This window comes from Chlorocebus sabaeus, chromosome 13 (genome assembly GCF_047675955.1).
Source record: "Chlorocebus sabaeus isolate Y175 chromosome 13, mChlSab1.0.hap1, whole genome shotgun sequence".
NCBI classification, from domain to species: Eukaryota; Metazoa; Chordata; class Mammalia; order Primates; family Cercopithecidae; genus Chlorocebus; species Chlorocebus sabaeus.
Window position 1 is genome coordinate 51,295,744 of NC_132916.1, and position 144,179 is coordinate 51,439,922.

Consider the following 144,179-nt stretch of genomic DNA (forward strand, 5'->3'; position numbering starts at 1 on the left):
ATTCCTGATTTGTAGGTCCTGAATCTAGACTCTGAAATCTACTTTGTTTACAAGGGATTTGTGGAATTTTTATCTATATATCATTTTGGGAAAGAGCAGAGCAGTGTGTCCCAACCATGGGTGCACACTATAATCTCCTGGAGAGTGTTTAAACCACACAGATACCCCAGTCACCAGACTTTCCGACTTAACTGTGCTGAAATTGAGCCTACTCAGTTGTCCTGTGAAAAACTCTTTCAGATGATTGTATCATGAAGGGTTCTCAAACTTCAATGTGCATTCAGTCACCTGGATAAATGATTGAGTAGATTGTGATTAGCAGGTCGGAGGTGGAGTCTAATGTTCTGCATTTCTTTCTTTCCTTTTTTTTTTTTTTTTTTTTTTTGAGACAGAGTTTCACTCTTGTTGCCCATGTTGGAGTGCCATGGCACAATCTCAGCTCACTGCAACCTCTGCCTCCCAGTTTCAAGCGATTCTCCTGCCTCAGCCTCCCAACTAGCTGGGATTACAGGCATGCGCCACCACGCCCGGCTAATTTTTGTATTTTTTAGTAGAGATGGGGGTTCTCCATGTTGGTCAGGCTGGTCTTGAACTCCTGACCTCAGGTGATCCACTCACCTCAGCCTCCCAAAGTGCTTGGATTACAGGTGTGAGCCACCGCACCCAGCCTGATGTTCTGCATATCTAATGAGTACCCAGATGATCTCTGTGCTTCTGCTCTCTGGACTGCCTATAAGTAGCAAGGCCTATTAAACTGAATATTTTGGGGAATGGAGACAGAGCTAAAGCTACTGATCACTCACTCACCCTCTCTCCCCACCACACAAACACACACACACACACACACATTATTTATATAGTTTAGATTCCAGGGGTGAATAAGACGCACAGCATGGAAGAAAAGGTTGAGAATAACCTACCAACCTATCTAGAGGGAAGAAATACTAGTTAAACAAATGTGATGGCACACCATAGTGCCTTGCACAGGGCCTGGAACACGAGGTCTCAGGAAATACTGCTAAATGTGAAACTGAACCTTCCAAAGGAACCTAAGCAGAGAGTGGGTCATTCAATTGAGAGAGGTCACTCAAAAGAGAGAGGAAGACTTCTTACCCTAGCCTTCCCTTAAATAGTAATGCCTCCCTCTATTAATTGCTATTTCCCTATATCTCTATCAGATTTAGGCTTGCTTCAAAATCTGGCTTACCTGACTCAAGTCTTTAAAGACTGATATTTTAACTAAACTGACTTAGTTCTTCTCTTTTTTTGGTAGTTTAAGAGTGATTCTTTTTTTGGTAATAAAGGCATAAATAGAATTTTTATTACTAATATATTTCTTTAGGTTTTCTTCATGACTTAGTTATGCACTCCTGGAGACCTGGGACCTTCATTTTTTTGGTGTTATTGTCACTACATTTAACACATTTATGTTTATTGCCCACATAGTAGGTACTCAACATGCTTACTGATGGCAGTGTTAGAGTAGAATCCAAGGGATTTTTATACATTGCATCAATCTGAAAAGAAATGAATAAATTTCAGCAGTGCCAATATAGGATAATATGTAAATGCATTGCCTTACTACTTTAAGCAGGTTATTTTTTTCCTTAATTATGACTGAAAAAAAAAAAAAAAACCTAGGGTCAGTTTGTATAACAAATCCGTAAGGAGTTCTCTAGTTATAATAATAAATATTTTTTAATCAAAATAAATGCAGAAATATTATGTCTTCTTTCTAGTACATTCAGAACTTACTTAACCCTAAACTTTGCAATAAGAAGTATATGAAAGTCAATGAAGAATTATTAAAAGAAGCAGAATTAAAGTGTTTTACCCCAAGAAATGGCTAAATTCACAATTGTTTTAAACTTTATCAAGTGTTCTTAGTCTAAAATGATAATGAGGATTAAGGACAATGTCCAAAGAAGGTAGGCACCAAGGGAATGTTCAATTAATGTGAATGAATGAATGAATGAATGAATGAATGAATTGGTGAATAAATGAGTTGTTCTCAGATTCAATTGATACAAAACAAAGATATGGATTTCTAAAGTAGAATGACTGATTAAACACTGAATGCTGAATGAAACAGCATTCAGAATGGTGGTGCAATAAAATATATCCTAGTAATGAGGAGGAGTGGCTTTTAGTCTGAGCATTGCCGGTAGGGCCTTGGGCATGTCATTTAATCTTTCCGGTCTCATTCAAAATAAAATAATGTATTCTAATGATCTCTGAGAGTACTTCCAGCTCTAGAATTCCATGAATTTCATAAGTCAAATTAAACTAGATTCTTTTTCTTAAAAATCAAAAGTTTTTCCAGTTTCTAGACAAAGATTCCAATTTGCTTTTGAAATTTTACTTCGATACAGAAAACTTATGCTGCCATAACCTGCCATTAGAGGGAAATAAAATATTTTTTGAAACAAAATTTGTTCTACCTTTTTTAAAGCTTCTAAAGAAGAGGGAAAATTCTTTCCCTAAAACGTCTTTACAAGCAGTATACATCTTTGTCTCTCAAGGATGCTTTAAATATTCTCCTACCTCAGGTTCAGGTTTCAGTTTTCTCTACTGTATTCCAGCTCCCATCCATTGACAGTGACTGCATGCAGCCCTTTACATAAAGAATTCTGAAACTCCTTAGAGCCAGTGGTCCAGAGTGCCAAGATCATATCAATAAAGTGCACTTTGGAAGAAAGGAGTTATGGCCTCAGACTGAAATATTTGCCAAGTGTGAAAGATTAACTGATTTGTCAAGGACCCTTCAAGTTCTATATGTTTCTCAACTTGGTATTAAAGATAATCATTCTTCAACAATGGACATAAAATAATTCATTCTGTATTTAACTTTTAAATATCTATGAATTCAGCAACAGCAAATATATCTTATTCCAGTGGACTCAGCTGCTCCATTTTTCATTCACTCTTGCACACGATCAATAAGAATCTATTGAACTTACTCTGTAAATTATCCATTATTTCCTGCTTTGATATTTCAGTGGAAATTGTTTATTTGTCTCTTCTTTATTCCCCTTCTGCACAAGTCCTGATTTATATAGACAAGGAACTATTCTGACTGAAATATATGGAAGCTGACTTAAGGGAAATCTCAGTGGCCCGATAACTACAAAATTGTGTTTCTCATTCATGCTGTGTCTAGCATAGGTCAGCAATGGGCAGGGAGCGAGGGGGCTGTTCATAGTCACTCAAGGACCTTGTCTGACAAAGACGTCACTCTGTCTTATTCTTCTATGATCACGACAACACTAGAAAGAGAATGTGGTAAACTCAACCCTGGTTCTTCAAACTTTTATCTTCAAGTGACTAATCTCACTTCTGTCTCATTTCTTTCAATTTATACATCCCACGCCTAACTTTAAAAGTAACAGGCACTTTGGGAGGATGGAGAAGGTGGATCACCTGAGGTCAGGAGTTCAAGACCAGCCTGGGGAACATGGTGAAACCCTGTCTCTACTAAAAATACAAAAATTAGCTGGGCGCAGTGGTGCATACCTGTAATACTAGCTACTCCGGAGGTTGAGGCAGGAAAATCACTTGAACCCGGGAGGCAGAGGATGCAGTGAGCCGAGATTGCGCCATTGCACTCCAGCCTGGTTAACAGAGCAAGACTTCATCTCAAAAAAAAAAAAAAAAAAAAAAAAAAGTGACAAGGAGAGGCATGGAAATGCAATCTCTGCATGTCTACAGAAAACAGATTGAGGAGAGACAGAATGATTTGCTGAACAGCCCCATGTCTTCCACACAATGCCATGCCAGGACCAACACTGCAGGGAAAAGTTTTTTGAGCACTTTTCACCCATACTTGAGAGTTGTGCAAGATGTCTCTGGCCCCTGGCAGATCTGCCTTTGAACAATTATATTCATTTCTACAAGCACAGGGGTGATTTTAGTTCATCTTCTACCTTTGATTATTAGTTTTCTATGAACACCTTACACAAGGCCCTAAAGGTGCATAATAATTCTACTCCTTCGATATAAAAAGAAATACGAAAAATCAACTGTCAAGAGGAGACTAGAGTCTGATTTCTTTCTGACACTCCCACTCTTTCCTCCAGTTCCAGAAAGGTTCTTCACTTCCTCTTCCTTCTGACAAGGGCACTTTTTACAGTCCTGATTCCTCACTACACTGTGGCTTTCCGTGAAACTGCATATTTGGAACCAAAACTTTGCTGGTATATATAAAGGAAACTTGGAGTTTAGAAATCTCTTTCTCTCAACAAATCCGTGGCAAGACTATTAGGGATTCAAGGAAGGCAGCTCTGAGACTCAAAGCAAAATAGTGAAATTGTGGTCTAGGGGTTATCTCCCGTTACCTCCAAACAATGAATGACCTTGGTTCGATAGGTAGAGAATAACTGTAAGGCAACACAATTTTCAGTGAATGAAAAATATGTCCACTTAACATTTTAAAAACCAATACCCGCAAATTTATCAATCTAGAATATTAAACTTCAGGGCTATACATCAAACAAAACATTTTTATTATGTGGACACTCTTTAAAAAAGAAGGTAACATAAGTACTAGTATCCAATCAAACATGTCTATGTTGTCACTGAAGTTTCTCTCAAAGAGGCATTTAGAAGTTGGTCATACAGAGAAAATACTTTCATACAGTCCTCACTAACAGGTATGAATAATAGCAATTTTGAAAACAGTTAAATTTTAAAAGAAAATGAGTAAAAAGAAATTGTATGCATTTTGCCCTACGTCCTTGCATTCCATAATACATACTCACCCACTTTCCATCTTTAGTGCAGGTTCCAGGTAATTTTTTTTCTTTACTATCTCATTTCAAACATCAGGTGAATTTATGGCATTGTTTTGAGAACAATTTATGTATAATATTTTATGCAGTCTCCTCCTATGTTTAGGAGGTTGCCATAATGTGTCAAATTTAGATTTTTCTTAATACTTCATAAAACTATCTCTAGAAAACTAAGTGTATCCTTTTACTAAGTTCATCCTTAGCACACTCACACCACTCCTTTTGCTGCTGCTTTTTCTTGCAACTTCTGCTTCTACGCTCACTTTTCCACCTCCCTAAGTTACTCGGTGTCCTTACAGACACAAGTCTCCCTCAGAGTCACAGTTCATAATGCCCCTAAACAGGTCAGACCCTCTCTCCTTGTCACATTTCAGAGATGTGTTCAGAAGGAAACAATCTAACTAAAATAATTCACCCATTCTTAACTTTCTTGGGAATATTTGCATTTAAAATAAACTTCTAATTGTGATGATTTCAAGTAGTATACATAATGATGTGAATAATTTTAACAATGCTAAAAAACAAGTAGAGGAAAAATACAAATATACATGAACAGAGAGAAAGCAAGCTATACATACAAATATAATTATTTGGAGGAGAAATCCTCAAGGCATTGGTTGACTTTTGGAAACCAGGTTGTCCTTGAATATCTAGTATACTAGTTCATTTGGGCTGCCACAACAAAATACTTTAGATTGAGTAATTTATAAAACAACATAAGTTTATTCATTAGAGTTCTGGATGCTGGGAAGTCCAAGATCAAGGTGTCAGCAGAGTCATTGTCTGCTGAGAGCTTGCTCTCTGCTTCAAAGATGGCACCTCCTTGCTGTGTCTTCACATGGAGCAATGGGCAAAGGGAGCTTCCTGGAGCCACTTTTATAAGGGCATGAATCCAATTTATGAGAGTGGAGTCTTCATTACTTAATCACCTCACCAAAGGCCCTACCTCTTAATACAATCACATTAGAGATTAAGTTTCAATATATAAATTTGGCAGGGGGCACATTCAAACCATAGTACCGTGTATTTTTTTAAAAAGACAAAAGATGCCATATTGTATATAATCTACAATGTTACTTTAAAAAAGTATTGATTCTTATAATCATAATGGTGAAAATTCACCAAAAACTCATGAAAACCCAATATATCATTCCTAACTAAATCAGAGAATCAAGTCACAGTGAGGAAGTAAATCCATTAGTTAGATTGCCTCCTTTCCTAAACACTTAAGGTAAATCTATGTTGTAGGGCAAAATGATTGTACCTCATGTCGTTAAATCTTAGAATTATGGAATTTAATGAGATAGTGCTTCATGTTTCTATGCACTAAAATGATAAGTTCTGTTGCAAATATTAGTAGACAAAAGGAAGGCCTCCTCACAAAGAGGCATTTTCACAGGGATTCTTTTCAATGAGAAGATGTCTATATTACATTCACAAACCTTAAGGAATACTATCCTAGCTCTTAAGACAAGAGAAAAGGGAAGGAAATAACAGGCTGAAGAAAAACACTTGTGACCTCCCCCAAGATGAGAACATTGCAAAGATTTTTCTCTATGAGTTCCAAACCATAATTGCTTCTTATTTATGTACCGAAAGCTGAAAATTTGTCCCAGCAATGGCCTGGACCTTTGTACTGCTTTGATATTGTAAGGCTTCAAGTCTAGAATTAAAACTCAATTCAGAGAAAGAACTGATCTAGAACCAGACACTCTGTGTAGGTGGTCAGATAGGGTATAGGGTAAACCTCAGTTTTGCTTTCTTGCTTCCATTAGGTGTCAACTTTCTGACTGACCAAAGAGCTCCAGGCTTGACTTTATACAGAGGTTAATAACCTGCCCATTAGCTCTGGAGTGGATTTAAAATAGCCTGCAATTCTTTGCAATTCCTCCTATCAAAAGATAAAGTCTATTGGGTAAATTCCAGAATCTAGGTTGGTCTTTTGACTTGCTTTGGTCAATAAAATGCAGTAGAAGTGACATTTGTAGGACTTCCAAGGGGCCTTGCAGCTTCCTCTCTCACATTTCTGGAACCCAGAGAGCTCCGTGTTGTTGGGATGTAATACTACCTGGGAAGAGAGGCCTGCTATCTCTGCCATGTCAGCTGACCTGACAGCCAGATGTAGCATATGAGAGAGCCCAGGAGAGACCAGCAGGAGAGTCAGTCAACACACAAAATTGTGAGAAGCCATAAACAGTTGATAGTTTAAGCCACTAAGTTTAGAAGTGATTCGTTATACAGTAATACATAACTGATACAAGCTCCCTGGAAAGAAAGTCCTTTGTTCTCCTCTATCTTCCTGCAGAATACTTCTCAGTGAGACAATGTTATCTACAAATACAGAATACCACCTGCCAAATTGGAAAAATATCACGACCACGAGCCACCCGAAGCTTTTTCATAATGGCTTGAAATCCCCCACACCTGTGACATACCCTACAGGCCAAAGTGAAATCAAAATATGTTTCTGGGAAGAAAAGATTATATAGGGGAAGAGAAGGATAGAGGGGCAGAGCTAAACCAGTCCTTTATCATTAGTGAGCAAGGATTAGAGTTCAAAGTACGGAAATTCTAGGGTGGAGAGAGCTGGAAAGAAGCAGGGATGCGCCTCAGCAGGGGATTTTTGATAAGGATAGGTGCACAAAACACTGTGTGGGGAGAACATGTTCCAAAAGAATACCAGAATGTATGGAGAGTGCTTGGCATGGAGTTGGGGCAAGAGAATGGGAACAGCCAGACACTTACAAAGGCCAACCCCCATTTCTTTGGTAGTTATCCTAAACGTTCTCAAACACTTGTAGGAATAGGGGAAATGAAATGTCATCTTTCTCACAGGAGAGGAATCTGCCCACATTCTCACTACAGTAAGCCAGTCAAATCATTAACCCACACAAACTCCCACACAGGTATCAGCCATGAACTATACTCCCACAGGATCACCACTGAGCCACAGGAATTGCTGGAGAAGGAGGAAGCCTGTAGCAGCTCTTGGAGTCTGGCTGCCTCCCTAGCAAACATGTAGCCAACCATGACCACTGACCTCCTCAAAGCAAGGCAGAAAAGGAGCTTGCCCCCCTACCTCTGAATCAGGGCCAGTCTAAAGCAAAAGGAGGGATCCTTCCTTATCCCCACTAAGATTCACCATTAGTTCTTTAAAAGCTGCATTATCTTAGATGCAGAATTTATCTCTTTCCTAACACCATCACTGCCCCTCAAGTATTGTTCCTCTTCCTTTCCCCACAACACATCGCAGAGCCCTTACGACACAGCAGTTACCATATGGTTTACGTGCCTGTTTCCTTCACTGAGGGTATTCCTTCACTTGAGGGCAGGGGCCTAGTGTCCCTAGTTTTGTATCTCTTGGACCTAGCATGGAGTTTCAGTGAGTGCTGAAATAAAACTAGCCAGATGACCAAAAGTAGCTACCCAAAGTGGCACCAGCAGTAACAAACATAAACCATAAATGATAGTACGAATACAGGTGGAAGAGGTTTTTGTTCTGTTTTGTTTATGAATATGGCAGCTTTGAAGAGGTACTTCCTAAAGCTTGTTGCTGGGTGTGTCCAGTTCATTTCTGTCATAAACCATAGCATTGCTTTTCATCTGAGCACCAATACAACCCCTCATGTAATTCCTTCACTGTTCTTGCCTTAAAGGCCACACATAAAACTCTGCTTCAGTGTGTAGCCTGGAGTTACCCATAGTAGGCACCATCAACAAATATTCATGGGATGAATGGATGGCACATTGAGGTTAGCTCCATCTTTCACTATGCTTTCCAATAAACTACCCTTACCGTGGATTGTGCAAGGCTCATTTTGGACCTACCAGAAAAAAATAAGTAAAAAGTGACTTAGTCAAACCATGCTTTAAAATCAATGCCAGCTTTTGTTGCTGCTGTTTCTTGACTCCCTTGCTATTTCTTTTCCTGTGACTTCTTGTTTCTGATTGCTTGGCTATAAGTTTGAACATGAAGTTTGCTTTACTCTCTGCCATTCTGATTCTAGTTATTCATGGCGATTTAGCCCATGACCTTGCTCTGATGTTTGTTGTGTGCCCACTTCCATACTTTATAAGCCTTCCTGGCTTGTAACATACCCTGACCCTCTCCCTTCATGCAACTTAGTTTTAATCAGAGTGCATTCCTCTGGAAAGGCAGGACCACATAGTAGGAAGGTACTGGCATTAAATCAGACAACCTGGTCACAAGTCCAAGCACTAAAACTTCCGTGTCACTTAGGGACCCAACAAGAATTTTTGAAAGATACTTTTATAAAATGGCCATTTTCTATAGTGCAGACAGGGTTGAAGAAACCAAGAGATGTTGGGTCACCAAGGAACTAAGAAGACGGGGAAGCCATTTCTATCCCTAAGCCCAAGGAGTCAGGGAGGGTAAATGGTGATTCTGAAACCTACTTGAGTGCTAGAGCCACAGAAAAAGGACTGCATGACAGGGCTGTGGCCTCCTGAAGGATGTGGCAAATGATGCCAAAGCAGGGAAGGAGTGGCATCACTTTTCCTTCCCATGATCTGATCACCCGCAGGTACCCCCGCCTAGGCCTGAACTCAACTGGAAAGCAGGGGAAAGGAGTTCTGGTGATTTAGTTTATGGAAGTCAACAGGGAGGGCAGAGAAAACAGATTTGGGGGTAATACGAAATAGCCAGAATCTTATAAGCTTAAGCAAGTAACTTTATCTTTCTGGATTCAGTTTCTCATCTATGAGACCATGTTTTGAGGAAGTTTTGAGATAATACATGTAAAAGAAGCTACAAAAATTACTCATTGGTATTATTGCTCATCTGGCACTCTACATCTTATACATTTTTTTTTTTTTGAGATGGAATCTCGCTTTGTTGCCCAGGCTGAAGTGCAGTGGTGCAATCTTGGCTCACTGCAACCTCTACCTCCCGGGTTCAAGCGATTCTCCTGCCTCAGCCTCCTAAGTAGCTGTGACGACAGGCATGTGCCACCACACTCGGCTAATTTTTTGTATTTTTACTAGAGATGGGATTTCACCGTGTTCGCCAGGATGGTCTGAATCTCTTGACCTCATGATCTGCCCACCTCAGCCTCCCAAAGTACTGGAATTACAGGCGTGAGCTTCTGTGCCCGGCCTGCGTCTTATACTTTCATGTCTTTGATAGTAACCCTTCAACCTAAATCTATGACCACAACCACTCAAGCTTCACTGCTGACCTTCAGAAGAGGTTCTTGGGATGAAGGGTGCATGGATATAAATCCTCATCCAAAGATAAGAATAGGAAAAATAAAATGTGACTTTTATTTCCAACTTTTTATTCCAAAAAAGAAAGTAATAACACAAACATAAAAAGAATGGCTCTTAGTGAGATCCACATTCCTCCCTCATCTGTGATTCCTACAAACAGGTCTAAATGAGTGCTCTCTTTATGAGATGCAGAAGTCCTTCTCCCTACTCTCTGTAGGACTCTGCCTAGAATCTCGAGTTTATAATTTGTCCTTTCTCGTTGTCCCAAAGTCTACAGACATCTAGACAGATTGAACTTGTCCTGAATTTATCTTTGCTGGGCCAGAGTCATCTAGGATTCTTGTAATGGGTTAGGCATTTCCAGAAAATCAACAAGTTTGAAAGCAGACTTCTAAATCTGGACCTATTCAATTAAACACAATTCTGTAAGTAAAAGCTGTGATGTCACACAACTAGAAATAGTTCTGACATTTGCAATTACAAGTGTGTCTTTCTTTCTTAGAAATAGTTCCATTATTGCAAGAGCTGAAGGGACTTTGGAAATAGTTTAGTTCAATTTCCTCATTTTTCAGATGAAGAAATCTGATAAACAACAATGTGAGTACAAAACAAGGACTCACCTTGATCCCCAGATCCACAATTTAGTGCCCTCTTACTACAACATACAGCCTCTTTCTATTAAACCTCCATGATCATGCAATGTTTTCTGAGCTGTTAAATTCTTCATATTGAGTACTATTGGATATTCACATTTTAAGTGAGTCCAGCAATCAACTGATTTGTGAAAGAAGTTTTAAACATAGGCATACCAGATGGTGCTTGCCACAATTACATAAATGTCCCATAACTTCATCTGAGAGGAAGAACATTCTTTCTTGTTGACAGAAAGTAATCCATCATGGGTCTTGATTTTCTCATTTTCTTAATGCTATATAACCATATAATCACTTTCTAAATAGCTACAATAATTCTGTCTCCTTTCTTTCTCTCTCTAAAAATAGTAGTTTTCCTTCATCTACTAATTTCAATGGTGTTTAAATGCTGCTCCCCACTCTGTATTTCAGGGATGACGTCTAGCTGCATCAGTTACACACACCCCGCCAGCAGTACCCTGTTTGACTTGTTGACTCAGATGCCTCACGATCTGAGTAACTGGAGAGCTGCGCATTTTCAGAATCTGCATATTCGCTCTGTGGTATAATGACTGATGTCAGCCCCAACTTTGCCAAACATCTCTCATCACTACTAGTTATATCCCTTTCCAACCTATTGGGCTTGCTCTCTCTTTCTGGAGCACACCCCCTTTCACATATTTGCAGTATAGATTCAACAATATGACAATCATTTTCTTTCCTTAGAGTGCCACTGCTGCAATGGATAAAAATAACTTGTTACTGTTGTCACTGCCTGGTTGGAATAAGTGGAAGGAGAGATGAGAAGTTGCAGTAACTAGTCTGGATATGCTTAGCCTCCTACCTTTGTTCAAAGCTATTCTATTCTCCTGGCCCAAGTCTCCCAGTCTCCTGGTTATCCAAAACTCCCTGGAACTAATGTGTTTTGGAGAAAAATAAGCAAACGTTGACCTCTATGCTGAGCCTATGGTTTTTAACTTTCTTTAGGCTTGAGTTCTGAAATCCACTGGCAGCCACGGGCTTCTGTAAGTGTTGCTTTCTTGTTTGAAGAAAAAAAAAAAAAAAGGGTACTATGTTGCAGAAAATATGCCATGGCATGCTTTCCATAAGCTTCTAAGACAGTTGAGGGAAAGTAAAACTCAGCCAGGCAAGTAAACACACATTTAATATGATGGTAACACGGATCAGGAAAAAGTTATTCTAAAGCACAGCATCAAGAGAGAAAGAATACTCTCCTCTTTTATTTAATGTTTTCCTTATGTTTCCTCTGAGCAGAGCTTATTCCTTGACAAGTTTTTCCTTCCCACTGCATCTAGCACTTCTTTTCTGGGATGGCTCAAGAACCGTAGCTTCTCATCGGGTTTGTTTATTTACTTACACTGCCATTCCTGTTCTCTTCCAAACTAACATATGTCTGCACAACCGCACAGTGAAAAGTAAGTGTCTTTCTTCATGTTTATTTCCCTGAAGTTGTTCATCAAATTGCTTTTTCACATCCCTTTTGCAATCTCATCCCATCCGGCTCAAGTATCCCGGATTAGAAAGGCTGTCTCTGGAGTCCTTTTCAAAGGGAGCCTCCCATAGTCTTTAAATCCCCCATGTTTTATGGTACAGATATTCAGGACTTGAGGTATTAAGCAAGAAGGGAAGCAAAGCAGATGGGGACAGGCATAGTAAAATAGAGTGGCTTCTTTTTTGGATAATCATTATTGGAATTGTCCTGTTATCTGTAACTTTGCTGGTTCAAAGTGATAAACGCAGTCATTTATAAGTAGACATTTTGCAACAGATAAAGGGTGGAAAGGCTACATGTGGGGGTGTGCACACACATGTGTATACAATGTACAGAAAAAGTTCCACCACTGAAAGAGGGGTGTTGTAAATGGGAACTCTTAAAAAGAAGGCAAAAATCATAATCTTGTTGGGGTGTTGCCTTCCTCATAATATCAAACCTAAAGGAAGTTATGCCTGCTTTCAAAATTCCAACACAAGCATGCAGTATAATAAGTGATATTTAATTAAATAATTAACATCAAAAGACCATCTCTCAGATTCTAATTTTTAGCATCTTGAAAATAATGCATATTTCATGTTCCCTTCGTTTTGCATCCAGGCCACTTTATTGCCTCTATCCTACTTTTGGGATGTATAACAAATATACCAGTAAAGGACTCCAGAGACATAAAATTCGTAGCATTGCAAACTTACAAAATGCTCTAATTCATGTAAATTTACCTAATTTACATAAATGAAAGGAAATCCAGTAATAGGGATTACAAATGGAGGAAGGAGGTAAAAGTACAAGTGTCACTTGTTTCTCTGCAAGGCTTTAGCAATTTACTTAGATTGAATTATTTGAGCTGAGCACAAAAATTAGCAAGGCACCTATGAATCAGGGACTCTTTCAAAGTAACCTCCCAGAAGTTTGCTGCTGTGTTAACCTGTAGTGCTAGTGCAGTCCTCCAGATATTCTGTTAAATATAATACATAAGTCAGGCTTATGTTAAAATCACTTGAGGCTTGTGACTTTCGACTAAATACTTCTTCAGTAATTACTGAAAAGTTCACCGGCTAGTGCTACCAGAGAAAAGACGAGGAAAGCTCACCATTTACTACTGACAACCAGGGTGTGCCCCACTCAGGGGTGCCAGCCCTCTGTTCTCCCATCCCTGGGTGGGCCAGGGCATCTTACTCTCTGCTGCCTTGGGCCTCCACTTGGGCTGGGAAGATAAGAAAGTAGTGGACCTTCCCCTTCCTTCTCCAAGACTGGGAAAATCTTTCCAAATCTTATTCCCACTCTTCCAGATGTGGTATCAATATGTACAGCAGGTCCTCTCAAGAACACTGGGAGACGGAGGGTGGCAGAGAAAGCTCCAAGGGGGGCGAGCTGACTATAGAGGGAATTGCTGAGAGGGAAAGGAATCTTCCAAAGCCACAGAAAAGGCTTGGTTTGGGGGAAAAAAAAAAAAAAAAAAAAAAAGGCCGTAGCACAACTGCATTTCCAATGGGAAGATCCTGAGCGCACACACTTCTGGGTCCTCCCGGCTCAGAGCAGGTAAACCTCAGAGTAGCTGACCGGCAGCACCCACAGAGTTTCCTCCCGACCACCCGCCTGGCGACCAACTGCAGCCACTTTTATTGAAAGAAAGAGAGAGAGAGAGAGAGAGCGAGAAAGGGAGAAAGAAAGGGAGAAAGGCAACAGAGGAGAAGGTCAGGAAAGCCGGGAGCAAGTCAGCAGCCAGAAACTCTCCAGCGATCTGCCAAAGGGGAGAGGGTAGTCGCGCGCCGGCGCTGGGAGTGGGGTGGGGGCGCCGGGGCACAGGGGCGCAGGGGCGCACGGCCACCGACAGCCGGGTGCGCCTAGCTTGAGGCCGCGGAGAGAAGCCGAACTTGAATGGGTGGGGGGTCTTCGACCTCAACACTGCCTGCCAGCCCCAGTGCGCCCAAGTCTCCCCGCCGGAGCTGCCCTTCTGAGGGGCTCTTCGCACGCACTGCTTTTCCCATTCTCCTCGCTCGAGTTCTCCCGCCGTCACTGCAGTGTCCAGAGATGCTGCGCTGTAGACCCGGGACCCCTTAGGCGCCTCTTCCCGTCCCTCTGCCAAATCCCAACGCCTGTACTTTTCCAGCTCCCTCTTTCCCTCTTGAAATTGAAAGTTATTGAGGTCGCTCAGGGTTGTTGCTCCAGCAGTTTCCTTCCCCGCCCCCGAGCTCCCCCCGCCCCCCACAGCCATTCCCCCTCTTCTCCCCCTCCCTGCCCTCCTCTCCCTTCCCCCCTCCCTGCCCTCCTCCTCCTCCCCTATGTGGTGCTCCCGGGAGCCCAGCCCAACACTGGAGCGTCTCCTGCTCGCGCAAGCCAGAAGCAGCTCGGGGTCTCTCCGCCGCCCCTTGGCCATGGCCGCTGTGCCGACGGCGCCCGCTCCACTGCGCTCCCGGGGCCCCTGCCACTGCAGCAGCCGCTGCCGCCGCAGCTTCTGAGCCCAAGGGGCCGCCGCTGCCGCCGCCGCCGCCGCCGCCGCTCGCCCGCCCGGATCCCGCCTGCGGCAGTTGCCGCACAACATGCTACCTGCGGCCGCCCCGGCGGCTCCTGGAACCCCGGTTCGCGGCGATGCCAGCCACCCCAGCGAAGCCGCCGCAGTTCAGTGCTTGGATAATTTGAAAGTACAATAGTTGGTTTCCCTGTCCACCCGCCCCGCTTCGCTTGCCATCACAGCACGCCTATCGGATGTGAGAGGAGAAGTCCCGCTGCTCGGGCACTCTCTATATACGCCTAACACCTACATATATTTTAAAAACATTAAATATAATTAACAATCAAAAGAAAAAGGAGAAAAGGAAGGGAAGCATTACTGGGTTACTATGCACTTGCGACTGATTTCTTGGTTTTTTATCATTTTGAACTTTATGGAATACATCGGCAGCCAAAACGCCTCCCGGGGAAGGCGCCAGCGAAGAAGTAAGTGCAGGGCTTTTTTTTACGCGTTTGCTCCCTCCCGCCGCGTTCACCTGTCGGGTCCCTTTGCCTGTCCGGAGCCGGCTCCCAACGGCAGCGATTCTCCCGCCCTGCGCCCTGCGCCTCCCAGAGGAGATGCGGGTTTGGGCTCTGGGGGTATGGACGGCGTCTTTCACCCCTGCCTCTCGGCGCCACTGCCTCCCGCAGCATCCTAGCCAGTGCGAGGGGCGGGCGGACGCGGCGCTAAGGTGGCTCCCGCCCCCTGGTAACTTCAGGTTCGCGGGAAAGTTCGGTCCTGGGTTAGACTCGCACCCGGGATTTGTGCTTTCCTTTTGAGGATCGGCCAGGGGCACCCAGCCCTAGGCAACTGGGACGCCCAGACGCAGGATGCCCCTGACCCCTAAGTAAATGCCGAGGGAGGCGCGGCCGCGGCATTCGCTCACCTCGCGCAACCGCCTGGTGCAGGGAGACCTCGGCTGGGCCCTTAGGCTAGACTCCGGTAGCCGAGCGCCCGCTACCCGGCCAGGAAGCCAGGGAGCGAGCCCCTGAGCGGCCGCATCCGCGACACGCACCAGCGGAGCCAAAGGGCGCGCGAGGCGCTGGGGTTCGCGTGTCTGCGCGTTTGCAGAGCTGCCGGACGTCCCACGCCCGAGGGTTGAAGACAGCAGAAACCCAGCTGTGGGGAGCCGGAGGTGCAGAGTTGACTGTCACATGTGAGCATCTGTACCATCTCTGGCCCTTTCAAGTGTGTCCCCTGAGACACACACGTACAGAGAGTGAGCTCCCCCTAAAGATTCGCCTCCTCGCTGCCCTTAATGCTGTTATTTGGAAGGTTGGATTGTGGTGGCTTCTTAAGACAGTGCCGTAGCTGGAATTAAGCGGACACCACCAGGGCAGCCTCAGCTCGGGTTGGTCTGTCTGAAAGGTGGAATCTTCCCGAGATGAAGGGACAGATGCGAAGGTGTCACCTCTCCTCGCTCCAGGGCATCCTGGCGCCCTCGCTGCTCTAGTGTCTGTGTTTCCATGGGGAGTCCTTTCGCAGATCGCAAAGCAGGGATGACCCGGGCTCTATGGCTGGGGGCGCTGGTGGGGAGAGGGAGGAGGAAACCTCTCCTGGAGCTCGCAAGGGGCAGGAAGCGATGCTGCTGCTCTGGCCCCTCGCACCTCCGCGGCGTGCAGCCCATGCCCAGCGGCCCTACCTGGTTCCCCAAGGGGATCCCTCTCCCAGTGTCCCGCCCGGGAAGTCTTTCTGGGCAGGCGTCGGGGCAGCGCGGAGGACACAACACGGGCTTGTGTGAGATGGAAATTTAGTAATTGGTTCTCAGCCGCTGTTTGTCCCTGCCCTGCCCCTGGGCATGAGGGTCCCCTGAAAGCTCCCTTTGTATTGCTGGCCTCAGCCAGACAAGGTTTGATTCACCTGAAAATTGCCTTTAAAAAAGGTGGCAGGGCCAGAGCGACAGGGGCCCTGGCCGGGCCTCACCGCCTTTAGGATCGCCTAGCAGGGGGTAGGAGAACCCAAACTAAATATGTCAGGGCATCCGATTTATTATTCTTGGCCTCCAAATGATGTGTTCTCTGGTAACTCCCCACCCACTCTTTCATTCCGGCCCGGACGCGGAAGGGGCTGCCTGGGGCTCAGCGGTGTCCACGCGCCTGGCGGTCCCCGCCTCCTCTCCTCCCAGGGTCTGACCTGGGGAATTGAGTCTCGGGGTCAGTGGGCATAGAGAGCCCGAGCTGAAACGCAGACCACTCTGCTTTCCATCCGCTCTAGCTGAAACGCAGACCACTCTGCTTTCCATCCGCTCTTCCAGCCCGTCCCCATTGGGCGTCGCAGAGCACGCTCCCTCCTTTAGCCCCCCCGACCCCCGGGCTGGGAGCCACACACTTGCCAAGGAGAAACAGGGTACTGAGTGTCAGAGGCGTCTCGCTTTGCAGTTTTGGGGCCCCTGATTCCGAAGGAAGAAACAGGAAAGAAAGCTTGTAGTCCATTTATGCCCACCTCCCCCAGCGAGGACCACGGCGCAGGAAGCTTTCCTGGGGCGCTGTCTCAGGGAGCTGTGGGATGATGCACCTCTAAGTTGGGCCGAGAGAAGTCAAAGGCAAACAGCTTTTCGACCTGCCTTAATCATCTCAAGGCCAAGTCAAAGGCGACCTCTGTGTTGCGGGAATGAAAGAGGGAATGGGTGGAACTAGGTTGCAATTCCGGTTATTCTGTGGGAGTGGGACTGGCAGACAGCTCCCGCAGCGATGCTCTTGCTCCTTCGCACTTGAGTCTGCGTTTGCGGCTTGGTTTGCTGGTGCAATCCTGGTAGAGGGGCGACCCCTTGCGTCCTTGGAGGAGACAGACTAGACTCTCGGCAGGTGCAGTATGACTTAAATGAGGAAGGAGTGGAGGGTAGAGACGTCCTCTTTAAATGCCCAGAAACTCAAGGTCAAACTGCATATGCACAAACTCAGATATATCGTTTGTTTTGAAATCTCTGGGGAAAAATAAACGAATAAAAAGACTCAATTCACAGTTCCTGTTTCTCAGGTAAGGACTAGGAAACATTTTTAAAACGAAAACATGTGGTCAAACGTGTTTTCAAAAGAGGCTGGCTATCCTAACTGTTTCTTCAAGAGACAATTAAGTGAAGATTTAAGGAATCTTTTGGCCTGTAGTTAAACAGTTTCAATTTCCTAAGCTTAAAATCATCAGTAAAAATATGACAGGTAGAAAATTAAGGTGTTAAAAACTGTTTTAAAAAAATTTTAGTGGTCTCTCTTGATTGTTTTAGTAGGAAAGTTTTTTGTAAACAAGAACATTCATTTGAAGTGTTAAATATTGTCGTGTCCAAAGAACCATGGATTATCCTCGGAAATAGCAAATAAAGCCGTATCAGTATTCTCCTGTTTCCCTAAAACAACTGTAATCCCATTTGTCTCTACTTTGATATAAATGCTGATCCTAGTTATTACAAACTATTGTTTCTTCTCATAAAAGAAACAATGTTTTAAACACGACTCTTGTACTTTAAAATGTCTATTTAGTTATGGGTGAATAAATACACAATAAATTTTTATCTATTTGAATTGGTATATAGCTCTTAAAAAGGACTCAACCTTTGAATTCCAGATTGTGTGCTAATAACATTAAGAAGCACTTGTTTTTGCCACAATGATAGCTGCAATATCTTAGTGAAGCCTCACATTTTCCCTTGGATTAGTTATTTGGGCCCTGAAAAAGACACTGAAGTGTAGAGGCAGGTACGATTTATCTTCCCATTTTACAAAGAAAAGGCCTGAGAACTAGAAGCTCAGTAACCTACATAATGTCATATATCTAGAAAGTGGAACTTGTCTCCTGCCATGAATCTCACAGTTATGTACACATGTATTCTATATTCTGGCCACAGAGAAGATATTAGGTTTATTAAGAAATAAATTAGATGGTCTCAAGGCCATGATTTATTCAATAGGTTTAGAAAATAAACTGCTCTCCTTGAGTGGAAGTTTTTGAACTGATATTATTATTTATTATACAATGATGATCAATGTCAAATAATTAAATACCTAATAGTAAAGCTTCCTAAATAGTATATATTATTTGATCATCTAGAAGATACTGTAGGATTATATTATGCCAGAAGGTTATTGTTAGAAACATCAGATGGCATTTAGCATCCTTTTTATTTGATGCCACCTAGTAGCTGGGTTTTAATTGTTCTGACTCTAGATAAATGCAAGTTTTGAAAAGCCATTATATGCATAATAATTTAAAAGCATTCATTGCACAATCTGTAAAACTTCACAAGTCTTTCATAAAGAAGTCTGAAGAAAGAAAGAAAGAACACAAAGGAAATAATTTTCATGGTAATAAAATAAAAACAGACTATTGGAATGTACTGGTCATTGCCCATGACATTGTTTCTGATGTTGAGCCAGTCTTTGAAATTATGACACACTCTTTGTGATTATGTTGTGAATCCTGGAAAATAACAAGTTAACTGATAAAACAGAAAAAACCTTTAATCCTACTAAACATTTTGTAATATTAATTTCAAATGAAAGTTTGGTTTGGATATTGACTACAATGTATTTTTCACACTTGTCTACATTTGTCATCAGTCTACCTTATTTTTTAGAGTAACAGTGTTTTAAAGATAGAGATATGAGTAGAATTTGCTGAAGTGTATTCTTTGATACATCATGCAATAGCTGTATAAATCAAGACAAACGCAAACTCATGTGCAGTAGTAGCAACATCTAAATGCAAGGAAAAACGTCTTTGTGAATTCAAATTTAATCATCATTACATTGTGAGGGCTGTTTCTCAACATATCCCATGGTGATGCTATTTTAATTCTCCGTTTGTTACTTGAATAGAAGTATTTTAACAAGAATGTTAGAAATGATTATTTTAAAACATTGTCTTTTTAGCCCCAAGTTATTCAAGTAATGAGAATATAAGAATGAGTATGAAACTGATTTAATGTTATTTCAATATTCCTTTAAACATGAAATATGAAGAGTATTTGAACTTGTAAGTAGATAAGCTTTACTAAGTCATTTCTCCATTAAATAATTCCCTGGCATTTAATATTGTACAAATTAGGTCCCCAGAAAGCAATGAATGGAAATTACAACGTGTAGTAAAATTTTATTTTCAAGTTATTTGGGGAAACCCTTGCTGCAAAATGAATTTATTAGACATCGGATTATTTTAGTTGATTTGAATCTGGACAGAGATCTCCAGATTGCTACTAAATGTCTAAAATATTTTCTAGTTAAATGGTTAATCTTTTTTTAGTTGTGATAATTCTTTTGAATCCTATGCAATGTTGGCAGAGTATTATGTAGAGTTGTCAGAGCCCTATGTAGAGTTAAGACCAAAAAACACCTCCGCAACTATAAGAATGAGCTATCAAAAAATAAAACTGTTCTCGATATACTGATTTACCAAATTGTCTTTTCCCCTTTGTCTCCATCCAAATGTTTCATTTTAGACATGTCTTGATCTCTCTCTTCCTACTTCTTCACTATTCATTCGCATATCCCATCCCCACCCCAAAAAAATCTTTTCCAAGTAGTGAATTCTTGAAATGCCATCAGAGTGGATATTGTGTTTCATGAAATGTAAGAAAAAACTTTGGTAACCATTAGGAAAACATCATTCAGTTTTAAGAGCACGGTAAGGATCGTGCAAGACAGTGTGTTGAAATTATGTGTTTAACTTGGTTAGGACTATTTCTTCTAACAGTGCATTCTGTGCTGGCATTTTTTTTTTTTTTAGAATAATAATTTGAAAAAATGTTGCATCATAAATTGCATAGTTTTTGTTTGTTTGTTTGTTTTTTGTTTGTTTTTTGTTTTTTGTTTTTTGTTTTTTTTTGCTTGGCCTTTGATTTTAAGGGAAAATGTAGATTGCTTTCTTAATTAGAGATTTTTCTCAGGGTTTCACATGGTTGAATTATCTTAAAATTTGATATCTGTTTGACAACCTAGTAAATTTGAAATGCTTTGCAACTATAACTAAACACATGAAGTATACCATATACATATGTAAAGGTGTTAGCCATCTTTTCTCTTTCTCCAATTCTGCCCATCAGATCTTTCCATTTAGGAATATTACTGACATTTTGATTAAAGTAGTCATCCAGCAATACTGAAAAGAATGGGGTGTTCCATTCTCAAAGACTGTGGGGGTGCTGGGAATGCTAAATATCTAAATGTCATCGATTGCTAAGAATCCCATTTTCTGCTCTAAAGTTTCAATAACATAGATCCTTTAAGCAAAATACCTGAATTCTTTTCACATTTGAACTCTTTGAATAATTTTTAAATTTTATTTTTAAAAAACAGGATTGCAGGCGCCTCCGACAAGAGCATTTCTGCTTCATTTGTCATCTCAGCAAGGGACCTAGGTGCTATCTGCTGTAGCTAAAATTTTTCTTGAATTTTTTTAGAGAAAATTCATTGGTACTAAAGAATATGATTGTCCAATTAAATAAATATTTAATAGCTTTTAATTGTCCTTATGTTTTATGCAAACATCTAATCTACTCTTCAAAACACTGCCTTATTAATGTTTCATCTGACCTTTAGAATTTAATTAATTGCAAGTATCATAAGTTTGTGGTAGAATCTGAGAAGGAAGGCTCCTTAGTGTATGTTGAGAAAAGGTAGACTGAGAAGTTGAAGATCTGGGTTCCAGATCCAGCATTACTGCTGATGCCTGAATAACCCAAGAAAGTTCTTTTACTGTACCAAGCTGAAGCTTTTCATCTGAAAAATGAGGAGGTGGATCAAAAACTTAGATCTAGTGATCCCTATGATCTTCACAACATTTAATCTTTTGGTAAGAGAATATAAGTCACAACTAGGGAGTTAAATAATAGCTTATCTTAATCAACTAAATTTAACAGATAAAGATTGAGTACAAACAAAAATAAACATTCATTTAGTATAAGTAAATTAATCACATAAAGGTTAATAAGTAAGTGATCAATGTGGATAATGAATTAATTATGATATACCTCATCATTCACATTTTTATTGTCTGAAAACCATAGTTACAGCAACAATCACCATACTCAGTCTATAGCAGGTCCATCTTGTCCTTAGGCTCAGGGTTAGGGAGCTGGTTTGGAATACTGACTCAAGGGTCACTTCAGAGCTTCCCTAGCGCGGCAGGCTTTCAGAGGTGGCCTGTAATGATGAGGAAGAGATGATTACAATAGTCCAGGTTTAAGAAAATAAGGCCCTATGCTACAACAGTGAATGATTGCACAGGAGAGTATATATAGCAGATAATTTCTTTTAACCAAATCAGTAGTTCTTGGCAATTAATTGGATATGAAAGGGAAAGAGATGTAGGCTCATATTTGGCAATAAACTTTGGAGTGTAAGGACTCAGGTCTGGGTGAATGGAAAAATGATGACGATCAACAAAAAGAAAAATAGGAGAAGCAGGTCTTGTTGGAAATCTGTTCCTCTTCTGAGGAGCAAGTAGGACGTTTAGGAACTCAAAACTCAAAACATCTGGGATTAGAGTATTAGGGCTGAACACAAGTACTTTAGAGTCTCAAAAGTGTGTGCTCTCCTACTGATATGGTGGTGTAAAAAATGTGTGCTGTGCTGACATTGAGATTCACTCTTCTTGGTAATGTCAAAATAAGATTAATTACATTAAGGTACCTTGTTTATTTTAAGTAGTTTAATATATCATTTTCAACTGTGGTTTTTAATGGTTTTTTAATAATATTCTCTGTGTTACATAAGAGGATGGTCACTGGTATCATGAGCTGTAGTTTTTGTTGCCAAATCTTGCAGCTGAAAATTGTACTTAGAAGTTTTCTTACCTGTGGAACTTTGCCACATATCACAAGGAGACCTGGAAAACTATGACAATGAAAGGCAAGTTTACATAAGGTATAAAAGTAAAATTTTGAACCATTGAATTTGGGTCCAGTATCTGTTCATCACAGTAGCGTTCTACTTTTAAGTAGATTTCTCTACAAAGTGTGCTCTCTTAATATAAGAGAATCTCTGGAAGGGATAAAACTTGAAAGAATCCAGTCCATCTACACAGTGTGGGATCACTTCTACAACATTCCCACTGAGTAATTGTCTAGCCTCAGTAACAGTCAGCCCCCTAAGCTCTCCCCCCTTTTCCTCCTATTTTTAGGGCTTCTGTATCAGAAGCAGTTTATTCTACTAGTCCTCTTCTGAGCACTTGGCATGGGCATAGGATTAGATCTAGTTACCTTAAAACACCTTTCTAAAATGAACACACAGTAATGCAATGTGCTATATTCACTCCCAAAAATTGTCCTTAGAAAAGTAGCTGGTAAGCATATTTATAATTATACCCCAATACAAAGCACATTCCTGAGAGTAAGTGGTAAAGCAGCCCCCATTTTATAACCACATAATACAAACCACTACCACACAATATAAAATAACAGAATTTGTGAGCTGCTTATTTTAGAATACTGTTTTCTTAACATATGCTCAATAAGTTGGTAAGAAAAAGAGCAGTCCTTTCTCATTGTTTTGTTCCCTTGTTTTCAAAGAGAAATCAAAGGTAAGAACACTGTCATCTCAACAAAGACTGTCATATACACCAGGGAAATATCAATCACTTTTTGCCAAGAATAAATGATATGCCAAAATATGCGTAAATGTTACATGGCAAACAACAGCTTTTTAGCTCTCAGAGCCACTGTTATATTAATATACATCTTATCTTAATATGCATGTATACTTACTAAAGTGAATATTATGATAATAGTTATTACTCAATAGCTCCCATGTTGTAATCACCAGTAAGTGCCAGACCCTTTGCTTGATGCTTTTGCAAAAATTATCTCATTTGATCTTCATATCCACCTGTAAGGAATGTGCCAATAGTCCCACTTTTGTTGATCACTCAAGGAAGTGAGGTGGCCCTCAGATTCCAATCTAGGCTTGACTCCAAAGCCAAGGTCCTTCTTTGATTCTTCACTCCACCTTAACTATTAGGGTTGGTACTTGAGGCATTCATGGTGCATTTTCTAAATTCCACCTCACTTTTTCTTTCTCTTACTCTCTTCTTTCCTCTTTCTCTCTTTATCATCATTTAACAAATCATAAGTCTTTTTTCAAACATTTACTATAAAGGTTGCTTCTGATATTCAAGTACCCTCCTCTACCTCGCTTTCTTTCCTTTACCCTGTGTCCTCTTTCTTTAAACCTGTCTTATTGATGGCTTTTAAACATAAAAATTTGCTGATTTTTTTTTCATTAAAAACAATGGGATTGCAGTTTATATGAAAGACTCTATGATTATTATTTCCATCTATGGTGTGCGTAACCAAGAAAAGATTAATGTAGGCATGAGGATGTGGGGAAAGTCTACAATTTTGCAGTTAAAAATCAGAATCCTTCTATGTAATTTACAACCACAAAAGATATTTTACTGGCTGGTTATTGTTATCCAGAAAAAGTTATCTTTATGGCACTTCATAAAGTCTGTTATTTATATTACTTTTACCATGAGCATTAACAGTAACCTCCACTCTGAATTCTTGCTTTATGGGTCTTTGTACAATGATTTTCAGCCCTGAGTTCACATTAGAATCTCCTGGGGATCTTTAAAAAGATACTAATGCCCAGACTCCACCCTCGAACAAATGAAACAATCTTTGGGGATCGGACCTGAATATCTGTATTTATTAAAGTAGTTCTGATGATTCTAATGTGCAGCCAAGACGGAGGAATATTGTAACAGCCTTAATTCAGGAATCACTATGGCAGCTAAGCAAACATTGAAAACCATGCCAGTTTCAGGAAGGCTAGATGGACAAAATAGGTGTATGTGGAGTGTGATTACAAATGAGATAGATGTCATTTGAACAAATACTAGTGTAAAATATAAAGTGTTCTGATATTATTGATCAATACTCTATTGATCTGTATTGTTGATCAAGACTGTTATTAAACTTGTAGCCCTGATTGGTACAGACAAGACTGTCTGATAGAGAATTATTTCAGTCAGAAGAACACAGCAAAATGCACACAGTAGGACACACTAGTGAATGTAACAAATGCTGGCTTCATAAAATAAAAACACAGCTACTAGGAGAGGTACAAACCATGGGGGAGTGTGCTTGCTGCTAAGCTCTACTGTGTGGAGGGGGTATAAATAGGACAGTTGTAGAAAATGGGTATCAGCCATACTCAACTTTTTTTTCAAAGCTACTTAATAATAAACAACTGTTTTTATGTCTTACCAGATGACTGCTAATGTGCCCTAGAGTCCTCCTTGTTTTTAGGGAAAACTTAATGGTTAGGAAATGCCTAACGATAAATAAACGTCCTTTTCTTTTATAGTTTCTACAGTTCCTGACTCACTTTAGATTGACTACTGGTGATCAGTAAAACGACTATAAATAGCATAGTTTTAACTCTACCTTAATAGGTTCCATTTTGCAGTAGGTCATTTATTCATGAACTTATCATTTCTACTTCACTCCTAATGTGCTCTTCTTTGGGTAGTTATCTCCATTAAATCTTGTTTATGAGTCTTTTTTAGTCCGTGAAGGATTTTCAAATCTTGCCATAAACTGAGGAAAGCTCCATATAAAAGTGGGGTGGAAGTCTGGGCTTCCTGACAGACTTAATCCTGCTAGTTAAGGGGGCTCTTTGGGATAATATGGGTTCCAGTGAGTCACTAGGCCAAATCCCAATAACCGCAATTGCCAAGAGTAATTAGACTGAAGAAAGCCAGGCTCCTTGGGAGGAAGGTCATCACAGCAAGCTTTAGCCTTTGCTCCAACGTCAGACCTAGTTACTTGTCCCTAAGGATGGAGAGCAATCATGAGTTCCAGAGAGTAGGAAATATACCAGAAAACAATGCTTTTTCACTAATTTTTTTCTCAATAGATTATTTACCCTAAGCATGCAAGAGATGGAAATACGTCATCAGTATGTGCAGTTTATGTCCTATCCTCATAAACCACCTTGTTTGCCTGTGTGAATGTACATGCCCACAAAGAGAACTCCTGATTCATCACTGCAAGTTCTCCTCCTCCCTTCCTGAGTAGATAAAGAACTCAAAGAATTTAATCTAAGTTCATAAAAGAAGGTGTCTGACTAGCATGGAAATGGAAGGGAAGGAATTCTTGTAAACATCCTTAGGTCAACTTAAATATCATATTATTGAAGTAACGTTTGGCAACAAGAAAATGGTAATACATTATATCAGGCAAGCAATTCTAAAATATCTGGAGCTAGAACAAACTTATGATTTCTTGTACTGAAAACAATTCACTTTAGAAACATGCTGATGTAAGTATCTAAGTAGAAATGATCAACAAGTAAGTGGTGCTATAATTCCAAGCTTTCAATATTTGAGAAATTAAAAGATTGTTAAACCTTTCCCTAGGAAAATACTCAAGTCGCACAAAAGTATTCTTGCTCAATAGCCAAAGTAAAAGTTTGCCTTTGAAACCATTGGCTTGGATACCCAGAAAACATACTCCATCACTTCATATGATGGATCTTTAACTGAACAAAGACACTGTCCTTACAGCAGTAAATTTCAAATTCCTTTATGGTTCAGAGTGACTTCAGTATATTTCAATATTCTTTTGAGGTTAGACTATCAGTTCTCTGTTTAAATATATGGATGAGTGATATTACTTATGTTAAATCTACAGACAGGAAGTCAAACTCTTTTTCTGGCCAGCTTTTTCTGGCAACTAGAAATCTCCAGGTATCATTTGGTAGGCAAATAAACCCTGCCCTTGTGCACTGCACACATCTAATAGTTATAATTACCTGATTGTCACTATGGCCAATATTGTGGAACAATGTATTTGATTTTCTTTAGTCTTAGATTGACAATAAGATAACCAAAGAATAGAAGAATTCTAATTTTTTAAAAACTTAGCAAAATTTTTTTGCTGTGTTTACTTGTACCACTGGTCATGTAGTTTCTGCCATAAAATACAAATGGTACGGACAAATGCTGCTTGGCCAGAAACTGAGGACATACTGAGAAGCTACATATTTGTTTCTTATAGAATTTAGTTTTTTTTTCAATTTATGATGAATTTTTTTTTCATTTGGAGTCCAAAAGGACCCTCATTACTTGTTTGTTAACAAGGAACAAGGTCCAAACATGGTAACCTTAGTCCCTCTGACTTTAATTCGCGCACTCTCATTTCATGCCATCCTCAAGATGGTAACTCTCAGCCCCCTCCACAAAGACTGAATGTAATTTTTAAAGGCCAGTCTCTCTTTCATATAGCACATTTCTAAGACATCCAGCCAACCTTCCAGTTCTGTCCAGAGCTTGATGTAGATGCAAGCTTTTAACATAGATTAGTGGGATTTCCTTGGAGGCCAATTAGGCTTGCAGTATCACATAGATGCATACTTGGCCCTAGTACATTTGCTATCATACCCAGCCTGTGTTTTTAAACTTGTGGGCATTGTGTGACCATACCCCAAAGTTTAGTTTCTAACAGAATAAGGGAGAGTTGCAGCAAGAGAAGCTCCAAACCATTTCATGCTATCACTACCATCTTCAGTATCCATGTGGGCATCCCATTGACATTCCAGGAATTCATTTTAAACTGTTTGCCTCTGAACTTAGTATATACTCTAAGGAGAGCCTACAATCCAAGAAAACTTTATGTAATAGTTTTTACCCATACTACTTAATTCACAAGCTGTTGGGCTGAAGTGCTGTAGGTCATCAGATAAGAACACATTCAAATGAAAATTGCCAAGATTTCCCAGTGCAGGATATTTTCGTCACTCTTCCTAGCTCAAATTCACTTCCTCATCCACTCCCCAAATTCTAAACCCTTACTAAGATGAGTTGAACAGTCTTAATTTTATAATCTTCCAAAGAAAAAATAAAGACACAGACAGCCGAGTTAATTTATAAACAGTGCTGCATTTATCTTGGCAGATTTCAGTTTTCCCCCCACTAACTCTTTCATGCTGACTTCTTAGCAACTCATGGGAAGATCAAGTCATTTCTACGTATTAAGCACCTCAAGAACCATTGCACAGAATAAATTTGGTGTGTTTCTTCACACTTCTTGTACAAATTTCTTTCCTCATAGACAATTTATTTACTGGGTCTCTGAAACCTAAATAATCCCTTTACTTTAAACCTGAAGCAAATGGAGAGTCATTTTTACAAGAGCAATAAACTAAAGTGGCTGTTCAAATACTTTAATTGAATTGCTCTGGGCACTGAAATACCTTTTCGTTAATACAAACCCTTCATATTCTAGCAGGAAGACCCCTGAAATTCTAGGGTTGCTTAAAATTATATAACCAGGAATCTCCCCTCTCCCCCAACACCAGCCCCCTGATCCTGGGAGTATGCCAGCAATTTTGCAGGATTCATTCTGACAAACTGTTCTGGTGTAAATGTTTATAGAAATCCTTTCCATTAGAGATTAAACAAAGTTTAACTGTTCCTAAATGATAGATCTCAGTAGTGTTTGCAACAGCAGATCTGATGCTATCTGATGCAAAGATTCTGATACTGTATAATGGAGAAAAGGCTAAAGGAAAAAGAATCAAGAGAGGAGTTAGTATGAACTGTATGTAATCGAACTGCAAAATATTAAAAGTTATCACTATACAGATGAGTTTTTTAAATGTGCACAGGATATAAGGGAAATGAGTTCATTTAAATTGAAAAATAGTAAACACTGACTACTAGTGCTTTAATGGTTTAAAAAAAAAGTGGAGGCATTTACAAATCTTATCATCATGCCAGTTCAAATGCAATTCTTGGCTAGTTCTCCAAATTCTCACCAAAATGAAGTAACATATCTGAGATCTGATCTGATATAAGCTCTGATATCCATATTATTATTATTCAAAAACTACTAAAAGGGATAACTGCTGAGCTCTAAGCCTTATATTGAATATTATTTATTAGAACAGGGTAGTACCCTAGACCTCAAGAGGTGAAAGCAAACCAGTGTTCCCTTTCTGTGCTTTCCTGTTTGCACAGCATTTTCAAGTGTTTATTATATACTAGGGAATTACACAGCTAAGCAATTTAAAACCTCAGAAACTTCACTGACTGAATTTCAAATTAATGCTACAGCATTAATGATTCCTGTGATACTTGACTAGGAAAGGCATATGTCATTTAGACTAACTAATGTTTCCTCCTTCCCTTGATGATTTAAGGCCTACATTAAAATTTAAGAACCCATTAATCTTAATTTCATTTCTTTGTTGATAAGTCACAATATGAGATTTCTTCTTAATATCTAGATTTTTTTTCCTCACTGCAGACATAGGATTTTTTAAATTTTAAGATTTTTTTGTGAAAAACCATTTTAGTAAAAGTTCAATGTAAATGATGTTAAAACATATGCAATGGAATTTTACTCCTTTTTGTTTTGCTTCAAACATAATCGCAGTCATTCACTGCTAAGTTTCCAATTGAATCCTATTTAAATACTGTATTTTCTATAAATGAGCAAGGAAAATAATCAAAATGGATCTATGGAATATGAAATAGAAACTTTATAAATTTAATTGGAAGATAATCGTGTCTTTCTAATTACCTTTCTAATTACCTTCTTAGAGTCTAGATGTTCTTGATTTGACTCTAGTGAGAAAAATCCCATCTTAGGAGGCAGGGACATTGATTTTAGTTTATATACTGCTATATAATTTAGACAAATCATTTAGTCTGTGATTTGATTGCATCTACAGTATAAATGAATTCATAATCTTTCGTTTATCTGAAAACAGAAAACTGATCTTAAAGGCCATCCCTCCAACAGTAAGATCAATGAGCTTTTCCTTTTCATTATTGTAGCATGCTCTAACCTTAGAGAGTTGTCCATCCAAATGTCTAGAATGCTGAGTTAGGGCTAGAATTCAAAAGTTTAAGTTTCTTTTTGCATGTTCATGGAAGTTTTAGACCATATTTTTAAAAAGCTAACAAGCCAAAAAAGGAATCTTGTTAGGGGAAAAATACGGAAAAATCAAAATTGAACTTAACACTAACTACAATATCATACATTTATTTATTTATTAAACAGTTATTATGTGCCAAAATTATGAAAATGAGCAAAATACACCTGGAACTTGCCCTTGTAGTATTTCACAGTGGTTAAGGAAAGAAAATATTAATTCAGAATTAAAAAACAATATTTGGCTAAAGATGAATTCGAGCACTTTAGATATCATTTCTAAGCCATATAGTACCTCCTTTTTTATTTGTTTAAATAGCATTGGAAATTAATTAGTTTACAATAAACCTAATGCCTACCCAGATTTTTCTCTGGGAAATAGAGACAAAGCTGAACAAAACAGCATATGGGGATGAAGCAGGAAGGTGGAAGGAAGATTAACTGAAAACATGGGAATTTATTAGGCCTTCTGGTATTTTCTTGTCTTAAAATTTATGAGCAATGAATAGGAGTCATTACTTAGCATGCTGCTTGTGACAATCATAGGAAGTATGCTATTGTCCACTTTAAATGTAGTTAGCATTTTTAAGTAAGCCTTGTAATGGAGTGGCATAGTTTAGCTGAGTGAATTTCCGTTTTCGGCACATTGACTAATTCTATAGCTGAACTTTCACACTAGTTCATTAACTGGAATTACTTTTACCAAACACTAACATATTGTATGTTTAAAAATAGTGCATTTTTTGTCCATCTCTCTGAAGCATTTTCAAACCTTTTATGGTAACCCCATGACCACCACATAAAACATACAAGTCAATCTACTTAAAGCACCAGTTTGGCAAACATATGTCAACAAGTTATTTGGATTCTTATATAACTTTGTTATGACCTTTCCTAACCTCAGTTGATAGCTTTAAATATATCAGTTACCAAAATTCAGTCTTGAAAATAATTTGATTCAATTCTTTTCTGTATGTGATCACTGACTTGTAAAGGTCTTTGAGTAAAGAAAGGCTACTACCAGCTACTTCCACATGTTTATCTTATGCAACCTTCACAACAATTTCATGAGATATTATTTCATTTTATAAGTAAAGAAATTGAGGCTGAAAATAACTAAGGAACAGGTCAAAATGACATAGCCAGAGATGGTAAACCTGAAATGTACATCTAGATCTTCTGACCTAATGAATAGCTTTCCCCAGTACACTCTGCTTTGCATTAAGCCTGTAAAAGAGAATGCCAGAGGAGGTTTAAATGAGAAATAGTTATCTTTGCAACTGAGATGGAACTAATAATACCTCATTAGACAAAACATAAGGGTGTGAGAAAATAAACCAGACTACTTGACAGAGTGGTTACTTAGGAAGTGCCAGGTCAAGCTCTTAAACTGTTTTTAAATCAGAGGCCCAATAAGATCACAACTTTTGGCTGGGCACGGTGGCTCACTCCTGTAATCCCAGCACTCTGGGAGGCCAAGGCAGGTGGATTACGAGGTCAAGAGATCAAGACCATCTTAGACAACATGGTGAAACCCCATCTCTACTAAAAATACAAAAAGTTAGCCAGGCATGGTGGCGCATGCCTGTAGTCCCAGCTACTCAGGAGGCTAAGGCAGGAGAATTGCTTGAACCCGGCAGGCAGAAGTTGCAGTGAGCCAAGATCATGCCATTGCACTCCAGCCTGGCGACAGAGTGAGACTCCATTAAAAAAAAAAAAGAAAAAAAAAATCACCACTATTGTTCTTAAAAGATCCCTTTGATTGGTAATGGTAGCAGTAGTAGTAGTAGGAAATGGGAAGATGTGAACTCTATTAATCAGAAAGGTAGAATCTGTAAGAAAGGTGATTGGAGATGAGGATGAGGAGGGCTCCTAGATTTCTGATTGTAGCATCTTCATGCAGCCATTTGCTGCAACAGAAAAGCACACGTTGACTAGATGTGGTGGCTCTCACAGGTAATCCCAGCATTTTGGGAGGCCAAGAAGGGCAAATCTCCTGAGCCCAGGAGTTCAAGACCAGCTTGGGCAACATGGCTAAACACTATCTGTACAAAAAATACCAAAATTAGCCAGGCATGGTGGCTCACACCTGTAGTCTCAGCTACTGTGGGGCTGAAATGAGAGTATCACTTGAACCCTGGAGTTCGAGGCTGGAGTAAGCAGTAATCATGCCTCTGCACTCCAGCCTAAGCAACAAACTGAGACCCTACCTCAAAATAAATAAATAAATAAATGAACATGTCAATTAAGTGTACAAGAGTTGTAATAGCTAAGAAGATTTTTGTGAATTCTATATGCAGCATAAACCACTCGTGTTACTGAAGAAGATAAAGAGAGACCAGAGAAGTAAGTGACTTCACTGAAGTCACTTTGCAGTGGAGCCAAGTGTAGAAATAACGCCTGTTGCCATTCTGTAATACCAAATGCTACATAGCAGATGGTTCCAAGGGTTGACATTCCAGAGAAGGGCTCTATGGATCCTCTGCCAATCTGGTTTCTTATGTGTTTAATAATGGCCTTTTTGGAGAGAATTATCTGTTCATTGACTGAAGAGTTGCTTCACAGTCTCTTTATTTCCTTACACCAAGATATGCCAAACTTTAAAAAGTTACAATAACCTGTTGCCCTAAACTAAGATGACTCATGACAAGGCAAAATTTTAAAAAACAAACTAATTACACATACCATACTCTCATCAAGCACAGTTATCCGTTTTCTCATCAAACATATTCTATTCCTGGGAAGGAAGAAAGTTCAAATCTGACCCTGAACTGGAAAAGTATCATTTTGCCCATTATTAGCAATAACTTATATTAATATGATTTTGTACAGCATATAGACACTTTCTCATCATCTTATTTGATTTTTTTCTCAACACCCTTTTGGAATGGGCAGAACAGGTTTTGTCATACTCATTTCACAATTAAAGCTCAAAGATGGTAAGTGATTTATATGGTATCACAAGGCTAGTAAGTTGCAAAACTTAGCCTCAAATTTCTTGTAGGGGGATAGTTGTTTTGTTTTTTCACAGTTCTATGACTTTTCCCGCACTACCACAGTTCTCTTATATCTACCCTCAATTTCCTATTATTAGTATAATTCCTTTGGATTTGACAAGAAATGCATGTAGATTAGAGGAAATCTTTATTATAGATGAGATTCTTACTAGATGACAAAGTGAACTGGCAGATCTTTAACGTCCTGTCCCATTTGAATACCCATGAATGAGCTTACTGTGGGGAGAAGGAGATACGAAGCAAGAGCATCAAGCATTGTTTCACAAACTGTCTTCAGGAAAAAGCAGAAAACTTGCTGGGTGTTCTCTATGGTAGTAGAACTTTCTGAGAGAAATAGTTGAGTTTTGATGTGAAGGGATGTTTATTAATAAATGTTGTTACAGGCCGGGCACGGTGACTCATGCCTGTAATCCAGCACTTTGGGAGGATGAGGCGGGCAGATCACTTGAGGTCAGGAGTTCAAGACCAGACTGGCCAAATGGTGAAACCCCATCTTTCCTAAAAATATAAAAATTAGACAGGCGTGTTGGTGTGAACCTGTAGTCCCAGCTACTTGGGAGGCTGAGGCAGGAGAATCGCTTGAACCCGGGAGGCGGAGGTTGCAGTGAGTGGAGTTGGTGTCACTGCACTCCAGCCTGGGTGACAGAGAGAGACTCCGTCTCAATAAATAAATAAATAAATATCATTGTAAGAAATTTGTATGGGCTTTCCCAAAGTATCATGATATTTGTTTTACTGGACATAATAAAGTAGACTGTTGCAGGGAAGTAGTTTGAACTAGATACCTCTAAAGTTACCAAAGTTTATGATTCTATTGGCTGGAAGCTGACTATATGAATCTCAATATTCTCATCTGCAAATTTAAGGCAGAAGGAAGAGTTTCAAGAGCCCTTTAAATTCCGTAGGTAAATTCACCTTCCTCTCAGATATTGTGTATGTATTCCTACATAAAGCATTTTGTTCATAACATTTTCCCTCTTTCCATTTGTCTCAGTTTTTCTTTTTCTTCAAGTTCCATAACCATTTCTAATTGCTCTTTGTAGTCTTTAAATATCTCAATTATCAGTAATTGCTACTGCCTTTTAATTTGTTGCAATAAATTTCTAGTCTATACGTTTATGGTTTTTAGAATATAAAAGTATTATTTTATTAATTGTATTGTAGGCTTCTTGAGTCAGAGACTATGTTTTGTCTCTCAGTATGATCAGTACCTAGAAGACTGCTTCCAGTAATCATTGAATAAACAATTATATGTGAAGATAATGATAATGTAATACTGAAAGTGCGGTATTTATATCACCTTCATCAGATTCACCTGGGATGCTTCTTATCAATGCACTTACCCAAATCCACTGGATTCACTTCCAAATCAAAATATTTGGGAGTGGCGTCTGTACCTCTTCATTGTAAACAAGTAATTCAGGCCATTTTTACACACAGTAAAGTTTTAGAATCTTTAGACCTTTGGTTTCTCTATACCATATAGACCTTTGATTTCTTAGTACCATATTGATATCATTTCTATGCCATATCTTACCTTTTTCAGTCTGTTTAAGTAGGTATTTGTCTTCAGTGAGCAGCTAGTGCCTCAGAGGTCTTCTTGCCCGAGTTGTTTGTGACTCCTGTTAATGCCTGTGTCTATGGTCCTTAAAAAGTAGCCACTCTCTATGACTGTTAGTGAGTTCCTGGTTCCCCAAGCTTCTCACACTTCCTGTATTAAAAGCCTCAGAATGTGCCCTCTTTTCAGCCTCCTTGCTTAGAGGTTTCTAAGAGTTATTATTGGATAAAGCTGCCAGCTGCTTCAAATATGGATGATGATAACACAGGATGGGTTTAGTGCCTCTTGAGTTAAAGTGTTTTATACCTATGATTTTGATGATTGTCTATGAGAGTGCTAGGCACTTTACACAGCATCTCACTTAATCCTCTCAAATATATATCAAGCAGATATTCTGGTGTTACAGATGAGGAATCCTAGCCTCAAAGAAATTAAACAACTTTTGTCTAAATATATAATCAGACTGGAAATTCATTGACACAGATAATTGGTTATATTCATCTTTGTATGCTTACCTACTAGAACACTGTGTGGATGTCAAATAATTTAATTTTTTAAATGAATAACTGGATAAAAAAAATTGGTAACTGAGCTAGAAAACATGAGAACTAGGGTTCAAAATCAGACTCTAGATGAGTGCAGAGCCAGTACCTCTTCACCCTGTCCTGTGCTCTTCTAGAAAGTGTGTGGGATCCATTTCTGAATGAGGTCGCAATGCAGGGAGCTATGCATGTAAGTATAAAGATACATCATACTTACAAAGGTGCATGTATATTCCTCTTCAATTCTGTTAGCAATTTTGTAAATCTAGGAAAAAAAATGCACTTATTTCCTTTGCTCAGAATTTTATATGTGATATATAAAGCTGGATTTTTAAAAAATGGTATACTCACTATTTGTACATCTTCTAGTGCCTGTTGAAATACTAAAAGTCTCTCACTTGCTGTTTGCTTATGCTAAGGCCTCAGCCATCAGATATGCTACTTTAGCATGCTATGTAGCACGAATATCCAAGTTTATTCATAATATAACAAAGTGGAGTTTGTTTTTAGCACAAACTGAAGTTTGTTTCTTTCAAGAATGTGAAGTTAGTAGTTATGGACTCACTCATGCGGATTCATTACCATTAAACTATCACATTTTCTGTTTATGTTGATTTCTAATTATTTCTTCTTTTAAAAAAAAAAAAAAGGAATGCCTCTCTCAGCCAGACCACAGCACATAATGATTCCCACTGTTGGATGAACACTGTTGGATCTGTCTCATGAAAAACGCTGTTATTACCACCCACTAACTCATCAACAGGTCCTGGCTCTCTACAGAATCTGGGTCTCATCACCCCCATCCACCCCCTCTTGTCCTCTATTCACCTCCACTTGGGAACATGGCCACTTGGAGAAGGGGAAGCTTTCCCTCTCTTAGCAACAGCTGGGGATGTTGATTCAGTACCTTACATTTTACACTCGTAGCAGAGTGCTTTCACTTCACAATGGATTTTTCTACTTGCAGTTAGAAAAAAAAAAAAACCAACAACAAATACCTCTTTATTTTGGTTCTGTGAGTAGTTTGTAACAGTTTCAACAGCAGCATCAACTGTAGCTAGTCAGTTGGTCACAGGAAAGTTCATATGATTTTTACTTCTTTTGAAGTATCAAATTTGAAATTAGTCCATAGATTTTGAATTAATTTAAGGAATTAAAGGTCATAATATTAAGATACTAATAGAAATATTAAATTAGAAGTAAAAAGCACAGTGTTGTTACTCTAAATTATTTAGACTGTTTCAATACGCATTGCTAATGGTAAGAATTTAGAAAAATACAAGGAAAGAGTATATGCAAGACTGTAATCTTTTTGCCTTCTATTCTTTCTTTGTTCTTATGACCTTTTATGTATTTGATAACTTTTTTACTTCTCCCCACTTATTCCCACACACACACATACACAGAATGAAAATTAAAACCCCAAAGCAAACTAAAATTACTACTAGAGAAAGATGGGAGGAACAGAGGAGAAACGAGATAGTCCCAAGAGCAAAACACATGTAGATTGATGCACAGCGTCTTCAAAGATTGGAATCTGGATGTAAATTCCCAAGTTTGTTGCTAGTTAGAACATTCTCCTCTAATATAAAAGTTAATAAGAGAACATATTTTCATGGAATACAAGATGCTGTTTCTATTCCAAGATCCATAAAATTAACACAAATTAAAGTAACTATATCAGGCAAAATGTGTTCTTTCCTTTCCTTCTAATATTTACTTAGAAATGCAGAGGCTACATGTACTTAGGTTCTTTACTTTGGCCCTCAAGGGATGGGAGGATCTGGCTCCAACCACCCTTTGTAACTCATTTTATAGCACTCACCACACTGCAGCCTCATTGGTTCCTGTCTTGTTACTCCTTGTGCCCAGCTTCTCCCACAGCTTTATACTGTTTGTATTGCTGGTGCTCTACCTGAAATACTCTTCCTGGGTTTACGTTATGACTCCTTCTTATTCTGCAGGCCTTGGCTAAGGAGTAGCCTTAAAGGGTCTTCTCTGACATGTATTTAAGGAAGCTTCCCAGAGTTATTCTCTGCCTTATCCACCTGTTTGTTGCCTTAACAACACTCATTATAATCTTTAACCATTTGATTCCTTGTTTACTTACTTATTACCTGATGAACATCTTGTCTTCAGGAACTAGATTTCTTATTCATTCCTGCCTTTCCTGCATCACGTGAAATGTTGAGCACACTGTGGGTGAAATTTTTGTTGAAAACCTTAATCATAGTTTCCACAGTGTATCCATATACAGTGAAGCCTACTTGCATCTATCTTTCATTTCTAGTCCTGATTCTGTACTAGATGTGGTTAGGCAAAGCATAGCCTGCAGTTAGCAGGTTGGCACTGAGCTCCCAAATATTCATCATATCTTAGATTTCATGAATTCTACAGCTACCATCATTTGCTAGCCATTTTCTTAATATTTTGGGCTGACTTGATTTTAGTGGAAAGCCCAGCTATTTGCTGTTTAATGTTAGGTTTGTCTTATTGCTGTGGTTTTATTTTAAAGTATTTATAGAATATAAATATTAGACTCCCTTCAGGAAATTATTATTCAGTAAGAGAAAAAGAAAGATTTTCCAAGTTCTCAAAGAAACCATTTCCATTAAAAACAGTACGTTTCCCCACATAATAATGGTGGCGCACCAACTGGGCTATATTCAGCAGCTGGTGAAGACATTCCTCTCTGAGACTCTTAGGAATTCTTTCAACCTTTGGTGTAGGCACAAACTTTCAGATTAAATGTTGATTTAGTAGGGCAAAATATACAGCAGCCTCTATTATCCTAGCTGTTACAGTTCAATTAATGTCTGTACTTTTGAGTTTGATGAAAGACCAATAGAATTTGTATGTTGGTGTGTGTGTGCATGCATGGGCATGTATGCATGCATATGTATATGTATATACACACATATATGTGTGTGTATCCATATGCACATGCACACACATACATATAAACACATATGTGCACATATTTAAATATGTGTATTTAAATATCATAGGTGAATTTTAATTGACTTAATGGTTAAAACGTTGGTATATTAAAACCCTAAAACCATCAGATGATAAACTGTATTTCAAAAATGGCAGGGTCTGTATATATTTGGACGTATAAACATGTGGTTCTTTCAATAAGTTATCAATAAAATATAATAATGAATAAACCTGTATTCACCCAAATATCATAGTTTCATGATCCAAAAGGAGTGTTGTATCTCAATAAGTAATTATATTTATTCAAAAAATCTTTTGTATGTATTTTGCTATCTATACCTAAATTTCTCAAGTTGCCTAAATGGTTGTAGAGGCCCTGCCATTGTCAGCTCTACTTTAGAAGCTTTAACACATGAACAAATAAGAAACATTGACTCTGAATATTTTCTTGGGTTGACTGGGCAGAAGTTTAGAGAGACAGCCAAATAATTCAAATTTTTAACATTAGACTTTTCTTAAAGTGAACATTGCCAAACATTCCAGAGGAATCGGGAAACATCTCTTAATTTTCAATAAGTATAATATTACTCCAAAGTTAAATATGACTGTAATAATCAAGTCCCAAGATATGGTAGAAATGCATTGTCCTAACTTAGGCAAGAAAAAGCGCCACACTTTCTCTAAGGGAATGAATTACTGAAGTAAATGACACATAAAAAAGCTGTTATGTGGCTTCACTTTGAATGATTGATTTCATAATTAAGCATTCAAAGTTTATGTAATTGGAACTTGATTTCTTTGCCAGATATTCATAGGCATAGCCCACTTAAATTATTATAGATACTTTCTGTTAAATATTTACTACTTTAACTTTTTTTTTTTGTTTTTTTTTTTATACAAGGTCTCGCTCTGTCATCCAGGCTGAAGTGCAGTGGTGCAATCTTGGCTCACTGCAGCCTGGGCCTTCTGTGCTCAAAGGATCCTCCTACCTCAGCCTCCTGAGTAGCTGGGACCACAGGAGTGCGTCACTGTGCTCAGCTAATTTTTTTTTTTTTTTTTTTGGTAGAAACAGGGTTTTGCTATGTTGCCCAGGCTGGTCTCAAACTCCTTGGCTCAAGGAAAGTGCTGGGATTACAGGTGTGAGCCGCTGCGCCTAACAACTTGTTTATTATTATTTTTTAAAATGTGGCTTTTTTATATGTTCATTCCTTCAATAATCAAAATCACTTTATTGAGAACGTGTTCAATAAATAGCTGCCTTGAATGGACGGTGGGAATTATCTCAAATTCCTGAAACTATAGAGGAAAAAAGAAGAAGAAATTATCAAACCATGAGACCTCTTCCCTTAGGAAGTATACAGTCAATGTGAGCACACTTCTAAAAAGAGAAGGCATGGAGGAAAGGACAGATGTAAAAAAACCTTTGATTGTAGAATTCAGTTGGTCTCTTCTCTCTACCCTGTCTCTTAAGGCCACTGCATGCAGAAAAACAGGCAGCGAATGTTGTGCAGACAAGTATGCTTTGGAGAGACTTTGTATATGATGTTTTTGTTGTTGTTAAAAATAACATAGATCAAATTTGTGAGTTTATTAATTTTTAATTAGATTATAAAATCAATGTTGCTTTTATTATCTGGCACTTCTTTTCAACTCAGTCAAGCCTGTTTTATTAGTCTAAAGTCTACTCAAATTTACGTTTCTGGAAATTAGCTACAAATAAATGATCATCAGCAATAATTAACAGCATGCAATAGTGGATTTTTTTCACATAACAACTTACAGTAGCTGTTAGTACATTTGTAACTGAGCTTTAGAAGTAAATTAAAGTAAAGCAAATGCTTGAGGCTTGCACTTAAATTGTCACAGAAACAGAATTTAGTTCCCAATAATGTATGAGTTGATTCATCATAAACATTGAAAACAAGTAGCGAAAGGCTGTATATTGACCAAATGTTCTGGTTCCATTTAAAATTCTATATTCTGGATGTTTTATCAAAGTTGATTAACTCTTATGATAATAGCAAGTCTCTTAGGAATGGTTGCATTAGTTATGTATCACAAGTTAAAGGTTATCAAACAGTAGGAAGCCTTCTTTAACAGATAGTGAAATTGAAGTTTCTTACTCAAGGAGTGTTGACAGTTCAGACACTGAAAGTAGGTTTAAGTTATGTATCAGTGTATACCCTTTTCGTACAACTAACCATAATAAACAAGAAATAATACTTCCCTCTGTCTTAATTTTAAGGATAGACATATTAATTTCATTGTGTATGTGACACATTTGTAGTAGAAAGTCCCAATTTAAAGTTTCCATGAATTATGCCCATTTTCCCATTCATATCTACCCCCATTACACATCTAAAGTGTACTTATATATAAAGATATAGTTACCAGATATCAAAGATCTCTATTTTCACCTCTGATCTAAACTCACTATTTTTCCAGCAGATTACAGCATTCGAGTCCAAGTTTGAAGTTTCGAAATAAATGATTATGATAGCTTCTACTTACTTATATCATAAGGCAATTACCACAGTTAATTTAGCATTTGAGTATGCTTTGAAAGCAACAGTGAGTCACCTAGGAATTCAAAGTATTGTTTAAAGCTGCTGATAATACATTTTGTTCTCTTACCAAATGTCCCCTATTTTGCATGATGTCCTCTTTTTCTGTAAGTTTTCATTAGTTCCCCCCCACCTCCTTTTTTTTTTTTAGACAGAGTCTCACTCTGTCGCCCAGGCTGGAGTGCAATGGCGCGATCTGCACTCACTTCAATCTCCAACTCCTAGGCTCAAGCAGTTACAGTCGCTGGGATTACAGATGTGCACCACCACACTGGGCTAATTTTCGTATTGTTAGTAGAGATGGAGTTTCTCCATGTTAGCCAGGCTGGTCTCAAACTCCTGGTCTCATGTGATCAGCCCGCCTGGAATTAGAAGCGTGAGCCACTGTGCCAGGCCTAGTAGCTCCCATGCCTTTTGTAATTAAGTAACCACTGTCAGAGACTCATGTGAACATCTCCAACAGCCACTCCAAAGTAAGCTCCATCTATTAAGCATCACTCTCTGGATATTTCACAAAATCTGCAAAATTAATGATTCCAAGCCAGGCTTATCTGTTTAAACATCGGTATTCTATGCACCATGCTCTACTCTCCAGCTGCAGGCTTTTACTCGCCTGGTAGCCCCTCCCCTCTCTATTCACTGGCTGGACCTAGAAACACACCTTTTCAAATCCTCTTTCTTGTTCAGCCTACATGCCATTGGCCACTATATTTGATTGATACCACCTCCTAAATATCCTTGAAACATACATCCCTTCCTCACTACATTATATTGCCTCTGTCGTGTTTTAAGTTATCATCAGCCTCTTACCTTGACCACTGCATTATTCTTTTCCTAGTTTGCATGCCTGCCACACTGCCAGGGAAATTTCCTTTCCAATTCAAATCTTATATTTCAATCACTAGTGTGATTGAAACACCCTATATTTACGGAAGAATTTCACTGGCCTATCTCAAAAAAGTTTCTGTAATCCAGATCTATTTTATGCTTCCAATCTTCTTGTTATTCCTCATATCTTCATTCCCCACTACTTATGCACCAGTGGCATCAAACTCATGCCAGTCTCCTTCCCAGCTTGGGTCATTGTAGTGTTTCCTTCTCTAGCCACACATGGCTACTGATAAACTCCAACTCGTTTTCTAAGATTAAGTTCAAACATTGAGATTCTGTGAAACATTCCCTACCTCTCCACCAACAATTTCAAATAATAGTAGGAAAATATTGTTTGAAAAAGGTGATTTAGAAATGCAAAATGAAGTTAATATTGAATGGATAATAAAAAGAAAGACACATGAGAAAGTAAAATTCTATTTTCTGTCTCAGAATCACAAGATTTTATGGCTGAAAGTGTTGTTACAGTCAATATAGACCAAAGTTTTTGTGGTTTCCATATAAAAAGTAAAATCTCTTGCCTTAAAATGAAGTTTGGGAAATTTGTACCTAGTTGTGTAATACTGACTGTGTAATTTGTGTGATCCTTATACGGCATTCAAGAAAGCTGTCACTATACTACATAACCATAAAAAAGTCTAGACTCATTGAATCTGAGCTTCATAGTCTCCATTTCTCTGTCTTCCCACAGCCAACATTTAAATCTCCCTGAAGAAATAAGGTTTGCCATCATTTGATATTCAAAATTCATTGCCCATATTCAAAATTCATTGATTAAGACACAAAATTTTATTGCAAGTTGGGACAACTAGGTCTTTCTTGCTTTTCCAAAAATCAAATTTTTAAAAAACCTTTGCCTAGGAAATCAAAATATGAAAAAAAAGCAAAAAGAATTATTATAGCACAATGTTGACTGTGCTGCATCTCATCAGTAAAAGTTTTAGAGACAGAGGGAATCAAGCAAGCTATTTTGGCACATCTCATAATTTCAGTGGATACGGTTACAATCATGAGACTTACTCAAAGCTCTCTCCTGGAGAACATTCCAAACATTCAAAACCTAGTTTTTAAAATAAAATTTATCTTAAGGAATGTCACTTTTTGAAGCTCTGAATATGTAAATCATGTTTACATTAATAATTGATATATTTAAAATTATAATTGGCAAAAGTTTCAGAATACATAAAATTGGAACTGTGTGTTTTCTTTCAGCAGCCACATTTCAGAGAGAGGGATGGATTGGCATGGACCAATATGGTCTATCTTCCTTAAACCCAGAGTCTGTTAGTGCCCTGAGTGTGAAGCACTTTTCTTTCAAGTTGAGGTCCACTCTTCCATAGACAATTCTATGAAAAGGTCTTACAAGTTTTTATCTACACCTCTTGCTTCTTGAAATGGATAATGATAGATTCTGAACACGTGTCTGAACACATGGAAATCTCTTGCCCCTTTTCCCTTCTAGGATCTTTGCAAGCTTACAATATGTACACGTTTTCTGTAAGTCACCAATGCTGAGTTACTGGCATGAAAAATGACCCTGTTACTTGGAAAGTAGTTTCACTTACAAGTCCCCCAGGCCCTGTAATGTCTAAACCTCCTGTGCCACTTTATGTGACTGCCCCACCCCCACAGAGGAGCATGCACAGGAAAAGCAGACTTCCCTTCCCCCACACATTTCCTTAGTTTATTTACAAAACGTCTTGGAATGAGAATGAGCTGCTTGTGGTTCCTGTGGCTGATTTGGGGATGGTTTCCTACAGGCAGAGGATGCTGGTCAACCGAATGACCTCTCTGTAACTAACCCGTGCACTCCTGTGGTAAGGCTGTTTGGTCTTATGGGTACCTCTTCTAACTAAGCCTGGAGGGATTTGTTTTTGTGGTAAAGGACTTAGCAATAACCAAACGTCACTGTAAAGACAGACTTAACTATGCTAAGGTCCATCAGAGTCTACTCCTTCTACTACCAACAAAAGAAGCCAGAAATACACTGGGATGCCTTTAGATTCCTGTGCATGAATCTTTCTTTCTCTAAGGATTATGATTTTTTTTTCCTCTGGCATCTTCAAAGGACAATAAAGCTATTGGCAATATACTTGAGTGAAGAACACAATAGGAAAAGAAATAATCCTAAACACCAGCTATATGAGAAACGTCCCTTAGCAGTTTTTATTAGCTCATGCAGAGGTAATGATGACTAGTTAATAGTCAAAAGAAGATTTAAAGTTGTGATGATCTTCAGTAAACATAAGTCTCCCAAATATTTGTTTCTGTTTGTTCAGACTTGCTAACGAACACTCTTAACTCACACATTGGTAACTCTTGGAAACCCTGGAATGTGTGTAACAGTGATTCTTAAGGTAGACTGGTCCATTCTCACCAAATATACATTTCACTCGAGTAAGTAGAAGATGAGGGCACAGAAACTGTAAGACTCCAGTCCCAAAAGAGAAAATATTGAACATAAATTACCATAAGTAGTCACAGATCCACATGGAAATACTGGTGAGATAAGCATCACATTTTCACCATTATATCTATTTGAACTGGCAATGATTAAGCTCGTGTGAGAAGAAATATTTCATGAAGGAATTGTGGGGTGCTCAACAGCTAACATAGTTCCAACATCAGTTTGCATTGGAGCAAAAAGTAAAATTGTGTTCTCTAATGCACCACAGTTCAAAACAGATATTATAAAACTTAGTGTCCTTACTCAAGTTAAGCCCTAGTGTACATTATTTTACTTACTGAAGAAACTAGAAATATATGCTTATCCTCCATTACGTAAATGAAAAGCAAAGCAAATGTGTATTAATTTCACTGTGTAAATGAGCACAAAATTACCAGTCCCCAATCTCCCAGGGTGCTAGTTCAGTGAGGATATTATATATATAAAGAGAATATATGTATAATTAGTTATACATAATTATACAGTATATATTACATATAAAGAGAATATGTATACACACACACACATAGATAAGTCCTTTGAGGCAGTATATTCTTATTTTTCAAATGCTCAATTTTAAGAACTTTGAAATTAAAAACAATATATGTGCTAAAGGGAAATAAAAGATCACAAAAAATGGTAGGAAAAAATCCCACCTCATTTACCCATTACCAACAAATTGAAACCTAATGAAAGAAAACATATATCCTGCCCAGAAAATGTCATTTAACTTTTATATCTGTGATTTAACCTTTGTAATGTCTTTCTACATTTGTCTCCGCAGTGCATCCTAATGTCAGTCAAGGCTGCCAAGGAGGCTGTGCAACATGTTCAGATTACAATGGATGTTTGTCATGTAAGCCCAGACTATTTTTTGTTCTGGAAAGAATTGGCATGAAGCAGATTGGAGTGTGTCTCTCTTCATGTCCAAGTGGATATTATGGAACTCGATATCCAGATATAAATAAGTGTACAAGTAAGTGCCTACACGAAATTGTATTTTTATCTCATCCTTGGTGACTTTTCCAGATTGAAATGGCCTCTAATATATTTGTGATATTCAATGTTAAGTAAACAATAATGTTTATCTGATAATTAGGCTAAACCACACTTGGACTTAACCATCAGAACCAGAAAATTTTTATCACTAACTTACGAAAAAGCACTCATGTTTTGGTTTTCTTTTTAATTCTGAAAGCAAAGGCTGGGCATGTGATTATTGCTCATTGAACCTATAGAAAAGTACTGTAAGTCTCAATTCCATCTGAGTTTCCATTATCAACACAAAATCCAAGTATTAACTAACTTGCCGAATCATTTCAGCTATTTTGACTTCAAGAGAGATTCCAGAGCAACTGAAACATTTATTTATCAATGGGAAATAAATGTTGGGAGTACTGTCATCTGGACCTTGAAAACCTGTTTTTCACACTGCAGACGAAGTGTGCTTTCTCAAAAATGTAAATTAGGAAATACCACTCTATTCAAATATCATATGTAGTTCCATCAATCTCTCCAAACTCATCTCCTACAACTCCCCCTCAGCCATTTTGCACCAGCCTCACTTGCCTTCTTGTAAGATCTTCTCACCTCAAGCCTTTGCAATTATGTTCTACACTGGCTGTTCTAGCAGTTGGAAAGCTTTTTGCCCACATCTTTGCATGGCTGGCTGTCTTATTTCATTGATGATTTTGCTCATATGTCACCTTCTCAGAGAGACACTCCATGATCATCTTATCCAAAATAATCAGCCTGTTCCCCCTGTCAACCATTCTCCATCTCTTTTTCCCACCATTTGCTGTTGTTTTTGTTGTTGTTGTTGTTTGTTTTCCAGAGCACTTATCACTTTGGAGCTAGACTGCCTGGTTTCAAAAAGCAGTCTGATCTGTTGTCCTGGGTTAGTTTCATACCCTTTGTTAGCCTGAGTTTCCTTATGTGTAAAATGAAATTATACCAATGACTACCTCATTGGATTGTTGTAAACTTTAAATGACTTAATAATATTGTAAAACATTATAGCAATCCTGGCTTACAGTAAGCGCCATATAAGGGTGAACTATTGTTACTGTTTACCATATGTCCTCTGCCAGGATGTAAACTTTCTGAAGCCTGACTCTTACCTCTCTTGTGCATTGCTGTCAACCAGTATAGAAAACAATGCCTGGCACATAGTAGGCAATCAAATATTTGTTGTAAGAATCAATAGCCCTCAAGAACAACACGAAGGCAATATCCTTTGTATATTTTCTTAAGGTTCTGATGAAACATTTTCACTATCACTTAATATAAACAGATATTTCATCTTATAAATATTCTTGGCTATATATATATACAAAACAAAGATTTTTTCATAGGGCAATCAGTATAATGATTTTAAAATCAATAACCAATGTACACCAACTAAATCACTGTGGAGGAATCCTGAATTCAGTCTGGCAAAATAATTTTGAACTTCAGGTGTTTATTTGATGCTAAAGTTGTGTGTGCCTGTGTTTGACACATGCAGAACATAAAACTTTATGTTTTAAAGATAGTTTTATGTTAAGAGAACATAATGCAGGCATATTTCTCTTTCTTTTTTCTCTTTCAGAATGCAAAGCTGACTGTGATACCTGTTTCAACAAAAATTTCTGCACAAAATGTAAAAGTGGATTTTACTTACACCTTGGAAAGTGCCTTGACAATTGCCCAGAAGGGTTGGAAGCCAACAACCATACTATGGAGTGTGTCAATATTGGTAAGGAGAACCTGGAATAATTTGAAGAAGTGATAATGTCAGTCTCCATGGAAGTGCTTTTCAAAGTCCTTTGTCAAAAGAACTTGAAGGTTCTTGGGCTGAGATCTCTTAAGACTGTCTCTATCCTTCCTTATAAAGATACTCTCTTAAAGGTGTTTTTTATAACCTTATCTAGTATGTATTATAGTACAATTTAATACAGTGGGTGCTTCCTTATTTCTTAAGGACTATCAATAATTGTTTCAACTGTTCTGTTTATGATAGATTTATTTTTATTATTATTTAATGACTTTTTATTTAAATTATTATTTAATGAATTTTATTTAAGTAAAAATTCAGTCAAGACACACACACACACACACACACATATATATATCTGACAGTGATCTGTTATGTGACATACATATATGTCTTGAACTTAACTTTTTCCTTAAAGCAACAGTTTCATAAAACACCTAAGTCTAATCTCAACTAATGACCAAAGTTATTTTCCAAGGAGGGAACATATATTCTCTTGACACAGCCCATTAATGCTCAGTAAGTGGATCAAAGACCTAGGAACTGGAATTGATTTAGTTGAAATCTCACTCTTTTTCTCTCACACTGCTATGCTGAAATATTCTGCTTCCACGGGTATTGATATATAATAAAGAGGATTGTGGACTTACTCAAACTGACAGATTGAGACAGTCCCTGGGTCTGATTAATTGCAGGCTGAATTTCCTGAAGGGAAGGTCCCTCAGACAAGTTGTTTTTCTAAATAACAGATCACTGTCAGGCTATATTTTCCCTCTTTTAAACGTTGTGCAGCTACTACAGCTACAACTTTGATGAACACTTGGGAAGCAGATGCTAAACCAAATGGGAAAATAGCCTAGGAAATCTCAAAATCCCCTGGGCAAGAATTATAAGAACCTTTGATGCTGCGGTGATGTTGGCATATCCACACAACTGCCCTCCTGATTCAGTACAAGATAGTCTCCAGGACTCCCCTGGGGTCCCCATCTTAGGAGTCCCTTAGAATCTAAAGTGCTGGAGTAATAACTCTAAAGTGGTGGGTTAACCATTTCAAGTCCACTGCAGCACTTTTATTTCTAAGCAATGTTTTTGATAGAATACAATAAATAGATATTTTAAAGATAATTTTAGAAGCATCTGGAAAACAATGGTCTTGAAATAGTTCGTGGCTCATTTTGGTTACATTTTTTCTTCTCTAGTTGTAAAAACACATGGAAAAAAAGCAACCTAGGAATAGGGTAAAAAGTACAAAAGAAAAGCACTACAAGTTCTTTTTCTTATAGGTCCTGAGGGCTGATGATTAGAGGTAATAAGTTCCAAACACTGGAAAAAATAGAAAACATGTCTGTGGAATATTCAAGAGCAGAAATTCAGGATGAGTTGCAGAATGTTTGCAACATTTCTCTACCTGGAAAAAAAAAGGCACATAGTTAGATTTTTTCAGCTGTTGAAGTTGTAACATTCAGTTCTGGAAAGGCTATTTACCTGAAATGTATTAATGCTTTTCTGTCAGGGAGATCATTTCACACTTGGCACTACTGGATTTGTCTTTAAAGCTTACTGATAATTTATACTACTAGTAAGACTAAGACTACTTATTTCTTAACACAACTACATTTAAGTTTATATATTTTGGAAGAGAGTTTAGCAGTCCAAAGGCCAGTTACTGAATTTGGTTCATTTAACAGATGTAAATGACCTAGAACACTGTAGTAACACAAATCACCAACTTTCGTTCAGGGCTGGCTCCTGTTGTTTGCTCGATAAGATATGTCTCCCATCATATGGTGCCTAGCCTACAGGTACTACACCTGCCATGCCTTTAGTCCAGTCCAGAATTTCAGGGAAGATGACGATGACCTGCTTCTATATCTTGAAGGAATATTAAAGCCTGTTCCTTTTACAAATGTGAAAACTAGGATCCAGAGAGCCAAAATGATGACCCCAAAGAAACATTTTAAGTTATTTTCAGTGCTGTCATTAGTAACTTAACTTCAGCTTCCCACTACTCACCCAACAGAAAGAATGTGTCTTTCTCATTGCTAAAATCCACACCGTATTTCTAGTTTTCTATCGAGATTTTAAATTGAGAGGAAAGGTCATGAACAGAGGAAATGCTACCCTGATACAGAGCTGGGATGAAAGAGGTAAGCCACAATATATCCGCTTTCCACGGTTTTCGGGTCAAATGGAGCTGAAACATCCACTGAACCAAATTTTATAAGAGAACATATTCTTTTCACTTTGTGTCCAGATATTTGCTTCCTTTCTGCACTGTCATTTTGTCACCCTCATTGCTTCTCTTAGAGAGTTGGATTTGTTCAAGAAATCACAGAGAGAATATGTCTCACTCCAAGCACTGAGTAGTAAGGGACATTCTCTTGCTGTGTTCTATAGGTAACCATGCAACTAGTCAACAAGAGTTAGAGCAAAATGACAAGTAAAGTCATTACTAGTAGGACGTTACTAGTAGGACATCGTATTCAGCTTTCTTACCAATTCGGGAATCGCTTTTACAGCATCTCGCACTGATGATCAAACACAGCACAATCATTCCCAGGAACCGGAGCTCATTGCCTTTATGAGACATGTGCTTCATTTGCTTCATTAGTGAATAGCTAAAGATTTCCAGTTTTCAGATTGTTCTTAATACAGAAGCTAGAAGGAACACAGAAGGTGAATATTCTGTTTTTTCTTAACTACCTCTTAACCAAGGAGTGCTTCGATTCCACATTGTTCATTAAATGATCTGAAGAGAACTTAAATCACCTTTTGTGTTGTCTTTAGCACTTTTTTTCAGTTTTCATTTTTTTTCTGGAAATATTATTTGGATGCTAACATTGTAGGTTTATTCTACAGTATTTCTCTAAGATAAATTCGCCTCACCTCATGGTGCTTTAGCTCTCTGGTCTCATTAGAGCTTTTTACTACCTAAACTCATTAGTTTTGAATATGTTCCCTCCACCAATGAAACTATCTAAGGTTGTCCTTAGAATTTAATTTTTAAAACCATGCATCTTCTGACTGTAAACTAATAATTACCTAAGCTGTATTTTTTTAAATATGTTTTTCTGAAGTCCAAGTATACATTTGCTTAGACCACTTTTGCTATTATGAAAGAGCACCGAAGTTCTGGTCACTTGCACATCAGATAATTTTTTCTAATTCAGTCCTCTTAATTCTGGAATTAAATGAATACTGGACAAAGCGACAGCTCACAAACATTGACTTTCCTCTTCTCATTTGCTTTTTTGGAGGTGCTTTTTTTTTTTTTTTTGTAATGCTAAGGATACACTAGTTTTTAATGGTTAATATCAGAATGGCATGCTGCAAGATAATATCCATAACCAACAAGAGATTATAATATTATTAATTGACTTAGTTACTCTACTCTTGAATGAAAATTGTAATGGTATAACCGAGCATGAGGACTATTTTAAAATGGTTCAATAGAGTTCATTTCACTTAACAGAAACCTAAAGTCATGTATTTAATCAATTCCGTTTAATTCCGTGTTGCACTCAGGGACCTAAAACTGCCTGAAAAGGCCTGTGAAAAATGTATCATAAATGGATTTAAATTTCTAAAACATTTAAGTTATCTTTCTTGAGGCTGTTATAAGAGATAGTATTCTGCTCTAAAGTAAGGAATCATTAAATCAGAAGGCAATGAGGGAGGTTACTAGAAACTTCTTTTTGTGGAAAGACAGTCTTAAATCATCTGAAAGAGTTACTGTTGCTAGTTGTTTTTATACATTAGAAAGTTTTAGGGACATAAATATAGTAGCACCTTGTAGATGTTTCTTTTCTTTAGAAGTGCAAAAATGTTACAACCTGAGAAAGCCATTATTGAAAACAAGAAACTAACACAGAAAAAGGAACCAAATCTCCAAAAGAAGCTTCAGAAAAAGTACATCAGGTCATCTTAGGAATCACTTGATCAGGTTAATTTTAGAAGCAGGTTATCAGCTGAAATTGACCCAGAATTCACATATAATAGACACCGCTATATCTGAACCATACTCAGTAACAGATATCAATCTTTAAGCATACAAGAGCACATGAAGTAAGAAAAGGCAGTAAATAGTAGGCCAAAGACCTGGATTCATTTTCTGCTCAAGCATTCTCTAACACAGAGTTTCTCAAACAGTGTTCCCAGTACCTGCAAATCAACATTACCTGTATTGTTAGGCAAATTCACAGTCCTACCCCAGTTAACTGAATCAGAAACTCTGGTGGGGGCTGGTGGAGAAAGCTCCAGCATTTTTTGTTTTAGCAAGTCCTCCAAGTGATTCTGATGCATGCTAATGTTTGAGAATCAATTCTCTAACACATAGTATAACAACTGTTCTTCAAATTCAGGTCAGGATCAATCAACAATTGCAGCAGTGCTCTGGAAATTATAAAGAATTGATCAATTTTAGTGATTATATTAAGGTTAGTGCCTGTGCTAATCAATCTAAAGAAAAAGGAAATGCAATGCAAAAATGAGTTTACCTGATAATGAGTACCAAACTGAAAACATTCCATTTCTGCCTTTCCCATTCTCTTGTTTTTATATGTAGGTCGTCTTGCCCGACTTTGATCTGCAAGATTTCTGCTCAAATTTGAGCAAGTTTTGATTGAAGCAAATTTTTTTTTTTAACTCAACGATAGTGAAAGTGGTTGGGAGCCAACTGAGTCTGTTTCTTCTGTTCTGTTTCAGTGCACTGTGAGGTCAGTGAATGGAATCCTTGGAGTCCATGCACGAAGAAGGGAAAAACATGTGGCTTCAAAAGAGGCACTGAAACACGGGTCCGAGAAATAATGCAGCATCCTTCAGCAAAGGGTAACCTGTGTCCCCCCACAAACGAGACAAGAAAGTGTACAGTGCAAAGGAAGAAGTGTCAGAAGGGAGAACGAGGTACAATCATAATAACAAAATGTGCTTATTTGAATCTTCATAATCTGTTGCACTTTTCATTTTATTTCTTAGGAAACATTTGGCATTATCTCTCATGCCTAATATCCTAAAATGTGTACCAAACAAGAACGTTGCTTATAAATTACAGAATATAGATGTGGTATTTCCAAAATATGGAGCCTGATGTCAGAACTTTAAACCACTATAGAAGTGTGGTAATTGAACTTTGATGAACTGCGTTGTATTGTAAGCATTTAGGGCATTATCTTTAATATAATCTGCTTTCCTAGTACCTAGAAAATTTTTGGGAAGTCTCATAAATACAAAGTCTAATGACTTTTGGTATAAGAACAAGACAAAGAAACACTGCCATCAAACATTCCTTTTCTCACTGCCTGCAAACCAAAGTAGTGAAATTTAGTGGTAAGCTTTTGTAGCTAAGCATATGTATATATATAAAATATATAATATAATATATATAATTATATATTATATATTTTATATTGTAAAATATATAATATAATATATAATTATATATTATATATTTTATATTGTATATGTAAATATATTAATATTTATATTATATATAAATATATTGATATATTATATATTAATATTATATAATATATTATGTATTATATACAAGCATATAATGTATACAATATATAATATATGCTTAGCTACAAAAGCTTTTTTATATATATATATAAAATTAAAGACAATATCATTCTGTCATCCAGGCTGTATTACAGTGGTGTCATCATAGTTCACTGCAACCTCAAACTCCCAGGCTCAAGCAATTATCCCACCTCAGCTTCTCAAAATGCTGGGATTATAAGCGTGAGCCATCATACCTGGTCAGTACAGTTAATACTGACTTTATTTTGAATAAAATGATCAAGGCCACATTTTATGAATATAGCAAAATCATTAAAGATATTTGTCTCCAGATTTCTTTTCATATCACACTAACTTTATAGACCAGATTACAGAACCTATTCCATCAGTATTAACTATTAGAATTTGCTATGAAATCAACAAGGAGAAATATACCATTTAATAATATGATCCATTAGGGTGAATAAACTTCCAGCTAGAAGACCCTCAGTTGCCGATCTTTAAAATATCATTTTTCTGTCTTTCTCATTAATATCTTTAGCACCACTTCCTACAAATAATACGTTGTGTAGGTTTATGTAACTATTGGCAGTTATCTGGTGAGTCTATAAATGATCTTCTCAATTAATTCCAAAGGGGTTTGATTGCCTCTGTAGTTGACCTTTCTTAGCTTATTTCTCCATAGTTGACATTTATTAGGCTATTTCATTCGTTTATTAGCTTATTTCATTCATTTATTCATTCAACCTAGTTTTATTATATTCTTACTTTATGGCTATGCACAGTACTAGGGCCTAAGGATTCACAACTGAATGGCGTACTGTCTCTCTATTGTGAAGGTACACCGTGAAAGGTTGAGATGTTTAAACAGATAATCACAACATCATAGAGTAAGGGAGATTATAGACGTGTGAACTAGTTTAAAGGGAACACGGAAGAGGACACTGCAAACTTGAACATTGCTTATACAAGAGAGAATTTGGGTCACCTGTACTTTGCAAAGAAACATCCATTATGCCAAAAGATTGGCCATCACCAAAAGCTATAAAACCTGCTTCTGCCATTCTAATCAAGTAGTTAATGTGAAAAAATTCTTGAAGACATGGTTATTTAAAGAGAACTTCAAACTTTTGTAAATTTGTAGGAGGTTTTGATTAAAATTTAGTTTAAGGAATGAAAGCTGGCTAGTGAAAAAGCCTTTTGGCATTTGTTACCAATTAATTTAAAACATCTTAGATTTTAAAAGTTGGATTTGGAAGTCAAATATTTCATCATTCTACTTGTTGGTATGCTCCCATTGCCATACATTTACTTATGTTTACTAAATTTCTTTAAAATTTAATGACTTACAGGTGGTCTTTGCTCATATCATTCTTTTCACAAAGATTGTATATTATTAATCAGTATTCAGTATGCATTCCTTTTAAAATATAAGTGAAGAAAGTTATCCAATAGCAGAATTAAATCACAATTCTAATTACATTTTATTACTTTTACCTGAGAATGTGATCTTTCAATAGAGTATATTTTGGTAGCACTTGACTTAAACATTAACATTGAAAATGTCAGCTGTTAAAACTGGCATTTATCTCATCTAGAAAAAGATAAAATAAATAATACCACAAGAAGTTTGAAACAGTAACCTGTGACATAAGATTTTGCTCAAAACTGTCTTTCTGGTTTGTTTTCTTCCCCTCTGAGGATACAGTGACATTTTACATTTACAAAGAGAAGTTTATACAGCTAGAAAAACTTAGGTGTTTTATTTTTTCAAATTTTATAAAATATAGACTAACAAGTGGCAAATACGAATCATAACTACAATTTACTTTCCAGATTTAGTCCTACTTTTATTTTTCTTCATTTATTTTTCAAGGTGTTTATCAAAAACTTTTTTTAAGTAGCCTAGAAACTTAAGGTAGGAAGAAAATCACTTCTCTCTTTGTTGTTTATCTCTCTAATCCTCCAGTTTTCTTAACTTCTCTTAAGGTTTAGTTAGCCAGTATCCTATTTGAACACAAACCAGATAGAAAAGTAATAATGACCTCTGGACATCCCACCCTATCCTCTCTATCAAGCATCATATCAAAATAATAACGTTATCCAGAGTCTTCATTTAGGCTCTACTATATATTTATATATTATGTATAATATATAATAAAAATATCTTGAAAATTACTCATCTTGAATTTATAACCTAAAGGATAAGATCCCCACATATACATAGAGAGAAGCATATCATCAGAGCAAATTTAGTAGAGGACTTTATCTTTATATTTTTCTATATAAGTTGACATTTCTTATTTTAAGTAGAGTAAGCATTAGAAACATTTAATCAACTTCAAAGATAAACACCATAAGTGGTACGGTACAGACATGACTTCCCCTCACACTTAGGATAGCTATTATTTGAGTTGCTCCCAGATGCTTATAGATTAAAAAAAAAAGAAGATTCTTTTAGGTTCGTAGCTTGAGCATTTCTAGATGAGCATACTAAAAGATAAAGCTTTTCTTATAAAATTAAAGCTTGAATTTAAAGTTAGGTCTGTGATCCCTGCCTAAGAGGTTAACAATAGAAAGAGGTAGATAACTCATATTTGGAAAAGGTAGGAAGCATGTGTTCAGGACTTTTTCTGCTCCGTTGAAATTGCCAAAGGCAAGATCTCCAGGGAAGAATGATAAGATCCAGAAATGACTTTTCAAAATGTACACAAATAAGAAGTTGAATAGATGAAAATAGTTTGTAGGAACGGAGTGGATTCATCTAGTTGGGAGATGCTTTTTAAATATGTATGTGTTGCAAAATCTTACACACATTTTTTCTTCACTACCATTTTCTCATGCTTAGAATAAGTTAACCCGAGGAGATAAATTTAATTGTTGTATCCTTACATTTAAATTATCTCATGTATTTGTTTACAGTATTTCAGATTATTCCCCTTTACTTGACATGCTACCTTTTAATCAGCCTGAATTTCTCCATCAATTACTAACTTTAGTAAGAGGTTATTACCAATAGAATTCTTTCTAGCTTGAACTTAATTGAATTATATATTTGAAATATCAAAAATATAGATTTTAAGAGATTATACAGACTAGTATATAAACTATTATCATGTGTATTGAAACATCATATTTAAGTAGAAGTAAACAAGGAGTAAATGCATTTCCAGTGATTGCCAGATTTTATTTATTGACTTTTTGGACATACAGTGTGTAACCATCTCAGATAAGGAAAACTGAAACAGCTCAGGAAGACGTGTGTACACCTGCATTTGATGTAAAAAGGTAGTTTTGTGTATGTGGTGGTGGAAGCAGAGTCAACAAACACATTTTTCATTCATTTGTACCTTCCTCTAATTAACTAAAGAGAATTTCCTATAGATGGTTTTTAAGGCAACACACCAAGAATAAAAGAAATTTTGTTCTTTGGTTAATTTTATGAAAAAGATTCTTATTAGTCACGTTAGTGTAAGATCTTGGGATAGGAAGGAGAGAGAAGAGCACGTTGCTGGAGGAAGTGAGGTGGAGATCTACCTGGTATAAAGATAAGCTAGCATTTATTCCACCAGAGAAACAGAAAAGGAACCCTTTAAAATAGAAAGAAATAAAATGTTTAGGGACACTCCACGGAAGAAACAAATGTGGGAATCATTGTATTATTGTACTATTTGTGTATACTCTAGGTTGTCTTACGTACTTTCTCAAAATTAAGTATAGTAAAAGTCTACCAGGCATTACATAAAGGAAATGTCTTACGTGTTAACTTATAAAGTGTTACGAATCATGCCCTCTATTACCAATATTATAAATACATATTATGTTTATTGTGAGTACTATATTTAAATTACAATAAGATCAGTTTTTAAAAATCTAAGCCAAAATGGCAGTGAGTCTGTTGTGTTTCCTCTGCTGTCCTTTAGTTTATGCCTTAAAAATAACTACTCCACTGCTGTATCATTGAGTTCTATGGAAAGGATTTATTATATTAAATATTAATTCAGATTTAAAACAAGATATTTATCTAAGATTCCCAGTACAATTCATCAAATCCATATAGATGGATTTATTAGCTCAAAATTGTGGATGCCAACTGGCTTTGAGTATTTATTTCATGTCCTCTCCCTACTTTAACCTCATGAAGACCAGCTGACCTGAAGACAGTCATCCTGGTTAAGCACTGGGGAGTGGGATCTTTCTACTCTTTCCCTACACCTGTTAGTGCACTAGTCTCTTGACATAGTTCAGAGAAAAAAATTAACAAAGTACAGAGCTGAGATAATAATGGCATTAGAGAATGTGGTTCTCAACTGTGGACAACTTTGCTCCCCAAGACACATTATTATTTGCTAAGAGGACCAAGGATGAGAAATCTTGGTGTAAACTCAACGGTCTCTCTTGTCTCTCTTTTTATCCTTCTTGGGGCCTAGCCATTCCCTACCTAAATGGGTTGCTTGTTCAGATTCTGGGGAGGATCAATTGCTACCAATGAAAACCGTTGGTATATTTTGCTCCCCACTATAAAGGCAAAAATCAATTTTACTCAAAGTTAATATTCTTTTAATTTAAAATATTCCAGAGCCACACAAAAATATTCTACTATGTTTAAAACCTCCAAGAAAGGTAGACTATTATAATAAATAACAAGCCTTGTTTTCAGAGAGATATTCCTTAATGTAAATGAATGTATTCTCCTTTTTTTTTTTTTTTTTTTTTTTTTTTGAGATGGAGTCTCACTCTGTCGCCCAGGCTGGAGTGCAGTGGCGCGATCTCGACCCACTGCAACCTCCGCCTCCTGAGTTCAAGTGATTCTCCTGTCTCAGCCTCCTGAGAAGCTGGGATTACAGGCACATGCTGCCAGGCCTGGCTAATTTTTTGTATTTTAGTAAACCCAGGGTTTCACTGTGTTGGTCAGGCTGGTCTTGAACCCCTGAACTCAGGCAATCCACCTGCCTTAGCCTCCCAAAGTGCTGGGATTACAGGCATAAGACGCCGTGCCTGGCTGAATGTATTCTGTCTTAAAGGCTAAGCCACGTTTTCAATTTAATGTCTTCAGTGGACAGGTCTTCCAGTTGCTGAATCACTATTTAGCTTTCCCTCCACCAAAATTAATTATATGGCTATAATAATTTCTTGTTTCATAATACTCTCCTATCTATTCAATTGAACTGCATGCAACTGCTTTTTTGCAGATCATAAATGGTCAAATGTTAGAAGTTTTATATGGTTCAACCTGATACTTTAAAATTTCATCTCTCTAAACTGATCAAGTATTAGAACCAGACCTAGAGTATGTTTGTTAAGGATTGACAGTTTACAGTTTTTATATACTACAACCTATTTTAAATATTAAGCTTTTAATAATAGTAAACTGTACAACTGTCCTTGAAAGAATGTAGGCACTACCGATGCAGGGCAGAGGAGCCTGAAAAGTGGGGCTTAGCCTGGGAGGGTTCTTGGCTTAGCCCAGAGAAGAATTCAAGGGCAAGCCAGTGGTGTTCAACAGCAACTTTTATTGAAGCAACAGTGTACAGCAGCAGCAGAGGTACTGCTCCTTGTGGAGGAGGGCTACCCCATAGGCAGTGTGCCCTGAGTACCATCTCAGAGGCAGTTCTACCCTCTGTATAAATGTTCTACACATTTATACCCTCTTTTAATTAGATGCAAATTAAGCAGCACATTATGGAGAAATTTCTAGGAAAAGGGTGGTAACTTCTAGGTCGTTAAGTTGTTGCTATGGAAAGGGGTGGTAATTTCTGGGTATTGCCATGGCAATGGCAAACTGACATGGCACATTGGTGGGTATGTCTTTTAGAAAGGTGCTTCCACCCCATGCCTGTTTTAATTAGTCCTCAGTTTGGTCTGGTGTCTGAACCCCAGCTCCAGAGTCAAGTCTCACCTCATGAGTCAAGCCCTACCTCCCACCTCACTACTAATCTTTAAAGTCTCTCATAAAAACATGTTTGGTCTTCAGATGCTCTTTAACCATGGTCACATATGACCTATTCTTTGTTTTTATTTGATTTTCTTTCTCCTTAGCTATATTACTCAATCCTTATTCCTTTTTTTTTCTTTCCCACCACCTCCAATTTAATCACTGAAACATCAAATCACCTTGTAAATTCAGTGGACAAGTATCAGAATGTATTATCCATATAGGTGAAAACATTTTATAACCTCAGTGACAGGCCCCAATCTCTTATTGTTTCCTCTGGCATTGACATTATAATAGCAGGATCTTTGTGAGGATTCTTTGTTGCCTAGGTTTTTGGGTTTAAGACTGAACTGAGAGGCTTTATATGCACAGTTGACTCCCCTGTGTCATAATGAAGCAGCAGAATCACAGCCAACACCTGGATCAATGTAGAAAAAAAAAAATGAAATAACAGTTATTAAGTTTCTTGCCTCTAACACATTTTACATCCTATTATATGTTCTTAAACTTCTCAACATTAAAGAAAAAGCTCTGCAGAAAATAAAAAGCCTTTACTTCATGACTTGCAATCCTTGATATATCAGTTTTTAGAACTCAACCAGCAGTTATAATTCAGACCAAGTTTGCTCCATACCATTTTTGTAGGCTCCCTGAGATTTTGGGGATTTTATTAACAGTGGTCAAAAATCATGGTGGACATTATTTGTGGTGGGAAATACTTAATTGTTATTATTATCCATGTAATTCCTTCATTCCTATGGTAGTATAAAAATTATTTGTAGGTTTTCTGCTAATTGGTGTGTACCTCAGCATTCCTATTCTAAAACAGACTTTGTAATAAATGACCCTTGAAAATGTCCATATTCTCTGAGATTTCACTTAGTGATATTTATAAATATCTAGTGCTTTGTGACCCATTGGTGAGTGTGACATAACACACAGTGGTCAGATTATGGAATAGAGTGTTAGCATTCTTCAGCTCCTAAGCAAACAATGATCTTGCCATTGTTTAGATCAGCTGCATGAGGATTGTTTCAGCTAGCTTTTGCTGCATAACAAATAACCTCAAAACATAGAGGCTTAAAACAACAACCACTTTAACAATTTGTGGCTGGGCAATTAAGGCTGAAACCTACTGGGCAATTTTGATCTTGGCTGGGCTCCATCACATTGTTGGATGGCTGGAGAATGAGGAAATTGCCATGTTTCTATTATCCTCAAGATGGCAGGAGGTCCTACAGCCTTCCAAAGTAGAAAAAGTGAACTCATCCCTTTTGAGGCTAGGCATAGAACCTGCCATAGTTTTTACTTCCACCACATTCTGTCAGCCTATACTAGTTATAAGCCTATTCCTGATTCAAGAGTTGAAGAAACAGATTTTATCTCTTGGCAGGAGAAAGTGCAAACTTACTTTGCAGGATGGCATGCATACATAGGGTGGGAGAGGAGAATTATAGCCGTTTTTGCAATCTACCCTAGAGGTCTTTCTCTTGTTTGTAGTTAGATTAGTGTGATTGCTCATTCATTTAACAATCTCTTACTGTCTGAAATACAGTAAGAGATTTGTGTTTCCTTTGTAAATTTCCTTCCTTCCTTTGTAAAAACAGTCAACTGTTGATGCAGGACATGTTGCGTTGGATATTATTTCTATTGTACTTTCTAATTTGTAAAGGGCAGAATAGGAAGAATAAATAAAATGTGAGGCCAAGATACCTTCATACACTCAACAAATATTTATTAAACTTCCACTACATGCTGGGCACTTGTAGGTGCTGAGGATAAAGCAGTACACAAAAAAAGACAAAATTCTTTTCATCATAGATCTTATATTCTAAATGGTTTATATCAGTCCACAAGGTAATGACCATAGAGGATTGGCCCTTTCGTAAGCATATACCTTTGTTAACAGTTTTCACCTTTGTGATTTGTACCTCCAGTAGCTACTGTCTTCATTAGATTTTCCTAACACATTACAAAGACATTTGTTAATGCTGGCAAAAATGAAATTTCTCTGCTTACATTTCATTTTGGTCTCAATGTGAATACATCTATTTTTTTCTGTGACCACCATGTTGATGTGCTAATATGCTTTTGTAAGATGGCTAAGTAGGGTTAAAGGTACAGCTTGTGGTTGTGGAACAAGGCTGAGTTAACCGGCCCTTTGGAGAAATGACCCCAAGACCTTGGCTTCCTTTACAGCCTGTTCTAGCCAACTGAGATCCCTGCCAATTAGGAGGGTTCCCTAGAGAGAGACTCGGAGAGCATCAGCATAAATTTAAATTCTGGACCCCCAAATATAGTTTCCAAAAGAAGCTTCTTGTCCTTTGCTAATTGCAAAGTAAACATTTCTCCAGCAAAAAGACACTCCCTCCTTTCATGCTCCTGTTCTCCTTCCCATCTCCCTAATAGAGTCTCTCCTTAAAACTGCTAGTGTTGCCGAAACCTCTTTGGCATAGGAAGACACCCCACATTTGAAAGCACAAAGAATTATTCTTTCCATAGATCATTATCTTGCTTTTTATCTCCTCCAGCAACTTCTTCATAGAAGCATTACAGACTAACTTTGTAGATGTCGTAGTCTGCAGAAAGGAGTAGATGCCTTATCCCTGGGCCTCTCAAGAGATGTGACTAAGTAGGCTATCATTAGCATGACAAAATGGATAGGAATGGAAAATTCTTCAAAACCTCTTAATCCACTTTTTCTCACTCTCTTCTACATGCCCTTCTCTTTCTATTTAGTGTCCTACTCAGTTCCTTACCTTTCATTTAAAGCATCCCGTTTCTCAGGTCCCAAATCAGAAATACCTTTCTAAAATTTTTCTGTTTTTCAGTTTCTGTAAAAAAAATATTTACATGACATACTTATTACTTTAATAGCAAAACAATATATTAGCATGTATCTCTCAATGATAGTCCTTTTTCACCAAGCTCACTGTTCTGCCATTCTGCAGGACATTTTAATTGAAAATGACAGATCTCAAATTATCTTAGGCAAGAAGAAAATTATTGGCTTAACCACAGACTGCACTAAGTCCTCAAACAGTATCACTGGGTCCATCGCCTTCTGCTCTCACCCTTTCTCACCATTTCAGCTCACACTGCCTTCATTCCTCATTGTTTGTTGGCCTTATTCTCCTCTGCTGCAGAGTCTTTCTCCTTTTGGGAGGAAAACTGGCTCCCAGCAGCTCCAAGTCTATATATCCACATTGCTCCAAATAAAAAAGGATAGTGCTCTTGCTCTCCCTTTCAGTATCCCTGAACCCAATCTCATGAAAGGATTCCAGTGGACCCTGCTTTGAATCACTGTGGCAGAGGAATTAGGGTCCTGAGATTGGTCTGTCTAAGTAAAATGCCAGCAGTTGAAGCCAGGGTCAAGTGAACCATTTTGATTGCTGCCTCTGTTTAGAAACAAGGGTACTGAAAAAAAGTACCCAAAAAAACAACCCATCCCCCATCTCTCCCCACCAAACAAGAAACAAACTTTACTAAATCTAGAAACGTATGTTCTTCTACAAGATAATCCCTTTTCAATACTGGTTTTGAAAATAATTTTAAGTGAGGAAGAGTTACCAAAGTTTTTTTCCATCTATTTCAGACTAAACACACGTTCAGGATAATGTTAAGAATATTTTAATTTAACTATTTTTTTCTAGTTTCTCTGCATTTGCTAGAAACTTTTTTATGGAAGTAAACTGCTTTAAATGAATAGAAAAAATAATCTACTATGCATATGAATGGTTTCTGGATTTGAATTGTGCAGGCTTAAGTAAAGACATGTCCATGTCCATTTCTAGTTGCTGAGGGTTCTTTGTGAAATGCACCAGTGTGGGCAATGACCTTTTACTTGATTATGCACAAGGCCACTGAAATGTTAAAATTAACTCTAACCTAATTACTGAACTCCGGTGTTTATACTGTGTATACACCACCAGGTCATAGCTCTAGCCTCTGTGAGTCCCAGCTGCCATAATTGAGAAATATGTCTTGCAAATGGTTGTTTTGTTTACTTGTTGTTTCTGCTGGAAGAGCTTGCTTTTCCCATTTTTGCAAAGAATCAGATGTAGGGAAGAGTTTCTGAGTAAAGTTTAATTACATTATACAGCTCAACGCAAAACATGTACATCTGTAAATGAGATATTCCTTTTACTTTTGCATTACATAAAATGTAATATCTGAAAGCACAATGCCACTTACTATTCACTTTTTTGAGTAAAGCACATTTTAGGTAATATCAATATACTAAATTCACATGCAGAAAAGATGAATAGTTGCTAATTCCAAAAATAAAAGATATAGAAAATATGTGCATACTTAGGATCATGAGTTAATATCTAATTAATTAAAACTCATGAACAAAAATTGTTGTCTTAATTGACAGAAATAAGAACCTAGGTTTTCATAATGTAATTAGTAGAATACTAATTGGATGGCTAATTATTTTTTATGGAACATGTAAATATGATAGTAAAATATTTCTCACAGTAATAAATACAATTGTAAACATCTGCTATGCTGCTTATCTGTTTTCCAGCCAACAGCAAAATCATGAAGGGATTTTGTTTTATTTCAAATTTGGTCTGTTTCAACAGTTAAGATATAGTTACTAAAGTATTTCATTGGCAAACCTGTAGTGGCTTCACATTTGTCTAGTTTGTCAGGGCCTCGAAATGTATAAGACAAGGGAGTTTTTAAATTTAATTTCTCTCCATCAGCCCTTTGGCTTTCTACCATGTTTTATACCCTTCCTTCTACCTTGTCACCCTTTCCTTCCATCTCGACAGATTTCTTCAATTTTAATTAAAATTATCTGCTCATAGAATAACTGTTTCTTCTCATGTTCATGATCTTCAAAAGCTAATGTTTAATATTTGCAATGTCAACCTAGTGAACTAAAAAAGTACTGAAATAATTTAAAAACCAGAACCATCTCAGTTAAGCTACGGGTTTGTTATTTGTTTTATTCATTTCTTTGTTTGGTTTACCCAAAATCTATATTTTTAATATCAATAATGATGTGCATGCTCTTGTGAAAACACAAAAGCCTAAAAGATACATAAATAAAAAATTAATAATCTCATTCTCCCTCAGTCCAGTCCTTCCCCTGAGAAAAGCAATGTGAAAGTGGGCTGTATATTCTTCCACATTAATCTTCTGTTTATAGAAATAGACATATAAAAATTCCATAGAGAATGAATATATTATTTTCTTTATAAAATGCTTTTGACTTTTCTTTCTATGTCTACAGAAAAAGAGTAAATTGTGCACCTTGGTAGCTCAATAGTGTGTGTGTTTACTGTGTCATTTTAAAATTTGTATATCATGGACTTCTTTCTAATTCATCCTTTTAATAGCTGCAGAATGTTACATTCTATGAATATCACATAATGTGTTCAACCATTCTGCCATTGATGGATAGTAAAATTGTTTCCCATTTTTTTGCTCTTCTTACTATAACAAAAATCTCTATCATGTTAATGAACTGATGCATTCACTTTCTATCAGAGGAAAAGGAGGTGATACATCATGGAATTTAGAACACAGGCTTTGGAACCATGTGGTTTCAAATTTCATTTGTACTTTTAACTAGCTCTATGACTTTCAGCGAATTCTTTAGCCTTTATATATCCCATTTTTCCCCATCTGTACAATGGGATGATAACAGTAACTATGTTACAAAATTGTAGGGAGGAGTTATGAGTATGTATAAAACTCTCAGACTTGTGCCTGGCGCAGAGTAAGCACTCAATAATCCTGAGATTTAACATTAAATGTAGTCCCAAACATTAGATGGATAAACCAAAGGATGTGAACATTTTAAACATTAATATATTCTGCCAGATTATTTTTCATAAAGGTGTTTCAGTTCACATGTGGAATACATCAAAAATACCTGTTTCCTCATATCCTGACTCTAAGTGTATGCTATTAGTCCTTTAAACTCTTGCAAATATGATAGATTGACAAATGCTATTCTATTGTTTTATTGACATTTTCCTATTAATAAGGCTAATCTCATGTTTAGAGGCTATTTGAATTTCCACAGGATGCCTATTTATATGTTTTGTCCAATTTTCTGATTTTTCTATTGAGCAAAACACCACTTAATAGGAATTGTTTGTATATTAGAGATTAACCTTTTGTCATGTGCATAGCACATATTTTTCTTATTCTAGTATTTATTTGACTATAATGAGTTTTGCTTATCTTTTTTTATATTACTGATATACTTGAATTAGTTTATTTTTTTCCCTCAACTTTCATTTTAAGTTCCGGGGTACATGTGCAGGATGTGCAGGTTTGTTACATAGGCAAACGTGTACCAGGGTGGTTTGCTGCACAGATCGTCCCATCACCTAGGTATTAAGCCCAGCATCCATTAATTATTCTTCCTGATGCTCTCCCCCCCCCCTCGGCCACAACAGGTACCAGTGTATGTTGTTTTCCCTTATGTGTCCATGCGTTCTCATTGTTCAGCTCCCATTTGTAAGTGAGAGCATGCCGTGTTTTGTTTTCTGGTCCTGTGTTAGTTTGCTGAGGATAACAGCTTCCAGCTCCATTCATAAAGGGCATGATCTGATTCCTTTTTATGGCTGCATAATATTCCATGGTGTATATGTGCCACATTTTCTTTATCCAGTCTATCATTGATCACCATTTGGGTTGATTCCATGTCTTTGCTATTGTGAATAGTGCTGCAGTAAATATATGAATGCATGTATCTTTACAGTAGAATGATTTATATTCCTTTGGGTATATACCCAGTAATGGGATTACTGGGTAGAATGATATTTCTGCCTTCAGATCTTTGAGGAATCGCCACACTTACTTCCACAATGGTTAAACTAATTTACACTCCCACCAACCATGTAAAAGTGTTTCTATTTCTCCACAACCTCACCAGCATCTGTTTTTGTTTTTGTTTTCTGTTTTCTGTTTTTGTTTTGTTTTTTGTTTTATTTTGTTTTGTTTTTGTAATTACAACTTCTCCTTCTCAGATGCTGATTTTAATAAAATTTGTTAGATACTGCAATCTTACATGTGTGGGTATTAATTCACAAACATTACAGGTGACAGTTGTGTGCCAGACATAGTGCTAGGCACACTAGTGTAAATATTTTTGCATGTACTTATGATCGTAGGTATATGTAAGCTATCTTGCCCTGTATCCCTCATAAACTCTTCTGCCTCTGCTGATGTAATTAAGAAGACTTATGTTAGAACTAATTCTAGATTTCCTCCTCTTGTGTAGGAATAACAAAACATAAAACATCAGAATAAGTCAAAAGTTACCTTGGAGATGCATACTTCATCATTCTTTTTTGCAATAAGCAACACCAAAGAGTTAAAGTGATTTTGCCTAAGTGGCCTTATCACAGGGCTGGTAATGACAGAAAACAAATGTGAATCCTAGTGCATTATGGTTTCCACTGTATCATAAGGCTTTATGGACACAATGTTTTGCATAGTATTGTTTACCATGAACTGTGTTGACGTTGTTAATTCAATTTGTGGAGCTATCCAGATATTTAATAATGTATCACCATACTAACTGCTTACTTGCTTCTTTTGTTTTTTTAATCACTTCTTAGAGCCTTATTTTTAAGCACCAAGGGGAGCCACTTACTTGAGCCACTCTCCCCTGCTGCAATGGAAAACAGTCTCCCTTCAATAAAATGGCTGTTCTAGCAGTTTGTTCTCGCTGAACGATGTGGCTTGGGGCCAGGTATTCTGTAAAGCAGATTTGAGCATTAGACTAAGAGAGTTATCCTCAGAAAGGTGTTCTGAGAAGGGCTGCCAAAAAAGTTGAGGCTTAAAAAAATGTAAGTAGGAGTAGTAAGAGGAGACTTTTAGTGGGCATTTGACTGGGTCTTGCTTTCCTCCTGGTAATAGATTGCTTGGCTATCTACAGATGCTTACAAGATGAGAAAATTGAAGTAGAAAAAAATTGTTTTAAAATGGATTTTAGCAACAGAACCCTCTGCTCTGTTAAAATTGTATGTAGAACCCAATTTATACAATGATAAAAAATAGATGTGCCTTATTATTTGCAAAGATGTGGGAAAAGTTGGAACTATCTTGCACTATTGATGGGAATGTAAAATAGTACAGTCAGCCACTATGAAAACAGCATGTTGGTTCCACACATACACACACACACACACACACACACGTATAATTACCATATAATTCAGCAATTTCATTTGAGTATACACCCAAATGAATTGAAAATAGAATCTCAAAGAGATAGTTTTACACCCATGTTCATAGCAGAATTATTTACAATCGCTAAAAGTTGGGATGGCAGCAACTAAAGTGTTCATTGATGGATGAATAGATTAAACAAATTGTGATATAGACAGACAATGAGATACTATTGTCTTTAAGAAGGAAGAAAATTCTAACTCATGCCACAGCACAGATAAACCTTAAAGACATTATACTAAGTAACTTAAACCAGTTACAAAATGGCAAATACTATATGATTTTACTTATATGAAGTACCTAAAGTAGCAAGTTAATAGAATAAAAAGTAGAATGATAGTTGCCAGGAGGTAGGGAAGGTTAAATGGCGAGTGATTGTTTAATGAATACAGACTTTTCAAATTTTGCAAGATGAAAAGAGTTCTGAAGATGGATGATGGTGATGGATATACAACAGTGTGAATGTACTTAATGCCGTTTGTACACTTAAAAATGGTTAAGATGGTTATGTTTTTTACCCCAATTTAAAATAAAATAAAAACAAACTAAGTGCTTCTATTGAAGTAAGGTCTAGCCAAACAGTAGCTCTGTACCAAAGTACTGTATTTTAAAACTGTTGAACAAGATGTTTTCTAAAACCTCTTTTACATTTTTCAGTTTTAATCATGGTAAAATCGGTATTTGACATCCCTGTGGACTTTTTGCTACAGAAAAGCACAATACGTTTTTCTTAGGAAAATTGCTTGACTCTCAGAAGGAAAAATATATCAGTGTGCTCCCCAAGGCATTGTGCAGAGGTTATATCAGATGTCTTGGAGTCCATTATGCTGTAGCTGTAGGATGTTGTAGGGTAGCATGCAATAAGTAGCTTTGAGAAGTGGCTCTCTAATGATATACTAACATGCTGGGCTTTGTATTTCTTTCTAGGTTTTCTCCTCAAGTTCATATTCATTTATACCAACTTATAGAAACATCCCTTCCACATTTGTCATTATGACTATAGTAAAACTATGGAAAACAAAGATAAAACTGTAACATTCCTAAAACATATACTGTACACATAGCCTTTAACTTGTAATGTTTAACACATGACACTGTATCACTTTAAACAATATCTCTTCCTCTTATTTGTCCCATCGAATCCTCTCACATAATGTTTTTTTTTCATGATTTCTGTCACTTATCCTTCCTCTTTTTGATTGCTAAATACATAATCTAAAACATCAGATTGCAAACTAGCCTCAAATTGGCTAGAAGCTTGGGAGAACTACTCTGAAAACTTTTTATATAAACTCTAAGGAAGTCAAATTTAGAAAAATCTCAGCTGCTGGACTTGGATCCCATTAACCACTGGTCATTTATAATTAATATTAATAAATGGCAGATGACACATGTATATTGCTTAACTAAAAATGTGTGTGTAATAGCAAATTTTTAAAAAGTTAGTTAAGACCTTAAGGACTTGAATATATGTATCGGAATAATGAAAAGAACAAAACTATCAACATGTGATCTAGTATCTTCTAACTACAAGTACCTAAAATTCCAGAGGAAACAGAAGTATTTTTAATTCATCATATTAAACATTGTATTGCCATGAACCTCTATACCTTTACACCAAAATGCCTGTTTCACAAGCCTATATTAATCTGGACAATACACTTACGAATCATTATAGATGTACAGATATAAATATATATATACACATACACACATTCACACATACACACACCTAACTGTTAATCTCATAGTCTAAAACCAAATTGTTTAATATATATGGTTTTTATAATCAGAAAGAAAAAAATAATATCCAAATGCTGAGTAGCTTTAAATCCTAATGTTCCATAGAGCCCCACTAAATAATATAACAGCTGGCAGGGATTTATTCATCTCTAGACACTAAGGAGTTAGGGCACAGTAGTTCAGTTACCTGGTTATATAATTCTGGGAATCCATATGATGATTAAAATGGAAATGAGACCTCCAGTTACTGCAATGAAGGTAAAATGGTTTTCCAGGGGAATTACACTTGGACTCAAAATCACCTTACAAAAAGCCAAAAGACAGAAAAATTCATTTGCTTGGGTTATATGTCCTTATTCAACCATATCCATCACCATAACCATATTAACATAAATTCTTTCCCATTGGACTGTGATTTAATAATATTATTTGTTTAATTGTTGGCAATTTTACTTAATTATCTCACTTAATTCTTTAAATATTCCAGGCATATATGCATTATTGTTATCGACTGCATTTTAAAGATGAGGAAATTGAGACTTTGAGTGTGAGTAGTGAATTTCACACTCAAAGACTAGGACTCACACCCAGACCTAATTCTGAGTCCACTGATATTTCAAGTATTTGAGGCTGATGAAAAGAGTATATAACTACCTTAAGAATGCCAGTTAATAAGTAAGTTAGTCTGTACTAGAACCTAAATCTTTTGTCAATCTGATCTTTCCATTCTATCTTTTTCAACACTTTTGCCCCATGTTCAAGATGATCATTTATTTCTAATCATCTGCTCTTTTCTAACTATATTTATCACACATGAGGCTTTGCATCACCATTATTTCTTGTTAACGATATTATCATTGTTGAAAAAATTGAAAACCTCTTTTTACCACCAAATCTGCTTCATCTTTCTGTTGACAACCATTTTGTTATTCAAAGAACAAACTTAACTAGCAAATAGGCCAGTGATTTCCTCTTTTGCTTCAAATCATACTGATGTTTTAAAGCCAAATAGTTTTCACAAATTGCCAACATCGTATTCAAATGCACTAAATGGTTATGTTAGTGCTATCATGTTGTCTAAACAAAGGCGCTGTCAGTCAGTAGAGTCAGTGACCTTCAGGTTGTTAAGTGGTTTGTGCAATTTTCACAGGATTATGTTTAAATATAAATCCTAATAAAGAATCTCATTTAGCTTTTTAAAAGGTTGTGAAAATTAATACCTAATCCAATTTCTATAAAATAATATTGAAGACACAAAATAAAATTTACTAAAAAATGTATTTCAAAGGTTTGCATTTTCTACTCAACTTATGAGGCATATATGGTCTCCTAAATGCTGTGTGAATCATTGGACATGTCAGACACAAAGCAAACTCCCCACCCCAGGAGGCTTCTCAGCCTGAAGCAAGCTGAAAGTGAGTAGAGTTCCAAGAGGGAATACAACATGCATGTGCGAGGAAAGCAGATGCAGCATGGCTTTGGTTTTGTTCTTTGGGAACACACAACTATATGGAAAAATACATGCTGCTCCCAATTGCTGTAGACATCTGCTGATGGCACGTGAGATTGAGACTAGGGAATGGTGCAGAATTTCTCCTAGAGTATTGTAGTTTAACTTTGGAAGCAAGGGGAACTGGCTGTTAACAGAATACGCGTTTCATTCTGACATGGAAATTGCACAGCATGTTCATTCATGTGGACACACAGTGGGCGTTAAGCTATTTCTTTATAAAAGCATGGGAGCATTGATTTCCTTTAGCAGTATTGTTTGATATCTATTTACAGTTTAGTTGGGTTGTCAAACATCAATCCACTTCTAATAGCATGTGTATTTGTGATACCTTGCTCGTGGCAAAGGCTTAAAAATTCAAAGAGGCTTTTAAATACTTTTTAGGCATGAAATTGAGCTCACAAAATAAGCTCGATGGCAAATTAGTCAGGAACACATGGATATGTTTCGTTTAAATTGTATACAGATTTTCAGAATTAAGATGTGGTAAAACCTACTAGCAGTCTATTAAGCCTTCTAAGGCACTTGCAACAGAACTAGAGCTTTGTAAATTCAAGGTTGGCCTAATAGAAAAAAGAACAAATTTGTGTTTGCATTTTAGCATTGCCTGAGTATTTTTACAAACAGTTCATTTAGCATAATTTTGAAATGGTGGATATGTTCTTATCAGAGGACTAAGAAGTATGAAGAGAGCAAAAGAAACATGTTTAAAAAATCAGGATAATAGATCCGTTAAGAAACTGCTTCTGTGCTAGCTTTTATTTTGTTACCATTGTCCTATGGGAAGATAGGACTATCTTTTCGAGTTGGACTCGAAAGTTATAGGACTATAACTTTTCTAGTTGATCTCCTTGCTACCGTATTCTCTAGAGCCACTAGAATGGAACTAGTCTTCCTCTGTTTCCTCAAAGATTTAAGTATCTGTATGATACACAGTTATTTATCACTTCAATAATAAAATAATTGAAAGTAATTGTATGGAGTCATAGAATTGAACATAGTCACCAACACATTTTTTTTTTTAAGTATTTTATGGTCTATTTGTGTTTCTTTTCAGTGATATAAGAGATTTACATTTGAATTACCCAAGAAAGTTTTCTTAGGGCGGTTCAAAGGGAAGTCTAACAGAAACAGTGTTTAGGTTGATGGAGAAGCTTTCTACCCTTGGGCAGCTTTCTCTTAAACTTTAAGCTAACCATGGAATCATATGAGTGAGGAACTCTTAGACTTCTTTCATTTATATCCCTGACTTTAAGCATAGATGCATGAAGATTTATTTGATTTTAAAACTTCTTAGTGAATAGGTTTTCAACCTTACTTCAGTGCAAAAAGGTGATTTTCCCCAGCTCATCAAAAGCTTTCAATGCTCATTCTCTTTACATTCAATAATTCATGTGTCTCCTAATGTATACATTTTCCCAAATTAAAAGTAATTTATTTGTTCATATTTTTTCCTATATTTGCTCTTTTGTCTGTCTTAAGTTTGCCCATTTGTTTTATTTTGGTTATTTGTCTAACTTAGAAAATAGAATTCCCTTATTGAATACAAAGTCCCAAAGCATATTATTTAGTTTGTGTTTCAATATTCAGCATCTTGCTGAATAGGTGACTACTTCAGTTATCAAATACTACCTGGCCATATCGATTTTGTTCATATATGAGCATAAATTATTGGAAAACTTTATACTTTCGGATCATTTAAGTACATCTAAAAATCATAGTTTGTTTCAATATTAATTTGCTTAAGAAATCCTTTTTCTACCTGTCAATATTGCAGTGGCCAATTTTAGCACAGTTGTGGCAGTTTCTTCCCACTCATAAATTACAAATTGATGGATTTAAACTGATTTTGTTATTACTCAGCCTCATTTCTGCATCTTAAGACTGGTCTCATTCTGAAAACTAGTAAGAAGAGATCTAATATCAAACCTGGATATTCTTAAAGCCTGGATTCTTTAAGACTGGTTCACCAAATTTTATAATACCAGTAAATGTGGACACATTATATTGAATAAGGGTATTGTTAGCCAAATTCTAAGATTCATCTTAAATTGTTTTCTTATAAGAATTGTGTATTTATCATTTTAAAAATCACTATTATTTTAAAACACTTAGAAAGTGACTATCTGAAAATGATATGCCTTTGGATGCTCTGTAATGTTAAACAGACCCAGACATAAAGACAAAAGTAAATTCCAGGGTATTTTTGTAGCTGTGGAATCACCATAAAAAGGGGTTTTTGACCCTAATGTTACCGTAACATTGTCTTCAGCATTTCATATTTAATTACAGTAGATTACTCACCAATATAATAAATATAGATTTATGAGATACTTTAATGTTCTAAAACAAATGAAAACCACCCAAGAGGAACCTCACCAAACCTGAGGTTGTCCAGATTGCATTGACTAAGATTAAGTGAAAATCATTCATCTCCAGAGGTCACGCAATTAATCTCAGAGTGGGAGTTAAAGCAATGACTAAGCAGAAAAGGAAGCCAAATACAAGTTTGTAACAAAAGGAGCTGGGGCTCCAACATCAAGGAACTTGTTATTTCCTTTTTATTTTATTTATTTATTATTTTTTTGAATAGACCTAAAACACTCATTCCTTACTACTGGTTTCTTTGGGTCCTAAAATTCTGCTTGGTTGGGTCAGCTATTTTCCATGACTATTTTTGATACGGTCAAACAAATACAAAGAATAAGTTTTTTAAAAACTACAATGGATTTTCATGTCTAGGGAAATATGACACTTCATTTTATTGTCAACAGAAAGTAATTTAGGATGAATGTATAATAATCCAGTATTTGGACAATGAAAAAGCTCAAGATACACTTTAAGGAAGACATATTATACTCCAGAGTTTTATAATTATTTAAATTCAAATAAAAGTCAAAGTTATCTTCATTTAACTCAGGTGACACCTGTTGCAAAATATTGAGGAAAATGTTTGGCTGTCATTCCGTGAAGCTGAATCTTTATACCCTTGCTTGATAATCTCTACAATTCCCTGTGGCAGCAAATTTTTATTTCTAGTAAACACAACTTGTTTTTTCCTTCACCTTATTGAGATTCCTAAACCTTGTATTTTAAACCAAGAATAATTTTGAACTTGATCGTTCCTTACTGTGAGGACTTCCTCCAACGAGGGTGAATTTTGACCCGTGGTTAGCCTGCCTTTGGAGTTTATGATGTGAAGTGCCACAGCTGATGGCCCATGAAAGGGACTGTTAAGTCTATTGCTCACATCAATATTCCCGCTGGATATTTTGCTCATTCCTTGGGAATTTCAAAGAATAACAAATAACCAACAAATCATCAAAAACTATAACATGTTACCCAATTCTTGGGCATAAGCCAATGAGACTAAAATCTGCTTAAGTATCACAAATGTGAATTCCCAGCATTTCAAGCTTGTAAACTGTATCCAACACTCACCAACGTCTATTCCATTTCTTAGTTGCACAGAAGGGGCACATTCATCTGGTAACTGTCAACAATCAGGTTCCTTCCTTCTTGAACCCAGCTGGCCATACAAGCAGGCAGGAGTAGCGTGTTTGACCCTGAGACAGCAGAGGGTATTGCCCTGTCGGTAAGACAACAGGGATGCAATGTAATCTGGAATCAATTTGAGATTAGCACCAGATGCTCCATGCCAGTAATAAGCACTGATCATAAGACTTAATTTTGTATGCTATTAGAATTAATGATAAGGTATGAGCATAGTATGTCCCAAACTATAGGAATGAATAAGAGCAGAGTGAAAAACTGAAATGGCAAAACAAGAACAGAAGTTTTAAAATAGGTAAATTGAAAATATTTGTTTATTTTTATAGCTTGAGTAAAAGAGTTGGAAGACAAAGGAGAAAAGGACTTGCAAGAAGCCAATTTTTTTTTTTTAATGAATGTGTTTGTTTTTCCTCAAAAGTCAGTTGTAAATGCTCTTCAGGGAAGGGAGTCAGAGAGAGCCAAATAGTGGTCTTAGAGTTTTGTTTGTGTTATTATAGTTTTCTTGTTGTTTTTGCAAAAAGAGAATGGTGAAATAACTTTTGTCACGTTAGTATTAGTCTCATAATCAATGGAACACAGTCCTTTTTTGAGTCATTCCTGAAATAGAAATGAGCATGAAATGAGCCTGGTATTCATTGAATATTAATAGATACATTTAGCTGCATGTCTAGGACTGTGCAGTATATGAGAAATCCTTTACTAGTCATCTTGAATTTAAATATTGAAATGTTAACTAATTATATTTCACTTTATAGATTTTTAAATAGTAGATTATATATTATAGTTGGCAAGGGGAAACATTGTATTATTTGGCTGGACAACAGCTAATGATATCACAGACAACTCCTTGAGATTCTCTAAGTTCTACACATAAGCTTCTTAATTACTAAACTCATAACAGAATACGTGTCTTGAAGCAGCTTTAACATGATTCCTAATTTTTATATAATTATAAAAATAAAAGACAGGTTAAAATGATTAATATTGGCGCAAAATGGTTTTAAGTATCCCTTCAAAGATTTTCCTAAAATGATTTGTAATCTGGCAAATAAAAATATTCTCCACGCTATAAATATGCTCAGTAATAAATCAGAAGTAGAATATCAATTTCTATGGATTTTCAAAGAAAAACATGCTGGGTTAAGGGCCAACATGATATAACATTTATTGCCTTGTATTACATTATACACACACACACACACACTTTGTGAACTTTTATAAATGGAATTAATAAGAATATGTGTATATAAAAAACATTGTTGTAGATATCAACTATACTTTTATATCATACTTCAAAAATATGAAAATATTGCTGAGAAAGGACCATCTGTGTCTTCTCACATATAACTTTTCTTGATTATTTCTAGGAAAGCAGACTAAACATACAGTTCTGACATAATACAGCATCCCATTTTGATTTCTGGTTAGCTCAGAAGGCTTTACCCGCCGAAAGAAGTCTGAAAAGGGCAAAACTTTCTGACCTCAGGAGGTTCTGATAGGAAGAACTGAAGCAGTGAACACCCAGAGGAGAGAAAACATGGGAATAAATTCCCCAAAGTTCTGTAACCACAGTGATGTGGGTGCATGGAGGAAGACATAATTTCATTCTTAAAGAATGTCCCTGTTTTCACATTCTTTCATTTGTCTTAAAGTTGATTTTGCAGATGATAGAGTCCAGATGAATTTCTGCTTAATAGGAATTCTTGTTCACAAATGGACAGAAAAATATGCCAACCATATATGTAAAAATAAAGTGGAGAATACCCAAGCATAACATAATACCTTTCTCATAATTCAGCTAATAATCTATCAGATCATGTTTAGGAAAAGAAAATTTTTGCTTCTTGTAAGAATTAGATTGAGAGTAGAGAATTAGATTGAGAGTAGAGGTATAAACTTGTAATAAAAATTATAATGTGGTTTCTTTCTGATGCTCCGCTTCCTTTGATTTATTGTTTGCATCTTATCAATAAATTCAATTTATCCAAATTTGGTGGAACAACGTTTTCAGAAAGGAAATTAAAGCTTTTATGTACTAATATTCTGTGTAGACAAATTAGATGCTGCTCATAACCAAAATGATCTCATTTAGTTTACCCTAGAACATTTGAATAGTGGGATGAGGATCTTTAAAACTGTTTTGGACATATGTGATCCGAAATATAAGAAAACCATTACAAAGTTGGGTTTGTATTAGTTTTCTGTTGCTGTCATCACAAATTACCAAAAACTTAATGTCCTAAACGACACAAATTTATTATCTTACAATTCTGTAGGTGAGAAGGCTGACATAAGTTTTACCATGCTAAAATCAAGGCATCAACAAGGCTGTGCTCCTTTTTGGAGACTCTAGGGTAGAATCCACTTACTTGTCTTTTCCAGGTTTTACAGGCAACTCACAAACCTTGATTCATGGCCCCTTTCTCCAGCCTCAAAACCTCAAGTGGCAGGTTGAGTCCTTTTCACACAGCATCTCTCTGACACTCTTCTGCCTCTTCTTCCACTTTCCACTTTTAAGGACTCATGTAATTAAATGGACCAATCTGTATAATTTCAGATAATCTCTGCATCTCAAGGTCAACAGATTAGTTACAAAGATATGCAAATATCTATGAGACTCCTTTGGAAGTTCATAATTTCATGGGAGAGTTGGTTGTAAACAAATAAATGCAAAATGGACAGATATGTCCTCTGGAAATAGAGGAGATAAATTATTATTGGCTCTTAAAGGCCAAGTAGAATTTTCCAGCTAAAGAGAGAGAGAGGAACTTTCCATTGAGAAATAGCATCAATAAAATCACAAAAACAAGAAAGAGCATGATGTGATCAAATTATAGTGAGCTATGTAGTGTGACCGAGCAAAGGCAAATTAGGGAAGGAGGTGCTGCTCAATAACATAACCAAGAGTCAGATTTGGAAGGGTCTTCTGAGCCATGCTGAGAACTTTGGGAGTACAGGCACCAGGCAGATTTAAAAACAAACAAAAAACAAACAGGAATAAAAGACCAGCCCTCTGCACTATAAGAAGGTAACCTGACAGCAAAGTGGAAAATATCTGGAAGAAAACAAACAAACAAACAACAACAACAACAAAAAAAACCCTGATCTTTGCAAAAAATCATTCTAGAGGTTCTAGAGATGACAGAGGTTTGAACTGAATGAGGATAAAGAAGGAATGACACATTTGAGAGATATGCAAGAACTAAGTGGGTTAACGACTTTCACCAAACATCTTAAAGGGATTAAGTGCTCCTCAGATTTTACCCAAACCAGATTAAGGCTGTTCTAGTTTTAAAGGTGACTTGACTCACTCAGCTGTTTTATAGTTTCATAGAGACCATTTATTATCATTACTAATGACTTTTATTTTAGGGATTATAATTTTAGAATTCTTTTCATTTTCAACTACTTATATATCATTTGTTTCTCATACCTACCCCAAATAGTGAAAATAGTAGGAATTATTGATTCTATTTTATAAATGAGGCAAACAAAGCACAGAAAGTGCTATATTTAAGGTCACATTGCTGATGAGTAATATAGTCAAGTTTAAAACGCACATTTCCTGATACCTATTTCAGATATTTAAAATTTAATGCCCCACTTTTTTTAAGCACACATTTTAAAAGATGAGGTCCTGAGAGTTTAAGTAATATCCCCCAAGGATAGACAATGACTAAATAGCTTGGCAGAAAATCAAACTTGGATCTTTCTAACTTCAAAGCGCAAGGTCATAGCAGCTATACATTACTGCATCCCTCCTCACCTGCTGGAGAAGATCAGGGAAGAATTAATAGAGAAGTAGCCTTTAAAATGTATCTTGAAGGACGTAGGTAGGTAAGGGGGGATCTTCAAGATACTTAACAACTACTACAGTAAAATATATAAATATAGTAACCCACATATAAATGTGTTAAATATATTATCATACATAGATAATACAACTGCTTACCAGGTGTTGTTAGCAGTAGTGCAAATCGTTTGTGAGGTTATTCAGTGATGCCTGAAAAGAGTTGCTGATTTTTAGAAATCACCTGGTATTGTTTTCGGTTTGTTAGGGTTGATTCACACGCCCACACCCAGACCCATTCATACTCAGGGAAGGCTTCCTCAGAGACATTTTGTGCTTCACTCCTTAAATCCTCTGCAGTTTAAAAGTTCCAGCAGAGTTTGTAGGATCCAAAAGCGTGCTTGATTAAGGGTGGGCAAGATGTAATGGACAAAAAAGGGATTCACCTTCCTCTCCCCAAATTCTGGCATAACAGATAAACAAGTAAGTCAATCTTACTTCTGCTTTCCTTCAGTATTTTCACTCCCCATTATTTGTAGTCACTCCCTGACTACTACTCTTTCTTCTAAATATTCTCTGGAGATAAGGGAATGGCTTATATACAGTCATTGATCACGTATCCCCATTTCTACCTGTCCCAGTCCATTTTTGTGTTGCTATAACAGAATACCTAAGGCTGAGTAATTCATTCAGAAAAAGAGGTTTATTTGGCTAACAGTTCTGCCAACTGTACAAGAAGCGTAGCACTAGTATCTGAGTCTGGTGAGGGCCTCAGGATGCTTCCACTCATGACAGAAGATAAAAGGGAACTGGCACATGCAGCTCATATGACTAGAGGAGAAAAGAGAGAGTGTGTGAGAGAACAGAGAGAGAGAGAGAGAAGGCACCAGGCTCTTTTTAAGAAGGAGCTCTCTGGGAAACTCTCTCATAGGAACTAATATAGAGTGAGAACTCACTCATTACCATGAGAATGGTACCAAGTCATTCATGAGGGACCCACTCCCATGACTCCCAAACACCTCCCATTTGGCCCCACCCCAAACATTTGGGCTCAAATTTTAACATAAGGTTTGCAGGGTCAAATATCTAAACTATAGCATTACCTTAACTAGGTCTTATGGTACATAGGAAGTTTACTTTACTCACAAAATAAAAAATATGAGATATTTCAAGCTCTTTCCCCCTTTAAAACTTTTTTCCTATCTATTTCGTCTGGCCTTCTTATTTCCAGGGTCACTTTATTTGATTCTTAAATACTTCAATTAAATGAGAAATATTTATTTTAGAGATTAAGACAGTGTTCTTAGAGATTGAGTAAGACAGTGTTCATTCTTTCAGGAATTGTCACATTTCCTTTAATTTTTAGCTCATTTGCTTAAGCCTTTCCTAAGACTTTCTCTTCCCATTAATTGCATTGCACATAACATCTGCTGTCCTTGCTACACCCTCTTAAATGGAAAGTTTCATCATACTACCCAATGGTCCTTCATTTTGGTGGCATTCCACTGAAAGCAAAATTCAATGGATTACAACAAAAGCCACAGTTATTCGAAACTCAAGGGGAAGTCAGGCTTTTGAGACTGTGTAGTACCACTTCAAAAGAGGATACAAAAGCCCCAAGATCAGGCGAGATGGGATAGAATCATATTTCATGACTTTAAAGGAAGACTACATTCTCAACTTCACCAAATAAAGCATCATTTATGCTTGCTATAGAAGATAATTAAGGAAGACAAGGCTGTTTTGTCATCTTTCAACTTTTGACAACCATCCCAAGTTCTTTCCTCTCTTCCTCTATTTCTCTTTTATTTGTTCCTCTTCCTGACCACCTCTTTTTCTCCAAACAATCTCAAAAACTTTTTGGTAGGCCACTGTTTCCAGCTTTGGTCTAAGAGATGGACTCTAGTCCACATTCCCAACCTCAGGGAAACTTTGAAGTCTTCAAATCACTAAAACTGTCCTAGAACTCAAATGCTTTCTGGAAACAAGAGAAGAGAATGGAATTCTTCCTAACCTATCTGTTCCAACCTGGACTTCCTAATGCCATTTCTTGAAACAGCTTTAGGGATACTCTAGTTATTCATCATTGACTTGGTCCCAAAGGACCAAACAGGACAAATCAAAATGATATTCCTGAAAACATGATATAGCTCTCTGGAGTTCACTGTAATCTCTTGAAGCTGATATTGGAACAGAAGTAGCTAACTGGCCGAGTACTCCCCAATAAGTGGGACTTATTAAGACAGGTTGTTTGGGACACTGGGTAATCACAGCATGCCTGCATATGACAGAGTAACACCAAAGCATGTCTGTCTATGCCTGTCCTTCTCCAACTCTAACTCAAATTAAGTCATGGTCAAGAAATCAAGAAAAGGGAACAATATTTTTCTTGTTCATTTAATTCATTCAACGAATATTTATAGACTCACTACTGTTCTCAGGCTCTTGCCAAAGAGATAGGAGGAGCTACCACAGTCTTTAGAGCAATAGTAGCAGTGCTTATTAATGTACCAGGAATATGGGCCTCATATGTCTCCCCTTGTGCACAAAATTATGCTAATAGATCAGGGAATCACTGCCGGAATCTCCCAATACTATCCATCCCACCTGTATTAGTGCATTCTCACACTGCTAATAAAGACATAACCGAGACTGGGTAATTTATAAAGGAAACAGGTTTAATTGACTCACAGTTCAGCATGGCCTCAAGAAACTTACAATCATGATGGAAAGGGAAGCAAATGGATCCTTCTTCATATGGTGGCAGGAAGAGAAGTGCCGAGCAAAAGGGGGAAAAGCCCCTTATAAAACCATCAGCTCTCATGAGAATTCACTATTATGAGAACAGCATGAGGGTAACCACCCCCGGGATTCAGTTACCTCCCACTGGGTGCATCCCACGACACATGGGGATTATAGGAACTATAATTCAAGGTGAGATTTGGGAAGGGAAGCAGCCAAATCATATAACCACCCTACTCCAAAATAGCCAGTCCTGTGAATTGCATTTCCTTTTCAATAATAGGTAAATCAAAATTAAGGTTGAATTTCTATAAAGAGTAAGTTCTTTATATTTGCAGTAGTTACTACATTAATTGTTCTTCCTAATACTATGAAAACTGGAAAAAAAATTCAATATCACCTTGACAAATTGCAAAAGGGCCTAGAAATATCAATTAAAATTAGTAGATAATATATTGGGTTGCACATAGGGACCCAATCAAACGAGAGAAGGAAACACACTAGTTAGTAGCAAAGAAAGAGGAGTGAAATCTGCTAATGATAATGTTAACGTTGGGAGGGAAAGTCTAGGCATAGGAGGTTGACTACCCAAAGAATGAAAGTAATTCTCTGATCTCTTCTGCATTAATCAGATGCTTATTAGAAAGCCATATTCTATTTTCCTCAGGACATTCTGAGAGTTTGTGAAGAGAAAAAGTAGATAGGGTACAAGTCTTAATATGCTACATGGAAAATATGGTTGAAAAGAAAAAGTTAAAAGTCATATAACTTACAGAAATCACTAAATTGGCCGGGCGCGGTGGCTCAAGCCTGTAATCCCAGCACTGTGGGAGGCCGAGACGGGCGGATCACGAGGTCAGGAGATCGAGACCATCCTGGCTAACACGGTGAAACCCCGTCTCTACTAAAAATACAAAAAACTAGCCGGGCGAGGTGGCGGGCGCCTGTAGTCCCAGCTACTCCGGAGGCTGAGGCAGGAGAATGGCGTAAACCCGGGAGGCGGAGCTTGCAGTGAGCTGAGATCTGGCCACTGCACTCCAGCCTGGGCGACAGAGCGAGACTCCGTCTCAAAAAAAAAAAAAAAAAAAAAAAAGAAATCACTAAATTGAAAGATTCAGACTTCTAAAGAGCTCTTGTAAAAGGATGACACTCTTTTCAGAATCATTAAAAATTACATTGGAAAACAGGCTGTCTTATAATCAATACTTAAAGTTCACCCAAAAAAATAGAACTTTTCTGTCAGTGGTGGAAAGGGACCTATAAATAAATATGTGCATATACATTTATATATGAAAATATATACACACACAAACATACATACACTTTTGTTGCCCGTGTCTATACTTCCAAACCTACCCTCACCAATCATGATAGAGAAAGCACAGAGAAAAGCTGTAAAATAGATACAATAAAATCTTACTAATCTTGCTAAATTACAGGGTGGATATTTCTAGATTAGTTAACACTTAACCTCCAAACAAATTTTAAAGATGATTAAATCAGTTGTATTCCCTTCCAAGTACCATATGTAACCACTATTGATGAAGTAATTATAAGGAGCTACCTTGATGATTGTGGAAATGGATGTTGAAAGTATTTCTGATTAATAGACATTTGCTTCAACAAATAGAATGGAGGGGCGGAGCAAGATGGCCGAATAGGAACAGCTCCAGTCTCCAACTCCCAGCGCGAGCGACACAGAAGACCGGCGATTTCTGCATTTTCAACTGAGGTACTGGGTTCATCTCACTGGGGAGTGCCAGACGATCGGTGCTGGTCAGCTGCTGCAGCCCGACCAGCGAGAGCTGAAGCAGGGCGAGGCATTGCCTCACCTGGAAAGCGCAAGGGGGAAGGGAATCCCTTTTCCTAGCCAGGGGAACTGAGACACACAACACCTGGAAAATCGGGTAACTCCCACCCCAATACTGCGCTTTAAGCAGACAGGCACACCAGGAGATCATATCCCACACCTGGCCGGGAGTGGCCCACACCCACGGAGCCTCCCTCATTGCTAGCACAGCAGTCTGTGATCTACCGGCAAGGCAGCAGCGAGGCTGGGGGAGGGGCGCCCGCCATTGCTGAGGCTTAAGTAGGTAAACAAAGCTGCTGGGAAGCTCGAACTGGGTGGAGCTCACAGCAGCTCAAGGAAACCTGCCTGTCTCTGTAGACTCCACCTCTGGGGACAGGGCACAGTAAATAATAACAAACGCAGCAGCTCTGCAGACGCAAACGACTCTGTCTGACAGCTTTGAAGAGAGCAGTGGATCTCCCAACACGGAGGTTGAGATCTGAGAAGGGACAGACTCCCTGCTCAAGTGGGTCCCTGACCCCTGAGTAGCCTAACTGGGAGACATCCCCCACTAGGGGCAGTCTGACACCCCACACCTCACAGGGTGGAGTACACCCCTGAGAGGAAGATTCCAAAGCAAGAATCAGACAGGTACACTCGCTGTTCAGAAATATTCTATCTTCTGCAGCCTCTGCTGCTGATACCCAGGCAAACAGGGTCTGGAGTGGACCTCAAGCAATCTCCTACAGCTACAACCTACAGCTGAGGATCCTGACTGTTAGAAGGAAAGCTATCAAACAGGAAGGACACCTACACCAAAACCCCATCAGTACATCACCATCATCAAAGACCAGAGGCAGATAAAACCACAAAGATGGGGAAAAAGCAGGGCAGAAAAGCTGGAAATTCAAAAAATAAGAGCGCATCTCCCCCGGCAAAGGAGCGCAGCTCATCGCCAGCAACGGATCAAAGCTGGACGGAGAATGACTTCGACGAGATGAGAGAAGAAGGCTTCAATCCATCAAATTTCTCAGAGCTAAAGGAGGAATTACGTACCCAGCGCAAAGAAACTAAAAATCTTGAAAAAAAAGTGGAAGAATTGATGGCTAGAGTAATTAATGCAGAGAAGCTCACAAACGAAATGAAAGAGACGAAAACCATGGCACGAGAAATACGTGACAAATGCACAAGCTTCAGTAACCGTCTCGATCAACTGGAAGAAAGAATGTCAGCGATGGAGGATCAAATGAATGAAATGAAGCGAGAAGAGAAACCAAAAGAAAAAAGAAGAAAAAGAAATGAACAAAGCCTGCAAGAAGTATGGGATTATGTAAAAAGACCAAATCTACGTCTGATTGGGGTGCCTGAAAGTGACGGGGAAAATGGAACCAAGTTGGAAAACACTCTTCAGGATATCATCCAGGAGAACTTCCCCAACCTAGTAGGGCAGGCCAACATTCAAATCCAGGAAATACAGAGAACGCCACAAAGATACTCCTCGAGAAGAGCAACTCCAAAACACATAATTGCCAGATTCACCAAAGTTGAAATGAAGGAAAAAATCTTAAGGGCAGCCAGAGAGAAAGGTCGGGTTACCCACAAAGGGAAGCCCATCAGACTAACAGCAGATCTCTCGGCAGAAACTCTTCAAGCCAGAAGAGAGTGGGGGCCAATATTCAACATTCTTAAAGAAAAGAATTTTAAACCCAGAATTTTATATCCAGCCAAACTAAGTTTCATAAGTGAAGGAGAAATAAAATCCTTTACAGATAAGCAAATGCTTAGAGATTTTGTCACCACTAGGCCTGCCTTACAAGAGACCCTGAAGGAAGCACTAAACATGGAAAGGAACAACCGGTACCAGCCATTGCAAAAACATGCCAAAATGTAAAGACCATCAAGGCTAGGAAGAAACTGCATCAACTAACGAGCAAAATAACCAGTTAATATCATAATGGCAGGATCAAGTTCACACATAACAATCTTAACCTTAAATGTAAATGGACTAAATGCTCCAATTAAAAGACACAGACTGGCAAACTGGATAAAGAGTCAAGACCCATCAGTCTGCTGTATTCAGGAGACCCATCTCACACGCAGAGACATACATAGGCTCAAAATAAAGGGATGGAGGAAGATTTACCAAGCAAATGGAGAACACAAAAAAGCGGGGGTTGCAATACTAGTCTCTGATAAAACAGACTTTAAACCATCAAAGATCAAAAGAGACAAAGAAGGACATTACATAATGGTAAAGGGATCAATTCAACAGGAAGAGCTAACTATCCTAAATATATATGCACCCAATACAGGAGCACCCAGATTCATAAAGCAAGTCCTTAGAGACTTACAAAGAGACTTAGACTCCCATACAATAATAATGGGAGACTTCAACACTCCACTGTCAACATTAGACAGATCAACGAGACAGAAAGTTAACAAGGATATCCAGGAATTGAACTCATCTCTGCACCAAGCAGACCTAATAGACATCTATAGAACTCTCCACCCCAAATCAACAGAATATACATTCTTCTCAGCACCACATCGTACTTACTCCAAAATTGACCACGTAATCGGAAGTAAAGCACTCCTCAGCAAATGTACAAGAACAGAAATTATAACAAACTGTCTTTCAGACCACAGTGCAATCAAATTAGAACTCAGGACTAAGAAACTCAATCAAAACCGCTCAACTACATGGAAACTGAACAACCTGCTCCTGAATGACTACTGGGTACATAACGAAATGAAGGCAGAAATAAAGATGTTCTTTGAAACCAATGAGAACAAAGATACAACATACCAGAATCTCTGGGACACATTTAAAGCAGTGTGTAGAGGGAAATTTATAGCACTAAATGCCCACAAGAGAAAGCAGGAAAGATCTAAAATTGACACTCTAACATCGCAATTAAAAGAACTAGAGAAGCAAGAGCAAACACATTCGAAAGCTAGCAGAAGGCAAGAAATAACTAAGATCAGAGCAGAACTGAAGGAGATAGAGACACAAAAAATCCTCCAAAAAATCAATGAATCCAGGAGTTGGTTTTTTGAAAAGATCAACAAAATTGACAGACCACTAGCAAGACTAATAAAGAAGAAAAGAGAGAAGAATCAAATCGACGCAATTAAAAATGATAAAGGGGATATCACCACCGACCCCACAGAAATACAAACTACCATCAGAGAATACTATAAACACCTCTACGCAAATAAACTGGAAAATCTAGAAGAAATGGATAATTTCCTGGACACTTACACTCTTCCAAGACTAAACCAGGAAGAAGTTGAATCCCTGAATAGACCAATAGCAGGCTCTGAAATTGAGGCAATAATTAATAGCCTACCAACCAAAAAAAGTCCAGAACCAGATGGATTCACAGCTGAATTCTACCAGAGGTACAAGGAGGAGCTGGTACCATTCCTTCTGAAACTATTCCAATCAATAGAAAAAGAGGGAATCCTCCCTAACTCATTTTATGAGGCCAACATCATCCTGATACCAAAGCCTGGCAGAGACACAACAAAAAAAGAGAATTTTAGACCAATATCCCTGATGAACATCGATGCAAAAATCCTCAATAAAATACTGGCAAACCGGATTCAGCAGCACATCAAAAAGCTTATCCACCATGATCAAGTGGGCTTCATCCCTGGGATGCAAGGCTGGTTCAACATTCGCAAATCAATAAACATAATCCAGCATATAAACAGAACCAAAGACAAGAACCACATCATTATCTCAATAGATGCAGAAAAGGCTTTTGACAAAATTCAACAGCCCTTCATGCTAAAAACGCTCAATAAATTCGGTATTGATGGAACGTACCTCAAAATAATAAGAGCTATTTATGACAAACCCACAGCCAATATCATACTGAATGGGCAAAAACTGGAAAAATTCCCTTTGAAAACTGGCACAAGACAGGGATGCCCTCTCTCACCACTCCTATTCAACATAGTGTTGGAAGTTCTGGCTAGGGCAATCAGGCAAGAGAAAGAAATCAAGGGGATTCAGTTAGGAAAAGAAGAAGTCAAATTGTCCCTGTTTGCAGACGACATGATTGTATATTTAGAAAACCCCATTGTCTCAGCCCAAAATCTCCTTAAGCTGATCAGCAACTTCAGCAAAGTCTCAGGATACAAAATTAATGTGCAAAAATCACAAGCATTCTTATACACCAGTGACAGTCAAACAGAGAGCCAAATCAGGAATGAACTTCCATTCACAATTGCTTCAAAGAGAATAAAATACCTAGGAATCCAACTTACAAGGGATGTAAAGGACCTCTTCAAGGAGAACTACAAACCACTGCTCAGTGAAATCAAAGAGGACACAAACAAATGGAAGAACATACCATGCTCATGGATAGGAAGAATCAATATCGTGAAAATGGCCATACTGCCCAAGGTAATTTATAGATTCAATGCCATCACCATCAAGTTACCAATGAGCTTCTTCACAGAATTGGAAAAAACTGCTTTAAAGTTCATATGGAACCAAAAAAGAGCCCGCATCTCCAAGACAATCCTAAGTCAAAAGAACAAAGCTGGAGGCATCACGCTACCTGACTTCAAACTATACTACAAGGCTACAGTAACCAAAACAGCATGGTACTGGTACCAAAACAGAGATATAGACCAATGGAACAGAACAGAGTCCTCAGAAATAATACCACACATCTACAGCCATCTGATCTTTGACAAACCTGAGAGAAACAAGAAATGGGGAAAGGATTCCCTATTTAATAAATGGTGCTGGGAAAACTGGCTAGCCATAAGTAGAAAGCTGAAACTGGATCCTTTCCTTACTCCTTATACGAAAATTAATTCAAGATGGATTAGAGACTTAAATGTTAGACCTAATACCATAAAAATCCTAGAGGAAAACCTAGGTAGTACCATTCAGGACATAGGCATGGGCAAAGACTTCATGTCTAAAACACCAAAAGCAACGGCAACAAAAGCCAAAATTGACAAATGGGATCTCATCAAACTAAAGAGCTTCTGCACAGCAAAAGAAACTACCATCAGAGTGAGCAGGCAACCTACAGAATGGGAGAAAATTTTTGCAATCTACTCATCTGACAAAGGGCTAATATCCAGAACCTACAAAGAACTCAAACAAATTTACAAGAAAAAAACAAACAACCCCATCCAAAAGTGGGCAAAGGATATGAACAGACATTTCTCAAAAGAAGACATTCATACAGCCAACAGACACATGAAAAAATGCTCATCATCACTGGCCATCAGAGAAATGCAAATCAAAACCACAATGAGATACCATCTCACACCAGTTAGAATGGCGATCATTCAAAAGTCAGGAAACAACAGGTGCTGGAGAGGATGTGGAGAAATAGGAACACTTTTACACTGTTGGTGGGAGTGTAAACTAGTTCAACCATTATGGAAAACAGTATGGCGATTCCTCAAGGACCTAGAACTAGATGTACTATATGACCCAGCCATCCCATTACTGGGTATATACCCAAAGGATTATAAATTATGCTGCTATAAAGACACATGCACACGTATGTTTATTGCAGCACTATTCACAATAGCAAAGACTTGGAATCAACCCAAATGTCCATCAGTGACAGATTGGATTAAGAAAATGTGGCACATATACACCATGGAATACTATGCAGCCATAAAAAAGGATGAGTTTGTGTCCTTTGTAGGGACATGGATGCAGCTGGAAACCATCATTCTTAGCAAACTATCACAAGAACAGAAAACCAAACACCGCATGTTCTCACTCGTAGGTGGGAACTGAACAATGAGATCACTTGGACTCGGGAAGGGGAACATCACACACCGGGGCCTATCATGGGGAGGGGGGAGGGGGGAGGGATTGCATTGGGAGTTATACCTGATGTAAATGACGAGTTGATGGGTGCAGCACACCAACATGGCACAAGTATACATATGTAGCAAACCTGCACGTTGTGCACATGTACCCTACAACTTGAAGTTTAATAATAATAAATAAATTTAAAAAAAAAAAAAAAAAAAAATAGAATGGGAGAAAAAGTACTTAAAACAATCTGCATTACCTGCTATAGGTGAAATACTTCTCTTATCATATATTATGGGTAAAATTTATCACAGATTTTAATGTAGTAGAGGTTGAGTGGGGTTTTCTATGTTTTTCAAACTAGTTAAGAAACCATTAGTTTGAAGCAAAATCTGCAACAAAAGAAGAATGAGTAAAATCCTGAAGCATAGTGAAACTATTCAAGAACGTGTTTGAAGATGCATGAAAATCATCTTTACATATGTAATTAATAAATAGCTGAAAACATTAAACCATCACTATAAACATGTGTATTATCTGTGGCTAAAATTGCATGGAGTGGGACGCATGATACATAGAGTAGTACAAATAAGAAACTGGGTAGTCATTTTTCCCCACATGATGCAATTCCAGATTAAAGGTACATTTTTCCCTATAGACCAATAAAAAGCTTCAGAGAAAGACATAGTGGGCTGTGTTAGAATGAGAATTAGATAGCATAGTCAACTAGTGCATAACATGATGAAAGAGTAGAATAATATCAAGATTTCTTGTATAATCAATCACAGCAAACATGTCAGCAAGTATGAGGCCATCCGCTCCTGTCCATACAACCCAGTAGACAATTTGAGTAAGGGAGTGAGTATAGCAGTGCCAAACACGGCTATCAACACTTCTTTTTCTGTCTCAAAAGAACAAAATTCTAAGACAAACTCTTAGAACAAATGGAAATTTATCCAAATGAAAATCAAATGATAAATGCCCAGAGAATATTCTTTCTTTGGAATTCTTTCAATTCTTTAATTTAACCAGCTGGAATAAATTTTCAAGTAGCATTCTGCTCAGCCTTTTGAAATGAAGGACCTTTCTGTTAATTAGAAAGTTATATTCCATCAAAGATGAAGACAATGCTTTTGGCTTAGTGATTCTTAGAAAAAATAAAAAGCATTTGGTGAATATTTATCATAAACTAATTCCAGAACATGTATTTTAAGCACGAACGAATGAGCTGTGAGCCTACACATTTAACTAAAGAGAAATAGGGAAAATTCAAATACAAGTTTTATTTTAAACTCTACATAAAAACTAACTTTCACTATGCTCAGTCATGAAAGGAATACGTAAGATCTAACCTAAGATGATAGATAGGATTTCAAAGTTAAGTTAAGAACTTCTGCACTGAAGAAAAAAATTACTTATTGCAAATGAACTTTTAACCAAAAAGTAGTTGATTCAAGAGAAATAACCACATATAAAAGAATGCAAAATTTAAAATACTTAATATAAATTATAATAGCCTGCTAGCTTTTAAAATATTATACAATAAAAGACAGAATATCCTTTACTTTTATAATGAGTAAAATTTGTAAACATTGCCAATATTTTAAAAAATCTTTGGGTACTTTCTCCCCGATCACTTTTAACTTTTCTTTTAATATAGAGCAGGAAGACATCCTAGTATGCAGTACCTAATACCTTTAATAGTTTCTTTTGGACTCCAGCTAATGGGCCTTTTAAATGGAAGCAAGGATTCCAGGCTGGGGTTTCAGGCAGCAGAAGCAATGAGGTGGAATGGAGTTAGCCTGAATGAAAGGGTCATGGAAACTTCTATCAGGACATTGAGTCAAAATTCAAAATTTCAGATTCTGAATCTTTAGTGGATAATAAAATTATTTAAACAATGGAGGAAAAAATCTCTAAAGGCCTATTGGCAATGGTCCATTTGTAAGGAAGGTATTTAATTTGGCAAAAGAGAGTTTATTATGCTTAAAGCAGACTATGAAAATATGTATTCTAAAAAATTGTGATTACTGATATTTATGATGCTTGTTATAAGGTGAAATGATTTATAATAGGACTGCATTCAAACCTCAGTAGGATTTTAAAATTTTAAAGCTATATAATTTTTCTTTCTCTCTTTTAGTATTAAGTATAATAAAATATGAAAATATGTGATAATTTCATTAAAGTTTCAAAAATGTAATGGTAGTAGTCTAATGGAAAATTATTTCTAAATTAGATATAAATGATATATAATTTTCAAGTTACATATACATATCGTACCTCTATATGTTGGGGGAGTGGAAGTACTAAAATATAGGCTTGTAGCATAAATAAAAAGAGAATAGAGAATGAGATGGTGCTGAATGGTTCTGACTCAAAAAGTTTATTCCAAACGCTGTTAAGTTCTGAGTTAATTTCTGATAAGCAGCTCTTTCTTGCCCAGTAAATTCAAATTTCCAGAGATTAAGAAAGTACACTCCAAATCTTTATTTTTATAAAACTCATCTCTTTTAAAAAGTTAGTCCACAGCTGCATTCCTTCCTTGCCTCAGTAGCTGAAGTGACATAAGTAAGGATGGCATGCCACATTGTGCTCTACTGAGAAATAATGTGGAGGCAGAAGGGTGCTGCGGTTAGGAACCCTCCTTGTCCTCATCTGTAGAACAGGGGTTGAATAGAGCTTCTAGGCACCGTACTCTTACTTAGAAGTTGGTCTGGTACATATTAAAAGTAATGGCACAAACCACAATTATTTTGCACCAACCTAATAAAAGTGTGTGTTGAATTTTAGTTATAATTATTTTTACTATTTTAAAAAACAAACTATCCAGGTCATCTTCATCTTGATCTGCAGCAGGGTCCTAATTGGGAGCTGAGAATACAGAGAGGAGAAATGTAAACAGTCTAGCCTACGAAGAGGTTAAGAGAGTGAGGAAGGTTTCCCTGAAGGCCAGAGAATTCAACAGTAAGTCTGAGTTAGGGCAAGGGATCTAGAAACTGCATTTTAGATAAATGTATCCAATATATGGGATCAGGAAACATTATGGCGGGACAAGTGCAGGGGTGACTAAAAAGACAAGTGTGAGGCCAGCAAAGTAGATAAATAAGCAGATAAAAGTAGATAAATAAGTAGATATCACAGCAGACGAGGACCCTGAGGGTCACGTTAAGAAGCTTGGGTTTATCTGCTTTCACCTCTTAAAGTTTATATTCAATGCCTTCCAATCATTATGTTCTTGTTTCTGAATTCCCAAAACAACATGATACAAATAGATTGCATCTCTTAAACTGGTCCTTTGAAATTGATGATAACATGTTATTCCAATCTCAATATATTTTAATGATCAGAGCTATCTTTGTAACAGTGGGCTCAAGGTAATACCCAAATTAACAGCATTTAGTAAAGTATGTAATGATGTATCAAATTATTTTTCTTTGAATAATTAATCAGAAACATCTTGAAAATTAAATAGAAAAGGCAATAGAATTCATGTGAAACCTACAGCATAGGTAAATCAGGTAGCTTTAAATTTCAATTTGGAGAAATTAAGTGTCTGCCTATTTATCAAAAAGCAAAAGACATTCGTTCTTTGATATTTTTACTATATTTGTTGTAAATTCCTAGGTTAAATTTACAGCAGGAAGAATAAGTTTTCTATTTTATTAAAACCAACAAAAGACAAAAGGTTTCGATGCATTTCTCAATTTACTTGGTAATAATATAGGCCTATAAATATGTATCTATACAATACATTATAATTGCCCCCAAAAAAGAAAAAAGTCATACTATAGCAATTCCTCTTCCTTGCACATTTTCCCAGTGATATCTTAATTTAAAAAAACAGACCGGGTGCAGTGACTTACTCCTGTAATCCCAGCACTTTGGGAGGCCTCGGCGAGTGGATCACCTGATGTCAGGAGTTCAAGACCAGTCTGACCAACATGGTAAAACCAAACCCCATCTCTACTAAAAATACAAAATTAGCCAGGCATGGTGGCACGGGCCTGTAATCCCAACTACTTGGGAGACTGAAGCAGGAAAATTACTTGAACCGGGGAGGCGGAGATTGCAGTGAGCCAAGACTGTGCCATTGCTCTCCGGCCTGGGCAAGAAGAGCGAAACTCTGTCTCAAAAGAAAAAAAAAACAGAAAAGAACACAAGCTGGAATTTTCATTCTCCATACATCAAAATCAGGTCCAACTCTAGATTCAAAAATAATAAGATCAACCCTTTTACACCGTGAGTGCTTTATGGAAGGCATAAAGCCATGGGTTTCTGGTTGGATTTCATTCCACACCAAATAAAAAGAAAAATGTAATACTTATTTAATTGGTTTGAGTCATAGAATTCGTGATATTTAGTCCTCAGTCTGTAATGTGGAATACATTTTTAGCATTTGGGTAAAAATTATAACCTAGTTTGTCTTGGGAAGTGAAGTACTTACAGCTCAATGGCTCCCCTTAGTGACACTTTGCAAGAAATTCACAAAGCAGCAGCTTTTATGAAGACCTATAGACGGATTTTATCCAAACATCAAGAAAATAGCTTATATTCACAATTTAAGTGGTTCTCAATAAATGAATTACAGTTGTGATTCTAGGGATGTAAACTCTTTTATTCATAACCTCATTATGTTTAAAGGATATTGAACATGCTCTATGGTTTGCATTTTCACTTGGAATTTAAATATATACTGTATAAGTTAGGAAGAATAATTCAGGATCATTCTCTTTGTCATTTTTTACATGTTTATTTTTTCTAGTTCATATATGCACTTGAACAGATTTTAAAAAGATAACCTGCAACTAATTTAATTTATATCTGGGTGCCTATTCCAAATGTATCTAGTAAGAAAACTTGCCTTAAAATTAGTAACTACAGTAAGTCAAAAGCTTATTTGATATTCATTAGGAAAAATGAAAGAAACAAAGGAGGAACCATGTGATTTGAAGTAAGTTTTGAGAGTATATATTAAAAGAAATTGGATCTTCTATTGCTCTGCAGCTTTGGCCTTTATATGTGGTTGCACATCAAAATAAACTGGCAGGGGGAGGTGAACTTGTTATTGATTACAAGTTCTTGAGCCCCTCATAAGAACAACTGAATCATAATCTCCAGGGGTGGGATCTAGGAATCTGTATTTTTAAAAAATATGTTTGGGAACATTGTCTGCAGAAGGCCATAGGAAATGTTTATGTAAAAGACTGTATGTGTTTATACTAACAGAAAATAATTTCAGAATCTTAAAAATATCAATTATATATTCAATTATGTGATACTAGTATGCAACAAAATCTTAAATAAATATGGTTTTTTGGACTACATGGAGATTTTAGCTACTCTTTCAAAAATTAAGGTTCAAAAACAAATACCAACCACTGACTACATTCCCTCTATGGCATCTTATTACTTACAGCAATTTTCTGAAATAGGAAATAAGGTCACATGTCAGAATAGCCTATTGGCCTTTTCTAAACTCATCACAAAAACATCCAAACTCTGGCCTGCTATCTGAATTCGATACTTGCCCTTCTCTAGTTTTCAGTACGCTGGTCCTCAGGACAAACTCCCAACATGGCAATTGAAGCCCGTATATCTTTCCAGCTTCTCTGGGTAATAGTCTATATATAGACTCTGATCAAACCAAGGAAGTCGACTTTCAATGCCCCAGATTCACCATGTCCTTGCATGCCTTAGTGCATATTCACTGCCTGGCAGGCACTTCTTCCCTCATCAGCCTAGTAAACTCTCAGTCATTCTTTTAGGCTCACCTCAAACATCATTACATCAGGGGAGTTATTTTCAGTCTCTGAAATCATTTTCAGTCTCTCTTCATGGAGTTCAATGCTTTCCCACTGTATCCCCAACAGGACCTTGTACACACCTCTATTTTAGCATTGGCATGTGACTATGATTATTGGCAGTCTCCATATCTCACTTATATGCCCAGGTTTTATCACACATTTTTGGCACACATTTTAGGGTCTTTGTTCATGTTTGTGCAAGTGGTTAATAATATTAGTTGTCATTTGTCCCATGAGTAACATATGCCAGGCACCATGCTAAGTGTTCTACCAGCATCTCATTTAATCCTTATGAAGTTTAGCAAGAAGTAAGGATGATTCACATTTTAGATATAACAGAGAGTTAATCCTAAGAAATATTAACAACTTGCCAGAGGTCACACAACTAGTTGGTGGCAGACCTAGAATTTGAAAACAGCGTTTTTCTGACCCTAAGGACAGTGTTCTTAAATGTGACACCATAGTGCTTCTCTGCAAGGGCTCAGATTGTAATTGACTGCTAATAGCAAGTTCTCTTTGATATTTCTACCCAAACACCCTCATAGCTAGAACATCAAGGGGAGATGAATGCTGTTTTAATCACTAGAATGTTCCAAAACCCAGTTCAGGCATGTACGTGCATGTACACGTGCACACATACATGAATATTGAATGAATGGCAAAGCACACGTGTATATGTATATACACACACACACACGTGTGTGTATATATACACACACGTGTGTGTATATATATACGTGTGTGTATATATATACATATATGTGTGCGTATATATGTATATATATACACACACACGTATATATATGTCAGATTGTCATAACTGGAATGCTTAGTTTGCAAAATTACCAAAAAAAAGGTTGAAAAATATATTAACCACATCAATGAAAAGTCACCAGAATAAAAAAGGAAGTCCCCTTTAATGAAAACCTTACAAAATTATCCCAAATTACGCGTGATTTTTAATGGACTATAGCCACTCTTCTGTATTTCTATTTTATTTCTTGGACAAGAAGAAAATATATTTATGCAAAGGGTAGTTAGCGTTTCCAACCACTAACACATGGCCTGTAAAAAAAATAACCCCATTTTTCTGTTGTGCAATAGCCCTCTGTTGAGCAGCAATAATGTACAATGTGTTAGTTTCCTGTTCCTTTACTAGAGCCTTCCCTTTCACTCACTGCCCAGACTAGTTATTCCTTGGATATAAAGTTATAATACCGAGTTTCAATCTACTTCCAAAAATGTTTAGGCCTGTCTTAAGAAATAATCATAGCAGTTTGTTAATAAGCAGAAATGCACTGCCAGTTGAGGATGTTGTCACAAGTGACTAAAAAACATATAAATCAATCTGTGACCAAGGAAGAAACAATACATTTCTTATGTGTCCAAAACATTATGGTTGGGATCACAGCTGTAAGATGTTGGACCGTCATCAAGAGAATAATGTCAAACACTGAACTTCTGGATGATTTCCATAAAAATAACATTTTGCTTGGGGTCAGTAGTTTTTATGGAACTTTGGAATGGTTTTCGCTGACAATTTTTTCAAGTTGAACTCAAACACCTCCAAAATGCTCCTCAATATGGAAATATTATGTAATCCAACCTTTGCAGCCATCTCCTTCTGAAAACTAAGCACATAGCATGAAAACTAGTATTTTTCCCTTTCTGTTTGTACAGTTTTATAAAATTTAAATTATGCTACGTGTTCAGAAAGGTAAACTTACTCTTCAGTTTTCCCTGTTTGGTTATTATATTCAAGTCAGCACATCAAATGTGTACTCATTAAATCCGTCATGGAAAGAAGGCCCTGAACCCTTCTGTAGAAATCTTATCAACCCAGCAAAATTCTTTTCAGTGAAAAGAATAATGGAATCGAGTAATCAGAATATAAGTAGTTCGGCTTAGGCCTAATAGTTGACTCTAATGTTGTTTGTTCCTTTCTGTATGTCTGAAACAATTTGCTTCACCCTTGGATGAATTCTGATTTTTGTTAATTGTCCTTTTAGATTTCAGAATTTGAAGGTATATTGTGCTAAACCCAACAAGGAAAGCTTTCATAATGTAACTGGAAGGTTTTATAAATACAATCTCATGACAAAGCTAGATGTGGCATAAAATCATTAATCCAACGAGACCGTATTGGCGTTGTATACCTATGCGGTATTAATAATACCACTCCCTAGGATTCTGTAACCAGAGCCCAAGAAAAGGAAAGCCAAACCACTGAATTCAATATTTGCAGCCTACTTTGGGACATGAAAATATTTTGGTTCTCTCTTGCAAACAATTTCTTCAAAATATTTTTGTCAAAAGTGACTTATTTTAGAAAGTCTAATTTCAAATTTTAAATGGCCCAGTATGTGGGATCCATATTCAGAATTTGTCATACCTCAGGGAATAGTTGATTCCTAGTTTTTGTTTACTATAATATTGATTTGAATCTAAGTAATTTCTCATTGGGATATATTTGTTTATGGATGTTACTAAAACCACGCCCTCGGACTACACTGTAGACTGCATATATAAAAGGTGTACACGATAACAAAGCATCCAATTAATTCACTATTTAGAAATAAATAAAAGTAATCATCCAATTTAGTGCCAAGTTTATCTACTTTGATCAAATTATTCTCTTCTTTTAAAACTCCCAGCAGTTCTCCAATGCTGACAGAATAAAATCCAGTTCTTCAAGTGGCTCCCTGTTAGCTACAATAATACCTTTTCACATCCAAACCTTTAAAGTCATGTTGATTCCACTTTTAAAAATTTATCCTCTCATAATGTGAATCTCAGTTAATTCTATGCTTCAAACCCAGCTCCAGGTCAGGGGCCTGCATGAAATCCAGTATACATGCAATAAATATCTACTCATTTACTGGATAGAGACTCAACCTGCCCTGGTAGCTTGTACCAGAGGGTTATTGATCAGTTATAGTCATCATCACCCTGCAAGTAGAGAAATTACAATCCAAATTAATTTCAACATACAAATATTTGTGTTAAAATACAATCATCTTGTTATTCATCCTAAATTATTATTTCTGCATTTGTTATGCAAATAAGTTATCTTCTCTTAGATAGCAGGCAAATATCTTGACAAATTATAACTATGTAACTGCTACTTGGAAAAAAATTAAATACAAAATGGTGCCTTAAAAATAGGAGCCAGATTAAAAAATTTCTCCTTTTTTTTTTTTTTTTTTTTTTTTTTGAGATAGAATCTCCCTCTCTGGCTCAGGCTGGAGTGCAGTGGCACTATCAGGGCTCACTCTCACTGTGGCCTTGACTTCCCAGGCTCAAGCAATTCTCCTACCTCAACCTTCTGCATAGCTGGGACACGGGCATCCACCACCATGCCTCAGTGATTTTTTAAATTTTTTGTAAAGATAAGGTCTCACCATGTTTCCCAGACTGGTCTTGAACTCTTGGGCTCAAGCAATCCTCCCACCTCACTCTCCCAAAGACCTGGGATTACAGGGTTAAGCCACCATGCCCGACCAAAATATACATTTTAATAAATGTTTTCAACAGCAAGAAATCTGTCTAAAACTTTCCATGAAACATGCATAAATAACTATCATGTAAAGTAAGTTCCAAACTTAGAAGAACAAAACTATTTGGATTTCAAACTGTCATATGTTAGTTGCCTTATTATATCATATATGTGCTTCACATTTACATTGTTTGGAATACACCACGGACTTAATAATGGTTGAATTATTTAAATAGTAGATATTTAACATCTATCATTATGATATATAATCTAAGAGAAATTTAAGTCTTTTTTTAAAATTTTTTTAAAAATAGAACATAATTGAATGTAATTTTTAAAAGTCTCTCCTTTCATTTCAGGAAAAAAAGGAAGGGAGAGGAAAAGAAAAAAACCTAATAAAGGAGAAAGTAAAGAAGCAATACCTGACAGCAAAGGTCTGGAATCCAGCAAAGAAACCCCAGAGCAACGAGAAAACAAACAGCAGCAGAAGAAGCGAAAAGTCCAAGATAAACAACAGAAATCGGTATCAGTCAGCACTGTACACTAGAGGGTTCCATGAGATTATTGTAGACTCATGATGCTGCTATCTCAACCAGATGCCCAGGACAGGTGCTCTAGCCATTAGGACCACAAATGGACGTGTCAGTTATTGCTCTGTCTAAACAACATTCCCAGTAGTTGCTATATTCTTCATACAAGCATAGTTAACAACAAAGAGCCAAAAGTTCAAAGAAGGGATACTTTCAGATGGTTGTCTTATGTGCTTCTCTGCATTTTTAGAAGACAAGAAATTTTTGTACATATTATCAATAGGCTATAAGATGTAACAGCGTAATGATGACATCTGGAGAAGAAACATCTTTTCCTTATAAAAATGTGTTTTCAAGCTGTTGTTTTAAGAAGCAAAAGATAATTCCGCAAATTCAAAGACACACTATCCCTTCAAAACAAATAGGAGATCAGGGAAGAGAAACATCCTTCAAAGGACAGTGTTGTTTTGACCGGGAGAGCTAGAGAATGCTCAGAATTAGGGCCTGGCATTTGGAATCATAGGATTTATCATCACAGAAACAACTGTTTTAAGATTAGTTCCATCACCCTCATCATGTATTTTTGTGAGAAACACAAGAGTGCATACCAGAATTGAATATACCATATGGGATTGGAGAAAGACAAAATGTGGAAGAAATCATAGAGCTGGAGACTACTTTTGTGCTTTACAAAACTGTGAAGGATTGTGGTCACCTGGAACAGGTCTCCAATCTATGTTAGCACTATGTGGTTCAGCCTCTGTTACCCCTTGGATTATATAATATCAACCTGTAAACATGTGCCTGTAACTTACTTCCAAAAACAAAATCATACTTATTAGAAGAAAATTCTGATTTTATAGAAAACAAAAAATAGAGCAAGGAGAATATAACATGTTTGCAAAGTAATGTGTTTTCTTTCTGAATGAGGGAAAAACAATTTTATTACCTGCTTAATTGTCCACCTGGAACTAAAAGGGATACTACTTTCTAACAAGGTATATCTAGTAGGGGAGAAAGCCACCACAATAAATATATTTGTTAATAGTTTTTAAAATTTTGTTCCCTTTGTTTTATTGTTTGTTTTATTGAGAAATTCTTATTCTTAGAGACTCATGAATTAAGAAAGAGAATTCTGCTAACTCAGAGAACCTGGTTCCTATTCAATTCAGAATATATTACATTTCTCAGTAATATTTGTTTTTTGAATCCACCTTTATCTGAGCCTATGGAGATTTACTTATAGGGTACTAGGAGATATTTATTCCACTTTCTTATTTTAATCTACATTCTAATTATAGACACATGGGCCTCACTAACTGATTTTACTGCTCCCCCTTCATTGCTTAGAAATGAGCATCATTTCTTGTATGTCAGATCCCCCTGAATCTTCAACATTTAGTCTTTTCTTCTCTATATTTTCTGTCTGTGGATCTCTTTAGGGGACTGAAGTCACCCTAGCTGAAGGCCTCACCAGTGTTTCACAGAGGACACAGCCCACCCCTTGTAGGAGGAGGTACCTCTGAGCATGCAGCACAGAATTTCATGACCCACCTTAACCTTCCTGTTGTCATGGAAGGATGCACGGCTGCTCTGCCCACCGTGATTCCTAGCCCTCTCAAGATCACTGCTTTCTGAAGAATTTGCAATGGCTCTGGCTTCTGGCTGCCTATTTCCGGGCACCCTTTCTCTACCAATTGTACAGTTCATGTAGTCTGCTTGGCTTAATTGATTTTCCACTTCTCTCTTCCTCTTCCAAGATACAAACCTTTTAAGTGATTTATTCCTGTTTCTTATTCTGGTGTTTCTTTCTTGTCCCTATGAGATAAGTGTTTCAACTCACTAGATCCATTCCCAATGTATAAAATAATTCTAATTCCATTTTCAGCTAAAACATATATTACCAAGAAGAAACAAACTTTATCCTACAGAATGATGTTAGGTAGAAATATGTCCCCAGGTTTGAGACCTTTCGGATGATTTCATATACCATCTTTCTTCTGAGTGTTACCCAGTAAAGTATAAGTAGCCAAATTATTTTTGCACATCTTTCTATGTTTCTCATGTTTCCATTTATTCAGCAAGCGCTCACTGGGAAGGTCTACACCTGCATAGGCAATGCTGGAAAAAGGGTTAAGTAAACCAGGACATGACAATGGTGGCAAATTACTATCTGGTCTTCCCATGTGTTTGACTCAAAGTTATTACCCTGTGGTCCTTCTGACAATGGCAGAAGGTCTAAATCCTTGATGCAAAACTTAAATAAAAGTAGAATTATTACAAAGGAAAAAGAAATAAAAGCTAACATTCATCTTCATACACTGGATGAAATATAAATGAAGAAAAAAAAACATCAATTTTAACTGTAATTCTCCACCCACCAGTAACAGATCCTTAAGACTATAGAATCATATAGTATTCAAACCAGCAGCCTTCTCAAATTTGAGCAAAAACTCTTTATCAACCTATGGTAAAGTTCCTACACTAGTCACAGAAGGTGTTAACTTTCTACTCTGATTCTGTCTCCGTAATGGGTAAACTGTTGATAGTTTACCTCATCAACAGATGGTCAGTAAATTATTGATTTGAAGAATCGAGAGAGTGCAGCAACATAAATCTGTTAATGTCTGATCCGAGCTCCTGCCTTATTCTCCAAATTCGGCTTCACAATTAAGTGAAGGCCTCATTACTATCCTCAGATTTAGGTTCTAGTAGCAGTTGCTTAACCACTGGTGAGTCACTTAACTTCTCTGGGTCCCCATTTCTCATGTGCAACAAGAAAGAGGAGGACTGGAGATGATCACTGTAGTTCCAGACAAGGGAAGATTTCACACTTTGTTTACTGCAAGGTGATGTCTCTGAGTCCTCATTAGTGACTGTGTCCTTTGGAAGTTATCCCAACCCTGCTTTTCTCAAAAGTAAAAATGTATAAGCTCTCAGAGGAGACAAATTTAACTCTGCTTCTCTAATGTTATTGAATTAAAAGCTGTTCACATTAGTGGTTATTAAAATATTGAAATAAATAACACTGGGAAGAAAAAGAATATATATATACAGCTAATAACAAGAATAGATATTCATCTTCACAAAAGGAGACAGTAAAGAAAATGGAAAGTGCACTGGTGCTAGCATTAGACAGCTTGTGTTAATGTCTCAATTCCTCTACTAACTAGTTGCAGCTTGTGTGACCTTGGGCACATTGTTTGATCTCTCAGAGCCTCCATCCCACATCTGCAAAATGGAAGTGGCATCATCTCTTTTGCAAGGTAGTTATGAGAATTAAAATGTTCTTCACTCAATATAATAATAAATATTTTGTATATAAATAAATATCAGTTAAAAGTTTTTGACTAATTCTACAAGTCAGACACATAAATAAATTTTATTTCTTCATTCATGATATGTGATAGTGTCCATGAAAATGTACATGCATGATTTCAAGGAATAAGTATATATATGAGAATCATAGAAATGAAATGAGTACTATTAACTAGTAATTAAAATGTAATTTTGTCTTGAGTCTTCTTAAAATTAGAAAACTATTTAAAGTACTTTTTTTATAAATGGGCATAAATAAAGACAGTATATATTTTCCATGGATATATTTTCATAGCAGAGGAACTAACTAGATTCTTTCTCAATACAACTGCAACTATTTCTGGTCAAATTCGTGGTTGATCTGTTACAAACAGGGTGTAACTTCTTGTAACGCAAAGATAATTTGTCTGGAATTCATCCTCCACTGAAAAAATAAGATTAAACAAGTATCATGGTCAAATCAATTGAGATTTTTTCCAAATTTAAGCAATAACATTTCATCTTACTAACATAGTAGATTACTGTAACTTTATTGTAAATGTTCTTAAAAAAAGAAAAGCAAAACAAAACAAATGACTGTACCTCCTTTATATTACCCACTTACCCTCTGACTATATTATATTATGTAATTATCCCAAAATCCCTGTGAGGGAGTCATTGATGTCCTTGTTTTGCAAAAGAGGAAATTGAGGCACAGAGAAGTGTCTAAAGTCACACAACTAGCAACGTGTGAGTTTGGAAGTGACACTCAGCTCTGGCTGACTCCAAAACCCACTTTCCTTCTCCTTCATCATAACCTCTAATGTCATATGTATTATTAGTTCCAAGATTGCCCATGATGTGCAATAGTGAAGTATTTCCTCATGATGTAAAACTATTATACCCCATCAAGAAGCCTGAGAAGTCAAGTTCTAGAGGCCTCAACCCGGGATAAGACTTAACTCTGAATCTGAACTCGAAATGTGACTGTGTGTGTGTGTGGTGGGCGGTCGCGGGGTGGGGGGGCGGGGTGCGATGGTGAGAGTGAGAAAGAGAGCTGTAAGAAGACTATGGGCTGGCTGGATGTGGGGTTTGCGGGGAACATTGTATTGGGGGATGCAAGTGCATTGGTAGGCAAGAGGAATAAAAAGGAGAAATGGGAAATATGTACTATCAGAAAAGGACCAAAGTTCAGAAAGAGAACAGCAAGTCTGGCTCCTCGGGAAGCCTTTGATTGTTACAGCCCTTTATGTGCGTGGAGCAGCCCTTAATTCAGTTCTTTTCTGGTATAAGCAGGGTATTTACCAGCACGATCATCTTTCCCCTCAGTCCTTGTTCAGAATCGCAATGATCCAGGAAGAAACATCAACAGATCTTCTTCACTGTTGGAACTACCAAAACAACTTTCTTCAGAGGATACTTCATTTTCTCCCAGCTACTTTCAGACATTCAATATCAGGATTTTAATTGTCACACACCTTTTCTTGCCCATACTGGCTCTCAAGTAATTCTGAGGCTAACATATCCATCACATACACAGGCACAAAAAAATGAAAGAAGACACAAAGAAAGGGAGGAAGAAACATAGGAGAGACGGAGGGAGGGGGGAGGCAAGAAAGCAAAAATAGTTATCATTTTTATTCATAGTCCTTAAAATACAGTGGTAACACAACTCCAACTAGTGGAAATATTTCATTAATTGGAAAATTGGCTACATAATAATTTCAAAAGACATAATTACATGACCACAAAATAATCTGACATATGAACAGTTTGTAAACTGTTACAGTTACACTTCTATATCTATAGCTGTGTGCAATGAAAATTGTTGTTCTATATGATGTCAAGGCAATCCAATATATTGAATCACCTACAAAAGATTAAGTTTTATTTTTAAAAAGAAAACTGGCAGATACATATTAGAAAAGTTTTTAAACAAGGTTAAATAATAACTTTACCAAAGTGTTCTGGCTGAGATTTAATCGAAGTATTCACTTTTGTACTATTAGCATCAGTTACTATTTTAGCTGCTCCAAATTTCTATCACAAATGAATTTCAAGCAAGAGCCAGATTTTTTCAACAAATGTAACAACTTCTTAAACATTTTAAAGAGGAATCTACCTTTATACTAAAAACTAAAATAATCAAATGCATTTTAAGTGCTTTGAAATTGTAAAGCACAATAAATATATAAGCTATGATTGTTGCTAGCCAGTCCCTAGCTACACCAACAGTTTGACATTCCTTTCCCCATTGCTCACACTGCTGCCCACACTGGAGATTTCAGTCTTAGAGGAAATTATCTATATTCTTCCCCAAAAGGAGTCAATAGAAGTATGTGATGAGACTACATATTTGAGAATGCAACAATGTAGCCCTTCCTTACTAGAAGGGAGTGAGGATATACTTTACTTCCTTCTAGTATATCTGCTTTTTTTTTTTTTTTTTCTGTAGCTGCTGGCAATGGAGCTATATCAAACACAGAACTAGAGGTGCGACTTTACTTTGTACACTGTGTGATACCCAAATACAATAAAATAAACTATCACTAAATGTTGAATCTTGAACTGGAGACATTTCTGAGTCAGCTAACCCTTCCGCATACAGTCTCCCCAAAACACGCACGTTCCAGGTTGGTCCCAATCTCCCAAGAGGTAGAAAATTTAGTGAAAACTCAGTCAACTATCTGGCTATGATGATCTCAAGATTTGAGAAAAAGTAAAAAGAATTCTGATCCCAAAAAGAAAGGGACCCTTACTTTCATCCTTACAGCTACTCATGACATCATATACTGCCCCTCCACATGCCAAAAATGAGTGCCATGCCCCGAGGCACTGTGCTGTCCCTGACAGCAGTCGTTCCATCCTTTTGACTTTCTTCCCTACTTCCGTTCTACACTTCACTTATTTATGTTTTTTGATTGACTAGTTTGGGAAAGAAAATAAACCCTACCTAATTATGTAAAATTTAACCTAGGAATAAACTGGAGAAGACATAATTTAATAAATTCCTCTAAATATAGAGCTATGGAAAGATTATTATTTACACTTCCTTTTTTTTTTTTTTTTTTTTTTTGAGATGGAGTCTCGCTCTGTCTCCCAGGCTGGAGGGCAGTGGCGCGATCTCAGCTCACTGCAAGCTCCGCCTCCCGGGTTCACGCCATTCTCCTGCCTCAGCCTCCCGAGTAGCTGGGACTACAGGCGCCCGCCACCACACCCGGCTAATTTTTTGTATTTTTAGTAGAGACGGGGTTTCACCGTGTTATCCAGGATGGTCTCGATCTCCTGACCTCGTGATCCGCCCGCCTCGGCCTCCCAAAGTGCTGGAATTACAGGCGTGAGCCACCGCGCCCAGCCCCATTTATACTTCTTAAAAGAAGTTTAATAACAATAAAAATGAACTAGAAAACAAAAATAAAAACACTTTGTGTTTCACATACAAGGGATTTTCCTCATGTGGTAACTATTTAGAAGAAGGTCCTATTTATCACTAAGTTCACCCTTACTGATCTTTTTCCCATAGTAAAATAATGATTATAACTCACTTTATGAACACACCAAATGGTACAGGAAAATAGATTTTAGTTTTATCCAAACCAGCAGTGAGAATAATTTATGATTCCAAAAAAGACATAGACATGCAGAGTCAATTTAGGAAAGTGAGTCAGTTTCATGCAAATAAGTCCTAGCTTTCCTGATTACCAGTCTTCTTTTAATGTTGGAGTTTCAGGGTAGGAGGGGGGCGGGGGAAATGAATTATTGTGGTAAATCAATATTTCCACTTGTTAACTGTGGAATATTTAAAAGATAGTTTAATATGTACATGTGAAAGGGTCAAGAGAATAGAGTTTTATTTGAATATCCAGATGATCCAAATAAATCCAAAATGGTATTATTTATAGAACAGAAGAGATCATTAGAATGTGCTGTTCTAGTATCTCTAGAATTCTCAAATTTATTATGAGAATTATCCTTTCCACAATTGTCAAAATAGATTGTTTGGCCATAAACATCCTTGCAGGCCTAAGCAATTTGAAATTCAGGGCCTATATCAGTTTCCTTGCCTCTACCCCTTTCACCCCCAAAAGAAACTAGTCAGTTAGATAATGGAAAAATTAACACTATATTGACAAGCAAAGTATAATTAGAAATTAATAAGCTTAAAGAGAAATGACTGTGTAAAAAAAAAAATCACTTGTTTCAGGTTTAATGTAGTCACTTTGGGACAGGAATATAAAACATGGAACATGAAAATAGCAGATGCCCTTTCCATCCATTAATAAAATATCTTTTAAATAAATAAATAATCAATCAACCTATCAAGTCCGCCATTAGGAAATCAGCAACAGTGCTTTGCTGTACCAGTACAGCTACCAGATTAGAGAACCTTCATATGTATAGGTAACAAAACATTCTCCTAAAATGTTCTATCAGGTTTCTAGATGGAGGTTCAAGGCCTTGTGTTATTTTGTAATAACTGATATACTAAGCCTGGCATCCACAATAAATGTTGATGTTTTCCATTCTGTAAAAATGATATGAAAACATATTAGTGCTTTTATAGTTATGTAACTTTGTAAGTTTTGATACCAAAAAAGTTCCAGAAAATGTGAAATACAGATGGTTATCTAAGTATAGCTTCACAGAGATTGAGTGATTTAATTATCAATTTGAAAGAAAACTTCTTTATCTGTAACAACAATCATAACTGAACTACTGAACTGGTTAGCAAAATTAATGTCTTGATCTGCCACTCAAGCAGTATTTAGTCATTATTTTCAAATGACTCAAATTGAATAAATTAAACTACACCTTTGAGGATCATTTTAACTGGAGAAGTAGCCAATTATAAGGACTAGCCACAGGCAGTGTTTACAAAAAGTCTCTTTAAGAGGTGTAAGATTATTTCAGATCCACAAAGAAAAAGCGGCAGATGGTCCTGCTTTTCCCTTGTATCACTTAAAACATACAAGACTTGAATATTAAGTTAAAAGTGTATTGAGAATACTTCAGAAAACAAATCTATGCCCAAATCACTCCTTAAAGCATGGGAAGAAAAATAATACTAAAGTGGAGGAAAATAATTAAAAGTGGAATGCCCTATACATTCTAATTTGCAAGATGAAGCTTCACTCTTCCTGCAAAATACTACATTGCGGATATGAAGACGCCACACCAGTCCTAACCAAAACATGTCCTCAGCCCTTCTCCAGCCTTCACCAGATATCACATTGCCAGCTTCTCTTTTGTCGTGTTCTTGCACTTCTGCAAACTGGATTTCCCATCAGAGTGTTAGTACACTCTGATGAACTCAACAAAGCAGAGGTAAGAAAAAACAATTTTAAAAATGTTGTTTTTATATTACGAAGCAATATTTCAAATAAATGTTATTCAATATTACTGAAATGGCATTGAAATAGTCATAATGAGAAAAGTGAGAACTTGGTTGAACTTTCTTATGCTAGTTTTACAGTTTAATTCTGTGTTAGTTTGCAATACATTAAAAAAAAAAGAATGACAAAATCCTTGGTCCAGCCCTACTGCACAAACACAAGCAACTACTGCCTCCCTTCTCTCTCGCTAGTCAATCCTAAGCCTTCTTTGAGAAGTATCAGTGATTCTGTCAAATACAACAGACTGCTGTCTATCCTGAGTGCCTTGAGAAGTTCTCCAGCTATTTCGGCGTCACCTTTGACAGGAGGCAAAGGTGGTAAGCAAGGGGCCAACTCCCTGCCACCCATTCTGCCTTTTGTTTCTTTCATTTCCTGTACAGGGTAACTGCTCAGAAAAACTCAACTATTTCTCACAGGACAAATCATATGAAACCTTACAGGATTAAAAGAGAGAGAGAGAGAGAGAAAGTGCTTGTAATGAAAAGAAATTAAAGAAATAATAAGAGGACACACAAGAGGAAACCAGCCACACTCATTCTCTCTAGTGCTATGTAGCTTAACCCAAACCCAGAGTAAACTGCCTTCACTTCAAGAAGCTGTCTCTCTGTAAATAAACTGACCAATGTATCTTTAAGACGTAAACATCTTGGACTGCCATAATAAACATTGCAAAATAAATACAAAATAACATCTGGAGGCAAAGATTTGCTTGGAGTGGGATGAGAGGGTGTGCTAGCTTTTCTTAGCACCATTAATAAAGTATTAATTTCATTTTCTTTTAGTTTGGAAAATGCTTTCCATTATTAACCAAAAACAAATCAAAGACTTACTGATTTTACTTTAAAATCCAAAGAATGTAATACTGTCTGTCCATAATGTCTTTTTGCAAGTTGGGCTAATCTTCTTAGTTATATTTTAATTCCCTTGTTTTCTACTATATGAAACTAGCATTCAGTTACCAAGCAGTTAATTTAGATATGAAAATGGTTTATATTTAGGTCTAATTATTATTGTCCTGTTAGATAAAAATCTTCTTTCTTTCTGTCTTGGGAAACCAATTTCTCCAATATAATATACCAGAAAAACATAATGCTTCCATTGTAAGAGTGTATTATAATGATTATGGCATTCAACCATTGTTTCTCATTGCAATGGTAGAGACCATGTTTCATGCACTTCCTATCGGCATCCAACTTGTGTGTAGTTATCCCATTCAATTAACATTTACCATAGGCCAACAGCAACTGGTCCAGCTCTCTACCTGTACAAAATCATTACCTCAAATGCTTGAGTTGCTCCTAGTAAATTTTACTATAATGTTATTATGTAGATAATTGCCCTAGGAATTACTTCTCCTATTTTGTGTAACGCTCTGATAAGATTTTTGGAGATGACATAGTAAGCATTGTATTCCAATGCCAAGAAAGAAAAAAAACCCTTAGAAATATATGTAGTTTACAGCCAGGTGCCGTGGCTCATGTCTATAATCCCAGCACTTTGGGAGGCTGAGGTGGGTGGATCACCTGAGAACAGGAGTTCCAGACCAGCCTGGCCAACGTGGTGAAACCCCGTCTCTACCAAAAATACAAAAAATTAGCTGAGCATGGTGGCGCACGCCTGTAACCCCAGCTACTCAGGAGGCTGAGGCAGGAGAAGCGCTTGAACCCAAGAGGTGGAGGTTGAAGTGAGTTGAGATTGCACCATTGCTCTCCAGCCTGGGCAACAAGAGCGAAACTCCATCTCAAAACAATAAAAGGAAAGAAATATATGTAACTTAGGAGTAAATTATAATACCTCCTAAAAATCATTATACCTAATTTACAATAACTACTAATAATAATAGCAAAATAAATTATTCCAAATATGTATACTCTAACTTATTTCTTGTTCACCATGTGTAAATCTTTATTTTTTATAAAATGAAATAAGCCTGTTAACTATCAGTGGAATAGTAAATGCCTTCCATTTAGTCAAATAAATATGTAAGGATATTTAATCTCATATAAGTGTTTTCTAAAAGTATACTTATCTCTCTTTCCATAGGAAGTAATGTCTGGCAGAGGAAAACTGCTGAGCTATGTCTAAGATAGTTTCATCTGCTCACGGTCTGCTCCTGATAGCACATATTTATTGTGTTTCTCTCATGGCCTAAACTATACCAGCAAAATGAGGAATTCAGCTTTCCTTTTAAAAAAATATCCTTTTGAAAATAACAGGCATTTTACTAAACATTCCTTTTTTTCTTATTTTGATTAGCCAAAATGCCAGTTGTAGGCAGGCTATATAAAGGATATTCTAAATTCCAGACCCTCTTTCATCAGATACTGCAAAGGTTGAAAGTAAGATCAAATTTACCCAATCTACAAGTTGTAATAAATATGAAAGAATCATCTTTGGCTTCCATGATTAGTATGTCCTCTCTTTCAACAAACAATAATTCAACAAAGAAAAATTTTAAAAGTTCTGTCTATTTTAGGCTTTGCAGACAGAAAGACTTGCATTTAAATCTCTTTATTATTGACTGTGCACTCTTGGAAAAATAATTTAAGTTATTTGATTCTCCATATATTCATATAAATAAACATAATATTTTTTACGGACTGTATGGAGTTGTGAAGATTAAAGGAAACTGGCATGCCAAGTACATAGTGCGTTCCCAGTAAACTGCTACTAATTAAAATGTATGTGCTTTACTTAAAATAGAATTTCCAAGTCACTCTGAAACAGAAATATAGATATTTTCTTATATGTAAATATATATAAATACACTCACGAAAACACACATATATTTCCTTCAATAACCCATCTTTCTATAATATTTAATTTAATCAATAGGTATTTACAGTATATCTACTGTTTACCAGGCAACATGTTTGATACTGCTAATAGAAATCCATAAAACAACATACTTGTCTTTGAACCTTCCTACTAGAAGAAACACATAAGATACCCAAATGCTATGAGTGTATTTTACCCAAGCCTGTGCCTCCTGGTGTGGGGGTCAAGAGGAATGAGCCCTAACTCAGGCTTGGATGCAGGAGCAGGAGAGGATGAGTGTTTAGTAACGTGAGCTAATTCGTCAATCATGAGTACTTCTTTGGCAGTGAAACAAAATAGGAAATGAATGTCAGGTTGGTTATCACAGGCCATGAGAAAAGCCTGGCATAAATGAGAATATGCAGTTTCAGGAATTACATGTAGTTTCTGTGTTGTCTGGCAAGAGATTTGGGAGGTGTGACTAGGAGACAGATGATAAATGGCCTAATACGTTATGGGAAAGAGTCTATATTTTATCTTGAAAACAGTGATGAGTCTATCAAGGGTTTTATGAGGAACAATGAGATAATTCTATTTGCCTTAAAAGTTGCCTTTGGTGGCAATGAAAAGATGGATTTTTAAGAATGAAGAACACTCAGATGAGTAACAGTTTTAAGTATAGGGGTATAAAACTGCATAGTCACCTTCAAAATAAAAAGAGCCTGAATTAATGCAGAAATAGATGAAGGGGAGGAGGGAATAGACACCAGAGATCATTTGAAGGTAGAAGCCATGAAACATGTAACCAATAGCAAGAAGCAGGGGAGCAAAGTGAGTCCCATGTCTCCCTGGGCAAGCAGTGTCATTAATCAGAGAATCATCCACAGCTGAGAGTGGGATTGCTTATTTGCTTTGTTGAGATTGAGGTGTGTGACAGATATTCAATGGAGATAATCTCCTAGGAGTCTGGAATATTATAGGTCTGTCCTTGGGCTAAACTATATGAAAGGTAGAGATACTGATTTAGAAGTCATTGTCTAATAAATAAATCAGAGGGCATATGTGAGTGAGCCTAAGGAGAATTCAGTGAAAGAGAAGAAAAAAAGATTGAATACAATTAGCAATATTTAAAGCATGAGTAGAGGAACAGGGAGTTATGAAGGAAACTGAGAAAGATGGACTCAGAGGTAAACAGGTCAAGAATAAAGAAAGCAGTGTTACAGAAACATTATGGGGGCATGATCATATCAAATATTGCAACAAAATCAATCAATCTGAAGACTTGCAGGTGTTCCCAGGACTTGCCAATATGGTGTTCTTTTAGAACTTATTTCAACAAAGTTCTGAGGACAGAATCCAGGTCTCAGTGTGCCAAGAAAGAATGAGAGGTAGGGAATTGAAGATATGGAATGTAGGCAACTCAATAGAGAAGCTCTTCCATCTGTGGGTAAGAAGGAAACTCAAGGTAGAGCCTACAGAGAGTCAACATATATTTTACTTGAGTCTGCTTTATGAAGAAATTAGACTACAGCCATTAACTTATTGAGGCAAAGGAGAAAAAGAAGTAAATGTTCTAACTTAACAAAGAGTAGAATTATCCAAACCTGTGATAAAACTAAAACTCCAACTATAAATATTAAGTATGAGGGATAAATGTCAATTTTAACAGCATTTCCATTCACACTTGTTTTCTCCAATACATCTTTCCAACTTTCTCTCTTGATTCCCCATATCACTTCATAATTCTCAGTAAGATATTTTTTTTGCCTTCTCTTTTATTTCTCTTTCTCCTTTTCTATATAAATGCATTTGGTAATGCTACTTCATCTTAACTGATTTTTTTTTCATGTAAAATCAATCTTGGTTGCTGCCCTCCTTAACACCTAAGTCAAATTTCTCAACTTTTATGCAATATTCCCTATTCAACTCTGTGCCCCAAACTCATGTATACTATATTACTTTCTACTTTTTGTACATTATTTTGTAAATAAATTACAAATAAAAGTAGATGTCAGAAACATTTTAAAATGTAAAATGCTGTAAAATATGAAGTCTGATAATATTATTATTATTATTATTTATTTATTTATTTTTTTTTTTTTTTTTTGAGACGGAGTCTCGCTCTGTCGCCCAGGCTGGAGTGCAGTGGCGCAATCTCGGCTCACTGCAAGCTCCGCCTCCCGGGTTCACGCCATTCTCCTACCTCAGCCTCCCCAGTAGCTGGGACTACAGGCGCCCGCCACTGCACCCGGCTAATTTTTTTCTATTTTTTAGTAGAGACGGGGTTTCACCATGGTCTCGATTTCCTGACCTTGTGATCCGCCCGCCTCGGCCTCCCAAAGTGCTGGGATTACAGGCGTGAGCCACCGCGCCCGGCCGAAGTCTGATAATATTATTAATATCAATTTAAGGATGCCTTATCTCCCCCTTGATCAAGTTGTAAGCCAATATTTGAATCATGAATATAAATCATCGACAAGAAAAAAATAGCTCAGATTGACACCACTGCCTAGTAGAAAAATTTCCCTTAAAAAATTTAAACCTGTTACTTATATTTTATTTAATTAAATACATATATATGTTCCATATTTGCATTTCCTTTTTCAAATACATGCAGCAGCAGTCTACTATATGCAATCCTGTTTAATGCAACCAGTTATTTTTTGTAACAGTTTATAACTCTTTCACATATTGGCATCATTTCAGCTATTCAATTAAAAATGAGATTTTTTTTATTAATGTATTCAGTTGCTGATATAACACATCTTGTGCTTAGCATATTCAGCAAAATTAGGGCTATATTGTTTCCATTAACTTATTATTTAATCCTTAAAAATAGAAACCTAATGTAATGGTTATAGTATGGATCCAATACTAAATATAGAATTCTAGTTTCTACCCTATAGAAACTCAGATGATCTGTAAAAAAAACCACACATCTTCACAACTTCTCCCAAGCCAACAAAAGAGAAATGCTTGCTTTCAAGTTAGAGTCTAAATCATAAAATTTATTATATAAGGCCAGAAAATAAAGGAAATTATCTTACGTCTATTGTAAATCCTTTTGAAAAAATCAATTATGTTTCAGCACCCCTCCAAAACTGTTCATTTTAAAAAATTGGTTTATTTTCAAAACATATTTCCTTTTTGCCTAAATAACAGGGCTTGCCCTGAGAAACAATTGTGGATTTTGAAGACTACATTAAAGTTGTGTGTTGATATCTGATAAAATTCTAAAAATAATGTTAAACTATTGATAAGAAGCTAGAGTACCAGCCTTTACCATCAGAGAAAACAACAGGACACATGGAATCACAACCCCTCTCCATCATGCTCTCTGCCTTACTAATCCCATTTTTCTATTGTGGTTTAGTTTGTTTGTTTTTAGAGTTTTTAAAGTAATAGATTATGGAAGTTTTACAGAATGTGTATTTAATTAAATAAGAGATTTGACTGAACTTCTCTGTATATATTTATATATAAGATTTAGAGAAGCAGCTACAATTAGATGGCTCCATATCTGATTGAACAACCCTATGTAAGAAGCATTGATAAAATTATCTATGTCAATCTCTTTGTCCTTCATCTTGCCCTGTTAGCCTCATCTCAATGGCTTAGATTAAGCTAAGGAAATCATTCCTACTTGAATTTGAAAAAAAAATAGAACAATGCTGTCGGAAATAACTGATACTTTGGAGGAGAAATTCAAAACTGTAAAATAGCAGGTGTGATGATAGGCTGGGCCAAAATGATAAAATCAGTAAGAAAAGAAAGAACAGGCCTACATTATAACACAACAAAAAACATGGTACAAGGAAATTAATGGCAGTTGGGTATGGAAAAAGTCAACCCTCAGAGGTTTTATTGGATCACAAGCTTAGCAAGAGCTAAGAAGCTGATAATGGTGCCCAAAGGAGCTAAGGAAGCAATGGTGCTGTGGACAACCCACCATTCCCAGGAACTGCTGCTACTCCGGCCCCCACCCCCCAAAGCCAGGTCCTGGGAACAAGCTAATCTAAGCGTCTGCATTCTTGGGCTAGAATTTCTTCAAAGGCACCATAATAAAATCTCCATAACACTGAGTTGGGGCCTTGAAAATTGCCATTCATTCATGTCCTCAAACCACAGCCTGTTCAAATTCACCCATGATCTCTATCAGGAAGTGTAAGTCCAGGGAATTCCAACACACGAGGTGGGATTTTTCAAGGCCACTCCTGTTTTTAAGGGAATTATTCAAATGTCCACTAAATGAAAGAAATGGACAGCTCAATTTAGAAGAGTTACATGTTGGATTCTAGGTATGGATAGAGAGGTGGATGTGAGAAATGGCTAAATCAGACTTGAGGCAGCACAAAATAAATAGGAAAAGCATAGAATTTGGGGTGGGGGAGATGACCAAGAATGAGAAAGATGTACATGAAGGAAGAAGAGCCAAAACAATGGGACTTTGGCCAGGCGCAGCGGCTCATGCCTGTAATCCCAACACTTTGGGAGGCCGAGGCAGGCGGACCCCTAGGTCAGGAGATTGAGACCTTCCTGGCCAACATGGGAAAACCTCGTCTCTACTAAAACACACAAAAAAATTAGCCAGACGTGGTGATGCATGCCTGTATTCCCAGCTACTTGGGACGCTGAGGCAGGGGAATCCCTTGAACCCAGGAGGCGGAGATTGTAGTGAGCCAAGATCGTGACACTGCACTCCAGCCTGGCTGCAGAGTGAGACTCCGTGACAAAAAAAAAAAAAAAAAAAAAAAAAAGAATGGGACTTCATGTTACTGTTTCTAAACCTTAACTTCTCTTAAAGGTCAGAACATCTGGCAAAATCATGCCTTACACTTACTGTACCATTACCACTTTTTTACTTCTACCACTCCTGATAGACTCATCAATTACTTGAACAGATCAATCCACTTTCACTCCTATTTCTACTAATCTTGGACAACTGCCACTTCTGTGTGGACAGTATATCCAACACTCCAACCTTACTCTTTATATATCTCTGCCTGGACACCCTAGTCCATATCATATCCCAATTCATCTAGCTCCAGATTTCTAACTTCTTGATTACCACACTCTGTCCACAATCTCATGTGCTTTCTGCTTCCTCAACTTTTTGGTCCACTGATAATACTGATAATATCCTTCAATCTCTTTAAGGACGTCTTGGCCCTTCCGTTTTACTTAATCTCTCATCCTCCACCCGGCTTCACTAAATTTTTCAGCTGGGCTTCATTTTCCTCACTTGTAAATGGGAGTAGGAATACCCACCTTACATATTTGATGTGAGAATTAGAGATAAATTCTGTAAAACATAACGTTATTCCATGCTAAAAGTAGGCATTAAGTGATGGCTACCAACCTTAATCCCCATAAAGCTCATGACATTTTACTTAGAAATCTCTCTTGCCATTACCATCAGTTCCCTTGCCTTTTGTCCTTCTTCTGCACCTAATTAGCAAAACTCAAACCCTGGATCAACCAGTCACTCCCTTTCCAGTCACATATCTGGCTGCCAAGCACTGCTGAAAACAAATTCCACAACCACATGGATTGATGCCACTACAAATTTATGGTCTCCCACATCAGTTGGGCTATTAACACTACACAGTAAAACTTCTAACTATCCCTAATCCACTTCCTCTCCCATTCACCACAAGAATATTTTCAAACTTTCGCTAACCTGATTTTCTCCATCATTCACAGCAAACGAGCTCTGCTTTAGAGAGAAAATACAGATCATCTTGCAAGAACGTTCTCCACTTCCTTTCTCTCCCCACAACACAAACAAGTGTAAATATAGTCAGAGTCAGCCTTACCTCTTCGCTTTCTATTTTAGCTAAATTGTTGTCCTACATTTCAAATGTTAAATCTACCATCTGTTCTTTGAATCACATCTTCTCATTTCTTTGGGAAACTTACATTGCGTGTGTCTCTTCTCTTCTGTATTTCAACTTCTCTTTTTCTTTCAGCATATCCTATTTTGTCGCTCTGTTTCCTTCTAGTGAACACCTTAGTTTTTCATTCACCTTAGAACCATGTTTCTCCAAAGAGCAGAATATACTTACCTCCATGACTCCATTTCCTTGGACTGTGTCAACCACCATATCTGTGTTTTTCTATCTCTACTACAGTAAATTCAATCTTGCAAATGTCTTTGTAATTACTAAAAACAACAAGCATGTTTCAGTCCTTACCTTACATGACCTTTCTTCTATTCATGATGTTGCTTGTCATCTTTATTGAAATTCTTTCCTCCTATGACTGTTAAGCCATCATCTACTCTTGATTTTCCTCCTCTTCTTTCTTTTTCTGGGGGGGCAGGGGAGCGTGGGGGATGGAGTTTCCCTCTTGTTGCCCAAGCTGGAGTGCAATGGCATGATCTCAGCTCACTGCAGCCTCTGCCTTCTGGGTTCAAGCAATTCTCCTGCCTCAACCTCCCAAGTAGCTGAGACTACAAGTGCCTGCCACTATACCCAGCTAATTTTTTGTATTTTTAGTAGAGATGGGTTTTGCCATGTTGGCCAGGCTGGTCTTGAACTCCTAGCCTCAGGTGATCTGCCCACCTCAGCCTCCCAAAGTGCTGAGATTACAGGCATGAACCACTGTGTCAGGCCTCTTCTGTCTTTCATAGAGAAAATCTCATTCATTTATAGGATTTTAACTACCAGTAACCTTAATAGTCCAACATCTAACTTACTTCTTGACTTGAATGTCATATCACATTTCAAACATATTATATCCTAAATTGAACTCACCATCTCTTTCGTACCTTGAAATTTGCTCATCTCCTGTTTTTCCTATGTTGGCAAACAGTACTACTTCCCAGCCGTTTTCTCAAGCCAAAAATTGCATTCAATCTATTGACTGAGTCCTATTATGTTTTTCCCTCAATAATCCTTAAATCCACTCTTTTGTTATTATTATTCTATGATTACTGTTTCAAGTTTGGCTCTCTGTGTAGTTTTCTACAAAAGCCTCCGCCTTGTATCTGCTAAAAGTCACTGGAGCAATACTCATCATCCCCACTGCTGCCAGGTATCCACCCAATCAAAAATTTTCCCCATTGTTTGCCATTACTTTAAACAAAATTATCCAGTACTTACCCTGTATAGTAACTTTTTATATGCCATTTACATTAATGCTAAAAATAATCGTTAAAGTAAAAATAAATGGGGTCAGAATAATTTGATACCCAAGATTAAATAATAAATAGAAGTAGCAAAGCCAGAATTTGACCAAGAGACTTTCTGACTGGCAAAAGTATGCTCATAATGGCTATTATATAACTGAGCCAAAGACGGCCTCTGTATCTTGGTCTCTAGGTTGTTTATTTCATCACTGCAGTCTGAAACCCATTAAATCAAAAGTCCACCAGCACCAAACTGAAATGTGTATATATCCAATTATTTTTGAATAGCCCAAACACCCAGATTTTTAGCCACTTAGCGCCTTCTTACTTTGCACACCATTAGAAACTTCATCCTACATCTGCTGGTCATTAATAAGATAGAGGCTTGTGGTTATAAGACCCCAAAATGTTGTGGCAATTTTAAATAGAGTGGACAGAGAAGACTTTAGGGAGGTGCCACTTGAGTGAGTTTGAGATTTTGCTCTGAGGTAGATGGGGAGCCATTAGAGAATTTGAGCAGAGGAATTCTATGATCGGACTAATATTTAACCAACTCACTCTAGCCTCCAGGTTGAAAATCAACTTTAGGGGACAAAGAGCAAAGGAAGCAATTGAAGAAAGATGGTATTACAGAATAGAGTGGATGCAGTAGAACTGGTAATAGAAGGTCAGATTCTGGAACTATTTTGAAAGTAAAGCTACCAGATTTGCTCATAGGTTATGAGTAGGATGTGAACAAAAGAGAAGGATGAGGGATGACTTCAGTGTTTTTTGGTCTGAACAACTAAAAGGGTAGAGTGGCCATTAACTGTGATAGAAAGGCTTTTGGTGAGGTCTTAGGGTTTATTATTTCTGTTTAAGCGTAACCTTCCTCCTCAATGAACAGAAATTGTTAGTGTACATCAAAACTTCAAAAAAAAAAATATTGATTCCTGGAGAAAAGAGTAATCTGAACCCAGCAATCAAATTGTACTATGAAATATAGTGATGACAAGTTGGATGGATCAGTGTATTCTAGATACTCTGATATTCCATATGGTCTAAAGAATAGTACAATTCAGACTGCATCCATAATAAATGAGTCCCAAACATGGACTGTTTAAGACTTGAAAAAGTACAATAAAAATAACAGAGTGGATTTTAAGGTTTATTTTTGAAAACTGTATTTTTCTTCAGTTTTTGTTTTATAACCTACCTTTTCCTTTTCCTCCTCCTTCTTTTTCTATTACCTTCTGCTTGTTCTTTTTTTCTTCTTTCTAAAATGCATTTTTTTTTTCTTAGTTGCTCTGTAGGCCATTAAATTTTTAAGACATCAGTTTTTTCCTGAAGTTAAAGTGTGATTTCTGGAGCATGTGTGGAGTAGAGCTCATCTAAATCCATCATGTTTTATTTCAATCAGCCTCTTCCTATTAGCATTGCAAAAAGACCCAAATCTACTATGAAGCCTAATTGGTAACAGAAGGGCACTGGTTCATCTCTCATTGTGCGTAGGTGGAGTAGATGCTTGCCTCGTGATTTGCCTGAACGAAATACACACATTGCTTTAAAAATAGAAAGCCTCCGGATAAAGATAATCAAAAATTTATGTCAGCCTGAAAAACTGCATAAATTTTAACGTCAGAAGACTTGAAAACTATGCTTTATAGCCTGCAAACTGAGTGATTTGGGGCAAGTCACATAACCTCTCTGAATCATAGCTCCCTCACTTCTAAGGCATCATTGTGTAGTTTTTGCCTTTCTTTTCTTCCTGTTTATCTTATTTTCCTTCCTTTCATCTTTACTTTCATTCTCTCCTACTTTCCCTCCCTCCATTTCCTCTTCCCTCTCCTTTTCTTCTTTTCTTCCTCCCTTCCTTCCATTATACCTTATGCCACATAGTATTTGAGACAGAGTTCAATAAGAATATATCCAATAAAATAATAAGAACCTGAAAAGTAGATGTAGAAAGCCAAGAGTAGAAAGACATAGGCTTAAAAGCACCTATGGAGATTTCTAGGCAATTAAAGGTTGAAAATTTCAGCCTGGGTTATCATATTTTGGTTAGAATTAAAGTCTCCAATCACCACTGTTAGCTGAATAGAAAGCAATGGTACCACATTATGGAAGTGTTTGCAGTCTCACTTCTTGGTCTATTCCATCCTTTGAGCACATGAGAACACAGTTATACCACCTGTAATATGGTCTTCATAAAAGTCTCTCTACTCTCCTTTTTCTTTCATTCTTTTTGTATTTTTAGTAGAAAGATCTTGTTCTGTCTCCCAGGCTGCTGCAGTGTAGTGGCACAATCATAACTTACTGCAGCCTCAAATTCCTAGGCTCAAGCAATTCCTCCTGCCTCAGCCTCCTGAGCAGCTGAGACTACAGGCACATGCCACCTTGGCTAATATTTATATTTTTTTTAGAAGTGAGTGTCTCACTGTGTTACCCAGGCTTGTCTTAAACTTCTGGGCTCCAGTGATTCTCCCACCTTGGCCTTCCAAATTTATGGGATTACAGACATGAGTGACCATGCCTGGCCTCCCTATTCTTCTATGTAACTTACTAGGTGGATAAACTTTAGCAAGTTGTTTAACCTTCCTAAACTCAAATGTAAGTCTTATATTATAATAAGAATAAATAATATAGTGTATGTGAAAGTGTTCATATTCATTTTCTATTGCTACTTAACAATACTACCACAAACTTAGAGGCTAAATCATCTCTGTGGGTCAGCAGTCTGGTCACGGCTTAGCTGGATCCTCTGTTCAGGGTCTCACAAACCTGCAATCAAGGTGTTGGCCATACTGTCGTTCTTCTTCAAAGCTCAGTGTTCTCTTCCAAGATCATTCAGGTGATGGGAAGAATTTGGTCCCTTGCAGTTGTAAAACTGGGGCCCCAATTTTCTTTCTGACTATTGGCTGGTGACCATTCTGAGTTTCTAGAGACCACCCGCAGTTCTTTATCATGTGCCTTCCACAGACAGTGCACAATCTAGCTCTTTGCTTTCTTCCAGACCAGCAGGAATGTATCTGCTGATACTTCTTATTTAAGAGCTTATCTAATCAGGTCAAGCTCATTGAGGATAACTTCCATTTTAAGATTAATCAGTCAACAAATTAGTAATCTAATCATGCAAGTGATATCATATTCACAGTTTTACCCACACTCAATGGTTGGGAGTAATACAAAGAAATAGATCATTGAGAGTCATCCTAGAATTCTGCTCATTGTATGTAGCATACCATGCCACCCACGCTCTATAAATAGAACAATTAAAACAAGATTTTATAAGAAGTGCTACTTGGTGTAATCTTTTTTTGAACATCAGAATCTTAACTATAATAATAAATTCAGTCTAGGAACAATTATGAAATAGTATTACCTCAAGGATTTCTCAAATTCTCGATTTTTTTTTCCTAAATTCATTCATCTCCTTCTCATTCACTTAACAAATATGTGTTGGCTCTCTACTCTGTGCCAGGCACAGTGGTAGACACTGATGACAAGATAGTCATGGACTCAGCCTTTGCAGAGCATATAATTCAGTAGGAAGAATAAGATGACTAAACAAAAAACCCCAAACAACTAAAGAAACAAATAGGCACAATATTTGCTAATTGTGCTAAGAGCTTTCAGTCATTGTAGGGCTTTCTAGTCACTGAAGACCCTTAAATTATTCTCTGAGTCTTCTTGCTATTGAATGTGACTTCAACTGGAATTTTTTCCAACCAGAATATTTTATCACTTATGGTTAGTTTGGCAATAAACAAAGTAACAGTGACTTAAACTAGAATGAAGTTTATTTCTGTCTCATGTTTTTTGTCAAAAAAAAAAAAAAAAAAAACCTAAAGATATGCACTACAGGGCCTGTATGGGACTGAGCTATGCTTCAGGACTGAGCTGTGGTAGAGGAATAGGATAATGAGGTCATAGAGGTCACAGTGGAGCCAGTTTATGTCAGGCTCTCCCTTTGAGGACAATGGGCTACCATTGGAGGGTTTTGAGTAGAGCCATGGCATGCCCTGATGTAGATTTCAAAAGGCTACCATGTAACTGAGGCAAGAGACATTGCAGCTAAGACTAAAATGGTGGCTGCAGTATCAGTGAGAAGTGGTTAGACTGAGATTTGTTTTGAAGGGTAGGGACAACAAGATTTCCTGATAGAGTGAATGTGGGAATGTGACTCTAAGGTGTTTGGTCTAACTAGCCAGAAAATGGGAGTAGTCATCCACTAAGATGGAGAAAACTATGAGTACAGAGAGATTTGGGGCAAGAATCAGGAGTTCAGTTTGAGACATTTTAGACATTCAAGTGGAGATGTTGATGGCATCCAGATATTAAATTCCATCCATCGAGAGAGGTCTGGGCTAGAGATATATATTTAGGAGTTGATAGTATGCATACGGCATTTTAACTGATGAGGCAAAGAAGAGTAGACCCAGCTACATCAACCTTAGCTCATGACTTCCACTTCATGACCTAAGAAAACTGGTCAAGTTCCATCTGGACTGCATTACGGCCAGCTGAAAAAGCAAGGAAGCAAAAGGCATATGTCAGATGACCATTACAGAGGGTTTTGTGAAACTATAAACAAAATTCCAAAAACTTATGCTTATGTCTTGTTGACCAGAACTTAATCACATGGCCATACCTAGCCACAAGGAAGATTAGAAAAGAAAGCCTTATTTCCAGGGAACCAAATGTCCAACTAAAATCCATGGTTTTAATTACAAGAAAGAAAATTAGAATGCAAACTATGGCAAACCACTAGCAGTCCCTGCCGTGCAATAAAAACCCTGAGGTAGATTTTAGTGGAGTAAGAAAAGTCCACAACTTTTGGCAAGTTTTATAAATAGGTCACTCATTCTAACCCAATCTGAAGGCCCAGTCTCATCAACTAGAATTCCCAATATAAAGTTTGCAGCTGAAGCCCCAGTTAGAAATGGTGTAGCAATGTATTCATGGGATAAAATAAAACAAATGGAAGTCTTGGTATCTGACATATGTGACAGAAACCCACCTTGAACTAGCTTAAGAAAAAAGGAAGATTTTTTTTTTTTTTTTTGTGAAGATATTTGTCTCATTTTCAGAACTTAGAAAATTACCAAACAACCAAAACTCTGGGAGAACAAGTATTGAACTAGCCTCAGGGATAAAACAGATATTGAAGGGATCTTCTAAATATGGTAATATTCTTGGGACGTTCCCCCTACCTCTCATCATTTCTATTACTTTGGGGAACTGGATGGTGACAGCTTTATTTTCCTAAATTTTGCAATACAGTAAATATGTGGAATGCCTCCTAACTAACTAATCAAGGGGAACATCCCATGGTTCCTGATTAGAGAAGAAGTAGAAAGAGATTCACTCCCTGGAAAGAAATTCTGGTTTGCTCAGTTTGGGGAATATTCCCATTCACGGGCACATGACTGTCAGCTCCCATCCGAACCAGTGGATGAAAATACAAATGAATGAGAGCTGCACATGAAGAAGGGGGAAAGCTACTGAACAAATAAATTCATCAGAGCTTTTCTAAATCTGGAGCTGACATACTAACACTTTGGAAGTCCTGAACAACAGTTCCAACAGCAGGAAAAGAGGCAAAAAGAAAATCTATGTTCCTGTACTATTATAGAATTTTAATGTTTAGTCAGGAATAATTTGAGGGTAAAATCCATTTAAGGGACTTCTTTTGTGGGAACAGAGGATGTTCTTGATTAAAAGGAGGGGTTCATTTTGTTCAGTTTTAGAGAAAAAAAAATCAACTTTATGTACTTTATATCTCTGGCCTTATATAACTGAGCTAAGCTGTGTCTGGTGCATGTTGTATAACCCTGGCTAGTTTTCCGCCCAGCTGCATAAGAACAGCCAAAGAAGCTCCCCTGAGGTCCCCTCATAGCCAACCCAAAAAACACAGAGGATGGGAATCCAACCAGCTCTGCCCTATTCTTTGAGCCAAATACTATCTTAGCCTTCAGTGCTTTCCTCCACTGTTTGTTGTTAGAGGTGTGCTTTCCTTGACTCGATGAGTGTTGACATTGAGAATTCAGATTTAAACTTTGGAGTAGAAGCAAAGAAAGCAAGTAGGTCTTCCACTCAACTTTTATCCTAGACTACATAGGTCCAATCAACCAAGCCAAAAGAATCAGTGAATGGTTAATCTAAGCTCATCCCACCCAAGATCTCCATGCGAGTGTGGAGCCAACCCCAGATAGTAATAAAATGTTATTTTATTTGGTTTTGTTTTCTCTATATATATTTTTTCCTGGATTTTTGGGTATTGTACCTGTTAAGAATCAAATTAAGGTGATTGAGATGCCCTATCCTGACTAGTCATAGCCGTATCTCTTTCCATAAAATCTCTTGCAGTTTACATGTATATATGTACACATAATCAGACATTCATCTATTTTGTCATAACTAAATACAAACATATACATGTGGAAGTTGATGAACTCATATAGCAGGGCTCTAAAATAGACTTTTAGCTATATTTTACTAAGGAGCTTATGAGACCTCCTTAGCCAGTTTGAATGAAGACAGCTGGTATCTGTACTGCTCCTGTCTGGAATCCTCTTATATTCACTTTTATTGCCCTGATAGTTTTTATCAGGCCACCTACCCTGGGATTTGTGTCTTTCTTATTTAAAAGCCCTCATTACTATTTTCAGACTGGCTTTCATTTTTGTATCTACAAATGCTTAAATTTCACTAATCATCTGATTTCTACAGAGAGTTGACTCTTCTAATTTGTGCCACAAAATAATTTCAGCCTGCCTTATTTCTTAACCTTGAAATGTTCATGTGTGCTTGTGTGTGCATGACCTCTCTCTCTCTCTCTCTCTCTCTCTCTCTTACTCTCTCCCGCCTCCCTTCCCCTGTTTATCTGTTTCTTTCTAAGATGGATGGATGGGTGGAAGAAAGGAAAGAAGGGAAGGAAGCAGGGAGGAAGAGAAGAAACTTCTCAAGAGAGCATTGGTATTATGTTGCACAAATTTGGGCAAGAGCAGTTGTCTCTGGAGGGGTAATAACAACTTTTACATTGACTAAAATATGAATATCATGTATGACACATCCTATGCCAACACTGACTACAGCAGTTGAGTGTGTATCTATTTAACCATTTTACACATAGCACCATAGAGTTTATGGTGGACGTAGTTAAAACTCCATATTAGTTTTCTTCTCTTTTGGTAGAGAAGAAGCACAGAGGTGAGGCAAACATTTACAAGACACCCAGAGGGGGCAAAAAGAGACTCAAACAAGAGAGAGACCGTGGCTGCCAAATATGAGCTTCCCTACTTCTGTGCCTCATGCCTTGCCCTCAGTTGGTCTTTTCTGTGCTTTAGACACCCTTCAGGGAAAGGCTTTGCAGGGCTTAGGATAGGACTTAAGGGTCCATATGGCACCTATGAAATCAGGGAATCCGTAAGAAATTGTCTCTCTCTTGATTTTTTTCAGGATGGCCTGGGTCACCTCGAATAGCCCAATAGTATCAGAAGTCAACTCTTCACACCTAATTTAGAAGCCATGCTGACCTGAAAAGGTTAATTAAACTGTGATTGTATTCACTTTGAAATGACTCTTATTCTCTTATGTCATTGGTACTTGTGCCAACTTGCAAATACAATCACAGAAAAACTGAGTTTGAATTAAGGCATAAATATGTTACTAATCTAAAAAGAAAGAGAAATTAAGTTCTAGCTAGTTAGATATAACCATGTTGTGACACAAAAGGTAGCCACCAGATAGGGAGGATGCCACCTGCTAGATGTTAAAGTACCAACACTTGTGAGTGACTTGTTTTTAGAAAGTAAACTTGAACAGATTCAAATTTTATTCTTAAATTGTTATTACTCCCATTCTTGCATTTTGATATATGTGGGGCCAGGACAGTCTCAGCGTTCTGTCTAGATCTCTTTGGATTGCCCTTACCATTCCTGAGCAGCCCTCCTCCAGTTTCTGGCCTATACCTCAGACTCTTACAAAAACTGCCTGAAGACAGCTGAAGCTATTTTGACTACAGGCTAAGAGCAAAGGAGCTGAAAGTTCCTGGGAGCTTATGTACCTCCCACATCCCCAGTCCTTGGCTGATTACTTACTGATGCAAAAATATGAAAGCTTGGTCTTCTTCCTTCTTCAATCAGGAAAATGCTGTGGTGAATTTTACATTTCAGAGAACTTAATGTTTCCACAAAATCAGGTTGAGGCTCTTACCTGACTTCTCCTGTATTATTGTCCTGCTGACACTATTTCCTTCCTGGAATCTCCTGCAAGTACTTTCTTTACAAATCACTTGTACACACACACATTCTTGTCTCAGGGTTGATATGCTTCTGAGAAAATTTACCTAAGGCAATATATTGTCTTGAATAGAAGAGAAATGAAAAACTTAAAGATGTTCTGTCAGAAATTGCACAAGACCCTGATATGGTTTGGCTGTGTCCAAACCATATCATCTTGAACTGTAGTTCTCATAATCCCCATGTGTCATGGGAAGGACTTGGTGGGAGGTAATTGAATCATGGGAGTGGTTACTTCCATGCTGTTCTCACGATAGCGAGTTCTTACGAGATCTGATGGTTTTATAAGGGGCTTTTCCCCCTTTTGATCGATACTTCTCCTTCTTGCCATCACATGAGGAAGAACATGTTTAGTTCCCCTTCTGCCATGATGGTAACTTTGCTGAGACCTCCCCAGCCATCATGATCTGTGAGTCAATTAAGCCCCTTTCCTTTATAAATTACCCAGACTCCAGCATGCCTTTATTAGCCACATAAGAACAGACTACTATACCTCCCAATTTCACTCAGAATTGTCCCTCCTAAGAATGTCATCTGTCAGGTGTGCCACTCTAGAAAAAAAAGGATTGAAATTCTTCCCTATACTAAGCCTGGATGAGGAATCTTTTCATATATTGCACTTTAGGAGTGAAAAATTTTAAAGTCAATGTCTATACAAGTTTAAAGATTATTATATAAACTGTGGAATTTTTTTTTTTTTTTTTTTTTTTTTTAAGGCAGAGTTTTGTTCTTGTTGCCCAGGCTGGAGTGCAACGGCATGATCTCGGCTCACTGCAACCTCCACCTCCCAGATTCCAGAAATTCTCCTGCCTCAGCCTCCTGAGTAGCTAGGATTACAGGCATGCAACACCATGCCCAGCTAATTTAGCATTTTTAGTAGAGACAGGGTTTCTCCATGTTGGTCAGGCTGGTCTTGAACTCCCAACCTCAGGTGATCTGCCCACCTTGGTTTCCCAATGTGCTGGGATTACAGGCATGAGCCACCGTGCCCAGCCTAAATTGAGGAATTTTTTAAGAGAGAGAAGTGTATTACAATCTACTCATTTTTTAAAATTAATAATGGGAGTGTTGAATTCTACTGATTTACTCAGAAAATAACACTTTCATGTCAGTTACTTTCCAGAGAAATGTGAGAAGTAGAAGAGAAAAAGACAAGGAATAGAGACAAGGAAACACAGTGAGAATTAGAACTTATAAATGATATTTAACGCTTAGGGCTATCATTCTAATACACACATATATATGTGTGTACATAGACATGTACATATATACACACATGTATTTATCTAGATATTTATTAATTTATCCACACAACAATTCTATAAGGTGAAGATTATTATACCTTCATATTTCTGATGAGAAAACCCCAACAACACTAAGATATGAAAAAGTTTGCTCGAAGTCATCCCACAGTAAATGGCAGAGCTGAAGTCTGGTCCCAGGCAATTGGGCTCCAGTATCTGTGTTCTAATTCACTACCTGTCCTGGGAGAAAGTGAGAGAAATTATTAGAAAGAGACAGTGAAGAGGAAAGAAAAGGGAAATAGAAAGTTAACTAAATAGGCAAAACTGGCTCATATAAACATAAAGATCAGGCAGAAAGGAATCAACGAGATAAACACAGACACATCCCACAGAGGCAATGGGAAACTGATATAAAGAGAGTCTCATTGTAACATAATTACAGACAGAGATCCATATGCAAAAAAGGACATGCATATTTTATAAAAATAGACCAACATGCAAAGCAAGGCAGAATATATATATATATATGGCATACTCAGCTGGGCAATTGTTTTGCTCCACAGGGTGCTGACTCACTGGTTTTCACCTGGAAGCTGGGCTGGGCTCAAGGATCCAAGGTGCTTTTACTTCCATGCATTATGTCTTGCTGTGGTCAATTGGAAGACTGGGCTCAGCTAGATTCTTCTGTCTCTCTCCACATATTCTCAATACTCTCCATGTGGTCTCTCCAGCAGTGTGATCTGACTTCTTATTTTGTCCCTGGGGGCTTTAGGAGACTGAAGTAGAAGCTGCCAATCTCATAGAAACAAGGTCTAGAACTGTCATAATCCCTGTCACTGCACTCCATTAGTGGAAACAGATTAACGGCAGTCCAGATTCAAGGAGATGGCAAATAGGCCCCACCTCCGTATAGGAAGAATGTCAAAGAATTTGTGGCTGTAGTTCATCTGCCACACGATTTAACCAGAAACAAGCTAATAATGCACAGATGTGTGAGAAACTAGAGAGGGATCACGCTTTGGACACTTTCCAGAAGGAAGTGTCACGGAAAGCTAGAGTTTAAGAGCAGAAAATGTCTCTGATACTACTGGCAAAACTGAAGATTGGATAATTGTGGAAAAGGAAAGAAATGAGATGACAGATTTGGGGTTGTAGACATGCACATTTGTTTAGATCTAACGAAACATGCTGTACTACTTGGCCCAAAACGTTTTCTTCATGTCCTAGATGACATGTTTCCATTGTGTGTATTGTCTTGACTGCCTACATGATTCTCCCATTCTGCTTCTGCAACCATGTTTTTAAGATTGTAAATTCTGCTATTTTTTATTGTCCTTTATGTTTCTGAAATGTCTCCCATCTGTAAATATATCTGGATACATATGATCCATTAATAGTACATAGTCTCAATCAGGAGGCTCCTGTTCTATTTGATAATTCAGAGACATACAAAAAGGTAGCAATGGATACAAGCCTGGTATAATAGGTCTAACCATTAAACAATCATATCATCAGTAATTCCCCTTCCCAGACCAAAAGAGAATAGTTCAAAGCAAAATAGGTGGTATGGGTAAAGCATTCACTGTGTGGTCAAGCAGAAATCTGCCATACCATTTGCAAGGTGCATAACTTGTTTAAGTCATACTTAATATGACGTTAGTACTACTTCTTTTCTACGGTTGTTAGGATCATTTGAGAAAAGGTATAACATGTAGATAGCACATAAGAGCTATTCAATAAATCATAATAATTATTATGAATATTATTTCAACTATAATATAATGCAAGTAGGGAACTATAATAAAATACAAAATCCCATATATACAGCACATGAATCTGGTTAAATATCTGTGTTCCAGAACTTTAATTTCTAAAACAAATAATAATATAATATCCATATGTTACTCATATGATTATGTATTGTCATTAAATATGAAGATACATGTTACATTATGGTTTTTACCAAAATTTTAGTTTTAGAAGTAGTGTTTGCTCTCTTGTGGATTTGATTTGACCAGTGTTTGACTTGAAAATTTTCTGTTTGCTTACACATTTTTCATGTGCGTGAACATTTAGAAGATATTATTGTTAATAGAAATAGAATGAATTTAAAGATGAACAGAATTTAAAAGTTAACAGAACAGATTGAAAAGTAAAATACTTTTTGGTTCCAATGACAGTTTTTGTGACTAAGCATATTCTTTAGATAACAATTATTTTTAAATGATTCTGCACAACATAAAACTAATATTACTTAAAAATGCAAGTAGTACCACAAAAGAAAGTTTCCAATAAGTTGGTTGTCTTCTAAAACAGAAGAATACTTAAAATGGACCTTTATATCTCTTTTTTTATATTCCCTTAGTCTGGCATTTTCTCTTTGCTATATCTCCAGAATTTGGTTGCTAGTTCTGTTTTTCTTCTCTCTCTCTGCAGGTATCCTCAAAACTCTCTGTGTAGACCACGCAAGTATAATTAATCTCTCCCTCAGAATTCTTTGTTTTTAAGGGGAGTATGTTGTGTTTTTTTCTGTAAGAACTTTTTATTTTTTATTTTTATTTATTTATTTTTTTAAGACGGAAAAAAAAGCTTGGTCACCCAGGCTGGAGTGCAGTGGCGTGATCTCGGCTCACTGCAACCTATACTTCCCAGGTTCAAGCAATTCTCCTGCCTCAGCTTCCCAAGTCACTGGGATTACAGGCACCTGCCACCACATCCAGCTAATTTTTGTATTTTTAATAGAGATGGGTTTCACCATGTTGGTCAGGCAGGTCTCAAACTCCTGACCTCATGTGATCCTCCCGCCTCAGCCTCCCAAAGGCACCTAGTCTTCTTTAAGAACTATTGTGGCATTTTAATTTGGTGCTTTATTTAAGAGTCGTTTGTGTTTATGTTTGTCTCCCATACTTGATTATGAACTCACGAAAAGCAGAAAACTAACCCCATGTCCCCAAAATACAAACCAGAAAGCTTTATACATAAAAGATATTCAATAAAAAAGGTTAAATTTACTAATGCACACACATAAACCAATCATGCACTTCATTACCCAACCAAACACTGGTAATAATATAAAACAATAGGGTTGGCAAGATGGCCAAACAGGAACAGGTCTGGTCTGCAGCTCCCAGCGAGATCAATGCAGAAGGCAGGTGATTTCTGCATTTCCAACTGAAGTACCTGGCTCCTCTCACTGGGACTGGTTAGACAGTGAAGAAGAGTGGGGCATCACCTCACCCAGGAAGTGCAAGGGGTAGGGGAACTCCTTCCTCTAGCCAAGGGAAACAATGAGGCACCGCGCCATGAAGAATGGTGCACCCCAACCCAGATACTCCACTTTTCCTTGCAACCTGCAGACCAGGAGATTCCCTCAGGAGCCTATGCCACCAGGGCCCTGGGTTTCAAGCACAAAACTGCGCAGCCATTTGGGAAGACACTGAGCTAACTGCAGAATTTTATTTTCCATACCCCAGTGATGCCTGGAATGCCAGCGAGATAGAACCATTCACTCCCCTGGAAAGGGGGGCTAAAGCCAGGGAGCCAAGTGGTCTAGCTCAGCTGATTCAACCCCTACAGAGCCCAGCAAGCTAAGATTGACTGGCTTGAAATTCTTGCTGCCAGCACAGCAGTCTGGTTGATCTGGAATGCTCGAGGTTGGTAGGGAGAGTGGCAACCACCATTACTGAGGCTTGAATAGTGCGAACAAAGTGAGCAGTGTGAACAAAGCTGCCAGGAAGTTCAAACTGGGTGGAGTCCACTGCAGGTAGGCAAAGTCACTGTAGCCAGACTTTCTTTCTAGATTTCTCCTCTCTGGGAAGGGCATCACTGAAAAATAGGCAGCAGCCCCAGTCAGGGGCTTATAGATAAAACTCCCATCTCCCTGGGACAGAGCACCTAGGGGAAGGGGTGGCTGTGGATGCAGCTTCAGCAGACTTAAAAGTTTATGCCTGCCAGCTCTGAAGAGAGCAGCAGATCTCCCAGCACGGTGCTCGAGCTCTGCTAAGGGACAGACTGCCTCTTCAAGTGGGTCCCTGACCCCTGTGCCTCCTGACTGGGAGATACCTCCCAGCAGGGGTCGACAGACAGCTCATACAATAGAGCTCCAGCTGGCATCTGGTGGGTGCCCCCTAGGACGAAACTTCCAGATGAAGGAACAGGGAGCAATCTTTGCTGTTCTGCAGCCTCCGTTGGTGATATCCAGGTAAGCAAGGTCTGGAGTGGACCTCCAGCAAACTCCAGCAGACCTGCAGCAGAGGGACTTGACTGTTAGAAGGAAAATTAACAAACAGAATGGAATAGGATCAACATCAACAAAAAGGATGTTCACACAGAAACCTCATCTGAAGGTCACCAACATCAAAGACCAAAGGTAGATAAATCCACAAAGATGAGAAAAAAACAGTGGAAAAGGGCTGAAAATTCCAAAAACCAGAATGCCTCTTCTCCTGCAAAGGATCACAGCTCCTCACCAGCAAGGAAACAAAACTGGATGGAGAATGAGTTTGACGAATTGTCAGAAGCAGGCTTCAAAAGGTGGGTAACAACAAACTCCTCTGAGCTAAAGGAGTATGTTTTAACCCAATGCAAGAAAGCTAAGAACCTTGAAAAAAGGCTAAAGGAATTGCTAACTAGAATAACCAGTTTAGAGAAGAACATAAATGACCTGATGAAGCTGAAAAAAACACAGCATGAGAACTTCATGAAGCATACACAAATATCAATGGCCAAATCGATCAAGCGAAAGAAAGTATATCAGAGATTGAAGGTCAATTTAATGAAATAAAGCATGAAGACAAGATTAGAGAAAAAGAATGAAAAGGAACGAACAAAGCCTTCAAGAAATACGGGACTATGTGAAAAGACCAAACCTATGTTTGATTGGTGTACCTGAAAGTGATGGGGAGAGTGGAACCAAGTTGGAAAATAGTCTTGAGGATATTATCCAGGAGAACATCCCCAGCCTAGCAAGGCAGGCCAACATTCAAATTCAGGAAATACCAGGAACACCACAAAGATTCTCCTCGAGAATAGAAACTCCAAAAGACATAATCATTAGATTCGCCAAAGTTGAAAAGAAGGAAAAAAATGTTAAGGGCAGCCAGGAAGAAAGGTTGGGTTACCCACAAAGGGAAGCCCATCAGACTAACAGCAAATCTCTCTGCAGAAACCTCACAAGCCAGAAGACAGTGGGGGACAATATCCAACATTCTTAAAGAAAAGAATTTTCAACCCAGAATTTCATGTCCAGCTAAAATAAGCTTCATAAGCAAAAGAGATATAAAATCCTTTGTGGACCAACAAATGCTGAGAGATTTTGTCAACACCAGGTCTATCTTACAAGAGCTCCTGAAGGAAGCACTAACTATGGGAAGTAACAACTGGTACCAGCCACTGCAAAAACATACCAAATTGTAAAGATCATTGACTCTATGAAGAAACTGTATCAACTAATGGGCAAAATAACCAGCTAGCATCATAACGACAGGATCAAATTCACACATAACAATATTAACCTTAAATGTAAATGGGCTAAATCCCCCCATTAAAAGACACAGACTGGCAAGTTGGATAAGGAGTCAAGACCCATCAGTGTGCTGTATTCAGGAGACCAAGCTCATGTGCAAAGACACACATAGGCTCAAAAGAAAGGGATGGAAGAATATTTACCAAGCAAATAAAGCAAAAAAAAAAAGTAAGCAGGGGTTGAAATCCTAGTCTCTGATAAAACATACTTTAAACCAACAAAGATCAAAAAAAACAAAGAAGGGCATTACATAATGGCAAAGGGATCAATGCAACAAGAAGAGCTAACTATTATAAATATATATGCACCCAATACAGGAGCACCCAGATTCATAAAGCAAGTTCTTAGAGACCTACAAAGAGACAATGTCTCAGACCACAATGCAACCCAATTAGAACTCAGGATTAAGAAACTCACTAAAAACTGGACACCTACATGGAAGCTGAACAACCTGCTACTGAATGACTACTGGATAAATAAGGAAATTAAGGCAGAAATAGATAAGTTATTTGAAATCAATGAGAACAAAGATACAACATACCAGAGTCTCTGGGACATAGCTAAAGCAGTGTTTACAGGGAAATTTATAGCATTAAATGCCCACAGGAGAAAGCAGGAAAGATCTAAAATTGACACCCTAACATCACAATTAAAATAACTAAAAAAGCAAGAGCAAACAAATTCAAAAGCCAGTGGAAGACAAGAAACAACTAAGATCAGAGCAGAAATGAAGGAAATAGAGGAATGAAAACCCCTTCAAAACATCAATGAATTCAGGAGATGGTTTTTTGAAAAGATTAACAAAATAGATAGACCACTAGCCAGACTAATAAAGAAGAAAAGAGAGAAGAATCAAATAGACACAATAAAAAATGATAAAGGAGATATCACCACTGATACCACAGAAATACAAACTACCATCAGAGAATACTATAAACAGCTCTATGCAAATAAACCAGAAAATCTAGAAGAAATGGATAAATTCCTGGACATGTACACACTCCCAAGACTAAATCAGGAAGAAGCCGAATCCCTGAATAGACCAATAACAAGTTCTGAAATAGAGGCAGTAATTAACAGCCTACCAACCAAAAAAAAAAAAAAAAAAAAAAGCCCAGGACCAGATACATTCACATCCAAATTCTACCAGAAGTACAAAGAAGAGCAGGTACCATTCCTTCTGAAATTTTCCCAAACAATAGAAAAAGACAGCCTCCTCCCCAACTCATTTTAAGAGGCCAGCATCATCCTGATATCAAAACCTGCCAGAGACACAACAAAAAAAGAAAATTTGAGGCCAATATCACTGATGAATATCAGTGTGAAAATCCTCAATAAAATACTGGCAAACCCAATTCAGCAGCACATCAAAAAGTTTATCCACCACAATCAAGTTGGCTTCATCCCCGGGATGCAAGGCTGGTTCAATATACACAAATCAATAAATGTAATCCATCACATAAACGGAAACAATGATGAAAAATATATGATTATCTAAATAGATGCAGAAAAGGCCTTCAATAAAATTCAACACCACTTCATGTTTAAAAACTCTCAATAAACTAGGTATTGATGGAACATATCTCAAAATAATAAGAGTTATTTATGACAAACTCACAGCCAATATCATACTGAATGGGCAAAAGCTGGAAGCATTGCCTTTGAAAACCAGTGCAAGACAAGGATGTCCTCTCTCACCACTCCTATTCAACACAGTATTGGAAGTTCTGGCCAGGGCAATCAAGCAAGAGAAAGATATAAAGCATATTCAAATAGGAAGAGAGAAAGCCAAATTGTCTCTGTTTGCAGATTACATGATTGAATATTTAGAAAACTCCATCATCTCAGCCCAAACTGTCCTTAAGCTGATAAGCAACTTCAGTAAATCTCAGGATACAAAATCAATGTGCAAAAATCACAAGCATTCCTATATACCAATAACGACCAAACAGAGAGCCAAATCATGAGTGAACTCCCATTCACAATTGCTACAAAGATAATAAAATACCTAGGAATACAACTTATAAGGGATGTGAAGGACGTTTTCAAGGAGAACTACAAACCACTGCTCAAGGAAATAAGAGAGGATACAAACAAATGGAAAACATTCCATGCTCATGGATAGGAAGAATCAATATTGTGAAAATGGCCATACTGCCCAAAGTAATTTATAGATTCAATGCTATCCTTATCAAGATGTCATTGGCTTTCTTCACAGAATTTAAAAAAATACTTGACATTTCATATAGAACCAAAAAAGAGCCCATATAGCCAAGACAATCCTAAGCAAAAAGAACAAAGCTGTAGGCATCACGCCACCTGACTTCAAACTGTACTACAAGGCTACAGTAACCCAAACAGCATGGTACTTCTACCAAAACAGATATATAGACCAATGGAACAGAACAGAGGCCTCAGATATAAGGACACACATCTACAACCATCTGATCTTTGACAAACCTGACAAAAACAAGCAATGTGGAAAGGATTCCCTATTTTATAAATGGTGTTGGGAAAACTGACTAGATATATGCAGAAAACTGAAACTGGACCCCTTCCTTACACCTTATACAAAAATTAACTCAAGATGGATTAAAGACTTAAACATAAGACCTAAAACCATAAAAACCCTAGAAGAAAACCTAGGTGATACCATTCAGGACATAGGCATGGGCAAAGACTTCATGACTAAAACAGCAAAAGCAATGGCAACAAAAGCCAAAATTGACAAATGGGATCTAATTAAACTAAAGAGCTTCTGCACAGCAAAAGAAACTACCATCAGAGTGAACAAGCAAACTATAGAATAGGAGAAAAATTTTGTAGTCTATCCATCTGACAAAGGACTAATATCCAGAATCTACAAGGAACTTAAATAAATTTACAAGAAAAAAAACAAACAACCCCACTAAAAAGTGGGAGAAGGATATGAACAGACACTTATCAAAAGAAGACATTTATGCAGTCAAAAAACATGAAAAAAAAGCTCATCATCACTGGTCATTAGAGAAATGCAAATCAAAACCACCATGAGATACCATCTCATGCCAGTTAGAATGGCGATCATTTAAAAATTAGGAAACAACAAATGCTGGAGAGGATGTGGAGAAATGGAAACACTTTTACACTGTTGGTGGGAGTGTAAATTAGTTCAACCATTGTGGAAGACGGTGCGGTGATTCCTCAAGAATCTAGAGCCAGAAACAGCATTTGACCCAGCAATCCTATTACTGGTTGTATACCCGAAGGATTAAAAATAATTCTACTATAAAGACACATGCACACATATGTTCACTGCAGCACTGTTCACAAAAGCAAAGACTTGGAACAACCCCAAATGCCAATCAATGATAGACTGGATAAAGAAAATGTGGCACATATATACCATGGAATACTATGCAGCCATAAAAAAGGATGAGTTCATGCCCTTTGCAGCGACATGGATGAAGCTGGAAACCATCATTCTCAGCAAACTAATACAGGAACAGAAAACCACACACCTCATGTTCTCACTCATAAGTGGGAGTCGAACAATGAGAACACATGGACACAGGGAGGGGAACATTACACACTGGGGCCTCTCAGGGGGTGAGAGACTATGGGAGGGATAGCATTAGGAGAAATACCTAATGTAGATGACGGGTTGATGGGTACAGCAAACCACCATGGCACATGTATATCTATGTAACAAACCTGCACATGTATCCCAGAACTTAAAGTATTATAGATAGATAGATAGATAGATAGATAGATAGATAGATAGATAGATGAAACAATAAATACTAGCTTTTTATACAAACACAACTTCTTATGTTGGGCTTTTAAAACCATTTTGCCATACTAGAGTATTTCCAACTAGTTTTAATCGAAAAATACATCATCTAGTATCTTAAAAGGGAATTGCAACTAGTATAATCTTTAGTTTTTAAAACAGTGCTACTCCAAGTACAGTCTGAGGACCAGCAGCATCATTAGGATGTGGGAGCTATGTAGAAATGTAATCATCTGGTTCCACCTGAGATCTACAGAATGAAAATCTCTACAATTCTTGACTCTCTCACAGGAGTTAGGAATGTATCGTTTAACAAACTCACCAGGTGATTCTGATGTATGCTAAATGTTGAGATATTAATCTAGATACATATGAAATCTCGAAGCTAGAAAAAATCTGGGGGTCTTTTAGTCTAGTCCTTTTTCAACTGGATGAGAAACTGAGATCAAAAAGGGATAAGGTTCATGTCTACGTGGCAGATCTGAGATCCCAACTAGAACTCCTGATCCCAAGCCTGGGTTCTCTTACCTTCAATAGTCGAAACAAAATGATTTTGAATTAATACTAAATGGAATTTGAGTTAATACTAGGTGCAATTTGGGATCCAAAATATAGTTATCACATATTGCAAATTGTCAAATTAACCAAAAGTTATTGAATTAAAAAGAAGAAGGGAAATTTTGTAGTCTTTGGCTGCTGGGAAGAAATCATGTCGAGTATGACCTTTCTCCTCACCCCATCACTGAACAGTAAGCACGTAGGCATTGCACATACACACAGCTATACATAGGGAAATTTCACTCCAGATGTGTAAGTCTGTTATGAGGAAGTCCTTCCTGCCAATGATGAATTTGGGAAGATCAAACATGTGACTTATTCCCGACCTTAGAGGGAGAACATTAGTTCTTTTACAATGAAAAATTATGCTTACCATAGACTTTTATAGATTCCCTTTATCAGATTGAGAGAGTATCCTTGTGTTCTTTCTTTGCTGAGAATTTTTTTCAGGAATAGATGGAGGATTTTGTAAGTGCTGCAAGAAATAATTTTGCAAGTTCACTGCAATAACTTTTTAATATGATTTTTCTTTTTTAGCTTGTAACATTGTGAATACATTGATATATTTTCTGCTAAACCAACCCTATATTTTTGGAATAAAGCCCACTTGCTTATGATGTATTATCCATTCAATCTATTTTGTGATCAATTTGCTAATATGTTTGAAATTTTTGTACAAATGTTTATGAGAAATACAAATCAGTAGATGTTCTTGGTTTTTTGTTTGTTTGTTTGTTTGTTTTTTCCTTGGAATTCCCTTGCCTGGTTTTGATATTAGTTTAATAGTAGCCTCATAGAACAAACTGAAAAGTATTCCTGATTTATTAATTTCTGAAACAGTCTATGTGAAATTGATATTGTTTTCCTATTAAATATTTGTTAGAGCTCACCAGGTAAGCAATCAGCCTGGAGTTATCTTTGTGGGAAGTTTTTGTTTGCTTTGTTTTTGTTTTTATCCACTCCCTACCCCCTCTGTTGTAGGAAGTTTTATAACTACAATACTACAATTTCAAGTTCTTTAACAAATATAGGTGTATTCAGATTACCTATTTCTTCTTGAGTGAGCTTTGATATTTAATGTCTTTCAATGATTCATGGAAATTCTCTCAAGGCATTAAACTAAGGTGATTATAGGGCTGCCTCATTTGTTTCCCATCTCTCAGAAATTATTGTTCTTGTTGCCTTATGTAAAATGGATTAAAATTATTATTTCATAATACTTATACATTTTAAATTTGTCTTATATGCATGAGTATCCCTGCTTCTTAATTTTCACTAAAAGTGAAAGTTGTACATCATGCCTTTCATTGGCCTTTGCATGGTATATATTATCCGATGTATGGTATATCTTTTCCCATGCTTTTACTTTTAATCTATCTGCTTTGTCTTTTCTATTTAAACTTCATTTGTTATATTAAGTATACAGTTGAGTCTGCCTTGAAGAAAAAAAAAATTCCATCTGACCATCTCTGCCTTTTATGTGGCATGTTAGGTTATTTACATTTAATATAATCATTAGTATATATTGATGTAAATCTACCATCTCGGTATTTGTTTTCTAATTGTCTTTTCTGCAACTTAGTTTTTTTCTGCCTTCTTTTGGATTAAGTATTATTTTTATTACATTTTATTTCTACTATTGACTTATTATCTACTCCTTTTTTTTAAAATTTATTTATTATTATTATACTTTAAGTTGTAGGGTACATGTGCATAACGTGCAGGTTTGTTACATATGTATACTTGTGCCATGTTGGTGTGCTGCACCCATCAACTCGTCATTTACATCAGGTATAACTCCCAATGCAATCCCTCCCCCCTCCCCCCTCCCCATGATAGGCCCCGGTGTGTGATGTTCCCCTTCCCAAGTCCAAGTGATCTCATTGTTCAGTTCTACTCCTTTTTATTTCATTGTTCAATGATTGCTTTAGAGTTTGCAATATACCTCAATAACATCACAATCCACCTTCAAATAATATTTTTTAAACTTGTATATAGTCTAGCAACCATATAATTATATGCCTCCATTTCTCCCTCCTGTTCCTTGTCATATATTTTATTCTACTATTTTTGTAATGTTTTTTTCTGAGAACTTTAAACTTCACAACACATTGATATTATTTTTGCTTAAAACATCATTATCTTTTTTAAAAATTAAAAAATGAGTTAAAAGTCTGATATTCATTTTTATCTATCTTTTCTTTCAGATGCTTTTCATTGATTAGTTTACATTTAAATTTCCTTCTGATATCATTCTTCATCTGCTTAAAGGAGTTTGTTTAATATTTCCTGTTGTATATGTCTGCTGACAATAATTTTTTCAGGTTTATTAGTCTGAAAAAAAGTTCTATTTTGCTTTGTTATTTGAAACATCTTTTTACTGGATAAGGAATTCTATGTTGACCATATTTTCTTTCAAATATTTGAAGCTGTTACTCTACTCTTTGCTGACTTAACAGAAGTCTGTTGTTATTCTTAAACTTATTCTTTGTAATGTGACTTTTTCTCTGACTGATATTAAGATTTTCTCTGATTTTCTGTAATTTGATTATGATGTGATCCGGCATTCTTTCTTAATGATTTTTACTGAACTTCCTGGATCAGTGGGTTCCCTCCACCCCCTTTCCTCTGAGATTTCAATTATACATGTATTAGCTAGTAGATATTGTCCCAAGGATCTTGAATCTTTTTGGGTTTTTTATAAATCAGGATTTTGTTTTCTCTGTTTGCTTTATTGTGTACAGTTTCTATTGCTATGTCTTCAAGATAATTAATCTTTTCTTTTATGATGTCTAGTGTGTTCTTAATTCCACACGGTGTTTTCCATTTTAGTTATTATATTTTTCGCCTCTAAAAGTTCCATGTGAAATGTTTTTATATCTATTTTTTCTTTTCATGTTTTGCTCTACATCATTAAACATGTGAATTTTGTTTGTAAGAGTATTTATACATTGTTGATAATTTCATCATTGCTATTATTTCTGGACCAATTTCTATTAATTGATTTTTCTGTTAGTTATCGGTCTTATTTTTCTGCTCTTTTGCTGAACATTTTAATATTAGTTTTGATTGGTAATGGGCATTGTGGATTTTATATTATCAATTGCTCTGTTTTGTTATTTTCCTTTAAATAATGTTGAGTTTTGTTTTGGCATGTTACTTGGAAAATTTTAATTATCTAAGAGATAAGTTACTTATAATTAGTTGTATCATTTTGAGTCTTCTTTTAAACTTTATTACAGTGTGTCTGTAGTATAAAAACTAAAGTTTCAAGTGTTGTCTTTATATCTTTGAGCCTCACAGGATCCACTCCCATGCTGTGAGTATATGTGACCAATAAACTTCTGCCAAGCTCTTTCTGTCCATTGTTAGGTATCCTATGTTCAGTCATCCTATACTATTTAGAGTGAGAAATCCCTTCTTTACCAGTGGGGTGAGTAGAAGGTCACCAAAACAGTATCAAAAGCAGCCCTCCATCTGAGACCAATGCAGCACCACTAAAGTGATACCCTTTCAATAATTCTATCTGATGCACTTCGTTTTACATGATCTTTACACATCCACTGCTAGGACCATGAACAGCTCTCAATTCTGCATAAATTGTAGAAATTATTCTGCCTACCCCTTTATGGCAAATCTTTCTGTGATCCTCAGGTAGTTTTCCTTTCACTCATGTGTAGATCACTTAGCTAAAGACTCAAGGGGCCCCTCTAAAAATCTCTGGAACTCTTTTTGTGCAGTTTTCTGTTAGTAATCTCACCAGCAAATTCTAGCCAGCTCACCCTCCCCAAGCTGAGATTTTTTTATTTTTATTTTTTTCTTTTCAACTTAGCAAGACCACTAGGCTCTGTTTTGGTGTCTATACCTATACAACAGCATGAAAACTGCCTCTAACCAATAAATTGTTAAAATCATAGGGCTCACTTTATTTCCCTTCTTTCAGGAATCACAGTACTGTGCTGTTTTCTTGTCCAATTTCTAAAAACTTCTGTGCCCCGTGTATCTATTTTTGTAGTTGTTTAAGGCAATAGATGTGGGTAAAATCTAGTCCCTATTAGTTAATATTGAACAAATTCAAATTACCAGAAAAGTCCTAATTTAAAAATTTTAAGTGCATTTTTAAACAAATATTTGTTTGCTCATAAATCTTTTTAAATTTTTTTTTCTTTTTTCTTTTTTGTTTTTTTCCGAGACGGAGACTCGCTCTGTCGCCAGGCTGGAGTGCAGTGGCGTGATCTCAGCTCACTGAAAGCTCCCCTACCAGGTTCACGCCATTCTCCTGCCTCAGTCTCCCAAGTAGCTGAGACTACAGGCGCCAGCCACCATGCCCAGCTAATTCTTTGTATTTTTAGTAGAGACGGGGTTTCATTGTGTTAGCCAGGGTGGTCTCGATCTCCTGACCTCGTGATCCTCCCGCCTCAGCCTCCCAACATGCTGGGATTACAGGCATGAGCCACCGCTCCCGGCCTCTAAATGTCTATTTTTCAAATAGAAATGAAAACTAATTCCCTTTGAAGGAATGCTGAGATATTTATAGATGTATGAAGGACCTAGTCTTAAAGGTTTACTTTGAAACCCTAGAAACTCAGTTTTCACTAAGATGTATTTGTTGTTCCTTAGCAATGCTTCTCATTTTTTCTCAATTCCATCTTGCAGATCTTTTGTCATCGTTTATCACTGGATTATCTAATCTTTCTGTTTCCGTTCTCAACCTTATTTTCAATCTCTTGCTCATCAATGCCAAACAGATTGTTATTTATCACTATCTTCACCATAATACTATCCTGCTCAAAACTGATAGTTTTCTAATGCTTATATAATTAAATCAAAACTTTAAAAAATTTGAGCTGCCTTATAACCTATACCACAAAACAAATGTTATCTACTACTAGTATTACATTCTGCCTACAATTCAAAACCCTACAGAATGTGTTTCTAACTTATTTCTGCTAGTAGTGAAGGTCACAGATTTAATGGTATTAAACTAAAATATGATTAGCTTCCTATTTTTAAACATCTACTTGTCAGTATTTGAATGCTGCTTTAAGGGATAATTCTCACTTTTATATATTAAAATATGCATCTGTAATATATATGTGTAATATATAGTATATGTCATACATAATATATATAACACTATATATTACATATGCATATTATACCTTACACATATAATATAGGTTATATATGTGTTAAAGTACTTTACATGTAATAAAGTGTTAATTTTAACACAACTCTGTATAGTAGATTCTATATCCATCTCCATTTTACAGTTGAGTAAATAGACAATTAAAGGCATACACAAATACACACCATAAATATATCACGGTACTCCATATGTGTATATGGTTTCTCTGTTTCCAGAATTGGTCATCTTAACCAGCATGGACAATGTAAATAGAATATGTAAGTGGGTAATGTAGAAAATATAAAGGATGCAATTTTTATTTATTTATAGAATATTGAATTCTATAAATAAATTATATCATAATTCAAGCAACAAAACGTAAATAGAAAAAGTGTGATGTATGTGATAAAGTGTAAAAGCTCCAATGACTACTTAATAGTCATGTAACTTTACATACCACTGCATCTCTTACATACCATACCACTTTTTTTTTAACTTTTAAGTTCAGGGGTACATACGCAGGTTTGTTATATAGGTAAACTTGTGTCATGGGGGTTTGTTGTACAGATTATTTCATCATGCAGTACTAAGCCTAGTATCTGTTAGTTATTTTTCCTGATCCTCTCCATCCTCCCACCCTCTGATAGGCCCCCGTGTCTGCTATTCCCCTCTATGTGTAATGTGTTCTCATCATTTAGCTCACTCTTATAAGTGAGAAAATGTGGTATTTGGTTTTCTGTTCCTGCATTAGTTTTCTAAGGATAATGACCAACAGATCCATCCATGTTTATGGCAGCATAGTATTTCATGGTATTCCACTTTTTAACTAATATATCTAACTACCATTTGAATAAATTCTGTTTATTTAAGTACCATTAAATATATAATGCAAAAAATAGTTAAAATTAAATAATAAATTTTTAGAAGTACAAAAGGAGTTAATAAATGCATCATGTCATTCTTAAGTCATCAATGGTCAATTAGATCAAACATTGTGAGTATAGGGTATACCTGAATAAGTTTATAAATAAGACTCATTTAATAGCTATGTATTGACTGAATTCTGCAGAAATTACACTGCTTAAGTATCTTTGTAATACGAAAAAAAAATTGAATGCAGGATTTTGCATAAGCAAAACCTTAACAGAATGAAAAATTGGTACAGAATAGACATAGAATAATGTTACACTGAGCAAATGACATTCAAAACATATGCCACTCATTTAAAAAATTATTTAAAGAGAAATCAATAGTCTTAAGTGCCTTTATTAAGTTAAATACAAGGCTGGGCATGGTGGCTCACACCTGTAATCCCAGCACTTTGGGAAGCTGAGGTGGGCAGATCACTTAAGACCAGGAGTTTCAGACCAGCCTGGCCAACATGGCAAAACCTCGTCTCTACTAAAAATATAAAAATTAGCCTGGTGTGGTGGCGTGTGCCTGTAATCCCAGCTACTCAGGAGGCTGAGGCAGGAGAATCGCTTGAACCTGGGAGGCGGAGGTTACAGTGAGCCGAGATCGTGCCCCCGCACTCTACCCCAGGTGACAGAGCAAGACTCCATCTCATAAATAAATAAACAAACAAACAAGAAAATAAGGGTTTACATCTAAGAAATTAGAAAAAAGGAATAGCAAATGAAAAATAAGAAAGATGCTGAGCATTAAGTATAGGGAAAATAAGAATATAAATAAAAAGAAAATAAAGATACGGATGAAAGCAATTAAGAAAGCTAAAAGTTGGAATTTTTATCTCAGCAAAAGAATGAAATGGCAGAATTGGAAAGCACGAGAAGAGCATGAGCAAATATAGCCAGCAGAGCTGGTACAGGTGCTTCTCTCTGACTATAAACAGAAAATTGTGGAAGAAATAATTTTTTAAATGGCTTAATACAACTCTTAACTTGAAAGACTCCAGGAGTGATAAATGAAGTAAAACAATCAGAGGGAAGGAAGATGAAGCTAATATCCTGGCCCATGGAGTATTCAACCAGGTATTTCAGTAGGGCCTGGGATTCTAAGTCAAACAAACTGATTGAAGTATGACAAGGTATCAAAACAGTCAAAAATCTTTACACACTTCTCTCAGAAAGTGATAGTCAAAGCAGGTAAATTTTTTAAGGATAAGAAGTTTTGAGCAACAAAATTTATAATTTAGAGAACAATTAGGGAATGCACATTCTTTTCGAGCTCAAATGAGACATTTTTAAAAGTTGACCAGGTTCTAAGCCACAAAGAAGTCTCAGTGTATGCCGAAAAGCTAATAAGGTATATACCACATTTTATAACTACTTGGCTCTAAAATAAAAGTACTAATGAAAAGATAGCCTTAAAAAACAAGTAAACCAACATTTTAGTGGAAAACATCTGGGCATTTAAAAGAGCAAAGTTCTGGACAGGCCATGAGTCAAAGAAGAAATCATATGGACAGTGATTATTATTAAACATTAAGTCATGAATTACAATTAAACTCTCAAATAGCAAAACTTGTGCAATGTAATTAAGACAGTTTTTAAAGAAAAATGTATAGTCTTAAAATGCACATATTACAAAATAAGAAAAACTAAGAATTAATGAATAATTCATCCAATAACTAAAAATAATAATAGGATAAATCCTAGAAATAGAACAAAGAGAATAATAAAACTAAAATCAATTATCAATTAATATTAAAAACAAAGATACGAAACAGAGAATAAAATAACCCAAAAATTGTTTTTGAACAAACTAATATAATAGAAAAATCTATAACAAGTTTGATGAGAAAGAGAAAGAGAGGAAGACAATGCAAGAAGAAGGGAAGGACAGAAATAGAGAGCAGTAGAGTTGTGCTGGTAAACCAGCTCTCTCTAGGGTGGGAATTGGTTCCTATTCATAGGGGTCTCTGATTTCCATGGTGTAGATCCTGCCACCAATGCTGATTTTAATCTACCAACATGATGCCACTGAATGCAAATTGGGAAGAGATTCATAGACACTTGGCTCTTGGCAGCTGGAACAAGTCAGCTCCAGCACACCACTGGAAAGATCACAAAGAAAAAATATTAGAATGGAAAAACAGGAGCCAGTGGAATAAACATTTAAAATATTATAAGAATATTCTGAATAACTCTGTCAATATAAATGAAAACTTGGACAAAATGGACAATTTCTTAGAGAAATGTAGCTTACCAAAATAGACCCCAAAGGAAACCTGACAAAAACAAAATTACAGCTAGATAGGAAGAATAAGTTTTAGTGTCCTATAACACTGTAGAATGACTACAATTAAGAATAATATATTATATAGTTTTAAATAGCTAGGAGGAGGGTATTGAATGTTCTCAACACAAAGAAATGATAAATGTTTAAGATGATGGATAAGCTAATTACCTTGATCTGGTCACTATTTATTATATGTATCACAACATTGCTGTGTACCTATAAATATGTACAATTATTACCTATTGGCACATAAATATGTGCCAATTTAAAAAACTGTTTTAAAAAACCAGATCATTAAGACAGTGAATTAATAGCTTAAATAGTAAAGATAGTGAATTAACAGTTTAAAATACACCAATTACTTAACAAAACAAGCAAAACAAATGGGCCCACCAGATTTTTAAAATGAGTGTAACCTAATTTTATTTTATTTTATTTTATTTTATTTTATTATTTATTTATTTATTTATTTTTGAGAAGGAGTCTTGGACTGACACCCAGGCTGGAGTGCGGTGGTGCACTCTCAGCTCACTGCAACCTCCGCCTCCTGGGTTCAAGCGAATCTCCTGCCTCAGCCTCCCGAGTAGCTGGGACTACAGCCATGCACTACCACACCCAGCTAATTTATTGTTCTTTTTTTGTACTGGAATTACTGTTTGAAAGAAAAGATCAATCCCAAATTATACAAACGATTTAGAGGATATGAAAATAAGAAATTTCTCTGTAGTGATCTCATTTTGTCAGGCCAAGGTAGCCTTTACCCCAGAATCAGACGTAAATACTATAAGAAAGGAAAATTTTAAGTTGATGTCACAAAGGCCTCTAAATAAAATCAGCAAATGGAACCCTTCAATGTTTGTCTGTATGCCTCCATCTGAGTATACCATAACTCAGTTGGAAACATCTACATCAAAAGATTTTTTTTGTATCAGTAATTCTATTACTGTAATTTCCACATTAACAAATTAAAAGAGAAAAATGATATGATAATGTCTATAGGTACAGAAAGTATTTTTGATAAGTTTTAATGATCATTCATGATGATAATAGCAATTGTAAACTCTTAGCAAACTAGAAATAGAAAAGTATTAGTCTGACCAAAACTATATATTAAAACTTTCAATAAATATAATATCTTTAAGGAAATTATAAATATGTTCCTTTTAAATTAAGAATAAGACAAGATATCTGCCATTACCACTTGTATTCAGCATTGTACTAAAGGTTGTAATCTGTATGGTAAAATAATAAAAAGAAACAAAATGAATATGAAATAG

General features: G+C 36.9%; 1 protein-coding gene across 3 annotated transcripts; it reads left to right on the forward strand.

The window, feature by feature from the left end:
- Positions 1-14,461: 14,461 nt before the first annotated feature.
- On the forward strand, positions 14,462-97,674 carry RSPO3 (R-spondin 3). 3 transcript variants are annotated; one of them, XM_038000949.2, is made up of 6 exons: positions 14,473-15,101; positions 44,267-44,458; positions 46,073-46,219; positions 50,942-51,139; positions 80,823-80,924; positions 96,447-97,674. In XM_038000949.2, the coding sequence occupies exons 1-5, from the start codon at positions 15,005-15,007 to the stop codon at positions 80,921-80,923; spliced, it is 735 nt and encodes a 244-aa protein (XP_037856877.1). In that variant the 5' UTR covers positions 14,473-15,004; the 3' UTR covers position 80,924; positions 96,447-97,674. The 3 variants fall into 3 exon arrangements, with proteins under 3 accessions (XP_008005331.2, XP_037856877.1, XP_072878544.1); XM_008007140.3 differs by lacking the exon at positions 80,823-80,924 and having other exon boundaries at positions 14,462-15,101; XM_073022443.1 differs by lacking the exon at positions 96,447-97,674 and having other exon boundaries at positions 80,823-80,925.
- The last annotated feature ends 46,505 nt before the right edge of the window (positions 97,675-144,179 follow it).

Coding starts and splice junctions, on each gene's coding strand:
- RSPO3 (XM_008007140.3), top strand. CDS start 15,005: ATGCACTTGCGACTGATTTCTTGGTTTTTTATCATTTTGAACTTTATG. Junction 15,102..44,266: donor GGGAAGGCGCCAGCGAAGAA/GTAAGTGCAGGG, acceptor TTGTCTCCGCAG/TGCATCCTAATGTCAGTCAA. Junction 46,220..50,941: donor TATGGAGTGTGTCAATATTG/GTAAGGAGAACC, acceptor GTTCTGTTTCAG/TGCACTGTGAGGTCAGTGAA.